General features: G+C 41.3%; 4 protein-coding genes across 8 annotated transcripts; 2 read left to right on the top strand and 2 right to left on the bottom strand.

Moving 5' to 3' along the window:
* Positions 1-7664: 7664 nt before the first annotated feature.
* Positions 7665-19205, bottom strand: LOC138607173 (cystathionine gamma-lyase-like). Its single transcript, XM_069679742.1, has 12 exons — positions 18960-19205; positions 16861-16942; positions 16603-16698; positions 16390-16499; positions 15827-15961; positions 15642-15699; positions 15385-15462; positions 13990-14142; positions 13097-13218; positions 11774-11826; positions 11291-11429; positions 7665-8874 (listed from the first exon to the last, which is right to left on the bottom strand). Exons 1-12 carry the CDS (start codon positions 19143-19145, stop codon positions 8857-8859), a joined length of 1230 nt encoding a protein of 409 aa, XP_069535843.1. The 5' UTR covers positions 19146-19205; the 3' UTR covers positions 7665-8856.
* Positions 19206-21013: 1808 nt separating this feature from the next.
* Positions 21014-49305, top strand: LOC138607526 (ankyrin repeat domain-containing protein 13C). 2 transcript variants are annotated; one of them, XM_069680150.1, is made up of 13 exons: positions 21014-21655; positions 24123-24164; positions 30564-30668; positions 36501-36586; positions 37497-37542; positions 38589-38655; positions 39854-39998; positions 41188-41319; positions 41984-42145; positions 44831-44910; positions 46202-46300; positions 46754-46854; positions 47259-49305. In XM_069680150.1, exons 1-13 carry the CDS (start codon positions 21274-21276, stop codon positions 47387-47389), a joined length of 1578 nt encoding a protein of 525 aa, XP_069536251.1. In that variant the 5' UTR covers positions 21014-21273; the 3' UTR covers positions 47390-49305. The 2 variants fall into 2 exon arrangements, with proteins under 2 accessions (XP_069536251.1, XP_069536252.1); XM_069680151.1 differs by lacking the exons at positions 44831-44910; positions 46202-46300; positions 46754-46854; positions 47259-49305 and adding an exon at positions 42719-42837.
* A 441-nt stretch (positions 49306-49746) lies between these two features.
* LOC138606998 (serine/arginine-rich splicing factor 11-like) lies at positions 49747-57140 on the bottom strand. 3 transcript variants are annotated; one of them, XM_069679513.1, is made up of 12 exons: positions 56802-57140; positions 55503-55636; positions 52666-52775; positions 52264-52353; positions 52129-52175; positions 51899-52032; positions 51696-51777; positions 51420-51533; positions 51248-51337; positions 50972-51043; positions 50706-50883; positions 49747-50537 (listed from the first exon to the last, which is right to left on the bottom strand). In XM_069679513.1, exons 1-12 carry the CDS (start codon positions 56921-56923, stop codon positions 50331-50333), a joined length of 1380 nt encoding a protein of 459 aa, XP_069535614.1. In that variant the 5' UTR covers positions 56924-57140; the 3' UTR covers positions 49747-50330. The 3 variants fall into 3 exon arrangements, with proteins under 3 accessions (XP_069535614.1, XP_069535613.1, XP_069535615.1); XM_069679512.1 differs by having other exon boundaries at positions 50697-50883; XM_069679514.1 differs by lacking the exons at positions 55503-55636; positions 56802-57140 and adding an exon at positions 53042-53612 and having other exon boundaries at positions 50697-50883.
* A 2633-nt stretch (positions 57141-59773) lies between these two features.
* xxylt1 (xyloside xylosyltransferase 1) lies at positions 59774-84596 on the top strand. Of its 2 annotated transcripts, XM_069679333.1 has the most exons (5): positions 59774-60060; positions 60091-60310; positions 65535-65682; positions 74040-74172; positions 83900-84596. In XM_069679333.1, the coding sequence occupies exons 1-5, from the start codon at positions 59774-59776 to the stop codon at positions 84294-84296; spliced, it is 1185 nt and encodes a 394-aa protein (XP_069535434.1). In that variant the 3' UTR covers positions 84297-84596. The 2 variants fall into 2 exon arrangements, with proteins under 2 accessions (XP_069535434.1, XP_069535433.1); XM_069679332.1 differs by having other exon boundaries at positions 59774-60310.
* The last annotated feature ends 59583 nt before the right edge of the window (positions 84597-144179 follow it).

Consider the following 144179-nt stretch of genomic DNA (forward strand, 5'->3'; position numbering starts at 1 on the left):
AGGCTGCTCCTACGCTACTCCTCTACTGTCCTCACCTACGTCCGCAGCTCACACCTGCTTTCAAACACGTCGTCATCGGCCCCATGAGGACAGTACTTGTAACACATTGCCCACAAAAGCGAACATTGACCTGAGGCGGTCAGCCACATACTAGGTTTTGACCTATCCTTGTAGATAGTTGTTAGCCCTATAGTGCCACCTTAGGGAGGGGCGTAACAGCGTAAAACACATATGAATTAAATTATTTAAAGTCAGTTTCGAAGTCATTATGTCTAATTTGTGTACCTGACTGAAATACTAAAGCATGTCTGTGTTGTTGAAGGTTGTTGCTACACAAATTGACTTATTTTGTGATCAAGAGTTTTACTGACCTGCCAGTGTTTACTTGTTTTATGACTCAAACAATGGAACCGATTTTATCACCTTTTTTTCATAATTTCAGCAGAAATGATAAGAAAACAGCTTTGGTAAACAGCAGGCTGCACCCACACACACACACAGATAACATCCCCTGCCAGCTTGTGATATGCAGATGCAGTGATGGGCTCCCTCAGGAGGACGTCCATCAATGAGCTTCTGTCACACGCGTATCATCTTCCGAAACTCAGGGCCTGTGGGATCTTGTAAGTGCTCAGTGACGGCACAAAACACTTCTTCTGGGTTTTCAGTATGTACCAAAAATGTTGCCGGGAAGCTGTTGTCGCTTTCATGTCCCTGGCACAGATTTTATGAAATCTTCTCAACACTGTCACACGAAGAGTAAATGTGTCACTTGAGTACATGTGTGCAGAGACATTTTGATGACTGCTTTGATGATCTGAACAGGATGTACAAGACCACCTAGTGGGGGTGTTTTTGAAAGTAAAAAAAAACTACAGTAGCCTAAAGCGAGTAAACTCAAAAATCTGGCAGTAGGATTATTGTCTATTAAGAATTACAAACTATTTTAAGCATTTTTTAAACAGTCCCTTTTTTTAAAGACACTCAGAGCTGCCTCCTGTTCAACAAAAAATGAATCATAGTGTTTGTATAAGTGGCCTCAGTATCTCATAATATGCCGCTTTGTTGGCTGTGAGTCATGACAGAGAGAATGAGGGTCAGACTCATCTGTGAGGACAGAGGGAGGCGATGTGCTGAAACTAGTCTTCCTCTATGAGGAATTTCAAACAGCAGAGATAAGGACTTCTGGGAAACAAATGAAACATCAGATGGAGACGGATCCGGACTGAGAGGGAGAGGAGAATCAGCTCTGTGATTCCTATCAACAACACAACACACCTCCGAGTGTGAATAATTGATGCGGTTCCTCCCCTCGACGGGGTCAGGAGCAGGGAAAATATTCCCTCCAGCTCAACCTGCGAACCCATCCATCTCCTCCGAAGACTGACAAGTCATTTCTTACTCAGGAGTTATTCTCTCTGATCTGATGGAGTCCTGTTGGACTTGTTCTCTCAGAGGAGGCAGTGTAAACATACACGGCGTGTTAATGACTCCTGGGGAGAAAGCGCAGGTCCAATAGATCTCAGCAGACAAGGGGGTAATAATGAGGAACAAGAGGCAATTTTCTGCTTCATCTATCTCCATGCATGTATGCAGAGGACGGCATGTCATGCTGTGCTGGTACAGATTTTAGCCCCCAGTAAAGAACATGCATAAGTATGTGTAGTACTGCGTTGCAAAACATACAATGGATCTGCACAATAATAATAGCTGAACATGGGCAAACATGTAAACAAATGAAAATGCATCTCTCTTGCCAACATGAGATTTTCACCTTTTGTTTTGTTGGTCTTTTATGGTTGTTATAACCCCGTGTTGTGCTGTTTCCAAAGTGCTTACAATGAAAGTGCAAATTCCTCTTCTGTTTGCGTGCTGATATCTCTGCCGCTGTGCTGTTTCTGTAACTCAGAACAGTCTGTTCAGTTTTATAATGTATGTTCAGATAAGTGGTGCATCCAGCTGCAGCTTTGTTTATGTTGCTTTTGATATTAAAACAACTTTCTTATCACATAACACTGCTTCTACAATGCAAGAGCCCATATAAGGTACTTACTATTTATTGTTTGGCTTTCTCTGCAAGTTTTTACTGCACTGTATGTTACAGTGCAACAACAAATATTGTGCAGTAGCGTTATGTCCTTTCACCTTCAGACTCTCAGTACATGCGCATCAAACCACTTACTTATCCACACCACAATATCTATGGATTAATTCTTTGCATTTGCTGCTACCTTAAAGACGTGTCTAAATGTATTTTGCAGAACAAAACACATCAATTACCTTGTAAAAATCCTCCCAAGGCATCTCCTCCTTCTCCCTCATTAAAAATGCCTGAATCTGCGTAGTCCCCCCCACTAGTGTAGTTTCCGTAGCGAAAACAAAACGCATCTCTGCCATCATTTAGTGGCAACTTGTTGAAACTTAGCTAGCTTGAAATGTAGTTATTAGTAGTAGTGACGTTACTTGTAGTACTCGGTAGTGAGTAAGCAAAAATCACGATGACGGTTACAGCTGGCTCATGCATCACTGAAGTGGTTGCCATAGGTTGCACATAATGATATGCATAGCGTCACCCCGTCCATTAACGGGATTGGCTCCTTAGGTTTGTGATGTCTCAAACCTGCCAATCTGAAAACGTGTTGTTCAGCCTGTCCTTGGTACACTGCAGTTTAAAAGCAGACAGGCCCAGCCATGGAGATGCCCCCTGTATAGACTACATTCTAACAAAACTGCCTACATATACAGCCCAGCCTGTCCTTGCCTTTATTTATAAACACATTTTATGTTGTGTGTTTGCTAAATTAACTTTGCTTGGCTGTGTGTCTATTTCTGTATTCTTTTAGAAATGTGCTTTATTGAGAAATGGAGAGAAAAACATTTTATTTGTTAACACACTCTCTTAATATTGTAGATTGTGATTCTGTTATTGCTGGGGGAAAAAATAAAACTGAACATAGAGTGAGGAACTTTTTTAATACATGTTTTATCTAACAGTTGAAACTGCTTGAAAACTTTCCTCGAGTTGTCCGCTGATTCTCCTGTATGGCTTCAAATGTCACTGCGACAGCTCACGCCAAAAATGAATGAACTCTGCACTCAGTATGGATAGACATATCCACCAAATGGAGCGTACATAAGTGCAGTTTCATTGTCCTTGTAGATTTGGCTCCTGCCAGCATCACTCATGACCTGTCAAATCTCAAAGCCACAGAGCCGCACCGCTGCCCAGATCGATATCCACTGTGAGGAGAATGAAGACGATTTAAAGATAGTTGACATGTAGGGAAAGCAGGTGCTCTACCTGTTGTAAGGGTAAGTTCAATGAGTCTATCAGTTTGTGAGTCAGTATGGTTTTTTATTTGTAGTTTGGGGACTTTTATTTCAGCCCTTTGATGACATTTGATTAGACCGCGCTTTTATGGTTTTTCCCTTCCGGCCTTAACATCATTACACTTAATGGCTGCAGGGCTTAGAGGACAACATGTGAGTCATATTACAGTGAAACATCCAAAATTGCCTAAATGTCTTTTTTCATGTTCCTGGTTGACTTCAGTGCAGTCATGGGTATGTAAGGGTTAACAGAACTAATCACTTAAGAGGTGAGCCGCTGCTGCTGTCGCTGCCGTTTCTAGTTTTCCCAGAACAGCAGCAAAATTGACATAATTCAAAATCAATACAGGACTAATTATATTCTTTCTGTTTCTATCACAGAGCAGCGGGGAGAAGAATGAGGACTGAACTCATCAGACGTGTAATTATCGTTTTCTGTTCGCCTGGCAGCGTCGATAAAACCTCGGTAAGGCCTGTTTTATTGTTTGTGCACTAAAAATAGAAAAAAACCTTTGGGAAAATTGTAACAATCTTTACTTGTTTCGTGAAAATATATTAATTTCCCGTCCACTTTCACTGTCCTAGAAACTGCCTAGATCTTCAGATAAACCTCAGAGTTTACAGCGTCTCAGTGTGAGAGCTGGCAGCCTGACATTCAGCACCATCTATAACGAACACGCTGTGGCAGACATGCTATAAAAATGAACATAAATGTGGATGTCCATTACAACTAAACCATATAACATGACACTGTACATGAAGTGTAATGCTCTAAAGGTCGGCTGCAGTGTGGTCATTTTTGTTTGGTTCATTTGCTTGTCTCATTCAATCTTCTGCTTCTGTAGACTTTAATTTTAAAGGCTAACGCATCAATTAAAGTGAAATTGAAAAGGCAATGAGCAGCACATTCTGTTCTGGGATCATGGCTGCAGTTACTCTTCATTTTACTGATCCTCAACAGATGGTGCTCTGATCAACGACAGAACAGGTTTATTTACCTTCTCATTTACCCACGGTAATTTACATGGACTATAAAACAAAGTATGCACACGCACACACAACACATACTGTCGCTCTTTCTACTCTAAATGTTTGATCAGATGCAGATTAACTTCACGGAAATCCAACAATTTTGATGTTTTAGTGTTGTGGTTAACAGTGGCTTAATCTGAGACAGAAACAGACTCTCCACAGTGTCAATTAAGTCAGTGGTTATGAAGCTTTTAAAAGTTACACGTTATATTAATCAGCAGATGGAGTTTTCTGAGTAGTCATGGTGTTGTAGACTGGACTTCATTTGATTTATAAGTTAAATTTTTTTATTCATATCTCTAAAAGCATTTAAATAACTATAAATCAAAGTCAGTGTTTAACTACCCTTTGAAACACTGTGTGGATTCAAGTACCCAAAGAAACCCAAAGAAAATAAGAAAACTTCCACTTTTTCGACGGCATTAAAACATTTTTTTTATCTTGTTGTGGCAAAGAAGTTCCCCGAACCCTCTTGTCAACTTAATTTCAATCTCCAATCGATAATAAAACATGGTTGAAAAACTCTTAAAACTAGGTAATAAAAATAGGTTAGAAAACTTTGTTGAAAAACTCTTAAAAATATAATCAATATAAAGTATTCAAAAAGTCAGACAAGCAAACACTAGAGACCGGCAGAATCCGATGCAAAAAGAGTTTATTCCCGTATAAATACAAAGAAATAAACCCGAGTCCATCCAGATGAGACTGCCCACAGGTCAGCCGCTCGGGTCTTATTTACTCTAACTCCCTCCCTCGCTGGGCTTCAGCATGTTTTTTTTTTATTTTCAGGTCTCTGCCTAATTAGTCAAAGTGTGTCGCAAGTATCACCACCTGTTGGAGCCCCCTCCCCCGCCTCGCTCTGGCTCTCTACCCTCAGCTTGTTTCCTTGCAGTTTTGCCTGACCCATTTCCAACTTTTCCACAGGACTCTTCCTCACTCTGGCCAATTAGGCCCGCTCATGCACTGTACAACAGATAAGGGAGGGGCTCGTGGGGGGGGGACACCTGTTTTCGCGGCCAGCTGCCCACCCTTTGATCTGCACCTGGCTTTTATGATGAGCCCTGCGAGTTTCTCAGCTTAGGATTCTATTTTAGAGCTTTAACACTTTGGATTATAAAAACCTATTTTAAAACATTTGACTATTAAACCTTAACTATAAAAAATGTGACGGTAAAACTTTAACTTTAAGGCATTAGACTATAGAAAAGTTAACTTTAAGGCATTAGACTATAAGACCTTCAACTTTTAAAACATTTAATTTATAAAGCTTATGGATATATAACTTCAACTCTAAAACATTTGATTAAAAAGTTTCAAAAATTTTTCCAACACTCCCTCCTGTGGGACTGAAAAGTCACATACCAACAATTATAAGTGATCATCAAGACGATTTATATCACTCATGACAAATGCATCCCTCAGGTAAAAGTGTTTTCAACAATCTTAAACATCATTTTGCTTTTAAATGGCGATGCGCGAGCCAGCTGTAACTGCTACTAACATTAATGTTACTGCTACTAATTACTTAATTTCAAGCTAGTTAAGTTTCAACACGTTTCCTCTAAACGTTGGCAGAGACGAGTTTTGTTTTTACGACAGAGGGGGGCAGTTGTAAATTTGCACAGTGGGCGAGGACTACGCATTTCAAGCATTTATTTTATTATTTCAAGCAGAGCAATTTATATGTCTTAAAACATGACTGGTGCCGGTCTTTGATTTGAAAATAAACATGGTTTATATTTAAAAAATGTTTTTTAAAATTTACAACTTATGTTGCTTTGTGTACAGCGATGCAGCTTAAAAGAAAGTACCGTGATTTGAACGACAAAATTTGAGTCAACTTTAAGGGTACAAAAACAAACTGTACAAAAACACTAAATGTTATGGTTTTATGGTCTTATGCATCAGGCTGCCTCCTGGCCCAGCAATCTGAACATGATAAGCCTCCAGGAAGTGACTGCTCCTAACCAAACAGTTTTCTTAATTGAATTTCCTATAACATTTTGCCATCACCAGTTTGACCGAAAGAATAAACTTGAAAGGAAAATTAAAAGTGTCTCTCACCATCGTCTATTAAGCATATCAGCGGAGGAGAAATGGACTGGCTCTTGCTCATGACTTTGCTGTTTGCAGCTGGTGTCATTTTCTGGGAAACCAAGTCAATAATTCAAACTGCTGCTGCTTGCTGCCATTTTTGGCGTTGCAGTCAGTGACACAGCAAGTTTCCGTCCGAACTCCAGGCGTCTTATCTACAGAACTGCGTGCGTGCATCTGATGTATTACTTCTGTGATGACCTCCAGTGAATGTACGTGGGTGGTTTTGTTTCTTTTAAAATGTGACGCAATAGAACGAAACCGCACATCAGGAGTCACCGAAGCCACTGACTGCTTATATTGGAGATTCTTTTGTTTAAACGGGTGATATCAGACATTATTAAGAAATTCAGTAGCCATGATTGTAAAATAAACACCAGACAGCCACTTCATAATCATTAATGCTTCCACTCAGCTGAAGGTTTAGCCTAACATCTTAAAGTATCCTGCTGGATTTAGTTGTACAGAGGTTAATTTAGCGTTAGAGTTTAGATTTTTGATGTTCAACCGTGCAAAAGAGATTCAATGTTTGAGACTCGTCTGACAGAGAGGAAACGGGCTCGGGAAGACTAGAGGAAGCTGAGAGACTGAAAACCTGCACTGAATGATAAAGCTCACCTAGCCTAACCACACACCAAGTGATCCCACTACAAGAATCAAGGCTGGGAGCGTTGAGAGCTGAATTTCAAACACCTCTGCCTTACCTCTACTTTTAATGCAGAGCCTGCCCCACCAATCCTGCTTCCATTAGACTCACATCTATGCAGTCTAACTGGACACGCCAGACTTCAGAAATTGCTCTGATGCTCTGTTTGTGGGTGATAAATTAATACATCAGGCTCTGGCAGAGACTTGCGACGTGGTCAGGCTTATATAAAATCTTAATGGCTTATTTAGAAGCTCCTCAAAGGAGTAAAATCCATTACAAAATCCATTACGTCGTAAGTAAAAAATAAATTAAAGTTCTAGTGAAGCAAAACCTTTAGAGCTGATTTTCCTCCGAGAAATGAAACCTTAAGTCTCCTCCTGAAACTGTTATTGACTCTGATCATTAGGATTAGAACTAGCTCATTTGATCCATCAGCGTGCAGGCCATCTAAAAAGGCTAAATTGGATGTGGCGTATTGACTTGCTACGCTTACCGATGCTGAACTCACAGTTACACTGTGTTTGTGCGCTGGTTCAGAGGAAGTGAGAGACGCAGAGACTTTTACAGCAAACTGATTTTAATGGATTTGTCGGTTACATAATGACATTGATCTTGAGTGGTCCGTCCCAAATGAAGCGTGTATTTAAGCAGGGATGTGGTGGGGGACTACAGAGGGAAAGCAGAAGGAGGGAGGGACTGACTGAAACCTTTTCTTCATCCACAAAACAACATTTGGGAGACATTTTGCTTTTGTCATCCACCCAAATGCTTTGACTACAAGAGTGTTTCTCGGTAAACTATTTCTAATCACCTTTGGTTGCTATTGTGAAACAGAAACAACTTTAAATGTAGTCATTGCTGGGAAATGCTGCTCCAAGTAAGGCGTGTGCGCACCAAACATGACCTCATATATTGGGCAAATAGTCTCAAACCTTAAGGATGTGATTCTTCTCCTCTTGTTCACAGGGCATAAACTTAATGAAGCTTCATATCAAGTTGCAGTTGCACTCTTGTGCTGCTGGAACCAAACCTTTTTTAAGGAATGTTGTTAATTGAATGTAAAATAATTTCACTGGTGTCTCAAATCTTTGAGCAGAGAGAAAACATTTCTGGATTTGGACAGTAGGTGGCAGCATTAGCTTTTCTTGTATGAGTCTTGTTAGTCTGATTAATTCAAATTAATTAAAACATGTCTGTCTTTAATAGAGGAAACTACGCCAGTCATTATTAAGACGTTAATTTTCATTACAGCTACAGATGTACTAATGGGTGGTGATAGAAGGCGTTCTATTTGGAGACCGTTGTGTGCATCACAACTAGGATGCAGCCTTAAGAGCACAGGTTTATACAGCAAAAGAATACAGTGTATACAGCGTTTTTCCTGCAGAACCTCATACCGTCCGTGTCAGTGTCGACTGAATGCCACATTAAAGCCCGCCAAACAAAAGAGAATTAAAACAGAACCGATACAAACACAAAAACAAAGCAAACCAGCATAAGATAAATAAGATTAAAAGTGAGGTTGGCATCAAACAGATTCTCATGTAACAATTAATGTGTTAATTATTCATAGATAGAATCGTTGTATGTTTTTGTTGTTGATGATGTTCCCTGATAGATGAATCTCTGTGCATTGAATTAAGGTACCACATGTTGATCTGCAGTGATTTAAGACTTCAGGTACCTCCGAGCATCATCCTGGCTTTGACTGATTCGACCTCAGCCTCCAGGATTCCCCGGTCGACGACGGCTCACTTCTTCTTTGGATGCTGTTAAAAAGACAGCAGGAAAAGGAAAAACTGATAAGTGAAATCAATAGTTAACATGCTGCACGATGAGTCAAGGCGATGATACAGTAATGGATGGCCCACTGCAGAGAGAACGTGTCAGACCACACAGCAGCAAAGTTATAAACGGCACCAAAACCGTTTGAAAAGATTAACCCACATCTAAGTTTGTGATTCCAAACCAACCCAAGCATGAGCCACTTGTCTGGAAGTTTAACCGCCTGCCCCCGTCTGACCTGACGTCCCTTCCAATTAAACGCTTCACCAATCAGAGGTGCTTCTTCCCTGGCCCGCAGACTGTCTTGGAGATATTTGTCTCCATTTAATTTCCATTTGCTACAGGCGGGCAGCCCGAGGGATTCAGAGACATTATCTGAATCCTGAGGAGAGGAGGTGCTCACAGCCATGCAGGAAACAGATGCATGAAGGGTTTCAGTGAGCTCAATTTCCTACTGATGGTAAAACAGGTGATAGATGGGAATTAGTGGTGAATCATCCAAAAGCAGAGCTCTAAAGCTCCGTTAATACAGATTTAATGTGATATCTGATTCAACTCAGGTTTTCATATCCTAAATTGAATGTAAATGAGCTTTTGCATTCTCACCGTTTCATTAGTTTTTACCATCTGATGAATATATGCGTAATATAAAACACACATCCATTAATCTTCCACACTGAAAAGAAAATCAATAATTCCATCTATATACTTTGCATTTGGTCAAAAAAACCCCTCATCTACAACGCCAAGGCTGAAAGAAATACGGAGGTGTGATAAAACGTCGGGTGCCAACACCAGCCGCTCCAGCAGAGAGAAATGTGATAAAAACACAGATGTCTACATGAGCGCAGCCAGATCTGAGAGAAAGCGGCGCACAGAGGTGAGACAAGATGAACCTAAGCACTGAACATGAAAGTGGATTCTGGGAATAATACTGTTTGTCTCCAACGCAGAATACTTAGAATGTTTTCCACTGCAAAAATAGAAAGAAAGCAAAGCGTGAATAAATCAACTTCAAACGTTTTTAAGATACTGGAGAGAATAACTGAATATTTTCCATACTTTAAATATGGTAATCTCCATTTACAGATTCAACATAGAAATGTAGAATCTGTAGGCAGGGACGTGGATTTTAGGGACGGCAAGTGTTCTGGTTACCGTTTGTAGTACGCTTGTAGTCTGAGTAATATAGACCAATCACGTATCAGCAGGCTGCGGCGTGTGCAGGAAAAACAGTCCGTGAGGAGAGCAAAAGCTTGCGGGCTGTAATGCACCGTAATCCCGGCTCCCATCAGCAGTCATCTGACGACGATTTACCTTCTTAGTAATCTCTATTAACAGACATCTGCATGCTAACAATCGGCTGTAGATCTAAAATTCAACTTGAGTTGAATTCCCTTGACACTGTCACGAAAGCCGTTCAGCATTCAGATTTCCCAACTTCCCCGAATGCATCAGAAATAATCGATCTGACCTCCGTTCAACAAACGAGCATTTTAAAAGTAGTTTTCTCCTTTTGAGGACAGACCTGACAAAGCTTGAATTTTACTTTTTACAAATCTGCATCATGCAGCACGCGGAAAAGGAAGTCTTGACTGGAAGTCGTTTATTGCTAACCGCCGGCTACACGCCCGGCATGTTCACCGTTGTCCCCAGAGGCTATATTGTCGTGAGACTATAGCCGATGGGATCAGAGATAGTTGATATGGTAACATAGAAAGTGGCTTCTGGAGGCACACAAACGTATAAACTGTCAGGAATTTGCTGAGCAAGTGAAAAATGAAGGAATATCCCCTGCACAGAGAGAGAGAGTTACTACAAACTGCAGCAGATACATAAACCTCATAATGCATGATGGATCTGGTCGTTCAGTAGCGAGGAGGGGGATTATTGGATGGGTGTAAACTCCACAGCCCTCTACAAGGTGGACAGCATGCAAGCCCTGCATTTCTAACCCAATCTTTGTCAGCAACTCTTCCTGGTCTAGCTCTTCCTGAATGTTCACAACAGAGTTGACACTCCAGGACGGATTTGTCTTCATTTTCCTGTATATATATTTCCCTGGAAAGTTTGATGCACCAGTGATTTTGTTATCGCATTACCCACAAGTGCAGGTTGCGACCAACGTGATATCCCACACAGACTGGCTATAACCATGTCCTTGTAAAGCACACAGAGGCATGGGTGCTTTTATCCTCTGATTAATCATTAGCGAGTCACACGTGTAGCATCTCCTTCGCAGCATTAAGAACACAGAGTTCTGAGAGTAGAGCATTAAACACCAATCATTATTTTGCGGTTTGACATTTTGTTATTTAAATATTAACTTAGTCCGTTTATTTTGACTGATAAAAAACATATTGGCTTGAGGGACTATCCGAAGCTTTCCTCGTTACTTACAGCGGCATCCAGTGCTTGCTCGATGTCTTCAATGATGTCCTCCTCGTCCTCCAGGCCCACAGAGAGCCTGATCAGCGTGTCACTGATGCCCAGGACTTTCCTCTCGTTTTCCGGAACTGACGCATGAGTCATTATCGCCCTAACATGATGATAGAGACACAGCCACTTGCATATGAGCCATAAACAGGAGAACATTCACTACTTTATTTCCATCATACAGTCAGCTTGTCTGCTCTCATCTCAAAGTGTGTAGATATTTTTCTTGATCTCTGCTGCCCCCTTTTGGCCCATTTATTACATTACAACTTAAAACCATTATAAATGTCAGGTCTACTTATTTACTTATTTATTCATATTTAAGTTATAATTTGGATTAATTAATAGGGTATAATTTCTAACATGTTGTTCTTTAGTGCTGTTGAATATAAAAAATTAACACCCCATTAAAGTAATATAATAACTACATCCTGCAGGGATACTTACGGATGTTCTGCTAAACTCTCATAACCACCCAGACTCTCGGCTATCGCAAAAATCTGAAATGAAGGACAAAAGAGGACACGAAGTGAGACAAATGAAGGACATACAAAATAATGTGTGAAGCTACTGGAAAATGATAGCTGACACACAAAAGATGATAAATAACAGAAACCCTCCAAGCCATGGTCATATAGTTTGCTTACATCTTCTGTTTTGGATCATTTTGAAAGTTACCAACGCGAGCATTAAGCGGTCTGTCATACACAGCAAAATACACTGTGGTCTTCTTTTGACACCATGCTGCAGCATCATTTGGTAAATACAAAGTAAAGATAAGTAACCTGTTCATTGAGGATCCACTTTACAAGGCCAAAAAATGCAATGATGTCAATCTACATCAGTTTTATGTCAGTCCAAGATTTTATTTATAGTGCATTTTTTAAAGGAGCAATTCTCCCCTGGAAAAAGCCGCTGTCAGTCAAAGCTGGTGTTCTCTGTAATCGATAGAAGCAGTAATATTTGAAATTGGCACATAGCTGTGAAGAAAGTTGTTCAAACAGCTCGTGGTTTCACCCGTTTAACATTCCTACAACACCCAGCTTGTATTGTACCCCTCCCTCTGAAAGGAACGGCCCAGCGAGAGACAATGGAGTGAAATACTACTGTTTTGCTGCAGGCAACGGCTCAGGGTGGTGGATTGTCTAAAAAAAAAAAACTTCAGTCTACATTTCAAACCTGACAATTTTGAACGAGACATGACTCCGTTATAAATGTGGAATGTCTGGGAGGGAAAACTGGGGAGCAGGCAGCGCTTCAAGGCACCTCACAGAACACATGATTACATGTTACGGTACATGTTTTTCAAACTAAACACCGCAGACATCAGAGGCGGGCATCCTAGATTGGAGAGTGTAATTTAGCAAGCTCCCTGGCCTCCACCAGATGACGCGTTTTATGTAGTCTGGTGGAGGTTTTCCAGGGCCCATTGGAGAAGCGGATAGCGTCCTCCAAAGGCGCAGAGCTAAATTGCATTTTTTTTCTTTACCATAACGGCATCAGCTTCCCATAACAGCCTGATAGGACTGAGGTTGAAAGTCAGCAAACTGGCCCTTTTAACAATCTTCACCTTCGGAAAAAAGCTCATCTACTGTACACATTAAAAACGCTTTTCTAAAGAACACTTGTAGTTTTTCCATCACCTGTAATGTCAGTCTGGAAATCTGATTAAGTAATTTTGCAAAGGGCCATCCAGTCTCCAAACATCATCAACTTGCAGAACAGCAGCCAAACTAATCATCCAGATGAAATTAAAAATTGCCAAATTACTTTGAGGTTACTCAGGAAGGCACTCGCATGCTCCAGTTTCCCCTTAATGTAGAAGGTGATCATCCCTGGACATCCAGTGCACTGTCTCTTCATCACTTCATGCTGCGGGTGGGAGGGCAGCCCTGCGATGAGAGATGGAGAACAGGACAAAACCAGTCAGGTGGAGATACCAGGATGTTTGTACAAGTAGAGGCGTGCCTGCTCAGAGACTGTCTGTGGGTTTGAAAACACCTGAGTAAGTTCTCTCTTATTCGTAAGTGTAATTTTAAATATACTGTGCATGTATGATCTTAGGCAGACTTTATTCTTACCATTGCACTGCTTTGGTGGACTGCTATTTAAAAAGCTGCAGGTATAGATGTAAAGCGGAGCTGCAGATGTAATTTGAGGCAATAACTAAAGCAACATGATGTGCAGATCAATGTGTGTCAGGATACTGGCTACAAAACATGCGAGTTCTGGCGGCTGTGAATGATTAAAAACCTTTGTATAACAAGATTAAAGAAAGGAACTGCTATCCAGCCACAGTTTTCATGCTTTTTTCTGCAGCATGCTGCTATTGAGAAGATTAAACATTTGCTCATGAGCCCTGATCTGTTTGGACTTTAGCCACCTGTAACCACCTTTAGAAGATGATTAAAACGTGAAAAACCTGTTTAATCTGTTGACTGATACCATTGTTTTCTACACAAGGCCTCTCTTTTGGGAACTGTGAACTCAGAGCACCTCATGTTTCGTAACCGAGTCTGTGGATCACTTCCATGACATAAAAGAAATAACCATGGGTGCATTTTTATTTTGCAATCCAGGCTTGGAGTGATAACAGGCATGTCTCTACATGGAGATAGGTTCTATGCCAAGCTTGGGCTTATACGTATACTCCACTGCATTACCTGGGAAGATCACACGCTCCACTCGGGGATCAGCCTCCAGAAACTTGGCAACAGCCATGCCGTTCTTGAAGTGTCGCTCCATCCGCAGGTGTAGCGTCTTCAGTCCTCTGTTGCACAGGTAGCAGTCGAAGGGAGACGGTACACCGCCCAGGGCTGAACAAAGGCAAGAACACATGAAGAAAGAAATGGATAACAAAGCCTGCCAAAACCGTGATCTGTAAAACATACTTCAGTCTGAAAAGGTTTAACATTTTGTCCTTAAGTGCGCGTTGTGCTTGTTTAATGAGTGAATGTAGGTCAGGCTGAAACAACTGAGCCATTAAATACTTAGTGTGGTAGAGCCGGAGGTGAATGCACTCTGTGACATCCGTGACACTTAACTTCAGATATATAATTTGTAAAACTGGATCCAGCTTATGTTTGCCTTATTGTTGGATAAGTGACTCAAATCAATACATTCGCAACACCAGTCCACTGCAGATCTAATGAAGCCCTAACCTCACCTGATGAAAGTTATTTAGGGTGCTTTCACACCTAAAGTCATCCGTCTCTGCAAGTGTAAGCACCCGTAAACAATACACAGTTTTTGGTTCCCTTCGTATGTGTGGTTTAGATCGCTTTCTCACCTACAGTGAACCAAATTCTGGACCACTTAGAAGTGAACCGAGACCCCCGTTTTTCAGGCGGACCAGAGTGGTCCGCACCAAAGTTCGAGATTGCTTTCACACCACCCCGAAAACTGACCGGACTATGTGGCTAAACCATAGACTGTATAAAAAGATGGACACGACAGCTCCCTGAAAGTGAAGCCAAAACATCTCTATCGCCCCCTGCTGACTGGCTGCAGTATAGGTCATAAAGCCTGCCTCCTCCATGTTGACAGATGGGACATGGGTCAAACTATAAAATCAAAATGGACAGCTCTGTTGACAAATATGATTCCTGCAGCCAATCAGTTCCAGATAAGCAGAGTGGAGGACGATCCGCGAGAGGAAACGTAACTAAAACAATCACTACAGTCATTGAAGTTTACATATCTGTGAACGTCCGCTTCAGACAGACACAAGAAGCTGTTCTGCTGTTTAATACACAGGCGTGCTTGCTGTTTTTTCCGTGAGTTAAGTATGTGTTTTGGTAGCAGAAGTGGCTACGGCCGCTCCACCCGCCGATCTCTACTGTGCAGACTCTGGCTCCAAATGACGTCACCGTCACAAGATGGCAGCACCTATCACAGGGGCTACTTTGGCAACACTTTTGTACAATGAGAACAGATAGAGACACGTCGTCCATCTATATATACAGTCATTGGGCTAAACACACCAGGGTTGGGTTTAAACGGACCAAACAGCTCAGGTGTGAAAGCACCCTTGGTCAGAATTTAATTAGTTTACTTACCATTTTGCAAGAACTTCAGTCGGTCATACAGATCATCCCGGGTCACTGAGATCAGACCCATCACCACATCACTGTGACCTGTCACAATAAAAGGCAGGATAAAGAGAAGGTTGAGATCCAAACAGAAAGCGGCGTAATAGAGCTATTGTTATAATTTGACTATTTAGGTTGCTTTATTTTAGAATCATATTTTTCTGTAACTATTATACTATTTCATGAAAATCTTCTGTTAAAGTGTTAAAATGAACAAAACCTACCGTTCATATATTTGGTGGCTGAATACATGCAGATATCAGCTCCCAAAGCCAAGGGGCGCTACAGGTACACAAACACACAAGTTAATCAGTGACTGGTTTCCACATGAGCTGTAATTCAATAGCAGGAAGCTATTTAACAGCTGCTTCAACATCAAAAGAGCGTGAAGCGCACATCTGTCACTCACCTGGAAGTAGGCGGACATGAAGGTGTTGTCCACGACCACCACGATGTCTTTGCTGTGTGCGTGCACCAACTCAGAACAGGCCTTTATGTCAACGACCTTCATTGTGGGGTTGGTGGGTGTCTCGATCCACACCAGCTACGCAAGGGAAGAGATGATGTCATGTAATTGTAGCAGCATGTTTGGAAAGGGGGATGTTGCAAACAGCTCAGTCCTGGCACCAGTTTACAAAAACCTGAATCATGATGACTGCTCCACGTTTGCACAAGGGAAATGACACACCCAGTTATGCAACAATTATGCAACTTTTAAGGACTTGATTTTTTGGTTTTCAACCCCCTTGAACTTTTCCATATATTCATCACTTTACAACTGCAGATTGAGATGCATTTTATTGGGGATGTGTAGAATGGTCGATCATAAAGCGGTGATGTAAAAAGGTGTTTCAAATTACTTTACTTTACTGTGAAACCCCCTCACTAAGATCACTACTACTGCATTCAGCTTATGAAAGCCTTGTTTAAGGCACTATATACATATATAAACTACACCATTCTTTGACTTACTTTGGTGTTGGGCTTCAGAGCAGCCTTGAGCTTCTCCGGCTTTGTACAGTCGACAAAAGACACCTCCAGGCCAAATTCACAGGCAATTCTTTGGAAGTAGCGGTTTGTGCCTGCCAATTGAGAAAGTAAAAGTAGTCAGAATATGCTTCTTCTTTGACGTAAAATGTGGGTATTTAATGGCCGAAGGAAACGTATAATAATGAGTTTTCTCACCTCCATACACGTCATCCATGCAGACGATGCCATCACCGGCCTTCAACATGTGGGTGATGGTCACTGTGGCTGCCAGCCCTGATGCAAGAGCAAGGCCTGCAGGAGAAAAGCAAGAAACTTTTAGAAACAACACAAAGGCTGCAGTTTGCACACTTTTAATCTCTTTTGTTGAGCTATTATGTTAAAAAAACAATGTGATTAAATACCTAATGTCTGTGGAAAAGTTTGCTATGATTTTGTTATAACAGTCGTACTTACAATACTTTGCTCCATCCAAAGCAGCCACAGCCTTCTCCAGGCAGTTTCTTGTCGGGTTTCCACTCCGGCTGTATTCAAACCCCTACATAAAAGCATGGTGATAAGAAATATCAGTCACAAAAATCTACAGTTTGAGCTCAGAAATATACTGTTTTTAAATGACAACAGAAAGCAGTATTTTGGCTGTGCCATCTTAACTTCTTCATCACCAAAAAGGTTTCATCCACACCTGCACCGGCTAACCGCTATTACAAACAGGCAACACCAGTACTTAACTTTAATATCTGTTGCATAATCTGTCTGTGGGGGCACAAGTTTGACAGCTGTGAGAACCGCTTATTGCAAAGTATTTGAGTCATGAAACGAGACATTTAGATAACAGGTTAAAATGTGAGAAAGACGGCTTCACCCAGTAATTTAACTCCTCACTGCTGAAAAGAGACAACTGTGATTTGAGCCATCTGTTGGGAAAAAGCTAAAATGTTGTTCTGGCTCAAATAAATGTAGAAATGTTTTTTTTTATGCTGTTTAAATGAGTAACATATAAAAATATCTGCTAGTTTACGCGAAATAAGTTGCTTTTTTTGGTACTGTGAAAGTTCTGAAGTGTTTGTGAAACACGACATGTTTTGAATAATGATAACATAGGCAGTTATTGCCTTTAGATATATAACAGAGTTTGAATAGCCTTGAGCAAACAGAGTGTGTAAGTTTCAATAAAGCTGAACATGGGCAAAAAAAACAAATGCTACTATTCTAGTTTGGCAAGTTTACTCTTGTTATTAATGAAAAGGCATCAGCCACTGTTTCGAAATGTTTAACGTGGTCTTTCAAACTCGGTTTCATGTGAAACAGGGACATTGTGAGTAGTCAGAGGGGCCAGAAAAACTAGAAACAAGGTCAAGAGGTCAGGAGATCACCATGAGCGGTGGGTTCAGGTATTGGTCAGTGAAAATTAAGGATGAATTGTAGCTTAATGCTGTTTGTGACTCAAGATTAGACTTAAAATGGGGAAATATTAAATGCAAATGGATTGTGCCTTTGTGCCAAACACACTAAAAACCTAAATGACCTCTGCTCTCGTTCAGTTTATGGCTTGTTATTCTACGTGTGATTGTAGTTACAATAGTCCATTCAAACTTGTAATCTGTAGCCGAAGACAATTCACGAGTAACCTAAAGTATAATCGTTGACGGAGACAAAAAGCAGTTGTACGAGCCAACTTTTGTGTATGGTCTTAACTTCAATGGGAGTGTGATATTAAAGGGGAAAATTGCATGTTTAATCTGGACGCCCATGCACAGCTTTGGCATTCCTTTAAACAACAGGGGAGGGAAGAAGTAAGTTAAAATTTGACTGCTGAGGAACCCTGAAGGCTGTGCTCACTGTTTGACTATTAACAGGTAATGCAAGTGTATGACACATGTACACAGTCACTCACTTACACGGGAAAGAAAAAAAGACCTCTGTATTGTCATTCCGGATACTTCTCACTGAAACACCTTGCTTTAATACAACACAATACAGGACAGTATACAGACTTACAATAACCATGTTCAGAATAGTAATCAGCTCTGTTGAAGTCTACAGACTGGCTAGTTTTTAAAAGTTCAGTTTCTTGGTAAGATTTTAGTTTAATAATTATAATTTCTTGAAGAAAGAAAGTGCAGCAAGGATATTGATTATGATATTGTAAGAGTTGTAACTGAACATTCCTGGACCTGGAAGGTAGTAGAAGGTTGTAATTTGTTTTATTATTTATGAGTGATTTGGCTGCTTTAACGCTGAATTGCCCATTGGGGTTATTAAAATATCTATTTATGAAGTAATCTATCAACATAGTAACATTATGTATTTAAATATATTCTGATAAAACAAAATATATTCTAAGAATTGTATAACGTTCATCTTGTGGCAACATATGACAATGTCTGAGATATATCTTCAAACAAAAAAAACAACTGAATAATCATTTATTGCCCATTTAAGTCCTCGTGCATGACCCCTTCATATGAGCTATACGCACGTGCACCAGATCGTACCCACCACCCCCCTTGGCCCCGTCTCCTTAAGTAACCAAGTCATATCGAGCTACTTACAGCATGGTTTCCTGGTCCGTTTTGCTTGAACGTGGTAGAAAGGGAAATCGGCGGCACTACAGCCATTGACTTCCATTGCTCCGGCTCCTGTCCGACGTGAATAGCCTCTGTGGCGAACGATTTAAAAGCCGTGCTGAAGCCGGCGAACAATTCGTTCTGCTCTTCGTGTTTGTGATTTTGCTCCATGACAATAAGTTTCGACAGACGTGGGCCAAAGTGAACTCAGGGTGTCGGAGTATGCATCACCGCTATATGGTAAAGGGGAAAGCCATTTAACGTAGCTGTAAGCTGCGCTCGCAGGCGTCAGCCAATCAGTGCTCATCAACACGCAGGAGAAGGCGCCGATTGGTGAGACTGCAGGGGCGTCCAAACCACGTGACCATGCACGTTGTTTGCGTTCTTTGTGTGTGTACTGATGTAACGTTTACTGTAGTTTGAGTCAGGGCTAGGGGTTTACGCCATGATAATACATGAAGAAGTTACGACTTGTTCTTGTGTGTTTCATGCATTACAAATTAATTGTTTTTCTTTATTTAACACGCCAATTACAGTATAAGAATCAGAATTTTTTAAATGCTCCTAAAAATGAGGTTTTTGTCAATTTTAGTCTAAGAAAAGGTACACACACTTTTATGTAACCAACCAATACAATACTCGGGATATTTCTCAATCACCACCAAAAGAGTTGTTGTAGTTACAAATAATGTACATTGAATTTCATGCATTCTTGTTCATCGTGGGGCTCACAACAGAGGTTTAAGTTGTGTTTCCATTCTTGTGCCATAGGGGGAGGAAGTGCTCTGCAATCTCTCAGTGATATCACTAGAAGTCTGCTCTGCTTTACCCCGTCTAAAGCTAGGGAGACTGATGATTCAGTTGTACTTATAACAAGTGCGTCCTTGAAAAATACAACCAAAATAGAAGTGGAAAGACAGAAAATAATAAAAAACAAACATACAGGAACAATCAGTGGGGGATCTAAGTAAATGAATACAAAAGCCATAAATAATACCTACATAATGTCTACATAATGTATATGCTGAAATAAAAAGTAGGACCTCCTAAAACTTTAATATTGAACATACACTCCACAATATTACAGTAACTAATAAACCATTTGTTTATTGTGTAATTACAAAATATTGTGTACTACACAAATGTGTGGAATTAAAACTGCGTAGATTCAGTTATAATCATAAGCAGGACAACAGCAAAACAGGGTACACTTGATGGTTGTTGTTACATCCAATAATGTACAGATGCTTGTTAGCTATTGGAAGTTGGTTCTATGGAAGTCTTTTTGTCTTGTAATAATTTGTATTCTGTGATACAAAAGTATTTATTGATCTTGTCGAAATATACCCTGCAGGCAAATAAAGGACAGTAATTAAGTATACACCTGTGTGTCTTTTCCTGCAGATCTCATTTTGTCTGTATGCATTTCATTTGGAAATAATATCTTACACCTGCAATTCACATTGGGTAACTAAGAATATATTGTGATGATATAACTTTTACTGTAGGCTAATTTTACTGCTTATAGAGGATTTAACAGACTGATATCAGAACCTTTACTTAGGTGAATCATTAGAGTACAAAATACAAGGCCAAAAATATTTAAAAACATGTTGCAGTCAAACCATTTGTTACACCGAAATGATCTAAATTATATTAAGTAGTGTTATTAACAATTAAATTTCAATTTCTGAATATCAAGAACCTTTATTTATGTATACAATTGAGTGGACTAGCATTATAATATAATATAATATTATAATATAAATATAATTGTATATACCGGTAGATTCATTATCAGAAAAAACACTGTAGCTGCTATAGCTGTGAGATATCGGTACTTATGTTGCTCAAGTATGGCACTTTAGTACTCTTTATAACTTCCCACCTGTGTGTATTGGATTAAAAAAATGTACCAAAGTTGTAAGCATAAGCAAGTGACCGTTAGTAACCTTTCCCGAACTCTCGCGATACTACGGGGCGGAAGAGTCGAATCTTCCCTCGTAGTCAACTGGAGCCGCTTATGTTGTGCAGCAACCAGTAACCGACGACAGTTTCGGACGAGAGGAGGAGACCAAACTGTTTGTTTTCTGGGTAAACCGGTGAAAGGGACCTTCTACTTGTTCGTTTTCGAACAAACGGTCGTTTTTGTCTAGTCGGCGAAGAAGCAAGTGTTTACATGTTGTACAATTTACAGTGTTTGCGGGGAGACTTCCAACTGGCGAATCGCATCAGTTCGCCCGGAGGGTCATCGTCAGAGACGACACCCTCTGCTCCGTCAACGTCAACTGTTTAGAAAATGACCGGAGAGAAGATCCGCTCCCTGCGCAAGGACCACAGGCCGAGCAAGGACGAGGATTTACTGGAGCCGGACGAGGAGGCTGCAACCGGGACGTTCACCGCTTCCAAGACGAACAACAAGAGCAGAGCGAGTAAAATCTTCAGCAATCACAAGTTAATCAAGTCTTCATCCACACAGCAGCAGCAGCAGAACCAACAGTCGCAGATTAATGCCAACACAAACACACTGCCATCATCGGAAGTCATCGATGATAATAACAAAAACCCCATTATCCGAACCGGGCAGGACTTTCCAGTGCATGAGTGTGTGTTTAAAGGAGATGTCCGACGCCTGTCTTCGCTCATACGGACGCAGAATATCGCACAGAAGGACGTCCATGGTGAGTCTGTCAGCTTTCATCTTTGAAGGCAGGATCTCAAAACCCATCATGATCATCCACCAATTTCAAGGTCCAGTGAAGCTTAGTTTTAGTTTGCTGATAGGCCATCAGTCTCCAGTGGCTCTAAATGTAGGCGAGGCTTCTCCCTGCCACAGGCCTGGAGAACTGATTCCCAAAATGAGGAATAGTTTGGTTTCACTACATTACACTGTCCTTAAATCCTGTTTCTTAAAGTTAACTGAACAATTAAGTGTGTAGGAATGATTGTTTACATCAGAAGCTTAAATCCCTCCTCCATTCTGCAACTTTAATATATCTTATTAGTTTAAATTTGTTATAATTCACCTTTATTTCTTCATAGCCAAATGTCAGTGTATTTAGAGAATATTGGGCGACTGATAGCTCCTCTTGTGTGGTTCAAAGTCTGCTCAGATAACACAACACAACGACTTTTAAAGAAATCCTCCCTGCTCCGGTTCATGTGCTGAGACAAAAGACGTACTTGGGCTCAGTGTCAGCCCTGGAATGTTGTTTCTCCTGTAGTCAAACCTCTGACGTGGTGTGATACGGTGTAATACAACCAGAGGTCAGACAGTGAATCTGCCTCCAGTGTTGTTTTTTAACCTGTGTCTTTAATGGTTTTTAACATCTTGTTGAGGGTTAGCAGCATGGCTTAGTGAAAGCAGTTTGTGTGTTATCTACATATGAGTTTAGCTGACTGGCACTGATGTCAATCGAATCTGTAAGGAGGGTATAAAAGTATAAATGCTTTATTAAGTCTTCCTGTAAGCCCAACATTAGCCCCATGTACTGCAAGTATTATAAACAGTGAATGCTCAATGACTTCCCACTTACTATATTAGTAGATGTGTCAAACCAGTTCAGATTATGTTGCTCTTATGCTTCAAGGTTTTGCCTTGTTCAGCGTTACAGAGCTGCAACTCACAATTACTTTTATTATTTATTCATAGGGTGATTTTCTTTTCTATAAATCATTGCCTATAGAATCTCAGAGAAACATGAAGAATAGTTGCTTGTCTGTCCTGCTTTATTAAACATAATACAATTGCATTGATACTAACAGTGAATCGCATTATCATTACAGCACTTTGGTTTTTCATGCTTTCATAGATGAAAGTGCCAAAGAAAAACACTGACAACAAGTTGTGGATTATCTAGAGCAGTGGTTCTCAACTGGTGGTTCAGGACCCAAAAGCTGTTTTCAGTGGGTCGCAGATGTTTACTTAATATACTAAAAAAGTTGTGGCAAAAGGTCTGTGCTGCGCTTTTATTTTGAAGGACATGGTTTCCTATGATGTGCCTGCATTAGTAGTGGAGTTTATTCACACTCCATGTATCCACTGGTTGGGTAATTCCAGCTACAGTTACATTCTTAAAACTTGATGAGCCCTTCAGTAGTTGCATTATTTTGCACTTTGAGTTAATTCTATTGAAAAAGTAATGAATTAAATAAATTGTAGAGGGAATATTTTCCTCGTATGCACTGCCGCCTCCTGGTCATTTTGCTTGACTGTTATACTGTTGTGTTTTGTGATGACATACTGTGATGGTTTTCTTCCGTCTCAGCTCCAAAATGCAACATTTTTCTTATTAAATACATTTGAGTGGTTGAAAATTTTCAGAAATATGGGTCTCCATTTGTCATTGTTTCGGTAGTGGAGGGTCCTGAGGCTACACCAGTTGAGAACCACTGATCTAGAGTAACCAGGATACAGATATCTGGAAGGAACACTGCTGATGAGTTTTTAAAGTGTTACTTTTCCATGCCTGAAATGTAACACAAATCAATTTCCATTAACTTCTATTGAGTTGGGTTGATGGCAAAAATGTAGCAGAACTTCAGCAGAAAAAAATGTCTTGAACTGGAGACGCGATTGTTGTTGTCTCTGTTGTGCCACTGCCCTAAGTTTGCAGTTTATCACAACGTGGAGTGGGGCTGCTGGCTGATCCCCCAGCTTGTATTTTTACCCACATCAGGGCTTCTGCAGGGCAGGCCCTCTTTACTTTGGATGCGTGCCCACCACTCTCCTCCTCCTGAAGGAGCTGACAGGGCACGTTGGCTTCCTCTTGAGGGATTTTCCAAATGCTTATGAGGCGCATTTTACATCCTGGGAAAAAAAAAAATCTGCGCTTATCCACACCTGACTGAAATGTTATTTTCCCTGAGAGCATTTCTCTCCATCCAGTGTTTACTTTATATCTGTAGACATGCCGGTTAAATTCACCTTATTTCATGGGTGCATTAGGTTAATAGACCACAATATTGCTTGTTATGGTAGAAGAACACACAACGGGAAAATACTCACCGTATCATTAAGAATTGACTGGATTCTGCCTCCCAATTTAAACATCTAATTGACTCTGAGTGTGACAGTCCTAGAGGCACTGTGCTCATCACAGACTCTCATCTCTCATTGTGACAACACACTTTTTTCTCGCCCTATAGGAAACACGCCGTTGCATCTCGCTGTCATGATGGGCCACAAAGGTGAGAAGTGTTTATAGATGCGCTGCCATGCGGTTTATTTTTGTCTCTCTCTCTGTGTGTCTCTATGGCTTTCTAAATGAATCCCTCTGCGACTCTGCATGTCTTTTTGTTTGTGCTTCTGTTTTACTTGTGTGTGTGTGTCTCACTTAGTTTCCCTGTCTTTGTGTGTGCATTTGTCTGGCTCAGCACCACCAGACATTTGTCACAGATCGCCACACAAATCCCAGACGGAAAGATGCTCATGCATGAATAAAGAGGACGTGTTTATGGATTTTCGCCTTGTTATAAGCAGAATTTCTTTTTGAATACATGTGTAGAAAATATCAGAACAAATTTAATTAGCAGGGATTAGATAATGATGACACTGCAAGAAATATGATCCTCTCAGCAGCTGGAGTCTCTTGTTCTGAGAAATGTTCCACCGCCAGCTCAATGAGTTTAAATTTGGCTAATGAGATAATTTGTTAAGATAAGTCATGTCGTTTTTAAATCCCATAATATTTGCAAAGTGTGCTGTTAATAGTCTTCTGCTTGTGCTGAAAGGGGTTGCTTAGCTTTGATCAGAGTTTTAGTGGAGAGTTGTAAAGAAGAGGGCACAAAAGTTCACACAGTTTTCACACAGAAGATACAACACAGCATTTGACAAAAAAAACCTGGAAATCAGGTTACAAGTTGTCGCACATCCTATCATAACAATCAGTTTGGTGTTTATTTCACTGTGTCATGATGTATCAAAGCATTGTTGAAACCTTGCATGTATTTGTCTTTAGCTGAAAGCATGTGCATGAAATATTAACGCACTGCCCCTTTGTGAGGCGATGCTTACATTAAATATCACAGGCAGTCTTCAGAACATGCTTCTGAAAAATTAATCCCGTTTGTGCAGCAGGCTCTCGGCGAAGCATAGGGTTACCCGTACTGCACGTTCCTATTTGTTTAGCGCCTGTTATTCGAGCACGGGTTTCAATTGATTTCACATTCGCAAAGTTCAATTCCTGTCGCCAGATTGAAGGCCCTCCTGCTCCTGCCTATCGGTGATATAGACAACGTCGTGCGGAAGTGCAGTGGCGGATGGGACGCTATAGAATTGATTGTGCTAATGAGGTTGCCTATCTCCTGCCTGAGCTGCCTCTCTGTCTCCTGGGATGCTCGGGCCAGACAGGCTGAAGGCTACAGCATGAGATCATAGTCTGGGTGTGGCTGGTCTGCTGGGATGGAGAGGACAAGGCTTTCTCTGTGTACAGCTGAGTGTCCGTGTTATTTACAAGGCTGGTAATAACAGTGAGGCACGTCTGTAGCCCCTTCAATCTTAACTGTTGTACAGCTGAAAAATACAGCAGTCGAAACGGAGCATAACAGAGTTCATATTTGATGCTCTGCCAATAGAAAGGAGTGAAATACTGAAGAAAGAGTGTCACAGAAGTGTTTTCCCAGCTCTCTGTATTATAAAAAATGGCCACAGCACATCAAGGCAAAATGCTTCATCCATACTAATTTAGTACTTTATGGAAAAGTGTATTCGGCTGACTCTCAGTTACCTCTTTTTGTCATTGATTAATCTGCCATCCTTTATTTTCTCAGTTTATCTTTAATGTCTTCATCTGTTTTGTCTGACGAACACTTCAAAAACTAAATATAAACAGCATAAAATGATGTAAAACAAGCAAAAGCAGTACATTTTCATTACGGGGAAGCTGTAGCTGTAGTTCCAAGATGACACCGTGGTCAGAGGTACGAGATTAAGACTTTATCTGCTGAAGCCTGTTCCCTTTCATGTCCCCCTCAAAGGACAGAAACAATTTTCTATTTGTCCAGCGCTTTTGATATCTGTTCCCATGCCCGATATTTCAAATTGGTTTAGGAGATACAAGATAACAACCTTGTGATTTTTTTGGCGACAATGCGCCACTTTGGCACAGTCCATCTGAAGGCCCTCAGAGCTGCAGTTTATCAGCTTGTCAGTAACAACAAGAGACACATGTTGAACTGAAGGTGGATATTAGAGTCTCATGATGTACACTCACAATTTTGTGTGCAGAAAAAAAGCGCATTGGTTTGATTAAGTCTTCAAAGCGAACCAGGTGGTGTCGGAGGGCCTCACCTTTGCCTCAAAGTCTGACCCCTTTTGTGACTCTTGAACTCTGATCAGGTCACGGAGTGAGTGATCGATGGCGAGGAAGTGAGCGAAAAAGCCTTTTTGCAGATGTACTCAGCCTGGGTGAGAATGGCTGGTGATGCTGGGGTTTTTTAACAACCCACAGAGCCTCTTAACAAGTGCTCCATCTGTAGCCCGTGCACGTAGTGAAGCATTAGATTAGCACTTTATTTCTCCATCCCGCTCTGCCTCCCTCATTCCTCTGTTGGAGTCGTAAGTGACTCGAGCAGCACCTCTGTACGGCGCCTGCATGTGCAATCAACCCAGAGACCCACAGGGAGACTTCCTTTATCAATACTTTCACAGCTGTGTATCGAGTCGAATCGCACAGCCGGTTGGGCTAATGAATTATAGGCTAAATGTTAATGTATCCAGGCGGCTTTTTCTGATTTGATTCAAATGAACGGACTGCAGTTGTTTGATTATTCTCTTCCAGCTTTCTAGGAGGAAAATAACAACTCATGAGTCGCATTGTATTATATATATTTATATTGAATTTTAAACATCATTTTATGCTTTCTTTTGGTTAGCTGGCAGGCGAGAATGTAAATGGACTGTACTTATGTGGCTTACTCAAAGCACTTTGACACACACACATTCATACTCTGATGGCAGAGGCTGCTCCGCCGTCACACACCGTTGGCAATGCCACCGGGAGCAATTTGGAGTTCAGTGTCTTGCCCAAGGCCACTTCAACATGTAGACTAAGGGAACCGGGGATCGAACCGCCAACCTTCTGATTGAAAGGCGACCGAATCTACCGCTGAGCCACAAGCAAAGAAAGTGCTGGGAAAGACTTGAAACATCCCATTCTGATCCCAACTGTAGCTCCTGGTTGTTGCGCTGACTCCTCGGATACTAGCGCAACCTAAGCAGCAACTATTTTAATAATCGATGATTAGTTTCAGTTATTTTTCAAGCAAAAATAGAAAACCTTCTTGCTTCTAGATTCTAATATTTAAGGATTTGCCAATTTTTTGTCATTCATATTTACCAGATAAGTCATCTTAGGCGTTGAAAAATTATGATGACATAATATTATTCAAACCCTGTTTCCAAACACAATGGGGACTCAAATCATTCACATATTCTCATCAGTGCTGGTTAAATCCTCAGAGCTGTACAGTCAACTCCTCTTCCTCCTCATGACCACAAGCCAGCAGATTCACAGTGCACGACACATGATGGCCTGGCCCTTCCCTGCACGGTTATGTAATGTATATCTGCTCAATGTTGTCATTATTATTACACAATCATTGGATTTAGCGGGGTGATATATAGGTCAAAGACCTGAGGGGAGGCTTACATCAGAAAGCCAGCGCTGAAGCACTCGACATCAGCCTCTGTTATCAGCAGCTCCATCCCCGCGTCCCGGCACGGATCAGACTAATACATAAACACAGAGCTCTGCTTTTTTGTGTTTGCTGATGTTAGGCTCTTTGTGAGGCACTCGGCAGCTACAGCCTCTCTTTCTAGTGCCAACGCAGCTTCCTTATTTAATTAAAGCACGCTGCAATATGGCCGATATTAGTCAGTCTTTCAGAAGTAGCCACAGTTAACACTCGGATCACGTCGCGCGGAATTGGACAGAAGTTTAAAAGAAATCAAAATCAGACGAGTCACGAGCCAGGTCTTTGAACCTCGGCTGCTCCCCTCGTGTGAACACAATCGCTTCCCTTCGGCCTGTCTTTGTTCACTCTCGTTTTCTTTGCCGTGCTTCCACCTTGAAGCGAACCTGTACAGTACACCTGAGCGATAGTGTTGCTTTTAATTGTTTCTGTACAGAATGTAGCCTAAAAGCTCTATTTTTCTCTAACTGCACTCCTGGGAGAGCCTTGCTCCTCTTTGTTGTGTGGGTAACATGTTTAATTGGGAAGAGTTTCAAAATGTATTCCTCGCTGTCATAAAGAATGTATGAGACCCTGGCCTCTTTCTCATTAATAAAACATAGTGAGTATGTAGATCAGTGGGGTGTTTAGTGATATTTTTGACTATGACTATGTTTCTATGTGTTGCGTTCACTGTCCTCTCTCTGGTTGTGGACACCAGGCCGGCTCTGTTTGTTTAATAGCTTTCATACGGATGTTTAGAATAGAAACAAGTCTGGACATGAGGGCAGTAACCAGTTGGAATTTGTTCACAATGACTAATAGGGTTGAGTCAAAGGTTTGCAATGAGAGAGGCTTGTCTAACAGCTGTAATAAAGTTCCTGCGACAATAAGTCAAAGCTCTACACATGCACTCAGACTGTTAGCAGTTAGCCTCTGCTTTGCATTCGAGTGTTTTTTCTGCTCGCGGGGCCGTGACTGTGGCAGGGCAGTGCTGAGGCAGCGAGCTGCACAGACGCCAACATTATAATGAATGATGTCATGACAAAACTGACAGCTGAGCCGGAACAACAGGCTTCAGTTTTGGCCGGCTGTATAGTTTGTTGACACGCTGCCCGGAGAGCGAAGGGATTTTTGTGCTGCACTCGCTGCCGATCTCGCCACAGAAAAGAGACGAGGCTCGTTTGGCTGGTTTCCCATCGTTGGAATAAAAGCACAGCTCGGAGGGTTACTCTTTTTGTGAAGTTTGACATTTAATTCCTGAGAATCTTTCCTCATGTTGCTGCAGTATAGGCCCTGAAGTAGGATGCAGAGTCTTGTGTAACCGATGGTCCCATATGGCTCTTTGGTTAATGGGTCAGCTGTCATCTCAGTCCTACACACAATCTGTCCCCCTTTAAAACCAGGATTATTTTTATATCATTGATTTAAAGCCAAAGGAAATGTCTTTAGTTATAATCACATGTTTGTAGAGTTTAGTTTTGAAATTTACTACAAATCCCAGTCAGACGAGCTTGTGATAAAAGTGTGATCAGATTAAACTGGAGTGAGAGAAAGGCAGCACAGTAGAAAACAGTCCTTGCTTTTGATTGGTTCCTCTCTTAAAGACATGTTAACCAAAAAATTAGAACAGTGTTGGCATGGAGTTAAAAATAGTTTCTTGGGCTTGTTTTGTAACCATAGCAACATCACAGGTGATGACAAATCGCTGCTCATTAGTCTCAACTTCTCAAACTCACGTCAGGACTCTTTTGTGTTTAAACAGGTGTGTCCTGTCCATGTATGAAGCCATTAATAAGGCGTTATTAATTTCTACTATGTCTCAACATTTAGTGTCTTATGCATTGCTTATGAAAGGCATCAAGACAAATGAGAAAAGTCATTGGAGATTATTCAGCCAAGGTTTGTTCTAAAATGAGACATTTTGGGTAACTACCAGAGCATTTCTTCTGTCCATCTGTGTCTCTATTTTTTCCTCTGTAGTTAAAAGAAAACCAATTTCCTGCTGCTTAGGAGTCCCCTCGGAGACAGCTTTCATCATTTGGTCAAGAGGCTTGTTTTGCTCTTGTTAAAAAATAATGGGGCAACATTCATTATTTCATCTTCTATTGACTGGGTTAAAACGGTCTCTGACGGCTCCGGGTTCAAGCTCGGGTAGGCAATTTAAAAAGTGTTATTTTGCCTTTTTTTATTTCTTATACATCCCATATGCAATTAATAATCAGCTCTGACAACAAAATCTGTTACCTGCCAACCTGCAGTCATTGCAAATGAGCGTACTCTCCCTCACGCTAAAACTAGCGAGCTAGTGGACAACAATTGGATGCACTTCTCTCTTCAACAATCTCTCATGGACTTGTCCTTCACCATAAGTGAGACAGACAATCATTTTTTTGGGCTGCAGCTTGGACTTTTTTCTTGGCAGATACTTTCAAAATCCACGTTACTGTTTCTAGTTTCTCCAAAGTTGCTTACGCCTGCTTTAAGACGAAAGCAGTAAGACAGAAGGTCAGGGAAAAACAGCCGCTTCAGATGTTGCTTCACTGGTTCTCGCAGCACCCCAGATTTGCTGATCTTCTTTTACAGCACACAAAAGTTCACTGCAGGTGTCTTAACTATGAATGAGCCTGTGCGAAACCGCCGCCCCCAAGCACACCTGTGCTTATTCTGAAAAATCTGCTCTTAAGACTAAAAACAAACAGAGCTTTGTTGCAGGAGCACACACTGAGTCATGTTTGGAAAGCACATATTTATGTAAAGATGTCTCTCTTTCCTCTGTTGTGTTTGTGCTGCTGTTTGTTTGCCTGCTGTACGTGTGATGTCTTGTTTTTCATTGTTGTAAAGCCATTAATTCAAATGTAATAAAGCTGTTATATAATAGCTAATTATCTGACTGTCTTCATGTCGCTCTTTCAGAGTGTGCCCACCTGCTGCTGGCCCACAATGCACCTGTGAAGGTGAAGAACGCTCAGGGATGGAGCCCTCTTGCTGAGGCCATTAGCTATGGAGACCGACAAATGAGTAAGTTAATAACTGAATTGATCTGTTTTGGTTTTCATGTGTAAATACAGTGATGGAGGAGAGGGAAGGATCTGATCAACAGATGCAAAACAACAGTTGCCTCTGCACATTCTTCCAGGCTGCTGCCTCCAAGCGAGGCCGCGACGCCGGCCTGCCTCCTTTGTCCCTCAGAGCGAGGGGACATTCCTCAAGGCCCTCTGGCTTTGTGCTCCCATGAAAGGCAATTCATTAGATGTTCCTCTCTTTCCTCATAGGCTGCTTATGCTCAAGCCCCCACTTTGCTGCCCACAGTTCTCAGAGGCTCAACTATGGTCCTCAAAAGTGAAAATGATTTTTTTAGAACTAGCAAATTGAGATATCCACTGTTACATTACATCACTGACAGGTTTTTAACAGGTACTGGGGGTCACATTTTGAATTGTGCTGTGGAAGCAAACTCTTATACACAGTTATACAGTTATTTTAAGGCAGTATGTTGATACCTATAATCTATTTTTTGATACGGGGTCATGGGAACAGGAAGCCCTGAGGTTTTTGTTCTCTGTAGCAGAGGTGAGATACTGAACACTTGCGATGAGCTGAATTAAAACACTACAATACTTGCGAAACTACATGCAGGCTGAGATGTTGAAGGGCCAGCGTTATGTCACTAAATATTGCAACTGCCAAACATTGGTAATATATTTGCCCTAGAAATCCAGTATCAATCAGGGTCTAATATGGGCCTATTTTACTGGGCCCAGCAGATTAACTAGCTATACATTAAAATACCACATTGAGACATTTGAAATACAGCTTAAGTGCAGCAAAAGGCAGAATAATGTTAAAACTGAAACACATAAGTTATCAGTGTGTGAGAACGAAAGAGTAGGGGCTTATTAGTGCAGCCACTTGGCACCAACAATGAGCATCATACAGGGAGGCAGCTTAAAGCGTCTCCATGGACTGCTTTCTGTAATTACCTCTCTAACGCCTCTTACTTACCTTACCAGGTTTACAAGGGCCTCTATTGACCACAGCCACTAATGGAGCTCCATTTAACTGTGCCATTGACAGGTCCTCGCCTAGCTTGCAGAGTTGTGCTGCAACTAGGTGACATATTTTTTTCCCTCCTGAAAAAACTTGCAGTCCCCATTAACTCCACTGTCATATCGAATGTAGCAGGTGTCTAAATATTGTTTAAATACATTCTGGGAACTACAGAAAATATCTTTCTGTCTCTCTGGCCATGTTTTGATGAGGGAAAGGTTTTTTTTTATGCACCTCATTAAAAAACGAATGTAATAAGTTGTTGAGTTGTTTTGATTAAGGTTGTATGTAAGGCTTTTCTTGTTTAAAGGGCCAGTTCGCCGATTTTCAACCTCAGTCCTATCATGCTGATATGGGGAGTTAATGCCATTGTGGTTGGAAAAAAATGCAATTTCACTCTGTGCCTTTGGAGGACGCTAGCTGCTTCTCCAACTACACTTCCTCTATCTAGGACGTCCGCCTCCGATGTCATGTCTCATTCAAAATTGTCAGGTTTAAAATGTAGACTGCAGACCTGAAGATTTTTTAAGATGATCCATCGGTATATTCTCATCATATTTCGGACTCTCTACCGCTCTGAGCCATTGCCTGCAGCGATTAATGTCCTTGACTGGAAAACAGTAGTGTTTCACTCCAGCGTCTCTCGCTGGGCCGTTCCTTTCAGAGGGAGGTGCGCAAAGCACGCTGGGTGTTGTAGGAATGTAGAACAGGTGAAACCACAAGCTGTTTGTACAACTTTCTCCACAGCTATGGCGCCAATTTCAAGTATTATTGCTTCTATTGATTACAGAGAACACCAGCTTTGACTGACAGTGGCTTTTTCCAGGGGCGAGTTGCTCCTTTAATGTGCGAAGTTGTTCTTTTTGAATGTGGTCTCTGGTTCCAGACGCCATATGGCAAATGAGAACCAGGTGAGGCACAAACTCAAAAGTGACTCAAAGGCCTCTATGGAGTGGTTTTCTGTTACTGACATCTATACTAGGTCGGTCCGCTGATCACCTGCGTCTGCAGACAAGAGGGACTGCAGTTTCTCCATTATTGAAAAGGGACTTTAGTTGTTTTCTTTGACCCTCTTTGCGTTCTCTATCGTTGCTCCAAAGTAACAGGTCAGAGCCTCTCTTATGACAGCTCAGCTCGGAAAGGCTGAGTGTGCACAGTAAGAAACTATTACACTTTGCGTTCCTTCCATAAAAGTTAACCTGGCTGCCATGATGACATAAAAAGGGAGCTTTGCTGAAGGAAACTGTGACTATTTTCCCTATTCAGCTCAATAAATGTTGAGTCATTTACAGGCTTAACCCGCACAGCCCTGCCGACCAGTTATTCAGTATGAGCTGAGTCAGGAGTCTATGAGGAGAGTAGAGACCAAGAGCTTTGTTTGATTCACAGTGAGGAAAGTGCTTAGCTAATCATCTAGCTATAGAAGTAGTATAGTTGTGATTAGGGATTGTAAGATAAAACAGTGTTTCATCTAAGCAGACATTTTTCTTGAATGGGATAAATACCACCAATCCTAACTCGCTGATGTCACTGTGTTATTTTTAGCTCCTGTTCTGGACTCATTTCCATTGATGTCAACACGCTTTCTGTTGTTGTTGATAAGACGTGTTTGTCACCTGAGTTTTTGTCACTTACAGCTTTTAATGTGAACAAGGAGGCAGAATGTGACTCAGAGATGGATTGTGTCATTTGTTTTGCTCAATAAGAGCTATTTCTGTCCTCCACACAGCTGGGTTGTTGGCTGCAGGAGCTCGTTTAAAGGCTGCTGTACTCATGTTGTTGTTTATTAGTTGGGGAACAGCTTGATTTGCTTTCACTGTTTCTGCCCTTATTCTCGATTAACAAGACTAGGTCAAAACCTAGTATGTGCCTGACCGCATCAGGTCAGTGTGCGCTTTTGTGGGCAACACTGGAAGCCTGGCATGGCATGTGCGTGACTGCTGCGGGACGTGTTTATTTTCATTTGAAATGCATGAAAACACGTGAGTCTTCACAATGCTGGCGTGACATGCGCGAATCACGCGCCAAAAATGTGGAGAATAGTAGGATCGCGCGCGGTACTCGGTCACAATACACAGTGAAAATTAATTGTGATGAGTCCATTTGATCTCCGACAGCAGTATTTACATCTCTTCCTGTGGTAAATGTCACAGGCATGGAGAGTATAATGGGTCAACACTTCCGGTATGCTTTTTCAAAGTAAAAGCCCGATCTGGAATTCTGACTTCCCTCGTTTGTACACAATGCTTTTATTTTGAAGTGTTTCCCGGGCCGATGTTGTTGTTGTTGTTGTTGTTGTTGTTTTTTACTTTGGCTTTGAAAGTACCTTCACTCACTCACTTAGTCAGTCAGTCACATACAGACCCATGTGTAGGGCTGACCCTGGCGAGATCAAAAGATAAAGAGAGATTTATGTTGTCTTAATATTACAAAAACATGTTAAAACCATCAAATATCTGCAGTTGACAAGTTGAGCAAGTTGGGGTTAGGCCAGATTTGCTTTGATTCTGTGGTAGATATAACAACCCTATGGACAAGGCCTGGTATTATTCATGCCTTATGAGTTTGTGTACTCTCTACAATATAATGTAAAAACAAATGGTAATAGCTCAGTTACTTGCTGAAAAAATGCATGAACAAGAAGCCTTTTCCCTCCCTAATACATTCACATGTACTTTATAAAAGCAGCTTGTACTTTCTAACTAAACATGAAGAGCTTCCATGTGCTGTGTAACCTTCAGTAAATGCAGCCATTTTGTCTCCTTTTAAATGTCTTGTAAAATGAATTGACCCAGCCTCAGTAAGTTCAAACATCACTTGTTAGCTGTTTCCTGCCTGCTGCGCTTCACAACAGTGACTCCACAGCCTACCTGTGTCAATACTGACTGTGTCTGTTCATGGGAGACCTGCCAGCTGCAGCCACAGTCCAGTTACGTCCAAGGTCTAATTGTTAAATAGAAGCAGTTTGTGGTGATTTAAACGCCTTAAACTGTCTCTTTTCATTCACTCCTAGACGTGAAATTACTGCGATCACTCACCTAATTAATGCCAGGAACGTGCCCTAATCACTATCTGGGTGAATTAGTGCCAGCATGCAGAGTCAGTTTGGGTTAGCGTTAAAGCGGTCAGAGACAGTTTCCCGGCCTGTGTTGGCTGTGTGGTCCGTGGCCAGATGGTGAGACTGTGTTCTTTTCCTGGTCCCACTGAGAGGCGGCGAGGATCAGGAGGAGCCCCATCCAGAGCCTGTCCACACTCATTAGGCAGCCGGGCCGCAGAGACACCCTCGTCCTGTACTTGTGTCTGTGTCAATTGGCGCGCGTGTCGTCATGTGTATCGGTGTGTGCGTGCCTGGGCTGTTATTTGGCCTTGTTTCCCCGTCATTGCCCCCTCTGTGCTGCCTCATAGGGGGCACCAGTAAGACAATATGAACAACATGTTTGTGTATGTTGACTCACCGCATGGAGCTCAGGAGCTAGCTAGGCTAATGATCGTGCCATATGTCCACTAGGCTTGTAGTCATATTAAAATGTGGGGCAGTCTGGGTGTGTGTTATTACTGTTTTCATTAGTTTATTAGTGGCACAATCATGTCGTCATTTAATCCCCTTCTGGCTTCATCAAAGCACCACAAATGTGTCAGTGAGCAGTGACGCTGCCACTCCCTTTATAAACAGCAAATAACCATTAGATAAATGCCTGCGTGTTGGGTGTGGAATCTTTTCCCATAAGCCAGTTCTTCTTTATTTTTATTTAGCATAAACATGCAGCTCTCCTGCAGCCAATGAGCTTAATAGCAGTGAACGCTTGTTAATCCGACCCGCCACGGTTAACGGTCTCCTGCGACTATGCCGCTCCCCCAGGTCATTAAGGGGGTTAAAGGTGCAGCTCATTAGCAGGCAGCTCCATATCTAGCAGGCTTGTTTCCTTTGAACTTCCTGGAACGTTTTGATCCCTGCAGGCGGCGAGCAGGGATTGGTGCGACGCAGGCGGGATTGTCCCATCTGGCCCCAGGAAGTCAGTATAGCTTTGAACCGAAAGCCACCGTTACTGTAAACCACGTGATCTTTGCCTTGAGCATGTGTCGCTGTTGCCAGGATTTGCATAATGTGTCTGCTCCTGAGATACTAGAGCTGACTTACTGTACATTCATACAGGCAATATGTGCTCCTGTAATTCTTACGCCCTCACAGTGACACAGATAGAGGGGCAAAATCAGACTTTACTACACAGTGATAAATACATGAGGCATACTAGCTGGCACCTTAAATAGTGGCTTTAGTTTTGTGATATGATTTCATATTATTTCTCGACACATGTTGATGTTTCTTCTATCACACTCTTTACGGTAAAATGAGCGAGGAGGGGCTTCACTCAGAGGGTGCATGCTCTCTAAAGAGCTCATTATGGAAGAAAATAGCCCTCCAATAGTGAGAAAAGTTCCTCCGCTAATCTTAACTAATCATGATTTCGGAGAATCTGGATTTCATGCCATGTAGAGAAGATTTGCCAAAACACAAGCAACGTGGTGGAGGGATAACTTGGAGAAATAATATTGTGAATAAATGATTTTCTTTCACCAACTGTTGGGATCAGATTGAGTAAAGCAGAAGGTTATTTGAAGAAATTCTTAGTCAGCTGTTACAGGAACAAATGGCACGTCTCCAGTAAACTTTTGAACAGTTTTCTGTATGGAGAAATCTCTTTTTTTCAGCCGCTACTTTTTTCCTAAGCTTCAAAAAGCTCCCTCTTTGTTGAGGCTTTTGGTCTCACTTGCTTTTCTTTCCTCCTTTCTTGTGTCTTCCAGTCACAGCGCTGCTGAGGAAGCTGAAGCAACAGTCCAGGGAGAGTGTGGAGGACAAGAGGCCCAAGCTGCTGAAAGCCCTGAAAGAAGTAAGATCTGTTCTGTTTAAACGAGCTGCTCCTGAAGTTTTGACACATATTTTTTTTTGTTTTCTGCTCATTAGATCTTTCGTTTTTATTCTGCCCCATTTTATCGTCTCTTTTTATCACCTTCTCTCTCTTCCTCTCGTTGCGTGCGGCGAAGCACATTAACACTGGGCCAGATGAACACAACACACATCCACAAATGAGCAAATATCCCTCGCAGACATCAGTCAAGTTTGTCATTTACAAATAACTGTCATCACAACAAAGCAAGGCCACAAGGGACACACACGCACACAAAGACAACACCCATCATAAACGAGTCAGAGTTGAAGACCTGCCGTTTAAGGCTAAATGAAACCTCACACTGCTTTACAGCTGACGTCAACAGTACACACACACACACACCCCAACACTGTAAACATGTACTAATTATCAGTCACAGTTATGCTTCTGGGTTTTTCACTTAAATCCACACCTGGCTGTTCCTGTGTCTGCCGTGATGGGATGCAGTCCTCTCTGGCTGATGAAGCAGAGGTGCCAGAGATATCTTTTTTTTTTTCTGCTTCGTCACTCAGAGTTTTTATAGCTCTGGGAAATGATGATCTCCCACCAGCCTTACATCATTACCAAAGGCCAGGTTGGGACCACCAGTGGTGAAGACGGGATCAGTTCATCCCATCGTATCACCTCACAGGATAATTAGGCTGTTTAAAGTTGGGTCAGTCAGGCTGGATCTGTCATGGAAGGGCATAAGGGTTAACTGTTTTTCAGGGCTGTGTTAATTGAAAAGCTTTGGTTGCACCATTTTGTCACATAAAGCCCAGCAACAGAACAAAAAAGCCCTGTATTTTCACCTTGTACACTCTTGTAGTTTCACTTGAGATTGAGATTCTTTTGCCTTCTTCCTCTGCAGCTCGGGGACTTCTACTTGGAGCTGCACTGGGACTTCCAAAGTTGGGGTGAGTCAAGCATCATCTTCTGTCTATATATAGTGAGGTTCCCAGACATTATCCTATTTGGAAATCTACCATGGTGCAGTCTGACACGGATGCTACAGACAGGAAAATGTGATGGAATCAGTCTGTGTCTGTCTGCTTAGTGTGTCTTCACATGTCTTAAAATGGACTTTGACAGTCGGAGTCACCGGTGGCTCCCGGCTGAAAACGACTCCTCCTGCTGGACATGGACTGACACACCATCCTCTAATCTGTCGATGTCCTTGTTTTTATGATTATGTCAGCAATATCTTCTATTTCCAGAAGCAGAGCTTGTTCTCCAGTCGGACTGGATTTACGCATAATGCGGCCTGATAGACTGTTACAGAGCGCTGATAATGTGTGACAGCCGACTGAATGTGTCCTCTGGTGGAGCAGCTTTTGCTTAGTCTGCACAAGTCTGGCCCCCGGAGTGTGCGCCAGGACTGAAGTCTGTGAACTCACAGTGTGTTTGTGAATTATTGACAATGCGGGCGAGATTATATAACAGATGCATGATAGTAACCAAATGTAAACTGGTTGCATAACAGTGCATTTGTAAATTGAAATTGCATAGAAGCAAAGGGCTTCGATGTGGCAACGGTCATCTAAACATAACGTTTGTAAGTTCGTGCTAAGAGAAGAATATGGTTTAAACCAACACAATATGACGGATATGATGGGGTCAGAGGGGTTTCTGGATTGGTGATGTTCAAGGCCTGTTTAGTTTACATGTGGCGCTCTGCTGGGTTGAAGGAGCCACTTGATTTCAGTCCTTCACAGAGCTGTTTCTAATTGTTAGAATACCTCTTTCTGCAAAAAGAAATAGAACAATAAGAGAAGTAATGCTTTGTGTGACTTCACTTTAAGTTATGAAATATTTAGCAACAGAAATACACACTTTGTGCCAACTCTAGTCTACAGAGCTATATGCTACTGAGGCTTTGAAGGCGATGGTGATTTTCATTATTGAGTGTGCTTTCTAAATTTAGCTGTTTCACATGTTCTCACTGTATCTTTTCCCGTTGCAGTGCCTTTGCTCTCCAGAATCCTGCCTTCGGATGCGTGTAAGATCTACAAGCAGGGCATCAACATCAGGTTAGTCCTGTCAACAGATGTAAATGTGTGATTTCTGGAGACAAAGAAAAGCAGTTCCCTTGATAAAACCTTAAACCAGGCGCTTTGTTACTTTTAAGGCTTGCTAATTTATCCGTCATCTGCTGCACAACCTCTCCTCTTCCTCTCCTCTCTACCTTTATTTTATCCCCTCAACCTAGTTTGGTTAACTAGGGTGTGAAATCAGTGCCTGGCAGTATGAGGAAGCTGAGCACAAAGCCTCTGCGCACACGTCTTTTACTTCTGTGTTTCTATTTAAATCAGAGCGTCGTTTGAAGGACAGTTACAGTAGGGTGTATTTTGCTTCCTCGCTCACTTATAACGGGCGTCAGCAGAAATTGGTCACACTGTGACGCATGCTGACACGACAGTGGATCCACGTTGCTGCGATAAATGGCCTTGTGGGCAAAAATGTAACACCAGGCTCTCGCATTTTTGGGCATATGGATTTGAGTTTTATTACAAGGTTACAAGGGCAGACTTTTATCCAATACATACGCAGATACTTTTGTATTTGGGTATCAACTAAAAACTGAATCTATCTAATGAAAGAGCCGAGTGCATACAGGAGTGTTTTTGTGTTTCTGTGTGCTGTTCCTGGATGAGATATCCTTGATGTGGAGCTTTTCATTATTCTCTGAAACTGCTCCTGGCTGTCTAATTTGGTATTCAAAATGCCCTCTTATTATCCCGGAGTTGCAGGCAGAAAAGGAGAGAAAGAGACAGAGAGAGTGGAAGAAGAAAAAAAAAAACTGTCACAGCAAGTTCATTTACATTCTCGTGCTACAGTGTGTCAGGCCTGTCATACCTACCCACAGCACCCACCACTTTGTTTCTGGTCTTCACAAGTACATCAGTGATTCTCTTTGCTGTCACGCCTCATTCCAGGACTCCCCACTTTGACAAAGTAAAAAAAAAAAAGATGCTTGAAGCGTGTTGTTGGTCTCCCATGGCAATGATTACCATAAACATTGGGTCTAAAGATTCAGAGCAAAGGTGTGACATCCATCACCGTTTCTTTTTTTTGCTTACAGTTTTTCATGTGGCCAAAGTGAAACTCTGTGCAGCTCTTTTTGCTGTCACTCTGTTTCCTGTTTAGTGTTTTGTTGTCTTTCTTTTATATCAGCTTCAAGTTCTCACACATAAACTAGCCTGTATCTTTGTGTGTGTGTGTGTTTAGATTGGACACTACCCTGATAGACTTCACAGACATGAAGTGTCAGCGTGGCGACCTCAGTTTCATCTTCAACGGCAACGCCATTCCCTCCGAGTCTTTTGTTGTGCTGGACAACGAACAGAAAGTCTACCAGCGGATACACCATGAGGTGAGTGAGACGCAAGCTGATATTAGCGTGAAAGACTTAAAGACTCACTTGCACCACCCAAAGTTTGCCATGTGCATCAAAACCAAGATATAGGGCTGGAACTGACAATTCTTTTATCAATGAATAGCCCGCCTGTTGTTGTCGTTATTTTTTCACAAACTGTCAGCAAATAAAACAAAGTTGGTTTCATAATTTTCCAAAATCATATTCAAATATCTCGTTTTGTCCAACTCAACAGTTTAAAGGGCCAGTTTGCTGATTTTCAACCTCAGTTCTATCATGCTGTTATGGGGAGCTAATGCCATTATGGTAGAAAAAAATGCATTTTGGCTCTGTGCCTTTGGAGGACGCTATCTGCTTCTCCAATGGGACCTGGAAAGCCAGGGAGCTCGCTAAACTACACTTCCTCAATCTAGGACGCCCGCCTCCGATGTCATGTCTTGTTCAAAATCGTCAGGTTTGAAATGTAGACTGCAGACCTGAAGATTTTTTAGACGATCCACTGGTATATGGATTCTGTACCGCTCTGAGCCATTACCTGCAGCGTAAACGTTAGTATTTCACTCCAGCGTCTCTCGCTGGGCCGTTCCTTTCAGAGGGAGGGGCACATTGCATGCTGGGTGTTGTAGGAATGTAGAATGGGCGAAACCAGGAACTGTTGTACAACTTTCTCCACAGCTATGGTGCCAGTTTCAAATATTATTGCTTCTATCGATTACAGCTTTGACTGACAGTTGCTTTTTCCAGGGGCGAACTGCTCCTTTAACAATTTGCTCTCAGCTAAGACAAAGAAAAGCCATAAATGCTCATATTTGGGAAACTTGAACCAGTGACTGTTTTTTTGCCTAGAAAAAGATTAAATTGTGTTCGCCTGCACGGTGGTGCAGTGATTAGTGCTGTCGCCCCACAGCTAGAAGGTTCCTGGTTCAAATCCTGTGGAGTTTGCATTTTCTTCCTGTGCATGCGTAGGTTCTCTCCGGGTACTCCTGCTTCCTCCCACAGTCCAAAGACATGCTCGTTAAGTTCCTTGGTTTTTAATTCAATTAAAATTTTAATTAAAATTGCCTGTAGGTGTGAGTGTCAGCATGAAAGATCTGTGATTGACGAGCATTCCTCGGGTTACTCCGCCTCTTGCCCAGTGAGAGCTCAGATAGCCTCCAGCCGTTCTAACACCGTTCTGTATGTTCAGGAGTCGGAGATGGAGACGGAGGAGGAAGTGGACATTCTGATGAGCAGCGACGTGTACTCCGCCACGCTCTCCACCAAATCCATCACCTTCTCCAGGGCGCAGACCGGCTGGCTGTTCAGAGAAGACAAAACGGTTAGTGACAGTGATTGTAGTTGTTTTCTGGTTGTTGTTGTTGTTACATGATTATTACTCACACCATCACAGCTTTTCCAAAGTCAGCTGTGGGTCACAGCGTTTCACCTGGCTGTGGAACTTTGGGAATTTCAGTAGCTTGACAAGTTGTCTTATCAAATTCCAGGGGAGGGCAGGAAATGGAAGAAAAACAGTATACAGGGGTCAGTGCACATATCGGGATGTACATCGCAGTAAGCATGTAGCATATAAGAACATAAATTGCAATATGTCATGGTTTTTAGAGTACTGAAAGGAATCCAGACTGGTGATGCCTTCAAACTTGTCTGAATTGAAAAACAACACAGAGGAACTAATAGTAAGGAAATACTTTAGCTCTGATGATGTGCTGGACTTAATGAAGAGACCCAGGATGAGGAAGATACGGATCCTGTAAACAGATCTTGGCACTGTTATTTTTTTCTTTTAACTCTTCTCTCCAGAAATGATGGTGTTAAGGAACATCAGTGGTAGCCGCAGGAAGGAACCACAGGTGATAGGCTCAGAGTTAAAAACAACAACGGCAGGGCAGGGGGTTAAAGTGTTAAATGAGATATGTGGGTATCGCTTTCTGTGGCCCCGTCTCAGTGAGGGGGACTTATCTAACTCTGCCCTCTCCCTCCAGGAGCGCGTGGGAAACTTCCTGGCTGATTTCTACTCCGTGAACGGCCTCGTGCTCGAGTCCAGGAAGAGACGGGAGCATCTGAGCGAGGAGGACATCCTGAGGAACAAAGCCATCATGGAGAGCCTGAGCAAAGGAGGGAATCTCATAGAGCAGAATTTTGAGGTGAGTAAGGCAGGCAGCCAATGTGGCTAATTGTCACATGTCATTCAGCAGAGAGAAGGAGGGGAAGCAGAAAGCAGGCTATGTCACCAGAAAATCATATTAACAGCCTGTAACGCCATCACACATGATGAGATTATGAAGGTTATGGGGCCTCATGGAGCTCTACATCCCAAACATCCTGTACTAGACTGGTGCATGGAACACAGGCATATTGAGAGCATTAAATTACACAGTAGCTAATGTAGCTAACATTCACCTTCCCATCCCAAAAAAAGAGGAGCTAAATTCAAAATCTTTTATAATGTTAATAAACAAAAATAAATGCCTGTCTGTAATGAAGCGGTACATGTGTTGGGTTAGTTGCCATGGCATCTGTGTTTGACCATCTGTGACGAGATAGTTCCTGTGCAATTGGAAAGTATTACCCGTCTGTAGAGAAGTAACTTTTTTTATATCTACAACTATCTTACAGAAGCTAAATTAAGTTATTAAAGCAAACATGCACATTTAAAGTGACCTTGTGAGTTTTTAGTAGTAAAATAAGTGGATGAACATCCTGTTTTATACCTGCAGCGTAACCACCAGTCCAGTCCTGAAACTGTCCTGTCCCGCTGGAACCTTGGGGTAGGACACGAGTCTCAGACTAAATAAACCTCACCGTTCCCACCCCAGTTCGCCTTATCTGTACAAAGATAAACCCTGTAGAAACAGCATGGACTTCCTGCCAGAGTCTGTCGATCTACTCTGCACGGTTTATTGAAACATTCCTGTCTATTTCCCCTCGTGTTTTTTTTTTTTTGTTGTTGTTTTATTTGTTACGTACATTGAAGCAGAATAAGCTGCCCCCCTCATCACTGTTGTTTGTGAGACAGGCCCACCCCTCTCTTGTCCACCATGCATGGATCTAAGTCCCAGCACTGCCATCTAGTGGTGAAAGCTAAAAAAGCTGCACCTGATTCACAGGAATATCTCTCCCATCCACCATCCCGTCACCACAGTATGTTCCAGAGTTTGCTTTCCGAGCCCTTGTCTAAACATTGAGCATAAAGCCAGACGCACAGTGAAGACAATGCCTCTCAACCCTCAATGGATGTTGTTTGTCCACTGCCCCTTGTTCTGTGCCGGGCTTTGTCTCATCACAGTGTGCTCTGTTGTCTGTCAGTCTATTTACACTTGTTTGAATCAGTGCCCACTAATTCTGTGTTGAAGAGGGTGTGGATGTGGTATTGGATTCTCCTCACCACCAGAGGGGAATTATACATGGGAGTGGGTGAGAGGAAAATAAGCCGCTGCCGTGACGTGGCCGTGTTTACCACAGAGAGGGAGAGCAGGTCAGCTCTGCGCCTGTGGACACAGGGAAGCGTGGGGGAGGATTTCGAATAGGGCTTGACACTATTGATCACATGGATGAAGGCTAAAACCCCTGGTGCCATGGAATGATGGAGGGGCGGGACCAGCATACCAGCAGCTCAGTGCCTCGGCAGGCCGTGTGTACTCTGTCCTCGTCACAACAACACGGCAGAGCCGATACACACAGCGTGAGAGAGCAAGCGCTTAACTAGGCCACAGCCCACAGAAAAAACACCAAAACATGTCTGTGATGGCTGCAGTGGATGAGGGGAGGAAGATATATATTCACACTACATATAGCCAAATCATGGCATAAGCAGGTGTCTTGTCAGGCACGACATTAAAGTACATTATTCTGCCCTAGTTGCCATTTTTAACCACAGCTTTCGAAAGAGAGGTCAGCTGCTTTTTTTTTTCCCACACAAACTTTGGCAAGTACAGGGAGTTCATTTCAGGAGAAAATCTCTTTGAGGAGAAACAGGATGGAGCTCATCCCAGTTCATATTCAGGGTCAGCAAAAACAGACCGACTCTTCTTAAAATAAACTGACGCTGAAGGAGAACTCCACAGTTCATTGAGGAAGGCCCGAGTGTTTTTCCTCAGGATGTTAAGATGACTTCACATGAGGGGGAAAGTCATCTCTTTAGAACACCAGGATACAAACAAGGAGGTCTCATTTTCTGCTGCTCTGCTGAGGGAAAGAGTCTCAGGGGATAATAAAGAATGATCAGAAAAGTGCGTTCACTGAAAAGGCCTTTTGTTCCATCACTCACCTTTTTTAACAACTGCAAGCAAATCTCTCTATAAAGCAGTGAAACTGGTCCTGCTTTTAACTCTTATTGATTAAAGATCTTGGTGCAACAGTAATTAAATAGTCAAATTGTTCCCACTTTTGCACACATTCATGAGCTGAGGGTTTCGATTAATGGGTGAGTAAAGTGGAAACTAAAGCCAGTCACTGTCAGAAAGCTGGCAATAGGGTTTAAGGTTTTATCAAGACAGCCGTATTTTTTGGAAAATGAAATATAAACTTGCAAACTGTGAATGCGAAAAGGATTGAGGGAAAAAACAAAAACAAAGGTTAAGTGATACACTGGGGCCCTCTAGTGGCCTGGGCTGTGCATGTCAATGCACAAATGGAACAAAGATGGGTTAAGCTTACTATGAGACTTTTCTCGGTTGAATGTTTATTTTGTTTTCCATCTGTGCCAACTTTTAAGTTTTTGTCAGTTTGGTTTTGTATTTAATGATGAGGCCCTGTCATACATTATTTTGAAATCTAACCTGAATATGTATTTTTTGTTTGTTTGTTTTATATCTCTGTCTGCTCTTCAGCCGGCGAGGCGACAGTCTTTGACTGCCCCTTCACCAAACACTATATCCTGGGAAGAATACATCACTGCTGACAATGGAAAGTAGGTGTCTAAATGAACCGATGAATTAATTAAGCAATATCACATTTGAGGTTGTTATGTTGTACCTAATATCATCACGATTACATCAAGATTATCTGCAGCCTCGTGCCCACGACCAAATCACAACCGTGATGTTCAGTACAACATCACAACCTTGAGTGTGATATTGCTTTTATACGACAGTTAAACAAGCGGCAAATAGTAGTAACAGTAATAATCAACAACATATTGTTTTTTTTCTCCACTAAGTTTCGATCAGAGCGTACGCGTTTTAGCAGCTGGGGCGGCTTTTTTGTCATTGTTTTCAATGAGAGGGACGCTTTTTGCACGTTGCTTCTGCGTTGCAGAGCGGCTCACGTTTTTCCGCTCTGTGCACCTCGTGTTTTTGAGGAAACACTCTGTGCCTCGAGTTCAAAAAACTTCAACTCAAAGCAGAAAAGCGCCTGACGTCATTGTTGTTCTTTCTGACAATGACAACTAATGATTTAGTGGTTGCCCTAACAACAGTAGAAAAAACCATAGGCTTCAACAAAAAAGGCAGTGCGGTACCCCTCGCGATTTACAGCCTGCAATACGCGTTCTGTCTGATCAGGCCCTAACCCAACTAGTTCCACAACTTAACTGAAACTGGACTGTTGTTGCCAAGCAACCCAAACATTCTCCTGCACTCTGTGTCTACATGTTACCACAGATAAGCTACTTTGTATGATGTATATTTATCTGTTTGATTTGAGGTACCAGCTTGATCAATGTAGACATACACAGTCTGCTGTAATGTTAATCAACAGTATTCAGAACACCTGGCTGAGGCGGAGTGATACACAGAGTGAAAAGTCACAGTGATGTTGTTCTCTATATCAGCACTCATGGAATGCCTCTTGTCCAATCAGATTACTTGGTAAAAACTAACGGTTGTATAATGAATGTGACGACTACATGGCAAACATATTGCTGAAGTTTAGTGTTATTTATTTTGTGGACCACATTGTCTACTGTACAAATCTTTACATGCTGTAATCTGAGTTTTAATGTCACATAATGTTGTAATACACTTTTTAATGCTGGTTGTTTCCCTTTAATGGTGAGAGTCACGCTCAGTTAGTTAAAAAGAAAAACGTAGATGACAGCCAGCAGAGCGACATACTTCTGTGACAATAAAGCTCATAAATCCAGTTATAGAATTGTTTAAAAAATAAACTACACCTTTTTAGATTTCTGCTTTAAAAAAAAGTAAGCCCTTCCTCATGATGTGATTACATTCTGACCGTTTGATATTTCTCTCTCCCCGCAGAGCGCCTCATCTAGGGAGAGAGCTGGTCTGTAAAGAGAGCAAGAAAAACTTCAAAGCCACGATAGCCATGAGTCAAGACTTCCCTCTGGGCATTGAATCGTGAGTCTTCTCTTTAACTTCATTCCACTCTGTTGTTAAAAAGCAGGCAGCCAAAACCCCCCCTCTGGTCCTTTCCTCCTGGCATGTGCAAAGTGGTGATAAAAAGGGATGTGACTTATTTGTGCCAATTGTTGGAATTTATTATTTACTTTACATAAATTAAGAACTCTGGCTTTGTTTTTTGTCGGCCTGCTTTTAAAGGCTTTAAAACTTTTATGACATTTAGAATTACTGGTTGTTTGCGTATTGGCAGTGTATTAGAGTTCTATCCTGTGAAGCTTAGAAAGGTGGATAAATGTTTAAAATTAAGTTAATACTACCGGAGAAATGATTGGATCTAACAAAATATCCTAAAATCCAAGACCCAGTTTTTTATGACCAGCAAAAGAAGCCTTATGTTTTTGTAGTTTCCAGTCTGCAACCTGTTGCCATGTGTGTTTTGTCCACCTTCAGGTTATTGAACGTCCTGGAGGTCATTGCACCCTTCAAGCACTTTAATAAACTCAGGGAGTTTGTTCAGATGAAGCTCCCCCCTGGCTTTCCAGTCAAACTCGGTAAGTCATTCAAAGAACAATATTGTGTAAGATTGATGATAGAATTAAAAAAATTATCTATCAATAATAATATGAAAAATAAAAAAATTACTAGCCAAATTAAGTATGTGTGAAATGGGGCGCTGGATTGGCTCGGTTGGTGCAGTCCTAGACGTACTGATTGCAGGTTCGACTCCCGGTCTGCCGGTCATTTGGTGCATCCCCCGCTCTCTCCTCCCCACGTTTCTTGTCTCTCTTCAGCTATTCCATTAAATAAGGCAAAAAACCAAAAGTTGAATATGATTTTTACCTTTTATATTTTCTCCTACTCATACTCTCTGAAAATACTGCAAGAAATCGATCACATTTCAAAGCATATCTCTTAAGACTTCATGTCATAAGTAATTCTGCTCGTTTGCTTGCAGACATCCCTGTCTTTCCTACGATCACGGCCACCGTGACTTTTCAGGAGTTTCGCTACGATGAGTTTGATCAGTCCATTTTTACCATTCCCAACGACTATAAAGAAGATCCGAGCCGCTTCCCTGACCTTTAACCTCTAAAGCTGGAGCAGGAAACGAGCGTGCAACCAGGCAACATTGTGCAGAGAAACACTTTTTGAACTACAAGGTAAAAGTGGACGTCAGAGACAGCTGTGATGTTCCCAACCCTCAAAGACAACGACAAGTCGACCAGAGTTTCACCAACAAACATAACAAAAATGGCTTCATCAGAGCTGATGGAGGCAGAGGCGTCCACATCTCCTCGCACATATGGCGTGTTTTAAAAACGTAATGTCTCAGATCCTTAACTCTCACCTTCTAATTTGGTTCGATCCAGCAGCCGAGGCAGGAAGTGCAAATATCTTTGAGCTGAGAGTCTGTACGTCTTCTCAGTGAAAGGGCATTGAAGATCAAAAGGTGACAGCCGAGCAGGTGAGTCTTCTGTCTACATGGTATTAGCAGAAGACAGATGACCAGTTCAGTTGATGCTATGTATTAAAGTATGTAAGTAATGTTTATAAAGGGAATGTGTTTAAACTGACATGTAGTAAAGCACTGACATTTGTGTGACACATTAGGGAGGAATTCCACCAAAAATGACTTTTTAGGTATTTTTTTTCCCACTTTCCCAAAGTCGACTTTTAAAAATTCAGTTTTGTGATATTAGATTTTAAAATAGTGAAACATACTGTTGTATATTATCATATATATACACCTGTTACACAGGTTTTAAAGTGAGTAAAAACAGTTTTTAACCAAATTATTGACCATGATCGGATCTAAAAATGTTTCCAAAGATGTCCTGATAAAATGTCATTTAGAATTCACAAAACTACATCGCAGTTTTGGAAAATGAGAAGTGAAATGGCTTCTTTTGTAGGTTTAAAACCTAAAAACCTGTTTTTGCAGAATTCCACTCAAACTCAGCACATTAAGAAATTGTGTGTGTGAATGCGTTTGTGTGTGTGTGCGTGTAACTTTGAATTTAATGGGCATGGAGTAGCATCACTGAACTTTTGGGCACTATTTAAATCCACTACAGCCACTCTACATTCAGCTGAGTTTATAGACGCACCTTTTTTTGATACGCAACCCTTAACCCTGCATTTGAATTGTAATGGTCTCATCAAGGCAATGCTAGAAATGCTGCAGTTTTTATGGTACCGCAAAGTTTTCCTCTTTGTTTGTCTGAGTGGCAGCAAGCAAAGGGTGTTTCAGCCTTTCGTTTCTTATTACGTCTTTGTAAACTATATAACAAACTGAAGCCTGGGATTGTATTGTGAGAGGATACGAGGGAATGATTGAATGACGACACCATTCATGCCATTTTTACACACGATGAGAACTGGGTTTCCCCTGCACAGTATGTAAATACAGCTTGGTCTTTTATGTTGTCTTTTCTTTTGTGCTGATGAGTTTATGATGTGCTCTGCAAAAGGAAGAGTTCTGTTTTTTTATGTTGTGTCAGATGAGGTTAATTTGAGGGTTTATTGATTTGTAACATTGGTGGTTGCTATTTTGTACATACTTGTAATGTTTTAAAGAAAAAAATGAATATCTTCATTCTCCTGTCATTTTTTCCTTTCAACTAGTTTCGGCTAAATCGCCTCTAAATGTGTGAAACAATCAAACTTTTTCACAGGAGGAAAAGCACAAAGATTCCTTAGGAATTGGGAGTCCATTTGTTGACTGAAGGCTGGGAAGGTTACACTCTTAAGGAGAGTTTAGCTGCTACTGTGGTTAATGAGGCTTTCTCATATGGATGCAAACAGTTTCACAGACAGATGTACCACGCAGCTGTTAGGGTTTAAAGTGTCCTGCTTATTTACATCCATATTGAGCAGCTTAAACCCTACAGGCAAGTGCAGCTTACGTGCCTCTGAAATTTCATTTCACCCTCTTTTCCTAATTCAACCGATTAAATTTTCCGTGTCGTATGTAGGAAAACCATCATTCATCCACGTGTCCGTTGTACAGCAAAAACTGTATAAGTCAATACTATTTTCATATAAAATGTACTAAATAAAATTTCACATATGGAACAGCTTGTATTGCATGGTCTTTCAACTGACGATTACTAAAAGAAGCCTCTTACGATTTTAAGGAAAAGTTTGACATTTGGAGAAATGCCTTCATTCACTGGAGATGATGCGTTCGATTTCAATAAGACAAACAAAAAAAAATTCACAACAAAATTCGTCTAGCAGCACTCGATGTTCAGCATACAAATTACTAAGAATGTGTCCTTAAAGTTAAACTAAATGTAAAACCGATAAGCCATTTAACGGGGGTCTTGCGTGGAATACAGTTAGACCCTTCACAGTTGCCAGGCAACTACCAAAGAATCCAGGGCGTCACAGAAAGCACCATGTCGAACTTTAGTTTGAATATTTTCAATCGATGACACAAGTTGACATTTTACCCAATTTTATTAGTTTCCCTTGGAAAACCTATTGCAAACAAAGTATTTCATTGCAACAACACATTTCAATCTACATTGTACACTTACAAAGGGGTGTAAATAGGAAGGTCAGCTGAGACACGACTGTGTGCGTTACAGTTAAAGCAAAACGGTTCAGCAACCAAAAAATGACATACACTTGGTGCCAGGTGGTGCGTGACTAACAGTCTGAATGAGGAAAGGACTCAATCCTGACCAGTAAAATATGTACAGAAACACAATGCTGAGTATTCTACTGTCAGGTAGGAAAAGTTTGAACACGAAGGCAACAAAAAAAAGAAAAAAAAAGGATCTTAAAAAAGTACAGCAATGACAATTTAAAACCATGTCTCGTGTTATTCATATTTAAGTCATTTTTTATCTTTACAAAAATTATTCGACTCCTTTCCTTCTACACCCCTCTCCCCAATGCTTCTACAGTTAAGACAACAAATCTTTTTACTTCGAGTGATCAGGCACAGACACGTTGTGGCCTATATTAAAAATATAAAAGGGGACAGTGGGAAGATAACATGGTCTGGTTCGGGATGTTCTTAGTCGCTCATCTCCATGTCTTCCTGATGGTGATCGTCTCCATTCAGCTTGGACTTTTTGGGAATTTGGCCCTCAGATCTCTCCACCTCCTCTTGGCCTTTGGGGGATGAGGCAGAGTCGGAGTCGCTCTTCCTCTCGTCATCATCCTCCTCTACTTCTTTTTCACTGTCATAACCTTGCTCCTCTTCATCATAATCCCGAGTCACCTGTCAAGACAATTCAAGTCTGTATTTACAAGGGGTCGAGTAAGGAAAAGCTGTGTGAATTCTTGTGCTTGCTTCGTTCTTGAAATTTCACCCAATGAAAAATTAAATATATAGATATTCAAATGGATACTGAAAAATGTAATAGGAAATAATACGCACTTGAATTACCTTAACGTCTCCTTTCTCACTATCTGACTTGCGGTCCCGATCTCGCTCCTTGTCTTTGCTCTTCTTCTTCTTACTGGTAGAGCGTTCTCTTTCATCTCTGCTCCTATCCCTGTCCTCCCTCCTTTCTCTATCGCGGTCCTTTTCACGCTCCTTGTCCTTCTTCTTCTCCTTCTTGTGACTGTGAACATGAAAAATATAACATTTTCTGTATTAATACTTTGAATATTTCTAGATGAATTGTGTTTAAAATGAGCAGGCCAACTTACCGTCTGGGCGATGGAGACCTGGACAACTTCCTCCTGGGGGACCGAGATGCACTGCGGCTTCGCCTGTGCCTCCTGTATAACACAAGGTAATACAATCATTAAAAAATATATATATTGAGAACTGTTGCTACTAATGACATTTCAACAAATTATGGATTTTTTCCATTTGCTGTTGTGAATAAAGCAATACACTAAAAGTACACCTGTTGTATCTGGCATGTGTGCCTGTATTACAACATTAAAGCACATAAACACGATGTGCTCAGACCCTCTCACCGACTAATGCTTCGAGACCTCCTGGCACTGCTGTAGCTTTTAGGGGGCGTCTTCGACCTCTTCTTAGACTTTTCTTCCTTTCTCCTGTCCCTGATCAAGGCACAAGCAAGATCAACAACATTAGCAAACAGCAGCACATACTGATCCTAAGGAAAGTAGTGGAGATACTGACCTCGATCTACTGCGGCGGCCTCTATCCCGAGAGTGGGTCCTCCTCCTCCGTGGACTCTTGGACCTCCTCCTACTCCTTGAGTGGGACCTCCGCCGAGACCTGCTCTTTGATCGTCTGCCAAAATTAAGAAGCGGCACATTTTAAAATACAACAAATTACTGCCGTTAACTTAAATATATTGAAATATATTTAAGTACAGACTAAAGGCCCATTATTCTCTGTTCACATCTGATACTTTGAGTCCACTAACAGAAATCGTCTGGCAGGTGTCTTTACCTGTGTCTTGAGCGAGATCTGGATCGTCTGCGCCGTGACCTTGAGCGGGAGCGGGAATGTTTGCGTTTGTCATCTTTCTTATCTGTAAAAACGACACATTGTTACATTTCATCTTGGTAAAACATACCGATTTATCCCATAATAGAGCAAATACTTCACATCTTTATCATATCTATAAATTCTCAAGGAAACGGAGTACTTACTTCCTGGTTCAATAGCTGCAGAAATAAGAGACTGGGCCTCTCGGACTCTCTTCATGGCCTCTTCAATCTCCTTATTGGAGGCATCCGTCTTCATCCCTGGATTCAAGTTGAGTCCAGCTGCTAATGGATTCAATCTGCAAGTGCCATGAATTATTTAGATATTTAAAAAAAACACTATTTCAGCTCACTGGATTGAATACCTTGACTCAGAGTGTGCATTAGTTTCTTACTTGGGGTCCATGGACTGCATTAGCTTTAGGAAGTCTGCAGAAAGAGCCTTAAAAAATACAAGGAAGATATTGTTATTATTAATACATTTTATTTTAAAACTCTGAAACTATGACAATGGCTGATTAAGTGCTCACCTGGGGGTTCATGTTAGGTCCTGGCATTCCCATGGCAGCCATTTGCTCCATGTTGGGAGCTCCAAGCCCTCCGAACGGTGTCCCTCCCATCTACAATTAACACACAGACCCAATTAAGATTCTCTGTAGAGCTAAAAACTAGTCACCAAATGTGTTATATTTACATCTAGCTAGCGAAACCAAGCATCTTGTCAGTATGTTAAATTTAACTTAATCATTATATTGAGTTTCCGGCTTCCTCTAGGATTTTAAAGCTTGACACGCAAGATGCCTACCTAGCACCATCACTGAAACTTAGCTCACAATTACACTGTGTATGTTTAAGATCAATAAGACAAAAGAGAGAAGGTCAGAATGAAACACAATGTAACCTCTCAAGGGAGGACAGAGTATCAAACTTACTGTTGCCAGAGGATTGGGTGTTGGAAGAAGGCCTCCCCCAGGCATCATTCCTGCCACGGCATTGGCTGGAGCCAGCAGCGACATAGCTTTAGATTCATCAGGAATGACTCCTGGAGAGAGACAACCACATTTTAGTGCATGCTCTGAGGAAACATCGATAAACACTCAGACAAGACTTGCAGACAAGCCACCTCAGTCTAACTACTCTGTAGTAAAAAAAATAAAAAATAATCAAAAATCCACTTTTTGTCTTGTCTGTAAATCTTGATCCCTGACTTTTTTTTTTTGTGAAAGTATGATTGATTTTAGGATTAGCATCTATGAGTTTTAAAAGTCACAATACACACTGTGGTCAACACTGCCAAGATTTTATCACCTGTACTTGTTTTTTAAGTCATGAACCAAACGTAAGCAAGCACAGCCAGTTGTCCCGTGGGATGTGCTCTCAACTTTCATTAGATGTTTTATGAACAAGCGACTCGCGCCGGCTGCTTCGCTATAAAGCACACAAAAACATTGAGATACAGAAAACAAGTTCATGATTTGGGTGTAGACACATGGGTACATTTCAACATCACTTACCATTACCATTACAAAGACAGAAAAGGTTCGATTATATTACCTTTTCTGAGCTTTTGTTGGTGGTTACTTTGTACAATCCCACCACAAAATAACTTGGCAACCAGATAAAGTACTGCTATAAAGCTACTGTACTGCTAGGTTTTAGCCAACAGTTAATCACTGAAAACACTTAACAATGTCAAAGATACACTGCACTAAACAGTTAAGGGCTATTGCAAGCAAAAGCTGTGATAACATCATGAAAAATGTGCCCAAAGCTGAAGAAAAACCAAACAGTATAATCAAAGGGAAAATCTTATAGAGATGATCATCCATGGTTGTGCAATCTGAAAACAGGCTAAGTTTGTAATCTGACATTTTACATTTTAAAAAGGGGGGAGAGAGAGAGAGAGGGAGAGAGAGACATACACACACGCGCGCACACACACAACAGAAAGGACACTTGAGAAACAGGATAAGGCTGCAGAAGACAAAACTGTTGGTGGCATTTTCAGCAGGGCCTGGTATATAGGGCTGGCTGAACCAGGAAAAAGAACTGTAAAACACAACAACAAAAGAAACACCACTGTTAAACGTGAGAGTCACTCAGCTCTTTCAGAGTCATGTGTGGAGAGGGTCAATAAAAAATGCATTTTTACTGCAACATCAAGCAGAGGCTTAAAACTACTTTATGTCTTGTGTGTTAGTGGCAATTTGGAAATACAGATGCACAGTGTAAAATAACACAAGGCTTTGGCACATGAAGCAGGTCAATGCCAAAGGCAGTTTGGGTGCTTATCATGATTAATAACCAAATTATTCGCTAATTAACTTCCACCACATCTGCTTAGTGAAACGGTAGATGATGGCACACACCTTCAAGTCTATTCTAGCATGCACAGCTGATTAGTTAATCTATCCTGCATGCTTTGTGCTTGGTGTAGGGATGTCCCGAACCCGTTTCTTTCTGATCTGAGCCTTTTGATAACAGGATTCTGACAATACATACAACTGATCCTATATTTATATTTTACTTTGTAATGCAGTTGTGCAAAGCATACTTCATACATTAAACACAATACTATGATAAGGATTTTGGGTATGTTTAATGAACAGCTCTGCTTTAAGAAACAAAGCCAGACCTTTAAGAGCCACAGTACAACCATGCAAGCGTTTTCACTTATTTGACTGATTAGACCTGTCCTCAGGAACTCGTGGAACTGCAAGACTCTGCTTGATTGTCATTGTCCTAATTCCTAGTACTACAGTCCTGCCCTATTTGAACCTAAAAAAACACGTTTAATCAGCCAGTAACTGAAAACACTAGTGTGTATGTGCAGGGTCTTTAACAGTGCCCTATGCTGATGCACGTAATCTGTTGTGGAGCAAAATTAATCACATGTATGTTACATAAACAGTACAAGTTTAGGACAGAGGTGTACAACACCTGCAAAATGTCACTCAATTAGAGAAGACCTAAAGTGGTCTCTCTCCCTAATGCATGCTGTTAGTGTGAATATCATGAATTGAGACTCATTGTTACCATTAAATGTTTCAGGCACAATAGGTCACTTCTACAGCTGGCGTACCCAGGATCCAAAAATATAAACAGAGGATCAGAAGTGGCTCAAGCTTTAATTGGATAGCAATATTATTTTAAACACTTGCTCGGCCTTGATACAGACCGAGCAGATCTGCTCGGGGCATCCCTAGTTTTGTGCATGGCTACTTATTGACATACATTTCATTTGAAAAATTATCAAAATCTTAAAGATGTGAGGACTTGAGACTGCCCTGCACCCTCTCCCCCAACCCCCTCATTTGGCTCAATAGTTGAGTTGCTATTTTTTTTAAAGAAAAGATGCCTTGAACAGAGAGAAAAAATAAAGAGTTAATATTTTACTGCAGGACAAGAGAGAGAAGGGGGCTTGCGAGCCTGGTGCCATTATTTTTTCTAATCTCCTGATGGTAGCAGAGGACCACTTTCAGCCAGCAAGGAAGGGGCTCTCTGCAAATGACTTGTCCACTATGAAAACCACAACACAAATAACAGAGAGAGAGGTTTACAGCTAGATTGTAAGACATGGACACAAATGTACATTTTCCCTTTTACATACCTAGAACTGCCAAGCACTGAAAAGCTTAGCTAAATTTGCTTGGTAAGAAAAACTCACATTGGCTCAAATAGCGTTTGCATATCTAGCAAAAATAGCCTACACATTATGTACGTTCAGAGATAGCCATGTGAGCGCAGCAAGAATAAACTTAACACCCACCTTCTGCAAAAGGGACCACGATCAAGGCTCTGTCCACGAAGACGGTGTTCGTCAGGTGTTGGGAAACTCCCACCGACTCAGACTCAAGGAACTTTACAAAACAGACACGTGAAGTCACAGGCAAGGGAGAGTCACTGGAAAAAAATACAGATATGTTGTGCAAAGAATACAAACAAGGAGACCCAAAATGCCTTCTTCAAACTGACTTAAAGAAGTTTTGTGTCCTAAGGGACAACTGAGTTAATGGGATATATAATATTGTCCAGTCTCTGATTGATGAATCCTCTGATTAGAACAACACCGTGTATTACAAATATATATTTATGTTGTTGTGTTGGCACAACTCTCAGTAACAGTCTACAGATCACTTTCAATCACTCATGCTTTGAACTTTTACTTTCAGTTGTTGCTTGTGAGTGAAATTGTGATTGGATAGTTACTACGTTGTTGGCACAGTCCTTGACATGTCCTACCTGCCCAGAAGCCAGGTGTAATTCAGTAGAGGAAAATACAAAGCAGAAAAGAATTAATTCCTAATGTAGTCAATATAGATACCGTAAAAGTATGTATAGCAGTAGCTCATTAGCAGCCCAATTGTGATATAGGGAACCCAGAGGTTAGCTTAAAGAAAGTAACTGCTTTAAATGTGATTACTTTATGTACACAGTATTTCAACTTGAAAATGCCATGGCTTTCAAATCTTAGAATCCACAATTGTTTACATTATCAATTAACTGTAAGTATACTCCTGTTGCTAAATAAACAGTTCACTCAATAAAACTGCAGAAAAAAACGTAAATGAATTCAATTACACAATTTACAGTAATGTAAAAAAAAGACAGATGAAGGTTGAACAAGCAATCGTTCAGATTTTCAGTATAGAACTATAAGTACTTTATTGACATCGGTTATGATGTTCAATTTTTTGACAGTTTTAGCGGACATTACCAAAACTAAAATGTTTAGATGTATTATTTTCAGTTAATCAAATGTTTGGATTTACTGCCTAATTTAGTTTAGAGGTTTTTATAAATGTAATATCTTTGGTGTTTGAGTGAGACATCCCGGCGCTCGAAGACACGTACAACTGGGACAAATATCAATGCATCTCCTTCACGCTGTATCGTTAAGAGGAGTGACTGCAGCTGCGTTCTCTTGGCGCGGGCAAACGTTACCATTAGCATTAGCATGTTGTGCAGTGAGGCCTACCTCTACACTGCAGGCCTCAAGAGGAGCCCTGCGTGAGCGGAGCAAGCTGGGTGCGAAAACGTTTTACCTATTACATTTCACAATACTCACTCAGGTGGAAACAGTTTAAGCTCTTCTATGTTCCCAAGGAATCCAAAAAGAGTCCTCATTTGTTCGGACGTTGTGCTCGGGGAGACATTTGTCACCTGAATGACGTGCGTGTTGGAATTCATTTTCGCGAGTGCTAATCAAGCTAGCTAGCTTTACGCTAGCAACGCGCCTGAATTTAAATCAAAAGGACGGCCTAGATAACGATTACGAGGAAAATAACATCAGACAAGCACAAAAGTTTGCATCTTCCCGGCAGATATAAGGTGGTTTGTGTTTGCTGTGGTCAAGAAGACGACGGCCGCGAGCTGGAAGCAACAATGCCACTGCCGAAAATGTCGCGAGGCAAGAGTGCTGCTTTCATGGACAGTGAGTAAACTCGTACTACTCAGTATTAACCCTGTAAAATAAATTGCAGGAAAATAACATGACAGCAAGTTGTGGTTGACTTGTAATAAATATGAAAGAAATAATGAGATAGAAACTCAAGCAAAAGTGGTAGTGATATAATGTAACATTACTTTTACATCATATTTTAGCAGCCTCCTTTATAAGGTAATTGTGTGTCATATTTGTAAGAAGTAAAGCCTGACCTATACTGGACTCTGAAGACTGATAGTGATAGGAGTATTTATGAGTTAAAAACAATGGTAACCAGGTTTGCTGATTGTTTAAATTAAATAATGACACTGTTTTTAAATTAGTAAAATCTTAATATGAAAAGTAAATAGAGAGCTGTCAAATAACCGTTGAAGATGAAAAAGCACACTATTATTCCTTTGTGATGCATTTGAGTATTTGAGCATCTAATGGATTCAAGGCATATAACCCCACATTGTACTTAATTTGGCACTTGGCAAAAGTTATACGTTACTTCAAACTAGATTTTTATTTCTATTTGTCAAAGCTCCAAAAATAGGGCAAGACTTTCTGACTATTTATATATGCAATCCCACTGGTCCTGTTGTTGACTTTTTGCTTGATGTTATTATAGAAATATTTCCAGACAGTATTCAAAATTAGTTTTTTTCTAAGCCTGTTTACAGAAAATAATCTATTATTAAAAAAAATAATAATAAGTTTGACATTTTTCAAACCTTCCCTAAAGGCAGCATGGCACGGAATACGGCTGAATCAAAGTGGGCGTGGTTAAAGTGGTTGTGTCACAGTATTTTGTTGCTAGGCTGCTAGCTGGTGGTTTCGCCAAAAGTCTTATTGCGGTTTTTCTTCTTGATATCACAAAGCCATGCAAACACCGTATTAATTTAATAGCGTGAAATGTATGCAAAGATGCATCGATTATGTTAAACAGTCAAACAGGGCATATATTTGTGCTATAGCTAAACAAGCGTCGGACGGCAACTCAACAAATCACATCAAGCTGCAAAGTCCTTGTTTGCTAACCTAGCATCCTCGTTGGCAGTTGGTATGTCAACAGGTCGTCGCTTTTTTGCAGCTATTGCAGACATGTTGATTTAAATGACATTTCGTGCACACCGATGGTTCATATTTCATTCAAATTTCAAATTTCAGTGTATGGTAAAGTTGATAGCTAAAGTAAATGTTTAATGCTTCACAGAGTGGAGGATCGAGTAACTCTGGGCAACATAATCCTCGAACAGGCTGTCAAGATAGACCTGCAGAGATCAACGAAATGAGACAGGCAAGTGGATGCACTTCTGTTAATTTTCTGTAAATACTAACTTTGTTTTATGTGCATGCTAACAAGCAGATGTTATAGTTTTGTATGCGTCAGCGTTTACGGTGCAACATTGGCGCGAAATGTTATGAAAGAAATGTTTGCAGACTGCTGAGCTCGTGCAAAGCCAGCATCCCCCTCCTAACATGACAAACAACATGGGAGAGGCGGAATGTAAATATCTCGCATAGCTACTGAAGAACAATTTTGAGGTACTTGTAGTTACCTTGAGTATTTCTATTTTATGTTACTTTATACTTCTACCCCACTACATTTCAGTTTATTGTAGAGTTTGCTCTTTACTCCACCAAAGTTGTCAACATTAGCTCAGAATCAGTTTATTGGCCAGGTATGTACACGTACAAGGAATTTGACTCCGGTTTAACTAGCTCTCTATGTACACTTAAACATTAAATATTACAAATTAAACTACTAGCCTAGAGTAAACATTAAATACTCAACTAGTATCTACAAGCCTGCGAAAGACGGAAATATATAATATGATTTAGAAAAAATATGTAATTATGTAACAGATGGGTTAACTTGCATGGGGTAGATAGTTTCCAGTATTTCCAGTAAAAAAAAAAGTGTGCATAGATTCATGACAGATGACGGATGAAATTTATATGAATAAAACGTGTGTCCATACGTTAAGATGAACAATAAACTGTCTTATTTACAGGTGACAGGTTTTTCCACACTGATTGTTCTAACACTCTGTGACTGTTAAGTGTTCATCAGAGTGACAGCCTGTGGGAAGAAACTGTTTTTGTGGCTGGTTGTTTTGGCATACAGTGTTCTATAGCGCCTACTGAAGGGTAAAATAATTGATACTTTCCTGTACTTGTGGTACTTTAAGTATATTTTGATGCTGAAGTAAGAATTGAATACAGGGCTTTCACTTGTATTTCTACACTGTGGGATTATTTGCTTTAACTCAGAAGATCTGATAACATCTTCCACCACTGCAAAATAGGGACAACGTTTTAAAATATATGCAACCTAATGTTAGTCATTTATGCAAAGAGAAAACAAAAAGACAAATGTTTAATTGTAAAGGCTTTAAGAAAATAATATGAAATGCATTACAATAATATTTACAAATAAAATAATAAAAATATTTAAAATACACACTTGTAAACATATCCCATTTACATTGTTAAATAAAATAGCAGAATTTTGACTATGACAATAATACATTTTCTTTCTCTTACAGGACAATTCTGGCAACTCTCAAAAAATAACACCCCCGTTCTCCTGACACCAACAGGGAGATATGGGCCTCCTAAGACTGGTAGCAAGAATCATGGGAAGGATCAGTACTTTCAGGTCCTATCAGTTCGTGCTTCTCTTGGCTGCTGCACTGGCAGTTGTAGCTTTTTACTACTTTGGCTCAGAGAGGCAAAACTTCTCCAGCACCACAAAGAGGATCAAGCAGAACCAGGCCAGCCTCAACACCAACAGAAATGACGCAGACCTGACTGTGGACACCAGGCTCACACACCCGGCTGGATCTGAGGTGCAAGGAGGGGAAGAGCGAGATGTAGGAGGAGAGAGCGAGGGGTTTTCCTCCAGGAGAGGGGACAGTGAAAGTGTGGATCAACACTACCATGCACTCATGATGTTCACCAAGGTGGACAAGAGCCGCAGCCTGCAGGACAAGTTCAGGGTGGCCATGTTGTCTATGGTTAAGCATGCACGCTTCCAGGAAGGAGAGGTGTTGGTGCTCCATTTTGTTAGCGACCAGGCCAGCAAAGAACTGGGAGAGAGGATGCTGCAAGAACTTCTCCTTGATTCAACGTTTAAGTACGAGGTAGGAAATCAAAATGCTTGGCTTTATCATGATTTTATTTTTATTTTTAATGTGCATTGATGTCACTTGAATGTAGTCGTATGTATTGAGATTTCACAGTATGTATTTCTTGAGCTTAGCGGGGCAGATAAAATAAAGTTACTGTTAGATTTTTGTAGTGAAATAGTGCCAGAGAGACGGACCTACAAAAATGTATTCAGCTCTATTTAATGTATCACAAACAAATTTTAATATTTCAGTGTTTGAAATCACTTTAAGTATACTGACTGTTTAACCAGGCATCCTCCCTGAGTAATAGATTGGCTATAGGTGCAGTTTAAAGTTGAAACACAGGGGGGCAGTGTTGGTCCACCAAAGTCATACCTCACTAATGGGGATATCCCTCCCCTACTCTTCTCCCTCTGCCAAAACAGACGATTATGTCCCCTCTCTGTTGGGCTTTCTGTTGCGTGCAACGTCCAGCCCTGTTTCTCCCCTTTTGTATCTGTCACAGAGCAAAAAACAAAAAAAACGTATTTATTAATTTCATATGCAGATCACAATCACCCTGACCGGCTAGGCCTTTTTTCTCAGGAGTCTCTCCTCACATGAACATCTGGTGGATGTGACAGCCCTGTATTAGCTCAGGATGATCCCCTACCTGCTTTGGATTGGTTAGAGGTTTGCTCAGCTTGGCATCTTGGCAGTTTTGAGCTTTTGGTCAGATTGTTTCCTGCTCATTTCACTCTCTTTCCTCAGACTGAGTCCTGTAGGAGCACAGCTGAAGTGCGTAACGTAAAATAATACTTAAGTTTACCATTCAGTGATGGCAAAGTGCTGTTAGACCTGCTAAACCAATATAAGGGATCCATTGTGTTACAATGGTGTTGGAGAGGAAGGCAAGGTCTCTTTCTCAGAAATACAGAGATGATCCTTCCTTTAAAGTATGACTCAGCCAGAACCCTGTGTTTAACTATCAAAGATATAAAGCAGTATTAGTAATATGCAACATTTTGGCAACAAGAAAATCATTTTTTGCATTTACTTACAGTCAGCCAGGCGGCTGTCAGAAAAAGCATACTTTTGAAGTGTTGCTGCGTAGGATATAGTTTAAAATTAAAAGCTAACCCAGAATTTTGTGGCACTGAAGATAAGATTTTATAACTTTAGACAGCAAAGCCATCTACCGCTAACATGGCTAGTTCTCTTCTGCTGGCCTTACCGAGTTTCCCCGTCCCGCTTTTGTCCTCTACAATGATATCTGGTTTGCCGTTTTTTGTCTGACCGTAGCCACGTGAATGCAGCAGCCCTCCGCAGATATTGAGCATCATCACCAGTCATTCATAATCAGCAGTGGAAAAATGTCCTGTGACATCCCTAGATTGTCCACCAGAGAGCACTGAGAAGCTCATTTTATATTTAGCTTGATCACAATTCTGTAGAAACAAAAATCAGTCTTAGTGATCATATCAAGATTGTTTGTTTAGCTGAAAATAATTACAATCAGCCAATATTTTATTAGATTTTTTTATATTAATGAGTATCAGCCTGAACAGAGTATCGGTTCAGGATATAATTTGGTCAGTAAATAATTGTGACCAATATATGTGATGCACTTTTTAAAAATGGAAAATAAGATGATTTTTTTTTATTTGTTGGTACAGATAAACTATGAAAAGTTAAGTTTCTAAACAACCTGAAGCATATCTTTGGCTCAAGTGAACAGGAAGCAAAACGTTTTTCTTGCTCACCCTTGTCACCTCACTTCCTATCGTCTGTCTAATGTCCACTCTCAAATATATGCACTAAATGCACCCCAAAAAAATGATAATTTATGAGACACATTGGTACACAGTGGCCTGGGGTTCTCTCAACTCTTTCAAATGCTCCAACTGTGCCTGCATTGCTCCAGCAGGTTGTACAGCCAGTGGTTTAATCATTTGCATGGTGTTATTCCAGACCAGTGCTTTTAAGCATCATAAATAAGGATACTGAATCATGAAATAATGTTCTGCATCCTCTGACACAAGCCCTGCCACTGTGTCCTCTCTCTCTGCACACAAAGTTACAGATGGGACAGGGACTCCCCGGGGCCGTAGAGAGGGATGTCTTTGAGCATGTAGACATCCTTGTCCGCTCATCTCAAGTGTCATTCCTTTTTAATTATTTATCTTAAAAGGAGCGTGAGGGTAAAACCGCTGTTACGCAAGAGCTTTAGCCTGCATGACTTCCCAACAGTGCTGGATTGAACAAACAGCCTGTGGAGTCACACCGCCCGGAGGCTGTGCTCATTACTGCTAACCAGCATCCACACAGTCCTCATGACACAACATACTGGAGTCCTTCTTGCAATCAAGCCAGTACTTATTTGAACAATTCACTTTTATATTATTCCTATTTATGCCAGGCCCTGTAGCAGTGTGTTATCTCATGCAAATGTGCAGACATGAATAAAGCAAAGTGTGGGTATTTGACTCCGACTTTTAAAATCCTGCTCAGGTTCCTAGTTTTATTTTAGGAGATTATCTGGAATAGGAATATTATAAAAGGGGGAAGCCCTAACATCTTCCTCTCTTTATGTAGAGATCATCTTATGAATGATCTGCAAACAGATCACAGCAACTCTGCTCCTGTTCCTCTTGATCAGAATAAAAGACGTGTGCAGGATTTCTGTTGAACTTGTCCTGTGGAAAGTGAATGTCCAAATATAGCTATGCTCATTTTTTATTTTGCTCATTATTTACTTCTCCTCAAACAAACTAGATGCTGAAGTTTTTTTATTACACGTCTTTCCCTTATTGTCACCTAACGGCCATTATCTGGCTCAACAAAAACAAAAATGTTTTGTAGGAACTTTTAATGAGAATTCTAGAGTTTGTCATTTCCTGGAAAACCTAAAAAAAAATCTTGATGACTAATCCTGCACTGGAGATCACACATGCAATTTTTTTTTCGTCCAGTGAAATGCTCTCAAATTTGTATGTCCCTCTCTCACTAAACACAGGGCTTACAAGCTAGCTGGCTGTGTTTGTGTTTGTGTTTGAATGACACGATGCCGACAGCATCTAGAACACAATTTATCAGGAAAAAATCCATGCTCGATCTCTAAGTTCTTAAAAATTATTTCCTTTTCAACCAGATTCAAATGAGTTGAAACCAGGTCTCTCCTAACCATTTCATCAACATATCAAATGTTCAGAAAATGTGTAAAGCCAATTTTTTAAAAGCTTGTTCCATCATTTATTGTTGCCATTTGGAGAAAGTTGTAAACTTCTGGTTTGAGTGAAGTCTCTCCATGAATTGTTAATGGGGAGCAAACAAAATATTATGAAATGCACAAGAGTCCTCCAGAAATACACATGTTAGAAAAGAAGGAATTAGTGTTTTCTGTCCTCAGCTATTTTTATTATCCATGGTTGTTGTAAACCTTTTCAACCAAGAGACACAACTGTGCAAAATGTTCCCCTTATTTTTACTAACTTGTCTTCCGGTCGTTCGTCTGTCGACTGGCAGCGTTTTTTACGGTGAAAACACACATTATTAGCTTTCAATTTAAAGATGTATTATGTTGAGTGAAATGTGGTTACCAGAGCAACAAGAAGTTAAAGTAGACGCACCCTGTTGTGTTAATTCTCTGTGCCACCAAATGCATATGTTCATATGAAAGAGTGGACAGAGTTCCTGATATTTGCAGCCTGATGCAGTTCATGTATCCACATCCAAGTTATTAAGGAGGAGTTAAACTAAATACATCAAGTTAAAATGTGTCCTTTGAAGTAACTCATCAGGTCTTTAGCAACATTAGATATTCTATCCTCTGCAGTGACTTATGTTTATTACATCAGGTTACTAGCAGCAGTCTAAAATAGCAGTGATTTTCAACAACGACTGAGAGCTTACCTTAATCTGCCCCGATCATTAAATGGTGTTTGCCCATTGATGCACATGGCTCTGATTTATTATATTACTGCCACACTGTGCAGGTTTAATCTGAAGCTCACTGACGCCAGGCTAAACCACAAATGTCCTCTTCTCCTCAGGAAACACTGTTTGTCCCAAACCATCATATTTATTTCCTCCTGCAGGAAGCTTTAATGATAATCACCGCTTACTACATTAATAAAATCCTCTTTCAGTAATCTGTAGAGATATCTACTGCACACGAGCAGAGCAGAAACTGCTGCCCCGCAGCTGTCGAGGGATTTACAGCTCAGGAGCAACACAAGATCACGGTGTTTTATGAATGTGTGACCATCATATGAAGCATCGCAGAAGGCAGTGTTGTTGCAAACACTTATTTAACCTTCTATCTAATCGTATTTCTTGGATCTAATTCAGCCCAGTTAAAGGTTTATTTAAATGGTTGCATGAGGCAAGTTGTTGTCTGTAGTTAAGTGCGAGGTAGTGTCAAATTCTTCTTAGTCACTTTTCACGTTCAAGGTCAAATCTTCCCACCTTTTGAGCTGTACAGACAAAGAGGCATTAATGTACCCAGTTACTTCTTTAAGAAAATTATATCCGTCAGTCTTGGCGTATATCAGGACTTGATTATTGTAAAAGTAAAAACATGTTTTTACATCGCAAATTCCACCACAGCGGCGTCACGAAGCGCCGCAGTCACGAAGCCTTTGCCATTTTACATTGAACCATGCAATGCCGGCAGTGCATTTTTACATAGCGTACCAGTGTTGCGGAAGCAAAATGTGCGCAAGGTGTAAACAAACAGCGCCTGCTTCACATACACACACAGTGCTGTTCCATTTACACTGACGCCGTTTCAGAACGACTTTGTCCCACCATTCCACCTCTGTGCGTTTTACATAGAAGACGAGGCGTAACAGAGGCATAATAATCCCGCCTTGAACTCGCGGTGTAAAAGGGGCTTCACATGTCCCATGCACAACCGATGTTATCACAAAATGAAGCCTTGCCGATAGTGATGGATTAAAACATTGTGATTCTGTTTTTTATTGTGAAACATACTCACCCACAAAGAATAGGAAAATCTCTTTGTTGAAGTTTACGTGATGCCTTCACTGTCTCTCACAACTGCTTGATGAAATTCAACCTGCACTGTTGTCTTAAGGTTGAGGAAAAATTGATTAAAAAAACCAATGGTCTCATGCGACATGTACCACTAGTCTAACAAAATGATACCTTTAGAAGATTCTTATATCTCCTGTCTATACTGCAGTTTGAACAATGTTGTTTTAATATGATTCCTCTGTGTTGACCTGCCGGGCAGGTGTTGTTCCATGACGTGGAGGCTCTCACACAGAAGCTGTTCCCCATCGTGGAGGCCATGCAGAAGTACTTCAGCGCTGGCTCTGGGGCCTACTACAGCGATGCCATCTTCTTCCTGTCTGTCGCCATGCATCACATCATGCCTGAAAGTAAGAAAAGCACCTTTTATTATATTTATTTGATATTTAAAGGGCCAGTTCGCCGATTTTCAACTTCAGTCCTATCATGCTACTTTGAGGAGCTAATGCCATTATGGAAGGAGTCCAGGGAGCTTGCTAAACTATTATCGATTACAGAGAACACCAGCTTTGACTAACAGTGGCTTTTTCCAGGGGTGAATTGCTCCTTTAATAACTACAGCTTTACCTTTAGATTCAGAGCTGATTGAATCACCTCTGTAGAGTCCAAAAATCAACATTAACATGAGTTGGTATGTTTTACTATCCATCCAGATAGTTTGGTTTTGATCTCTGGGATTACTGCCACCACCCCAATTGGGTTGCATGAAATCTCATTTGTTAAGTGCTAAACAATTAAAAAAATTACATGTACAGCAAAATATCTTTCTCGAAACAAAGTTCCAGAGATGAGGAATTGGTGTATTGCATTTTTCAAAGGCTCGTAATAGAAATATACTGTATATAGACTTAACTTACTTATATAAACCTCAAACAGAAGACATTAAAAACTTAAATTTGATAGATTCTTTGTATTAAAATCCTGTCATTAAGAGTGAAAGTGATAACAGGCTGCATTTTTTTTTAAATGTGGTACTGGAACAACAAGAACAACAAGGGCAAATCTACTGTGTTTTAGTTACTAAACACCTTAATTTAGCTGCTGGCTGAAAAAAGCTTATGTATCTTTTTACATACATATGGTTACCTTTTATGCAGTAGCTTTAAAGTTAGTACTTTGCTTTGATTCTGTGGCAGGCTGTGTTTTAAAGTCACCCAGATGCTCACTCCTCTCTGCTGGCACTGCTAGAGCGCAGCGGGAGCGGGCAGGTTGGGCAGGTATCTAAGAGACACGTGGCACGCCGCAGAGGCCCTGCAGAGTGAGGAAGGAAGGATCTGTTCCGTCACCGCTGCCCACATTAGTGCCCCCCGTGTTGGTGCTGACCGATGCCAGCGGCCTCCTCTGCTGTGCACTGTTGTTGTTCACTTCAGTGCATGTGCAGCGTTGGGCGTCGCTCCTCAAATGAACTAAACTTATGGTCCTTTTTGAGAATCAAGAGCCACCAGAGGCACGCATTGGAGACCTGAAGTGTCAGTGTTGCAGACAGTAGGGCTCCAGCACATTTAAGGTTTTTAAACTGTAACTTGAGGTGCACAGCGGGTACAAGGGGGTCACTTTCGGTCATCCTGTTTCTGTGCTTTGAAGTTTATTTAGGTTGTGATTTAGACGGAATCATGAAAACATTCAAGAGTTTGTCAGTGGCTAAGATCTTTTTATAAACATGGCGGTACTGGGAATCTGATTGACTCAGCTGTCGAGTGGCATTGGGTCTTCGGAAAGACTGACGTTTTTTATTCCCCATCATTCCCTTGTATGGAGGTGGAGGTGTTTGTCTGATGCTGTCTCACACTGTGTCCTTGAAAAACTTATTGATCAACCTCATATGCCTCCCTGTCCAAGTGGTCAGACATTTCTATTTAAAGAATGCTTTTATCTATAAAGGGCATAATGTGGTTGCTTAACAGAGAGAGAGTGGGGCTGCATGGTGCTCAAACCTCTTCCATTGTTGTTTTCCCCACATCAACCTCCTTTGATTGAACTATTATGCAGAAACTCTCTTTATTCAGCGAGCCTCGCAGCAGACACATTACATCATTATGATTATGGCACAATGCAATAAAAGTGGTTTTCACAAATATAAATAGCAGCTGCAAGTGGGAGGGCTGGAAATGTAACATCCTGTAACTTGTGAAGTGGGAAATGTTGCGATCACAGGGGGTTAATTTGGTTGTCAAAAGAGAAGAAAAGAAGTAGAAGAAATGAACAGCACTCCAGGATTCAATATTAAACCGTCAAAGAAGGTGGTATGATATAATGGGGAAACTAAAACAGGTGTGTATTATAATGTTACTTCTTTTTGTTGTGCTTTTTATCCCTGAACAACATCCACATTGAACGGGACATTTTACAGTTTAACAAGACTAAGTCAAAACCTAGTATGTGGCTGCCCGCATCAGGTCAATGTGCGCTTTTGTGGGCAATGTGTTACAAGCACTGTCCTTATGAGGCCGATGACAACACGTGTGAAAGCAGGTGTGCGCTGCGGACGTAGGTGAGGATAGCGGACGAGCAGCGAAGGAGCAGCCCCGCCTACCCCCCGAACAAAGTATCCAGAGTCGTATAGACAGAGAGTCGCATCAGTGGAGGTCCAATATGCTCCATGATCCACCATTGCAATGTTGCAACTCTCTCTCTCTCTAGGGCTGTAAAAGTACCGTCACTCAGTCAGTCAGTCAGTCAGTCAGTCACATACAGACCCATGTGTTGACCCCGGCAGTCAGCCAAAAAATTGGTCCAGCTCCTGAGACCTTTTAGTCATGGACCTTCTTCATGCATCAAACTCACTGTGTGAAAAAACAACCAAATCTCAAACAACTAATCAACAATAATAAAGACATAATAAAAAACAACTTTAATTGAGACTTTGCCAAACATCCCCACATATATTGCCAGGAAACTTTTTGCCGTGGAAGTTAACAAATATTTGATGCTTTCTACTTGAATCAGTCTGTCCGTGCTAGGTTGCTAATGCCAGCTGTCTGCAGATTTCAGGCTGATGTCATGTCAGCACAAACGGTGCTGATGAATTAGTGAGAAGACTTTAAGTTTCCATTCCGTGTGGAGTCAAAGTGATAACTATTTATTCTGTAGAAGCTTCTAGTACTGACAGTCCAAGCATAGCTGAATGGGATAACACAATAATAATAATAATAGGTGTTAATAAGATATAAATGTGTCAAGTTTGGGTTTGTTTGTATTTGCCAAAGGAAATAGAACCTTTGTCTCACAGTTTTATAATTTTGCATAAAATGTGAACTTGTATGCAAAATTGAAAAACACACACACACATAATTTTATATTCAAGGAAACAACAGTGTTGCTAACTGAATCATCTGTAACCGATGCCATTTAAATCTGAGGTCAGTTTGGACATCTAGCTCTATGACAAGATATTACATTATTGATTATTTAGCCAGCCAGTGGAAACTTGGAAACCAACGTCTGTCTGGTGTTTGTTCAGTGTAACCTAAGGGAAGACATTTCAATACAAATGTAAAATAATGTCTAAACAGGCCTATTTTTATAGAAAACTTCTAAACCGAACTACTAGCTTACAGACCACAATGAAAGCAGCCAGTAGACAAACGGCGTTTAAAGAGGACTTTATGCTCACGCCATCTGTCCCTGGAGGATGAGAAATAAAGTTACACAATGGAAACCTGTTGCAATTAATGTTCAGGTTCCTAAGAAACAGTGTTTTTATTGATGGAGAGATGTTCCATGTTGCGTATCCCCTCATGAGGCTTCAGCATGCTGAGACTTGAGTCTCTCCTACAACTGAAGCCTCTGTTTTCCATCTTATGTAGGAGCAACACTGCTAACGTGTGAATAGCTCTGCAACCTAGCTAAACGACTGGTTTTCACATAGTTACAAAATGCACTTTTACTGTGATTGTTTCTATCTTCATTTGCATGTCTCCTCAGGGCTTGTTGAGCAGCAAAATCCTACTAGCTTTAAGTACTTCAGAAGTTCTAACAGTCCGTGTTTTTGCCTTTTTGAACCAAATTGTATCTTCAGTAGACTTCGATGTTAACCTCCCACCCGGTTTCTCCAGAGCTGATAACACTGAGCTTTTAACTCTTCCCCTTTGATCTATTAATACAAAATAACAGGCCAGGTTCGAACATGAGTGGGATTGATGAGTGGAATGTAAATGACTTCACCTCACATTGAGAGAGGGACTATTCAGAATGTATGTAGTATCTACAATAAATACAGTGCAGCCTCTATTTTCCTGACTCACTATTGTGTCTAGGTTTTAAAGGTGAAAATAAGTTTACAAAATTAATAATTATTAAAAGTTATATTGGGATTTGTTGGAAGAAACTTTCTATCTTATATGAGCCTTTCTTCTCCCTTTGCTTGTTCTGTTAGAAGCATCTTCTAACTAGTGAGACTAAAGGACTTTGTTTACTGCAAACAGCAGTACATGGTTTTTTAGATGCACTGAAAGCTATTGGGGGTGAAATTGAATCTCAAAAAGGAGGGTGTTTTCCAGCCAGTGTTGGTAAAAGAAGCAAACAATGACCCTTACATATAGCCTGTAAGTGCTCACATCAAGACGGACATTAGGTCTTAATAAGGTTGACCCACTTTCTTCCTGAAATAATGTGATAACAGCGTGTCTGTTGTTTTGATGCTGTGGCTGAGTTGAGGTTCGGTCAAACAGGTCGGCCTGATCTGACCAGAGCCTCCGGGGAGCTGTAAGCAAGCCTAACAACGTTATCCCTGCAATAAAATGTCATCACCGACCCACCTGATCAAGATTAACTTCAACCCTCTTTATCGGCCAGATCACAGGGTGCTTATTCTTCTTAAAACAGATAAATATTCCGGAGTTTCCTCGAATAAAACGTTCACATATAAAGTCGGCAGTTGCCCTTTCACACATGCAGCACACAACAGGAGATGCCTTGTCAGCACTGGACATACTGTGTGGTTGAGGGGAGGCCGGGCATCTGGGTACAGTGTACAGTAGGAGGAGGGCTTCTCCATAATGATGTTCTTTTTGCATTTACCACTACAACTTGTATTTGTACGTACCCACAATGTCAACAAAAGAGTGAAGAGATAGCTGCTGCTTGTACAATACTGCTACGTTACTGTGTGAGGAATGTATAAACCAGCTAAATGTGTTGATCCGTGATTTACTCAACAGTTCAGTTCAAAGCCTTTTTATTTTATGACAATAATCCATTACAGAGCAGGTTGAAGCCAGGCAGCAGTGACTGACAGCTCCAGAGAAGATATAAATAAGAGAAACGCACCTTCTGTCTTCTTTTCTTTGGCACCCTCTGTCTTGTCTCCTCAGGCTCTAACCGAGCGCTCTATAAACAAGAAAAGCTGTCAAGCCTGAAATCTAATACTCTTATTTACAACAACTGCAGAATCTGTCTTTCATGGTTTTTAAGGTAATTATTTTCTCTTTTATGCTTCTGTTTGTCGTGAATTGGACGGGCAGATTTCAGCAATGAGTTTTGTAACATCACAAAGAGCACTGTGAGCATTAGTGCAACCAACACATTTGGAAAATAGCTTGAAAAAAATGTGCTCTGTCCATAGTTTAGACCTAATACAAGAAACAAGTTGCCCTTTTGTTAGCAGACTGGGCAGGAAGACGTCAAACATCTTTTATATCATCAAAATGACACATGTTCATGAGGATTGTTTGCACTGTTCTTCATCTCAGTCACATACAGCTTTAGGTGGTGTGAGACAAGCACAGTGCAGACATGGCTGCTTCAGTCACTGACTTACTGATCTTCACCAATGACTGTATATATAGATGAATGACGCGTCTCCATCTGCTCCCATTGTACGAAAGTGATACCAAAATACCCCCCGTGACGGGCGCTGCCATCTTGCAATGGTGACATCATTTGGAGCCAGAGACTGCGCAGTAGAGATCGGCGGGTGAACTTAACGAAAAAACAGCAAAGATCCCGCACACCGGCGTGTTTGACAGCAGAACAGCTTCTTTGTGTTGGTCTGAAGCAGACGTTCACAGATATGTAAACTTCAATGACTGTAGTGATGGTTTTAGTTACGTCTCCTCTCGCCGATCGTCCTCCACTCCACTTGGACGTAATTCAGCATGATAAGAACTAACTATGCTTACACAAACCATGTTTGAGCAAAATGTATTTGGTGTGTATTTTGGTTTTATAGTTGGACTCCCATCTGTTAACATGGAGGAGGCGGGCCTTATGACCTATACTGCAGCCAGTCAGCAGGGGGCACTCAAAATGTTTTGTCTTGCCTTTTAGGGAGCTGTCCTGTCGTCCATCTTTTAAAACAGTCCATGATCTTCACATGAAAAAATCCACCAGTAAATTAACTTTAATACACACCTTTAAAGGGCATCTGTCAAGGTCACTCTGCATTGTATGTAGTACCAGATGGCAAACACTCGTCTTGTAAAATATTGAAGTCACATTTTTAGTAAAATCATATACATAATGCTTCGTGACAACACAGCCCGAACCACGAAGCCCTTCTTTCACCTTCACACGACATTGTGTTGAGTCACTGATCTAACATCAAACCCACTACATCACAATGTTGTATCAACTTCAGGCCCTCTTCCTGTTATACTCCCACTAGTTAAGCCCTGTCAGTACAAACTAACAGAGCTGGCCATTGGAGAGTACTCGTCCGAGCCCCTCTGTGTTGCCACAGCACATGAAAGCATTGTGACGGCCGCTTCCTTGTTTGGAGAGCACGGAAAACAGGCCATCTCTGCCATATTGCTGAGTCTTCTTTTTCTGTCACTTGTTTTGAGACCGCCACTCAAATATCTGTGCAACAGAAAATCATGGTGACTCCATATCAGCATGTAGGAACCTTTATTGTTTGATGTCAGTTGGCTGTATCCAAACCAAGGTTAGGAGTTTTTTTTTAAATGGCTTCCTATTACACAGCTGTTTACTTACAGAATCAATTATTTGACATCAAATATTAGTTATATAAATATCAGTCAGAGCTGTCCAGAGCAACGCTTAACTCTAGCCTTCTGAAATATGAGCTAACCTAGCTGTTTTTACGCACATTAAATGGAAACATTTCCACTGGTGGTGAAGTAAGACACTGTGAACGGAACCGCAGGATTCAGCGCAGCACCTGATTGAGTCTGTTGACATTTTCTTTTCCATTCACCGTCTGTAAACACCATCGTATCCCGTACTGTGTTCCGTTTAATGTTTACTTAATGTGCCTTCTTCAGTTTTGTAGATCTCTCTGTTGTAGCCTTCAGTTTTTGCATCGTTTCACCTTTATTGCTTTCTCTCCGCTGTTTTCGGCTCTTTTCTTTTTTCCCTCTGTAAACAGACCGACTTCAAATTGACCGGACTTCTTTCAGCGGATTGATATGATTACAGTTAGTCCTCTGGATTGTGCGATTAGAGCCGCATCCCTAGCAACTGTCTGTTCTTCATAGCCACGGTCTGCTATCGAGAAATAGTAGACCTCTGAATGCCATAATTAACCAATCAGAATCAAGTATTTAACCCAGCCATGTAAGTTCTTTTCATGATAACTCTAACATGAGAGGCTTGTTATATATTTAGAAACATCAGGATGTTTTTATTTGATGTTTGTTTGTTTTGTTGGACACAATTATAGAATCAAGACATCTGCAGTGTTTTGTAAATACTTTTTATTGTTGTCCTAGATAAACTGTGCGGCAGAAAGATGATACATTAAAAGCACCATTAGAGAAGCCTACATAAAGCTCAGATTCTGCCATGATGATAAAAATCTATTTACTTTGCATGTTTAAGCATAAACCAAACAAGCGTAAATATCTCTCGTTTGCATACTGGACGCATGATGCAACGCAAATAATAATCGTAACAAATTTTGCTTGCAAGTTCAACAGTTTTTTGAAACTGAAACAGACCTGAAATTGTGTTAGATTGAGCACTGAAGGTCCATGGTTCAAGCGACCCATGCAGCCATGCTTCAAAACCAACCCTCTGTAAAGACGATAGGTGTTAACTGCCCTAAAAAGACAGGTCATTGAAACCTGAAAGTGTTTTGATCAGTCTGATAACCACGTTGTTCCCTTGGCACAAAAATTCATGAGTATTTCCCATCCTTTCATCACCATGGAAACCAGCAAAACATAGGAAGCCGAAACAATGAACAGATGAGGCTCTGAATATCCTGGATACTGCTGTTACCTTTTCATCCAGAAACAAGACACAGTTTTAATCATTTCGTCATGTTTGAGTTTTACATTCAGTATTTCTCTCCACAATTTCTAGACATTTTTAAGAATGTTTCATTTCGGTTTATTGGTAGATTTGCAGAAACACCACCGCTGAGCAAACTTTTCAGTGTGTGACCCTCTTTAAAACTCAGTGTCTGCCTTTATGTCCTCCTGTGATCTTTTCCTGGAAGAACTCTTAAGATGGGATCAGGCTTGCAGTCACTGGATGATGTGCTAGTGTTCAGAGAAACTCAACCTACATGCACATCTGACTCAGAAGTGTATTTCCTGGGATGATGTCATAAATGGGGTTCTAATTGTCATTTATTAAACTTGGCTAAAAATAAACTATTATTCATTATTTATCCACATTGGGTGGACAGAGGTTTCTTACTCTAAAACCATTCTTTGAACTATTTAGACGTTAAAATGTTTTTAATGATTTTTTTCTTCTTCCCGTTTGCAGCCTAACAAAATGTGTTGTGCTCTTCTTTCAGGTTTGACGCGCATACTGCAGCTTGACCTGGACCTGAAATACAGGACCAACATCAGGGACCTTTTCCAAGAATTTGACCGTTTTTCTCCTGGAGCGGTGATGGGCATTGCCAGAGAGATGCAGCCAGTCTACAGGTGGGCAATGTTGTCTGTACATGCAGTCTTTTTAGCTGGCGTGGAGCTTTAAAAATCTAGTACTTTTCAAATGATGAGATTGGCTCTGCTTTAATTTTGGTGCCTCAGCCTTAAGAGTCCTTTCAGGATCAAGATGTTTGTCTGTCAAAGTTTTTCCCAGGTTTTTTTCCCCCTCAACTTTGAGGACATCTTTTCCGGTATAATAAAATGCGTTCAACCAGAAGTCTGTGGAAACACCCCAGTCCTTGAGTTTAACATTTGACTGATCAAAAACAATATCAATTCACTAAATTCGCTAACAATTAGGGCATTGTCTTGTTTTGATCACTCAATAGCTGTGTCTCAGCCCAGGGGCTGCATCCTTCAAAGGACACGACCTACGAAGGCTGCGGAGGATTTCCTGTTTGCGTCACCAGCTATTCCCGCCCTTACCCTTGCGTCACAAAGTTCCGCTCCAGTCACCTAGCAACAGGTAGCTGGCGGGCTTACTAGCTAGCATAACGTCACGTAACTTAACCTATTATTTTAAAGAAAATTTAAAGTATCAAGGCCCCTTTTGTGTTTTAATATTTGTATCGCGAGCTATTCGGCTGAGTTGAAACCAAAAACTTTCTCCATCTTGTTTGAATTGCCACGCAATGGATCTCGGGATACACTGGACTGCGAAGGATTCACCAGATGGATCCTTTGTGGCCCGGGAAAAAGAGGGCGCATTTTGTCGGGTGCATCAAAATGGCGCCGCTGTTAGGCAATCGGCCTTCAAATGCGCCCTTCAAGGATGCAGCCCCTGAATTGGGACATAGCTAGTGTATCCTCACTGTGAGCTCGTCCCTGGGAGCTTCAAAACTTGAATATTTCTTGGTACTATGGTAAGTATGTGAGAGCAGCAACATTATTAAAACATTTCTCACTAAATGGTTAAAAGCCACCATATCACACTCACTGTTGTTGACCCCAGATGGATTTCGGTTTTTATGGGCCTCGTTTACACTTTCACAGTTACTTTCTCTCTCTCGGTTTGTAAGTGAGAAAGAACATAAGCAGTCTCTCATGCATTCTCAAGAACTGCAGCAGTGTTACCATCCCGCTATTACACAACTACACGCTAAAATTAAATGTTGTGATGCAACATTTAACAGAAACAAGTATCTGCCTTTCTGATGATTCATGGAATGAGTGTAAGTCAAGGATTTTCATGATGAATTAAAGGCAAAGTAGTTTAGCGAGACCAATTAAAATATGACGTTGCGCTTGACAGATCTTTGGTTTCTCCCTAGTACCCTGCATCATATCCTCCTTAAATAAAGAGTTAGGAGGCTGATTCTTGAGGCTGAAGGTTTTAGCAGTAACACACCATGTTAATCTGTATTGTATGATGTTTCAGTGCTGTCGTGCCTGATTCATCTTACTGTTTCTGCATCATTTCCAGGCAGAATCTGCTGAAGGTGCGACAGAAAATGAAACTAAAGCAAAGTTCTTCAAGCGAGAACAGATTATCCTGAAGCGTCATTAAAAAGAAGTACATCGTGTGATAGCCTCCCAATAATATAAGATAACCTGATTGTTTTTACAAAATCAGCCAGCCACTAACTGCTTGGTAGCATATTTTTACAGGCAGGATAGTGATCCATGATAGCAGCTAGATTTGGATGTTTGAAAATGTGTTGAAATCATCCTGTCGTTCAAACGCGTCTCCTTGCCTGTTTGTCTGACTCCCTCTGGAGAAAATAAACAGTCTGACAAACACTCTAAAAGGATCCTTAAAAACCTTTAGTAACTGGTATAATTTCACCGGGAATTTGAAATCAATAAAGAGAAACTTATTGAGCCCCGTGGTGGAACCTCTCATCCTCAGCCCTGCACATCAGCTCGAAAAGAAGAAAAGGCTGTCTTCTCAGATGATTGTTTTCATCCTTTTATGAAGCTCAAGAGTGTGTGTTGAAGTCACAATCAATACTTCAGCTCCAAAAAGCTTAGTTGGATTCTTTGTCTGTGCCATTTTAGTGTTTTTTCATGAACTGTTTGTGTCCAAACGATTTTAACCGCCGATACATCAGTTGTCAGTCAGTGAGAAATTTGGCGTATTTTGTTTAATGGGGAAAAAAGTTGTCATTATGTTACAATAGTTGAGATAAAATTGTGCTTCTGGTGGCACGCTCAGTCTGGGAAGTTGTTGAGTAGAAGTTTTTTGTGTTTTGTGAATGAGTACACATCAACTTTATATACGATCTGTCCCAGTTTACCTCCTTATGAGCCAGATTTTCTATCTCATATTTACTTTTGGGTAAACACTCAATAAAAACACCAGCTGTTATTTATCTAAATCCAAATGTCTTCATTACTGGCAATAATTTCTGTGTGTGTGTGTGTGTGTGTGTGTGCGCGCACGTTATGGGACACAGACCTTCGAGCTCTTTGTTCCTCGGCCGATTTTTCCGCCTCTCTTCAAGATAGTAAAACAAACACGCCTGGTACGTTTAGTCTACCTCACTGTTTTCCACTCAGCGACGGCATCAAAACAGGACGTCACTGTGAGAGTGTGTGTGTGTGTGTGTGTCAGTGTTTGGGATTGTAAGGCTACATGAGGCAAGGTCAGGTGGGAGGTTTCAGGCAGCAGCTGCTTGCTGAGATAAACACACAGACAGGTGGTGGAAGAGTCGTGGCTGCTAATGACTAATAGGAATTAAGATGAATTAAAAAAAAATTGTGACTCACGTTTGGCTTCGGATCTCTTGGCTTGGCCAAATAATAGCATTTTTAAGGTGTAATGCATTTGACAGCTGGATTTAACATTATGTATTAATATTTCATTTCATATGTATAAATTAATGTGTGAATGTTGGCATATTTGTGCACACCAGTGTCTGCATGTTATACAATACCTGTGTTTGCATGTCCCTCCTGAATCCACAATAAATCCAATAGGCAGTTTTTTTTTCTCACGAAGGTGAAACCAAATAATCTGATGGCTCGCTTGGGCTTCATCCAGTCGCTTGGGCATCATACTCTTGGCTCCATTCAAAAGATGAAATTGTAGCATGCTTCATGAAAAGCATGGCTTGTTTACATCAAATATTTGGACTTGTTAATTGCACAAACATTTTTTTTGCAAATTCTCAAATTGCAATAACAATGACATTGCGATTTATTGTGCAGCCCTAATGTCAGTAAATCTAGGTATCAGATTAGAGGCGTAACCGAATCCACAGATATTTAAAGATTTGGACGGAGATTATGGCCAAAAGGGCTGGATAAGGACATCCCTATTAATACACCATTATATAGTGCCTTTTGCCCTGATTTGTTGGATATCATGGTTGTCATGATTTAAAAATTTGGGGGAAAGGTACGTCGTCAGTTAACAGGTCGTACTTGTTTGTATACGTGTGAGACAATGAGGCTTGTTCTGCTAACTGTAAATGTTAGTGATGCCAGGTTTTAGAAGTGGAGCTGTACTCTTCCTGCCAGGCTCCAGTTGGCACCAGCATCTCCAAACAGATCTGTATCTCTGCCCCGCCACTCGACTGGTTCAATGGGTTACTGACCCTGGGAATCCCCTGCTACTGTAGTTCCTGTTGGCCCGGGCGCACTCATTTAAAACATAGCAGGAGGTCTTGCCTCTCAGCATACAAAGGATATCCCATTCTTGTGTTTTGGAGATGATGAAGACAATGACATACGGCATCACCTTTTTCGAAGTGCATCCGAGGATAAAAATACCTTAAAAGAATTTCAAGGATATTGCTATCCACCATGTCAGTCAGGGCCTATAGCTGTTTTTTGATGGATTGTTACAGCCCAGTTCAAGGGATAAGGGAAGCAACATTCAGCTGATGTGTGATGAAAACATTTTAATCACAGCTGTGCTTCTGAAACATCAAAAATCCGTCCATGCTGCTGCACTGCACCCCAAAACACACCAGCATTGTCAAGCTCATCAGCAGTCGTTAGAAGATAATCCAGCCAGTGAAATCTTTCTATCCCACTGAGCTAGCTCGTTATCCGTTGGTCCATGGTCATTGTAATATTTAAATTTTAAACCTTGGTATTAGTGATGCATTGTGTGTGCACCCTCTCTACTGGAGTGTTTTCCTGCGTTGAGTGGAGTGGGCTCTCAGCTCTCACTCTGTGTTGGTGCTAATGGACAGAGCATTATGCAGGAGAACGCGTCCTCCCACCAGCTGCATTCAGAGCACATCCGGCTACTGAAAGTTCATTATTGGAAAAAATGCCCTGTGTCTTTCCTCCTGCAGCTGCATTTGTAATGCTTTAAAAACCCAAGAGACAAGACCCACTTACATAAGTGTCAGTCACAGCCACAAACTCACACACACTCTTAAAAGAATCATTAGCAAGAAGGAAGTCTCTTGATGCTTTGTGTATTGGGTCTCCATTGTGTAATACATCCCACGTATTCCCTGCTTTGGCTCTTACACGGAATCAACTGTTTAAAGTGAAATATTTAATTTGGCAGAAGGTCATATGTGTCTTTTTATGGTCAGTTGTTTCTGAGCTATGTAGCGCTCTTAAGCCGCTTTCCCACTGGTCAAAAAACCTGCTAAAACTCTGCTTCTTTGCTTAATGGGAAAGGCTACAATCGGCATTCAGACGAATAACTCTGCAGTAGACCCGGGTAATTATCGCCTTGGCTCCGATCAGCATTGAAGGAAACACAAAACCCATGTCGACACGCTAAGCTCCTCCCCCTTTCCAGTGCCATGCTATGCTCCGTCGGTAACTTCTGCGAATCCTTGTCATCTCAGCTACAAATTTCGCCCGTCTCCATCGGAGCAGCGTTAGAACAATCGTTCCAGAGTTGTCAGCGCCGAGTTTGATACACAGACTGAATGAGTAATAGATACAATAAAGACCTAACCACCGTTTACTAAGCCTGTCTCCGGCGCGTTTGTGTTGTCAGACGGTGACGCAGCAGAAAAGATGGGAAAAGGGACAATCTGCATTTATAAGTGGGTCTTCCCGGGTCTCAACACGCTAAATTTAGGTGGGAAAGGGGTACGACTGTGACACACATGGACGGTCTTTTCTGATCAGAAAGAAGATTTACAAGTAGTAAATTCTTTAAATAGTCTTATATAGTTCTTTAAAGATTGTGCCATCGTAATCCTCTAACTTAATGGAAAACAGGTGTCAAAGGCAGAAATATACTTGGCTAGAATTCTGAGGTAAATGAATCGATGCTATAAACTTGGATTTCGAGGCATTCTTGTTTGTCGGCTCGTCTTTCCCATTAATGCTGGAATCTTCTTTGATATACCTCCTGCATGTTGCCAAACTACATCGTGATAAAAGGCACCAGACATTTCATTTGATTACCCCAAAACCAGACTCCCCTCTGTCAGCGCCAGGGTTCTGTGCTGCTTTCAGAGAGCAGGCTGTTTCTCGCCCTGAACAACAAAGCGGAGGACACATTGGTATGGTGGAGCAGCACAGAATGTCCCCGCAGTCACCTGCTAATGCTTTTCATTCTTTCGTGACTGAGAAAGAAAGACACTTTACTTGGCAGTCTTGGCAGAGCAGAAGAAGAGGCACTTGCAGGATTAATGGTCTAAGCTAAGAGTTTGCCTGAGTCTGGTTTGAGTGTGCTGGGACAAAGGAACAAAACTGAAGTTATTGTTATAGAGAACAGAGCTGCATTCTGTATAAAAGTGTGTTTTTGTCAAGGTATTGTGTACAGCTGGCTGAACTCTTTCCAGGTTTCTTGTGCCCTGAAATGAGACTGTAAACAATACGGAGGTATTTGATAAAAGAGGGGTGTATTTACGCAAGTAATCGTAAACACTTGCAGCTTGTCTGTAAGTAGTTCCTGATGTTGTTTATGTAAAAAATCGACAAGAAATAGTTTCACGCATATTTTATGCTGTTGATTTTATTGACATCATCATAGTATAATTTCAAGAAAGTGCAAGTTCTTTGATTCCCTGCCATGTCCAATCTGAATAATTGACTTTAAATGTCAGTTGTTTATCTTCACATAAGTTTCATGAAGCAACATGGAGAAAAGAAGTTGGTCTCATTTTTATATACAGAGTGTCGAAGGCTCTGCGCCATCCAACATTAAGCTTCACAAAAGTTCAGTAGTTTGAAGAACAAGGAAACGGCTAACCTGGTTCTGTGCAGTAGAGCTTAATCTGTGGGGCGGCTGTGGCTCCGCGGTAGAGTTGTTCGTCCTTCAGTTGAAAGGTTGGCGGTCCGATCCCCAGCTCCCTCAGTCTACATGTTGAAGTGTCCTTGGGCCAGACACTGAACACCAAATTGAATGCGGTGTGTGAATGATTACTGATTGACAGTTGGGCACTTTACGTAGTGGCCATCAGTGTGTGAATGGGTGAATGTGACATGTAGTGTAAAAGCAGCTTTGAGTGGTCGCAAGACTAGAAAAGCTCTACACAAGTACAGTCCATTCAATCTGGCTATATTCAGTCGTCCTCAGGCAACCAGTCATCCAGTCATCCTATGCCTCCATGCATCTGGCTTGCTCGCCAGTGCTTTTCTGCGCCTACATCTTTCTTAAGAACATCCACGTATGTTAAGGTGGGAGGTCTTTGTAGCATCTTTTGATCTTATTTATTTATCAAGTTTTCTAAGAACCAACAAACCAAAATGTAAGTGTGTCAATTGCCTATCGTACGTGGAGCGATGTGCGTGGCTATTTCTTGGCTAGTAGCAGTACCTTCCTGGAGTCTCAATTGGTTGATTTCCAAGGCTAAGTTCACTACACTTTGAACTGCTAATTTTTTATTTTTTTTTAAACTGAAAAAGTTCTGGCTTTCATCACATTTCTTAAAAAAAAATGGTGCACATTAAATTCCAACCACCTGTTGCAGATTCTCATGGCAATGCTAGCTTCACTGTCTGACATGTCTCAAAGCCAGCGTGCTGTCAGTCACATATTACAGCCATCATAAACAAATGCAATGTGTTTCCACTTGGTACATTCCTATGTCTAAACAACAGAAGGGAAAAGTCAGTGTAAACGTTCCCTCACTGAGTGTGCTTACCCCGAATGTGTCTCCGGGCACGTAGACCCAGTGTATGTCTTACAAGTGATAAATGCTCCGCAGGGGCCACAAGTCCCCAGCTACCAAACCAACAGACTGTGTAAAGCTGTGCGGACAAGCTACAGCTGCTTTATATAGGTCATAATAATATCAACGTGTGATTCAGGGAATCTGCTGCTCCCACTAGACTTAATCAAGTCAGTCACAATATGAATCATAATTATTCCCGTGTGTTTATCTGCATCATGAGAGCAGGCAAAGCTGAACTAATTGTATATTTACTTTCATTTTGTATTTCTGAGAAAATTGACTGCCGTGCAAGACTTGTGTCTGGCTTCTATCCCCATGTGTTTCAAGCCCACACATTTTGCCATTAATATTTAATCCACTGTAGGTTTACTCACGCTTGGCCAAAACTAGGAATAATCTGAATTCTGTAGAGAGTGTGTGCGTGTACACTTGCATGCAAAAGACACTGCCATTCATCCATGTGTTTTGTGGGAATGAAACATGGTTGCATCAGCTGTCAGTGTATAGAAAAGGACGTTTTGTACTTTCCTGAAGACAACACTTCACTCCCCCAAAAAATAAAAAAATTGTAAACCCACAACATTGAAGCCGGTGGTCTCCACAGACTCGATAGAAGAATAACAAACACGGCAACATGAAAGTGCAGTAAGAAAAAAATGACAGATATAGACGGGATATATATTTCCTGCGTTTCTTATTTGTCCCAAATGGATTTTGTCTTTTTCTCCTGAGAGATAAATTACACACACTTACTCATCAGGGGTCCTTTAGGCAAACAAACACAGAGTGCTTTTAAGTGATCTTTTCTGGATGCAGAAGGACTGTCCCAGCTTAGGTCAGTTACAGTGGCCCGTATCCAAATCTTGCTTCCCTCTTTGGTGTTCTCACAAATATACTTCGTCAGTGTCGCTTTTCTCCTGTAGCTCAGTTTACTTTAAACATCTGGTCCCTAGTATGTTTCACACAGTCATCTTCTTCATGCCATTGCATCATCTCTTTGCAACCCCGTCTTTTAGATTGAACGATGACCTTCATTTTGCTCATTTGAGATATTATGTTTCAGTGCTGTAAGTTAAAGCTGCTTCACATTTTTCATGCCAACTGCAGCACTGTTCCTGGCAGGCATATCAGTCAAATGTGCCAGAAATACTGACCCTTTATTACAGCATGCATTACATAACATGAAGCAAGTGCTATCTGTTGTACTACGCGAAAACTTCCTGCCCAGTTAAAATTTGGACTCAAGACAATAACAAGAAATCCCACCAAAGGTCTTTACTCATGTGTGCACGCGTCTGTGCATACAAATGCTGCTTGAATGAAGCTCTGTTTGAGCTACTTCAGAGTGGGTATGTTGGCAGAACAGGGCGCTGAGCTGGCACAAGCCTCTGGCACTCCAACATGCTCCGACACTCCTGGACCAGCTCTCTTCCTGTTTTTTTGGCCTCAGTGCTGTTTGTTCAGCAAATGTGGACTGAAACAGAGATGACCCTCACTTGTTTAAACGTATCACAGCCCAAACATGCACATGGGTGAGACATTTCACCGCTGCCGAAGACGTTCCAAACTTTGCAGAGTTCGTATTCAGAAAGATCCTTGCGTTAATCAGCAACATGAAAAGCAAAGCATGTGTCTTTCACACGTGTTGGTTAAAGTTGTAAAAAGCATTTTTGATTTCTTGCTCTCTGCTCTTTACCATTGGCATTATCAATTTTGCGTATCTGTTCAAATCTTTATTGATTTCCAATTGATTAATGATCAATTTTCTATGTTGGTGAAAGTAAGCCTGCACAGTTTTTCAGCTTCAACCCATCTGTTCCATTACAGAGTAGCAGCAACTTTAGCAACAGTTTGTCATCATCTAAAATGAATGAAATGAAAATAAACATTTATAGAGCACTCGTTTTTATTTAGGTTTTAGCTTATCCTTTAGTTTACACTCGAACTCGAAATTATCATTATACTAGAGACGCTGCAAAACATTTTTTTCCTTCTTGGCACAGATTCTGATTCGTAGAGTTGAGTATTGGCTGATACTGATATCCATCCAATACTAGTCCGATTAAAGATATAAATATTGATTGCTGAAAACACTGATTGCTGACTTTTTTTGTAGCTGTAACTTCATCACACTCACACACACTTGTTGTTTATGGTCACATGATCATATATCTGAAAACAGTTTCTTTTTTGAGATACAAATACTTTATTGTATCATATTGGCACACTGCCTTGATACCCAATACCGCATTATACTTGTATCTGTATCAGAACAATTTTAGAGTTGTGACAACTAGCTGCAGCAACTGCTGTCAGTCATTGAATTTTTCATGAAATGAAGCCACATTTTGAACCATTTCTTCCTCTCCACCATGACTCCATCTTTTTGTCACTTTCCAGCAGCGTAGGCGCATGAGGTTGATGTCATCTTTTGCAATGCAACTGTAGACGTCAGCTTGAATTGCTAAGCTCAGAATGTAGTCTATTCCGGATATGACAATTTGAAACCGGTTCCCAACTGGAACCAGCTTCCATCCGTACTTGTTTGAAATTTTACTCCTAAAAATGCTGATCTTACCAGCTACCATACCGCTACGAACAGAAATGATCGAAACTTAAATTCAAGATATTGCATCGCATTGTCGTTGTCATGACAACCTCTGTGCTTCTTTCCTCAGACACACCTTCTGGCAGTACCGTAAGGAGAACCCTCAGACCAGAGTGGGTGAACCTCCTCCTGACGGCCTCCCGGGCTTCAACAGTGGCGTGATGTTATTGGACCTTGGTGCTATGAGGGCCTCAGCTCTCTACAACCAGCTGCTGGAGCCGAACAATGTGGCCAAACTAGCAGACCAGTATCGCTTCAGGGGCCATCTGGGAGACCAGGACTTCTTCACCATGATCGGCATGGAGCATCCTGAACTGTTTTACTCCCTGGCCTGTGGATGGAACCGACAGCTTTGCACCTGGTGGAGGGACCACGGATATGGAGATGTGTTTCAGTTGTATTATCGCTGTGTTGGACCCATCTATATCTACCATGGAAACTGTAACTCCCCTATACCAGATGACTAATGAATGACTGGACTGATGATGGAAGTGGAAAAGAGTCCATAATGTAGTTCAAGGGAAATGTCTTTCTGCTTTTTGTAAGGGAGAAATGGTGACTTTTATAGTGGTTTCCCTTTTAACCCCTTAACAGCCGGTGTAGCAGCATACTCTGCCCCCTGCTGGTCAAGGGGCTACTGAAGGTTTGGCCCACACAAAAATGCCACAAAGACAGTGCTCATCTGTCATTTTAGAATAATTTTGCCGCCCATGCCGTACAGCATTGCTAAAAGCTGAGATAATGGGATGTTTCTTCAGGTACCAAGTTGAGAGACAGATCCACGGTAGAAATGTGCTGTCCACGTTACGAGGCAATCTACCAGGAAGGTGTTCTTGCCTGTATTGGACTGGCCAGCACAGCACCTTGCACTGCAGCAGATGTCCGTTGCGTGGTACCCCGGTTTTATTGTGAAAGGGCTAATGTCAATTTACATTATCGATGTCAAGTAATCTTTTTTCTTTGCTTGAATATTAATTGACTTTTTGTTTTGAGGAGACACCACTATCCCTTACGGATTGCTGTGTAACCGACTGTATTGAATACATTCACATTTGTATTAATAACAAATGTTACATGAACAGATTATTTGGTCAGGAAATGTGTTTTTTGCACATTTCCTGACCCTATAATTAAACAAAAAGGGTCTCAAACTTTTCTCCACTTCCTCTACTTACACTTGATTTCTACTTGGTGATACTTGATTTCTAGCACAATGGCCCAAGTCCAGCCTGTATCACCTTCTATTCCTGCAACAGCACACCAGGTGAGGGCTAATATGGCAACGTTTACTGCTTGAGACACGTGGGAGCAGGCCACAACACACTGCCTCAGTTCTATTCAAAGAACGCCCTTTCTGTAGGTAGGAAGAAAAGGGAAAAGAATTACGGCAGAGTGCGGAGGAGGCGTCGGGGAGATAATGGTTAAAAATGACGCCACTGATGGATGTTGTCTGTGTCCTGCATTTACAGCTAAGCTGAGGTCGAACACGGTCCCATCAGCAGCCGGAGCGAAGCGGCCCGGGAACGTGACGGCAGACACTGACCCACTTTAGAGCCTTTCTTGCTGTGCTCACTGAACTGACACTCAGATTCAAAGAAATGTCAACACTCAATATTCATCAGTCAGGAAATTGAGGTGATGCACACTTTAACACACACACGTACACACTGTGAGAGTGAGGCAGCTGAATGCCTCGCTCCGTCAATAGAGTCAAAGTGGCGGCTGAAGACACTTGAGACAAAAAATTATTCCGGATCAATTCCCTTGAACTCACCCTGAAGCTGATCAATATTTTTTCTGTCTCTTTCACAAAAACACTCTTCAGCCTTCATGGCTCTAAAACCAACTGTTAGTGAGGAAAATGACTAAATCAGAGTAAACATTTTTCCCATCCTGTTCCTGTTTGCACTTTAGAAGCTCACACGCGTTATCGTGAAGGCTTTTGGCTGGATGATGATGATTTATTTTATGCTTCTGTTCTTTGTTTTTAAAGACAGAGCCAATAGTTTGTTTGCATTTTAGCCCATAAATTTATATTTGTATAAACTTCCTACTCTTCAAGCAGAAAATTGGATTCCTTTTTTTCAGTCCATTAAGGAAAGTGCAGAGACTATAAATAACTTGAGAGTGGTAATCCATCACAGTGAGCACTTCTTTGTCACTATGTAGCATTATGTAGCGTTGCAGTTATTAATGGGACATTTTTCATGGACACCTTAATGGCCCAGAACGGATACATATTTGAAAAAACAACATTGCATCTACGTAATATGTTTAGATGTCTCATCCAGAAGTGGACTTAATAATTCCTTTGAAAATGTTGCTGTTAAGGTGCCAACTCAAATCTATTGTAAGAGGGTCCTTTTAGATTGCAAGGTATCTCTACTTAAAGCTGCAGCACCACTTTACAAAAGTAAATAAAAAACCCGCAATATTTATCAATGTGACGAATAACCTACTCTGAATATATTTTGAAGATGTAGCAAATTGGCCTTCATGGTGTGGTCAGAACTGACACCATTGGCTGTGGTAGACCATGAGCTAAAAAATGTAAATTAGTTGGTTTTATCCTTAAAAATATAACATTAGTGTTTTGTCAACTGTTCCCTGTGTACTGTTTATATCATGAGGGCCAAGAGTTCTGGTGACACTTTTGCCATGTCCTCATGTACATGGGTATTTTTCAAAACGTAGCTTTGTCTCTGCGTTTTGGTCCTTCGTCGACACACAAACGCCGTTTTAGGTCACTGAAAATGGAACTTTTGTAAAACAGGGTAAATTGCATTTTTGGCTCGTGACGTCAGGCTGTGCGCCATCTCCTTTGTGAGGAGTGTCATAAATGAGGCAAAATGACGGACGTGACAAAAACAGTGATGCTTATATATGTACATATATGTACAGTTACTCATCCACTATATTGAGGAGAAGAGGCGTCGGGATAGATTTTTTCAGACTTTTTATTGGCTGCGATTCTTCTTCTTCTTCTTCTTCTTTGCATGAACGGGTTATATCGCTGCCTGTTGGTGTGGCATTCTCATGACAGCGTTTCGGTTGTGTTTTTCCATTTTCGTTTGGATGTGGGTTTTTTATAACCGTGCTTGTGCGGACAGGGTTTTTGTTTTGTTTTTTTACGAAGGGGGCAAAAACTTTTTAATAATACCTGTGTACGTGTAGACATGGCCTTTATTTTATAGGTCCATAATCTGACACTACTTTTTGAATCATAGTTGCTGTAAAGTCTCATGGTAACACCTGAATAATTTTGTTACTAAAAAGAGGGAAAATGTATTTAAATTTTTTGAAGGAAAACAATCGAAGTAAAAAGTTGTTAATTTGTCATTTATCATTTAAAACTCTCTTCTTTATGTTTGCCATGTGTATTATCAGAGCACCAGTTAAACACTTTCCCTATTTTCCCTTTTGTTAGTGTCAAAATATCAGCAGTAGTTCTTTCCAGGAATGTGCTTTGAAATGACTAAATCATGAGCCAAAATAAAGCATTACTGATGTCTTATGTGCTACTGCAACACTTTTTGTTGCAATGTTGAAATTAACTTGAGATTCAAATGAATGACATAGAAAATTATTTGGTTAAACCTGATAAATGTGATAAAGATTCACTCTCTAACTCTTCCACAGTTTTGTTGCTTCAGTGTCAAAGGTGTACATGACTGATGATTGGTCTGTATCAATAAGTTAAACAGTGCAGTTATAACTTTAAAGGGCTAACAGATGTTTGTCAGTACGTGTTTAAATAAATGAGTCATATCCCTTAGAATATATTCAAATATCTTAGAAACCCTTTGACTGACCATAAAGCTGCTGTGTTCAGCCGGAAAGACTAAACTTGACGTGTTTCTTTCAGTGAAACCAAATGTGAAAGCAGCTGGATGTTAAGCCATAAATACATTTTAAATGCTCATCCTGTAATTTTCCCATTTTGTCCCTTGTCCAAATGTTTGTCTCTACATTAATTCAAAACTTTTGTTTACTTTGTGTTCAGTTTCCTAAATAAATTAAATAACAATTTTACCTTTTCTATTGTGGTTTTATGATCACTAAGAACGCACCTGACGGGGAAGAGTTCAATACACTGCCCTCCTTATGAAAAAGGGGAACATTCTGGCCATTTAAAGCAGTGGTTCTCAAACTTTCTCAAGACCAGGACCACTAAACAGATCCCTTCTACGTGAGATTTTGTCCCCCATCTGATATGATTTTGCTTTTGTCCCTGGAACCTTCTTTGATAACGTCTGCCCAAAGGTGGCTGCACACTGCCCAGACAAATGCCAACCAACACTAACTGTCAGTTCAGTGTGCACCAACAGTTGGTGATGGAGTTTGACATGACCAATGTGAGCCTTTTCCCAACAAACCTCAACATTCTGAGAGTGCACTCCCTGAACAACTAGCCTATACTTGCATGCAGAACATCAGTACGCACGACCTTCGTCCGTGTAAAATAAAGCAAAAACTAAAATAATAAAAAGTCTGTCCTGTCAGCTAATGTGGAGCTGGCAGTTGGTTTCCGGAACATTCTAAAGACTGCAACCAGCAACTGCCAACTTTAGAATGTTGAGGTGAGCTGGGCGTTGTCTGGGCAGTGTAAGTGTAAGAGTAAGTGTTAATGTAGTGTTCTCATATTTCTTATTTTACCACTTATTGTCAAACTTTTGCTGTCATGCCCCTATTCAGAAAGGGCATTTCCATCAATCATAAACTATAAAGCTGTAATTATTAATAGTACAAGTTGAGCTTTATTGAGAATATATATTCTGAGTGCTTTTGTTTATGTCATGACATGAATTAATTATTTTGCAACATTGGTCCCACTAAACATTCCCTATGATCATCTATGCACCTCTCTCTGCAGTGGCTCTCCGCTCCTCTGAGTTTTAAAACCGCTGCATTATACAAACCTGTGCTTGTGTTCTTGTTTGTCTGCTACAAGCCAGACATGACCTATTTGTGTCACTCAAATCTGCCAACGTAGGGCGCTAACCCTCCATAGACAGAAAAATTACATCAACCAGCCTTCGACCTCTGAATGTGCTGACATTATAATAACCCCATTTACGCCTGCAACTAAAATGTCTCTTGTGTCGAGATATGCTGGAATAGAATATTTTCTCTGTCTGAGATGAAATAAGATGCTTTTGTAACATTTGCATTCATGTGAAAAAAATTTCTTTTACAACAGGTACTAAAATGTAGACATCGTGTTCGAATAAGGTAGATTCATGCACGTCTAGCCTTTCATTACAGCAGATATTGAGCCATAGCAAAGTCAATTAAACATCACCTCAAATATGAAATAGTGTCAGAGTCATCATACATGTCATACATTGTGAAACATGCAAATAAGCCTAAATGACCTCTTTCATGAATGAATCTGAATTCAATGACAAGCACTTTAAGCACATTCACTTTCAAGGCGAGCATCAGAAACAGCAGGCTGATGTACAGTCGATTTGATACAGCAGCAGCATTGATGTCTAATCCAAGAAACACAAACAGTTCAATCTAGAGCCGATTGAGACTGTTTCTGTGCAGCTCTGTTTCCTACAGATTGAAGATGAAATAAAGACACATGTTCGGTGGTATCTAGTGCTGCTGTAACTGCTAATTATAGATGAGTCACTGAGTCAGCAACAGAGTCCAAGCCAAAAGAAACATCACATGATGATACTCCTACAGACATGAAAGCATATGGACATGTGTAGGAGGCTAAGCTTCTGTGTTCGACACAAGTCAAGAGCTGTGACCTTTTGACCTGCTTTTTGTTTGTTTAATACTGGGAGGTGCACACTCTGTGCCTCTTAAGATAAAGGGAAGATTCTACACTTTATCAACATCAGCAATTAAATTTAAGGAAATTCCTTTTTTTTTTTCAAAAGTAAAACTATCATTCAATTTGAAAGTCTCTATTCTCTAAGCCTCTATTGCCATTACACTGAGTAACAGAATAAAGCCTTGAAAAGTTAGCATTGGAATAATGAAGTTGTGAGATCTTATTTCTTTCAATTCTTACTCAGTGTTCATGCCAGCAGTTTTAACTAAAAAAATATTATAACGTACAATGACTCGACATTAGATATCTCAAAGTGCTCACTTATTGTTGAAAACTGCTGTTGGTAGAAAGAGTGAACAGACTTTGGCGACAGTCAGTCCAATTTAGATATTCAGTCCATGTCCAATCCACAATATGGTGCCTTCCCTGGTGTTGTAACACATTCACCTGAAAGGAACTGTACATGATCTGTGTGAGTAACCCAACGCATTAGTGTGTGCTTTAAGTTTACTAATGTATTTGTATATATATGTGTGTGTGTGCAGCTGACACAGTGCACCGCTGGACAAATGTAGGCCAGTATGTTCCTGGGTGCCCAGCCACCCCCGTCTTTTACTTTCCCTCTCCTCTCTTAGTGGGCAGTGTGTCCATTAAAAGGCTGAACAATGAGAGCCCTGCCACCATCTGTACACATCGCTCACTTATCTATTTGAGTTAGTGTCTGTTCTGCACTCTCCTCTCCTCTCGAACTGTATACAGAAATGTGTTTGGAACAAAGAACTATTCCTTTTTGGTGCTTCACCAGGGTTGGATTTAAAGAAAGATAATAATAGCAACAGTTATTTGTATTTATGTAATCAGTGTTAGCCTAGCTTAGCATAGACTGGAGGCAGGGGAATCAGCCAGTTATGTGTATTTATTCAGTCATTGTTAGCCTAGCTTAGCATAGACTGGAGGCAAAGGGAATCAGCCAATTATTTGTATTTATTCAGTCATTGTTAGCCTAGCTTAGCATAGACTGGAGGCAAGGGGAATCAGCCAGTTATGTTAGTTTATGCAGTCAGTGTTAGCCTAGCTTAGCATAGACTGGAGGCAAGGGAAATCAACCAGTTATGTTAGTTTATGCAGTCAGTGTTAGCCTAGCTTAGCATAGACTGGAGGCAAGGGAAATCAACCAGTTATGTTAGTTTATGCAGTCAGTGTTAGCCTAGCTTAGCATAGACTGGAGGCAAGGGGAATCAGCCAGTTATGTTAGTTTATGCAGTCATTGTTAGCCTAGCTTAGCATAGACTGGAGGCAGGGGAATCAGCCAGTTATGTGTATTTATTCAGTCATTGTTAGCCTAGCTTAGCATAGACTGGAGGCAGGGGAATCAGCCAGTTATGTGTATTTATGCAGTCATTGTTAGCCTAGCTTAGCATAGACTGGAGGCAGGGGAATCAGCCAGTTATGTGTATTTATGCAGTCATTGTTAGCCTAGCTTAGCATAGACTGGAGGCAAGGGGAATCAGACAATTATGTGTATTTATAGATAATTTATAGATAATGGATGGATGGATGGACTCTGACCTGATAGGATGAGTTGGACTGGTTGCAGGCTTGCAGCCACTCGCTATTTAAGTTGTCCTGCCTTTTTTGACCAATTGTTTGCCTGGTGAAGGTCTAGTACTGAAACGTTAGACTTCTACACACCTGTTTTGAAACGGATGTGCGAAGCGTTTTTTCAACACTGTCATAAGAGACATCAACACGACATGACAGTTATAAACTGTGTGCAAGTAACCAATGATTTGAATGTTGATCATTTTTTCTCGTGAGCTGTTTTCAGCTGTGGTCTGATGCACCAATGCTTTGTGACAGATCTAATAACACCATTGTCTTTTCCCAATGTGTCTGACTCACACTGACAGTCTGCACGAACGGGTTTTATTCTGCTAAAAGGAAGCAGAACTGTAATTATAATTATACCTCTAACAAAAGCCTTTCTCAAGGCGACTGTCATCAATGGAACACAACTGATGATGTGCTTACGTATAAAGATCTCTCTCGTGCCTGTGCATCTTGTGGCCTCAAGGCAAAGAGTACAAACTTGAACTTAATTTTGGGAATTGCTGATCTTGCCTGTACACTTGACTGCAGGAGCAGGGGAAGAAGTCCAGACTTTTTCAAACTTTAAACGTGCACCTTTCAAACTGTCAGAGGGTTAGTATTTTTTTTTTTTTTTTGAAGTATCAAAGGAAAAAAACGATAAAACCTTCACTCAAGAAAGAGACAAAGACATGAAAACTTTTAAATATCTTCTTTCATGGAAATTTCCTTTGTATTTCTCTTTATCTCCGTTTTCAACATGCTCCCTCCTCACAGCCAACGTTTTGCATATGCATAACGAGAGAATTAGCATGTACTGTCTCACACGCAGCTCCGCCATCTGTGGTCCTCAGAGATCGCTCTGTTTTCCACCTCTCAGAGTCAGAGCAGCTGTAACTTATAAACAAGAGGGAAGATTATGATGACAGCAGAGGGTCGTTTCGTGAATCACCTGCAGATGAAACATCAGCCGAAATGGCATGGCTCAAAATTGGGCCACTGAATTGCAATATCATTTCTGCGGCTCATTCGTTTTAGTATTTACAAAATCAGGTCTGAATTGCACACTTTTGATGTTCTTATTCAAGCTGACGTTCATTGACGGCACTAGTAGAATAACCCTTACATCTGTAGAACTCAATGATACTGTCTTAAACATTGTGCTACTACATGATCTGAGTTCATAGAGTCAATACGTACAAAAAGGTCCTGTACTGTCGGGTCGGTTTAAGTACATTATGTAAAAGATATTCGCTGAAAGTGTACATTAGTTTATGGCATATGGAAAAAAAGGCACTGTGAAGCCTAACAGGGATTATATAAATACAGCACAGTTATAGTACAGGAAAAGGAAGAACATTGACCCTTGAGACATGTTAGCCCAGTTTGATGTGCTGTATGTTCAGGTATTATTCATGTACATAACACAAGGTAGACTACGTGATATCAGGCAGCTACTGAAGATGGATTTGGCAGGTGCGTCACAAACCACAGGAAACACACCTTCTCACAATGAGCAGAGAGTCAGTTACAGTATATGAACTCACTGTCTCAGGCTACACCTAGACATATTACAGATATTTATTCACAAGATTTCCAATCACAATGCCTTCTGGGAGGATGCAAACTGTGATCACTGGCCGGGAGGCTGACCCACATAAAATATGGCCGTATCTAGCAGAAATTGGGTCTCTGTGTCGCCCTACTTCAAAGTCCACGGGGAGAAATGTCCATGTTAACGGCTAATCTTGTATTCAGCTGCAGCATCAGATTGAACATCTGAGGTGGTGAACTATTCTTAAGATGCAGAGAGTGAACTTTTCACAGGTGCAGTGGAGTTCAATCATTTTATGTATCTTACATGGAAAAGACGTTCAATCAGACATCAATTAATTCGATGATTTTGTTATGAGGTAATCTCTCTATTGAAATCAATCAATTTTACTCTCATTGAAATTAATAGTTTTACAAGTCCAGATAAAAAGCAGGTATTTTATTCAGAATTATTCATGAGAACTGTTTAAATGCACTACTTTTGTCAATTTTTGTCTTCACATGTATAATTAGCTTGCCAGCTCTTTTATTTGAGCAGTGGGAACTGATATTACACGCTGTTGTGATTAATCCAGTCAGTCAAAGAATGTAAGTGGCAGGCTACCAGCTGTGTTTTTGTCATTCTAATAATAATAATGATAATTTCCTTATATCATGAAAAGAAGCTGTCACAAAGCTTTTGGTGCAAAGGTATTACTAGTGGATCACCATCAACTACTCATTCTTGTTGCCTCGCATTGAGGAGTTTCACTTTTTCGGTTAAGCAAGTAAACAATGCTGTGACATGGCTGAAAAAAAGAGAGACATGTCAACAGAACTAATCACCAAAGGCTGTTTTTAAATTCAAATAAGACCAAATGAAAACATCCAAATATCTAAGGCACAAGGTGGAGAGGTAGAGGTGTAGGATGTGCATGAGTGCGGGATAGGTGCATGCTGGTAATACAGGGTGCATCAAAGCGGCTAAAAGAACATAACTAAACTAAGTGTTTTACCTCTGTAGTATAACAGGGGTGATTCTTAAAGCTTGTCAACGGCCTGGCCTTTTAGTTTTAGGATTATGGAAGGAAACAAAGTAGTCTATCGAAACCAGTGTGCTCCCCACTACCGTGGCCAAGCTAGAGAACGGTAACAAGCATCTTATAGATGCTTGAGAGACATTGTTAGTGCCTTTTAACTGCCCTCCACCCGCCAATCCTTTTAAGTCTTTATTTCTGTACATTTGCTTTCAGCATTTGAAATTGTTCTAAAAACAACAGATTGGAAGGGACGGGAAGCTATGCAAAAACAGAGGTAGCTCCTAGATGTCTATTATCAAGTCTAATATCAAGTTTCCACCACAACACCAACGATCCTGTTTGCGTTACCTCATTTGTATGGAACTACAATCGAGCTATTGCACCACAATGAAAATAGGGCCCTGAGTGTCCGAGATTCCTTGTTGCTGCTTCGAGTCTGCACAAACTGACTGTCTCTGACTGAACTCCTTGTTTATCCTTTGTTCACCAGCTTTGGCTGCTATGTTCACAATTGAGACTAGTGTGTTAATGAAGTTTAAAATACACGGTGAAATATCATGGAGAATCACTGGGCTGCTTAAGTGCTCCTTATTTATAACAGTAATATTTATTTATTTATTTATGTTTGGACTGAGTTGCATGGATTTACTTTGGTAATTTAAATACAGTATTGTGTCCCTTTAATGTGTTTTACAGGATGAGAGATTTCTTCTTTTGAATAAAAGGGTCAAATATTGAACACACAAGTAAACATAGTGTCCTTCTGAGGTTGCGAATCGATTGATAAGTGTGCATCAGGCTGCACGCTGATGACTTCATGGATCGTTGACCTACTTCTTTCTTCCTTTGCTCCGTTAAGCATCAGCAGGAACGTCTGAGGTCATATAGGGCGAAAATGAATCTCCTATTGGGCTTGATTGACCAGATTAAAAAATCAGTCGTCAAAGAATCGAATGAGATTAGGGAAGTCAAACTGGGTCATTTCCTGTCCAACAAAGTCAATATCTTTGATCATGAGATTATACACAGGGACTTTGTGTTTGCAGACTGAGATGTCTGGTCTGTAAAACTGCAAAAGTACTGCACATAACTCTGAAATGACATCAAGGTGTGAGTGACCCAGATGTTATAAAGCCTGAGACACTGCAGGATCAGGATCAGGGCTGAAACATCTTTAAGATTAAACAGCAAGTCCGGCTATTCTCTTTGAAAGAGTGAGACCTGTCATAGATGATCCTTTTGTGGTTATATATCAAGTTAATCCGAAGTCTGTGTGCTGCGAAATGACACAAATGCCAGGTGATTGTGCTCCATGATAATGCTCTATGTGCCAGTTACCTGATGAGACATAAATGCTGACCCCATTTTGTCGTGCTGATATGAAGGCTGGTGCTTATGACAAGATCATGAGATGGCATTTATGGGTTTGTGTGTGTGTGTGCGGTTGGGTTATGAGTTTGAATCTAATGCTAAAGGACAGCAGTGCTTACAAAACAACTTTAGTGTGTCTGTACTGGTTTATTTATACTGTGAATACTCATCTGTCTCACTTATAAGACATAATGGAGCCATTACATACATGCAGTCGCAGGCACATATATTCCATTCACACGCACACACAGAAAAAAATACCCCCGAGTCTGACAGGAAAACCAGAGGGAAAGGTTACGATAATGAAGCCCTGATATGTCGGCCCATTCTGCTGCCTGTGAGTCAGGCTCGATATAAGACACAAACAGTGGACCACAGAAGTAGGTCAGTGTGCTACAGTACATGCAACAGGCGATGAGTAGAGAAGCTTCAGCAGTGATTAACAGCCACTTAGACCATGCCAGAGCATAAATTGTGAGAGTGACACACATAATAACAGGAGAGGTACTTAATAGACCGTCTGTGCAAGATGAATCTGCTATTTAATCAACTCATAACCTGAATTTTCCTCCAGATTTCAGAACTGGAAACTCTTGACCATACCCTGCAGAAGTGTGATCTACAGATGGGGTTTTGTCAGTCAACCAGAAGCTTTGGGTTCAAACCTACTGACATAAAGCAGCTGTCCTACTGAAGGCAATGAACTTGTATGACTTTAAGCAGTGCTGTTCTGTAGTTGACCCTTGACCTCTCACTTCCATGTGGAAAAGGGCAAGCAAAAAGACAAAAAAACCAAAATGAATCAATAGCCCTTTTTACATGGCGGTTCCGCTCCCCTTTATGCCGCCTTTGCCATTCTACAGTGAACCACACAACGCTGCCATGAAGCTGCCCCAGTGTGTGTTTTTACATAGCGTTCCAGCACTGTGGAAGCAAAATGTGCGCGATGTGTAAACAAACACGCGCTTCACATAAACACACATACACCGAGCTGTTCCGCCCTGCCGTCTCCGCCATTAACATGGACGTCGTTTCGCCTCTGTTACGCCTCCGTTTCTAACTTCGATACCGGCTCAGAGGCGGAATGACTTCGCCCCACCATTTCGCCTCTGTACGTTTTACATAGAAGATCAGGCGTAACAGAGGTGTAATAATCCCCCTTTGAACTGGCAGTGTAAAAGGGACTATTGAGACCAATATCAAACCCAACATCCAATAAAAAAGGGAAGAAGACAAAGGGCTATTTTACATCAGTAGTTTGGTTTAATGTTAATTAACACATTGATGAGTCTAAATCTTTTATTTTAATACCTGAGAAGTGTAACTATGTGAGTACATAAGATGTAGTGACATCGTAGGATAAACAAACCAGTTAAATAAGCATCAAATTTGTAATAGATTTCCTTATAATTCATGCATGCCAAAGCATGAGTCCTTGACTTTTATCTAAAGTGAATTATTTAAAAAGAAAGATAAAATCAACTCTTTATCACAAGACACTTCTAAAAATAATTTAACTCCCTAGTGGTACTTTAAAACAAATCGAAAAAGCATGCCGAACATGCAGTACACAATGACTATATTTAATTATGTTATAAATAATATTTCAGCTGAGACACGTGTATCTGAGAGTAAAATAAAGTAAAGCCCAGTTTGGCCAGTGTAGAGCTGAGTCATGTCTAAGAATAGCTGTTGGAAACTTGTTAATTCACTTTTATTTTGGTAACCCTTTGTCCATCCAGCAGCTTTGTTTGAATAAGCATCGCAGCCTCGAGGGGCAGCTAGCACGACCATATAAAGTTTCATTCTTCAAAGATCGATCAATCCTAAAATCAATTATAAATTCCTGGAATGGATGCTTGGCTCAAACACCGAGCATTGCCATGGTAACACTGTAACTTGTCAACAAGCCCAGTCTCCATTGTTGGGAGCATCATTATAAAATGACTTCGTGCCACACAGACAGTCTGTGTGTCTTCGGCTCTGTCCTCGTTCCTTGGCCCAGATGGCCAGCGTCCACACCCCGAGCCCCTGCCAGAGCAGGGACTGTGACTCACTGGCATTTATGACAGAGAGGTCTAATAGTCAGAGACTTTGCTGGTGCACATGCTGTTCTCCGACTGACATCTCTGACAGGGAGGCATCCTAATCTTACATATACTGGGTTACTGTCCGCAGCTGCTGTCCACATGGAAAATATAACAGTGCTAGTGTTGGGTGGTCAGGGTGGCCTTAGCTGGTGCTGCCTGGTTTTGCACGATCAGGCCCCAGTTGTATAAAAACTCCTTTTTTTTGCCTTCCAGGATCAGGTCATTCTTCTTACTTCTGTCTGTTTTTTCAAAGTAAAATTAGATTGGATTGGATTGTTATTCCATTACTAATTCCAGTACCTGGACACAGATACAGCTTACATTATGAATGCATATGCACAGTATAGCACCCCTACATAACTATTAGCTGCTGCTTTATAAAGATTAGAGATAGTGTAATGTATTTATCTTCTAGGTCAACGAAGCAACCACCATACAAATGCAGATGTCGAGTGGTTAATAGAAATAGCCTCACATGTACAAATAACGCCTCTATTCTGTCTCCAGTGCCTCTACATTCATATTCTTGAATCATCTAAAGTCATTCACTGAAGGAAACCGCAGCAGTCAAAGGCAATAGATTGAGTTGTTTCTCAATAACCCGACCTTCCTGACTCAACACACAGGAATTAAACACCTACCTAGAGCAGAAACCCACTCGTGCCTCTTGTCGAATTCATCTCAGTTGACTTTGTATAGCGTCTCGGGTTCTCTGAGGTCAGGCAGAGGCGGCTGTGCATGTGTAGTCAATGAAAAGCAGAAATTGTTTTGAAACGTGTTGTAAGTTGGTCCTGCTTGATTTGATGTCATTTTAATCATGTTTATAAGGCTATGTGTTTCATTTATGTATTAAGTGACCATTTCATGTTTTATTATGTGTTACTTACCTCTCCTCTCATTCCAAACACTTGATTTCCTCGCCTTTTGTGTGATTGTCTGCCCTACCCTGATTAGCAACTTCACCATAGCGGTATATTATTGCATTCTTCGTATTTGTGTGCAGATATATGTGTGGTAGGTAAAGCATGGTGAAGGTAAAGTTTTTAAAAAATGGGCAGTATTTGGGCAATTTGGGGTGTCGAAGCTGCATAATATATTGCTTGGCATTGTGGTTGAGTTGATAGCAGTTAGCAGTTGCTAGATACCAGTGTTGCCAGATGTACAATAACTATCGTATTTGTACGATAAATTTGCCCTTTCAAAGAAACCCAAAAAAACAGTTCAGCGATGCATCTGTCACTCATTGCATCTCTTCGCGAGCGCAGCTTGCAAGCAGCTTCCCCGAATGTGCGGGGATTTATGCGGGGATGTGTGTGGCTATTTCAAAAACAGCACCAAGCGTGTGGCACAGCTAAAAGAGTTTCAGGAGTTGTCGTGTTGAGCCTGATAAACTTTTTAAGCCATCACAGACCCGCTTGCTCTCTCTGCACCAAGTTGTCAAGCGATTGTGCGACGCTCTGAGGCTTTTATTCACCAACCAGCATAGATATGGTGCTTTTATTTTTAAGGGTAATAACGGAAGGAATGATTGTGTAATGGGCAGCAGTTGACTCTTGTGTGAAGCATACCGTTGCCGTCTTGTACAAAGGAGGGGACCTCCGTGTTGTTACATTAATGGTGCGCAGGGCATAGTTTTGCAACTCAGTGTGGTATTTTGACCATTTATCTTTTTTTTTTTTTTATATGTATGGTAGTTTTTGGTAAAATACGATATACTGTATTTTCACTAGACACAGAGCAACAATATTGTCATTTGAACTCATGGAGGAGGTTATCATAGTCCAATATTTATTCTCCTTTTAGCTCTGTTTTGGGCTTCTGAGGAAAATCTGACTCTTTACCCACTAAATGCTGAAAAGCTTTCACCAGAGTGCCACTAAATCCTGATTTATACTGTTGAATCTACACAGAGCCTGCACAAGTGGCTTACGCTGCTGTGAGCATTTGCCTATGTTGCTCTGCAATTACACAGACAAAAAACGTGTTGGTTTTCTGTCACTCTTTAAGCTTCTTCCAGCTTCTTCTTGAACTTCAAAACAATGACGACTAAAACTTAATAAGACATGTTTCAGTTGAAGCTAATAGAGCTAATAGTCACTTTTACTGAAATGACTGCAATGCAGTGCAGATGCGCACAAAACATGCTTATTGACACTGACAATGTGCAATCACCTTTCAAATTTTAGCTTCATGTGAAAGCTAACACGCTGTAGCAGCTAGCTACAAACCAGCGCCAAGCGCAGTGACTCCATTGTTCAAGTGCAATGCTTAAGAATTTACCAAACCAAGCATAGTTCTTGTAGTCTGTGTTGCAATGAGGTGTGGTTGCATTTCTGGATACACATCAGGATACACATACGCTGTATCTACACTTTGCCCTTGCCCTTGCTACAGCTTAGATGAGACGTAGAAATATAAATCCGGTTTGTGTCTGTATGCTATTCTGTGAGGCACAGAAAGTCAGCAATAGGTTAACTGGAGTTTTTTTGTGTCCAAAAACAGCTGCCTGCTACAGTTGGATGAGTCTGGCGAGAAAATCAAAACAAAAGGCTTAAAGATGCTAAACTGCTGAGCGAGTTTTCTCTGTGGGTTCATCAGCTCCAGTGACCCCCTTCCACATTACACGTGTTCTTATCTTTCATCCTCAATATTTTCCCCTCCTCTTATGTGACTGACCCTGCATGAAGATTACTGATGACTAAGTACTTGAGTCACATTTAATGACACATAATGAGATGCTGCTAATGGGTGCTGAAGGAAAAGTCACTGGCAGCCGAATGAAACATATTATTTCCTTAAATGCTCCAATTTTTAAAATCATACTTCATTCTGACACAGATAATAATCACTAGGTTTGACGAAGCATTTAAGTTGCATCCATCCTCAGGGGGTTAATAAAGAAGCAGTCGCACCACATCCACATTCTGTTAGGATAATATGGATGTTTTCAATATCTAGCAAGGTCTTATTCTCCCTCTATGACTCGACATCCTCCAGTAAGCTGTAAATCATTCGCCATTTTGTATCTACATCTGCATGTTTTCATTCACACTCACACTACAAAACATGCACCTGAGTGCTGCTCTCACGTGGCCCTGGCAAGGGTGTTTTCATCAGTTGATTTATGCTGCCTCTCATGTGGAAGGTGTCAGGAAAAACAGCTGCCTGGTGAAAAAACAATAAACACTTTTCTGCAATTTGCCCTGAATAATCCCGCTCAGTCTCCACCGTATTATTATTATAATATTTTATGGTTTATTGGGCAAATCTTTGCCTGACTGACGCCAGTTTATGAACTTGAAATACTATTTTAAATAGGTGGTCATTTTGTTTTGTTTTATTCTAGGGCACGGAGAGGGGTTACACAATAATGTAGGTCATGTTACTCGCTTGTTTCTTTTTATCCTACATGATTATTTAAATTTTAAAACACTTGCCCTTTATGACGATAGAGTATTTATGACTATCAGCCATGAAAGGAAAGGCCATATATGACATCAAAGCTGTGAATGACGCAGAGAGGAAAGAGGAGGGAAAGGAGGAGGGGGATGTGTGCAGGTGAGCAGCTGACTGATAACAATCTCTTGTAAACATGCTGAAAATGAGCAGATGCAAACAGAAACATGTCTTTGTGTGAGAAATTCATAAACACACACACTTAGAGACACACAAGCGCACAAGCTACAGGAGAAATTAATTTCTCCTGGCAGGCAGAGGAAGAGGGCCTTTTCATTGAGTTTTTAGAGTGTCAGGCCTCCACAAGTTTGACCCACATTCAGTATCTAAACAACACATGGATGCTCCTGCTGTTCCAATCTCACTTCACTTACTCTCTTTGTGTTCATTGCTTTTATCCCAGATGAGCCTGCTTTGTGAAAAGAGGAATGACTAATGAAAATTACTCGGCCCCCCTCAGGTGAAGGTGTCTAGAAAAGCAGCACGGTATCAAGCAAGATCCTGACACTGGCATAAATGTTGAGCTATTTCGTCCACGACGCTGTCTGCTCAGGGAATATTTGGTTCCATTCAGAATAACAGCTTTGATTAAATACAAATTAGCAGCAGCAATGGAGCAAGGCTCAATTTGTTCAACCTAAATCCCACCTTACTTCCTTACGGCTTTAATATGAAAAGCAAATTGCAAAGCCCCTCCAAGACAAAGCTATCTGTTCGAACTCGAGTGCACCAAAAGAGGCTTCATTATAACTTGCTTTGACACAGGCGACCTTGTTGCATATGAGGAATTCAGACCACATGCTGTTCACATTTAAAACAACAGTGTCCTTGTGTGCTGCTGCTTGAGTTTATCTTTAACTGTATCTTTATATCTGCGTATGGGCTTGTGCCTCAAACTGTAATGTGAATGAAAGCGGACGTGCATGCGGCATCACACATTTACACGACATAGACTTGCGTTATACCTGCAGTCACATTCCATCTGTCCGTCTATCGGCAACTGTTGCTTTCCTCAACATATTTAACATTTACTACTAATGTGTGAATCCCAATGACTCCTGATTGTATTAAGTAAAACATGAGGCTAACTGGAGCTGACTTCCATCCATTCAATGCAGATGCCCATTTGGATGACATATTAGATGTGTTTAGAGTTCCCTGGGATGGACACACAAGTAGACCGACAGTTTCATAGTGTATTGGCAAGTATTTGACGATACAACACATATCATGATACATTGGATACAATTCAATATTTTGCTATATAACATTATACTGTGATTTGTTATCCAATTACAGGAACACTGTCATAGTATAAAGAACACACAACCAAATGCAAAAAATCAGAGTTTAAAAAAGGCCAGTGTATTAAATCTAAGGAAGAGGCTATAAGGCCAATCTTAGGAGGCATCTGCTGATATTGTATAACTTCATGCAAGTCTTTGATGCCTCAAACACTCATACAAGATCTCACAGGGACAGCAAAACCAACCACCAGTTACATTCACCCGGTCCCCATCCCACCCCCACAGCAGTGCCACTTCCTCCGTCTGCCCCAGAGAGGCTGCCAGTTCGGCCCTGGCACAACAATCCGTCCAGTAGCCTGAACCACCCACTCATTTCTGCTGTGACTTCTGCTGGAGAGACACCAGCCGTATCAGCTCTGATTTACATTCTATAAGTGGTACACATGCTCTGCTATGAATACTGCTGGTGCTAATTCACACACCATAATCATGAACTCCTGCCTACACAAACTCACACGAATGCTCACAAGTATGTGTGGATGAACAGGCGGAGTGTTAAAATAACTTTGCTAGTGTTAATTGGGGCTATGTGGATGTAGAGTTCAGTATGCATCCATTGTGAGTGTTAAAAAATTTTGAAAGTTAACATCAGGGCAACATAATCTTGTCTTAGCTTGTTTGAGTCTCTGTGTCTGTGTATAGATGAACTCTCTATGTAATGATGGTAACTCTCAGGAGAACCAGGCGTTTACATACATTCAGAAGCTAATTTTTAAGTCCTCCACAGTTTTGTCTCTCTGTTTGTACTTCTCAGTTGACATAAAATAATTTCATGTTACTCAAATGTAGTATAATCAGTAAATGACACACAACAACCTCTAGCTTTAATTAACTCTAAAAGTGAAGTATTTTGTAATAAACTAACATGAATGTTAACCAACTATTAACTTATCAGACTACTTGTTAAATAATCTTTAGTGTATTCCATGTAATTTTTGTTTAATTTCATGTTGTCTTGACAGGACAAACTCATTTAGAAATTTCAAAAATCTTTGCCCCGGATGAATGCATGTAGTTATCTGCCCCTAAATGCCCCACAGCTGTTCCCCAAAACCAACATTGTACAAATGCTCATGCCTGAAGCGTCCCGTGTGCACACTGAGGCTACAGTTAACAAGAGTGGTGGTATTTAGCTCTTCTTGGAACTGCAAATGGATGCCACTGTGCTTCTAGTTGATTGTGTTCCGTAACTTTGGTCACGGCTCATTATTTATGGCTATCACTGCAGGGGAAATTTGATTTATCAATGCCGGTTAGATCGCAGCTGCCCTCATTCTTCTCCACACCAGCTCTGTGGTTTGGGCAACAGGCCTCTGCATCAGAAGGCGACAGAACATAATGTTTGTTGTCATATGTTATTTGATTTGTCATCTGCACTTGACCACAAAGTTCTTTTTGCTCATGGCCATTTGCATTGGACAGGTTTCAAACAGGCTGTTCTCTGAAAATGACAAGTCCTCCTCTAAAGAAAAGCTATAGGGAATCCTCTCTATCCCGGAATCCCTCAGCTGTTACTGCTCTTGCTTTGTATTTATTAGATATTTATCCTAAGTCATCAAATTAAATCAGGACTATGTTGAGGTTGCAAACAGGCACAGCAGTTGCAGAGTCATGCTTCATATATCATCAGCAGCTTAAAGAAAAATTCATACAGTTTGTAAGACAGTTAGAGAAGGATTAACATTTTTAAAAAAGCAAAAAATGAAAACACTAACCTTCAGAAAGTGATAACAGTTAAACACCTCAACATAATTATGATTACTGTGTCTGTAAATGTCATTTAAAACAGCAGAAAACACCAAAACAAGCACAAACAAATGATCCACTGTACGTCATGTTCTGTTCACACGTAGCAGAAAATAGGCTACACAGATCCCACCTATGGGAGGCACTGCTGTACTCTGGCAGGAACATTGCTGCTGCTCGTGAAATGGGACAATCCATTTGCCATGCACACAGCCCAGCCACTTCAGACTTTGCCATGGAGTCCATGCAGAGCAATATATAATATAACTGTTGCTTACCAATGACATTGAGAGTGTAGGTTATATAGATGGGATGTTGTTGTTTTCCTAGGCCTGCCACTCCTTTGTTATTGATCAGAGTACAGTGTAGACCTGCTATGTATAATGTGTCCAGAGATAACTTTTGTGTGGTTTGGCACTAACAAAAAAAATGATTGATTGAGTTTTGACCATTAGCTTTGCTGCAGGTGAATTTTTCATTGTTCAAACAAGACCCTCTCTTTTTGCCTTAAAACATTGAATTAGTTTTTGTTGTATTCAAGGATGTTAAAATATCAGAATAAAATATTTCTATATAACTGGATATATGAATGATGTCAATACTACAAGAATCTAACTTACTATTTCTGCAATTTCTCTGTAAAAAAACAAAACTCATCAGAGCTCTAGATATGAATAAGGTGTTTGATAGTTTTTCAGTGTAAATGGTGAGGAAGAAATACCTGCACTTTAGAACACAAAGAATACAGTATAAATGCACATGCCTAACTTCCTTTTTCAGTCTGTAGTTGTTGTGTCAATCATTCACCTCTGTTTGGTTTTTTTGTAACGAATGGGTGACATACCATGGAGCTCTTAATTGCATGCTGACACACTGTGATCGCAAAGCAATCCAAGGCCATACATAATTAAAAAGGGACTTGAGTCTCCTTTTTTTTTTAGCCATTAAATCTATTTTTATTTTTACTTTTAATTATTTTGTCTATTTCTCCTTTTTGTCCCTCTCATCTTTTGCTGTTTTTTTTTTACAACCCCCATCTGCTATTATTACTCTAATCATCTGTTTACCTTTGTTTGGCCAGCCGTTCTTTTATTTGTGTCTCAGGCTCTTTTCTCAAACGATGTTTCCCTCGTTGTTGACACACTGACACACATTTCTGAATTGATGACCTACATTCACAACTGTGGGCTTCCATCACTGCTACGGCAACCTCTGTCTCTCCTCCTCTTGTTTATCTCTCTTTGTCTCACTCTCTTACCGTCTTTTCCTTTCATGTGCTGTTGTTGATTTTCATCTATACCTGCCTCATTCTCATTATTAGTTGAGTGTTGCTGTATTGTTTCTTGAAACGTCTTCAAGAACTTTCAACAACCGTCAAGTTGCCTTTTGGAGCGTCAACTTACTAGTAATTAGATTACTTTAAAAATTGTGATATCATTTTAAGACATAATTACAGTACTTGTAATCAGATTACTTGGGATTAGATTATTTAAAAAATATTTTTAGATTACTTTAAAAGTTGTAATCACATAACCTTAAAAGAATATAATTAGATTACATGTAATCTATCCATCCATTATCTATAACGCTTATCCTGTTCAGGTTCGCGGGGGGTCTGGAGCCTATCCCAGCTGTCATTGGGCGAAAGGCAGGATACACTCTGGACTGGTTGACAGTCAAGTTGGACTGTGGGAGGAAGCCGTAGACCCCGAAGAAAACCCATGCATGCACGGGGAAAACGTGCAACCTCCACACAGAAAAGCCAACTTTGTCCAAACAGGTCTTCTAGCTGTGAAGCAACATCGCTTACCAATGCACCAGCGTGCAGCCCTACGTGTAATCAGATTCTTTTAAATTTTGTATTAGATTACTTCTAATCTTTGTTAATAGATAACATGAAAAATTGTAAAAGGATGATTGGTTTTGATTACTTTAGAAAATGTTATTGGATTACTTGTACTCAGGTTACTTGTAATTAGATCATTTTAAAAGTTGTAATCACATAACTTAAAAGTTTTTATTTAGATTACTTGTAGTTTTTTAAATTCCGTTTTTGACCCTGATTTTTCACGACGGGGCTGGGATGGTTCTCAAATACAGATTTCAGGTCGATTTTTGGTCTATTTCTGACTTCAGTTTTTGACCCTAGTTTTTTTTGACGACAGGGGGGGTGGTTTGTCAAATTCAGATTTCCGGTCTATTTCTGACTTCAGTTTTTGACCCTAGTTTTTTTTGACGACAGGGGGGATGGTTTGTCAAATTCAGATTTCCGGTCGATTTCTGACTTCAGTTTTTGACCCCGATTTTGTCACGACAGGGCTGGGGTGGTTCTCAAATACAGGTTTTAGGTCGATATTTGGTCAATTTCTGACTTCAGTTTTTGACCCTGTTTTTTTTTTGACGACAGGGGGGGTGGTTTGTCAAATTCAGATTTCTGGTCGATTTCTGACTTCAGTTTGTGACCCCGATTTTGTCACGACAGGGCTGGGGTGGTTCTCAAATACAGATTTCAGGTCGATTTTTGGCCAATTTCTGACTTCAGTTTTTCACCCTGTTTTTTTTGACGACAGGGGGGGTGGTTTGTCAAATTCAGATTTCCGGTCGATTTCTGACTTCAGTTTTTGACCCCGATTTTGTCACGACAGGGCTGGGGTGGTTCTCAAATACAGATTTCATGTCGATTTTTGGTCGATTTCTGACTTCAGTTTTTGACCCTGTTTTTTTTTGACTACAGGGGGTATGGTTTCTAAAATTCAGATTTCAGGTCAATTTCTGACTTCAGTTTTTGACCCCGATTTTGTCACGACAGGGCTGGGGTGGTTCTCAAATACAGATTTCAGGTCGATTTTTGGTCAATTTCTGACTTCAGTTTTGGACCCTGTTTTTTTTGACGACAGGGGGGATGGTTTGTCAAATTCAGATTTCCGGTCGATTTCTGACTTCAGTTTTTGACCCCGATTTTGTCACGACAGGGCTGGGGTGGTTCTCAAATACAGGTTTTAGGTCGATATTTGGTCAATTTCTGACTTCAGTTTTTGACCCTGTTTTTTTTTTGACGACAGGGGGGATGGTTTGTCAAATTCAGATTTCTGGTCGATTTCTGACTTCAGTTTTTGACCCCGATTTTGTCACGACAGGGCTGGGGTGGTTCTCAAATACAGATTTCAGGTCGATTTTTGGTCAATTTCTGACTTCAGTTTTTCACCCTGTTTTTTTTGACGACAGGGGGGGTGGTTTGTCAAATTCAGATTTCCGGTCGATTTCTGACTTCAGTTTTTGACCCCGATTTTGTCACGACAGGGCTGGGGTGGTTCTCAAATACAGATTTCATGTCGATTTTTGGTCGATTTCTGACTTCAGTTTTTGACCCTGTTTTTTTTGACGACAGGGGGGATGGTTTGTCAAATTCAGATTTCAGGTCAATTTCTGACTTCAGTTTTTGACCCCGATTTTGTCACGACAGGGCTGGGGTGGTTCTCAAATACAGATTTCAGGTCGATTTTTGGTCAATTTCTGACTTCAGTTTTGGACCCTTTTTTGTTTTGACGACAGGGGGGATGGTTTGTCAAATTCAGATTTCCAGTCGATTTCTGACTTCAGTTTTTGACCCCGATTTTGTCACGACAGGGCTGGGGTGGTTCTCAAATACAGATTTCAGGTCGATTTTTGGTCAATTTCTGACTTCAGTTTTTGACCCTGTTTTTTTTTGACGACAGGGGGGATGGTTTGTCAAATTCAGATTTCCGGTCGATTTCTGACTTCAGTTTTTGACCCCGATTTTGTCACGACAGGGCTGGGGTGGTTCTCAAATACAGATTTCAGGTCGATTTTTGGTCTATTTCTGACTTCAGTTTTGGACCCTGTTTTTTTTTGACGACAGGGGGGATGGTTTCTAAAATTCAGATTTCAGGTCAATTTCTGACTTCAGTTTTTGACCCTGTTTTTTTTTGACGACGGGGGGTGGTTTGTCAAATTCAGATTTCTGGTCGATTTCTGACTTCAGTTTTTGACCCCGATTTTGTCACGACAGGGCTGGGGTGGTTCTCAAATACAGATTTCAGGTCGATTTTTGGTCTATTTCTGACTTCAGTTTTTGACCCTGTTTTTTTTTGACGACAGGGGGGATGGTTTCTAAAATTCAGATTTCAGGTCAATTTCTGACTTCAGTTTTTGACCCCGATTTTGTCACGACAGGGCTGGGGTGGTTCTCAAATACAGATTTCAGGTCGATTTTTGGTCAATTTCTGACTTCAGTTTTGGACCCTGTTTTTTTTTGACGACAGGGGGGATGGTTTGTCAAATTCAGATTTCCGGTCGATTTCTGACTTCAGTTTTTGACCCCGATTTTGTCACGACAGGGCTGAGGTGGTTCTCAAATACAGATTTCAGGTCGATTTTTGGTCGATTTCTGACTTCAGTTTTTGACCCTGTTTTTTTTTGACGACAGGGGGGATGGTTTCTAAAATTCAGATTTCAGGTCAATTTCTGACTTCAGTTTTTGACCCCGATTTTGTCACGACAGGGCTGGGGTGGTTCTCAAATACAGATTTCAGGTCAATTTCTGACTTCAGTTTTTGACCCCGATTTTGTCACGACAGGGCTGGGGTGGTTCTCAAATACAGATTTCAGGTCGATTTTTGGTCGATTTCTGACTTCAGTTTTTGGCCCCGATTTTGTCATGACAGGGCTGGGGTGGTTCTCAAATACAGATTTCAGGTCGATTTTTGGTCGATTTCTGACTTCAGTTTTTGGCCCCGATTTTGTCACGACAGGGCTGGGGTGGTTCTCAAATACAGATTTCAGGTCAATTTCTGACTTCAGTTTTTGACCCCGATTTTGTCACGACAGGGCTGGGGTGGTTCTCAAATACAGATTTCAGGTCGATTTTTGGTCGATTTCTGACTTCAGTTTTTGGCCCCGATTTTGTCATGACAGGGCTGGGGTGGTTCTCAAATACAGATTTCAGGTCGATTTTTGGTCTATTTCTGACTTCAGTTTTGGACCCTGTTTTTTTTTGACGACAGGGGGGGTGGTTTGTCAAATTCAGTTTCTGGTCGATTTCTGACTTCAGTTTTTGACCCCGATTTTGTCACGACAGGGCTGGGGTGGTTCTCAAATACAGATTTCAGGTCAATTTCTGACTTCAGTTTTTGACCCCGATTTTGTCACGACAGGGCTGGGGTGGTTCTCAAATACAGATTTCAGGTCGATTTTTGGTCGATTTCTGACTTCAGTTTTTGACCCTGTTTTTTTTTGACGACAGGGGGGATGGTTTGTCAAATTCAGATTTCCGGTCGATTTCTGACTTCAGTTTTTGACCCCGATTTTGTCACGACAGGGCTGGGGTGGTTCTCAAATACAGATTTGAGGTCGATTTTTGGTCTATTTCTGACTTCAGTTTTTGACCCTGTTTTTTTTTTGACGACAGGGGGGGTGGTTTGTCAAATTCAGATTTCTGGTCGATTTCTGACTTCAGTTTTTGACCCCGATTTTGTCACGACAGGGCTGGGGTGGTTCTCAAATACAGATTTCAGGTCGATTTTTGGTCTATTTCTGACTTCAGTTTTTGACCCTGTTTTTTTTTGACGACAGGGGGGATGGTTTCTAAAATTCAGATTTCAGGTCAATTTCTGACTTCAGTTTTTGACCCCGATTTTGTCACGACAGGGCTGGGGTGGTTCTCAAATACAGATTTCAGGTCGATTTTTGGTCGATTTCTGACTTCAGTTTTTGGCCCCGATTTTGTCATGACAGGGCTGGGGTGGTTCTCAAATACAGATTTCAGGTCGATTTTTGGTCTATTTCTGACTTCAGTTTTGGACCCTGTTTTTTTTTGACGACAGGGGGGGTGGTTTGTCAAATTCAGTTTCTGGTCGATTTCTGACTTCAGTTTTTGACCCCGATTTTGTCACGACAGGGCTGGGGTGGTTCTCAAATACAGATTTCAGGTCAATTTCTGACTTCAGTTTTTGACCCCGATTTTGTCACGACAGGGCTGGGGTGGTTCTCAAATACAGATTTCAGGTCGATTTTTGGTCGATTTCTGACTTCAGTTTTTGACCCTGTTTTTTTTTGACGACAGGGGGGATGGTTTGTCAAATTCAGATTTCCGGTCGATTTCTGACTTCAGTTTTTGACCCCGATTTTGTCACGACAGGGCTGGGGTGGTTCTCAAATACAGATTTGAGGTCGATTTTTGGTCTATTTCTGACTTCAGTTTTTGACCCTGTTTTTTTTTTGACGACAGGGGGGGTGGTTTGTCAAATTCAGATTTCTGGTCGATTTCTGACTTCAGTTTTTGACCCCGATTTTGTCACGACAGGGCTGGGGTGGTTCTCAAATACAGATTTCAGGTCGATTTTTGGTCTATTTCTGACTTCAGTTTTTGACCCTGTTTTTTTTTGACGACAGGGGGGATGGTTTCTAAAATTCAGATTTCAGGTCAATTTCTGACTTCAGTTGTTGACCCGATTTTGTCCCGACAGGGCTGGGGTGGTTCTCAAATACAGATTTCAGGTCGATTTTTGGTCAATTTCTGACTTCAGTTTTGGACCCTGTTTTTTTTTGACGACAGGGGGGATGGTTTCTAAAATTCAGATTTCAGGTCGATTTCTGACTTCAGTTTTTGACCCCGATTTTGTCACGACAGGGCTGGGGTGGTTCTCAAATACAGATTTCAGGTCGATTTTTGGTCTATTTCTGACTTCACTTTTGGACCCTGTTTTTTTTTGACGACAGGGGGGATGGTTTCTAAAATTCAGATTTCCGGTCGATTTCTGACTTCAGTTTTTGACCCTGATTTTGTCACAACAGGGCTGGGGTGGTTCTCAAATACAGATTTCAGGTCGATTTTTGGTCTATTTCTGACTTCAGTTAATCACCCTGTTTTTTTTTGACGACAGGGGGGATGGTTTCTAAAATTCAGATTTCAGGTCAATTTCTGACTTCAGTTTTTGACCCCGATTTTGTCACGACAGGGCTGGGGTGGTTCTCAAATACAGATTTCAGGTCGATTTTTGGTCAATTTCTGACTTCAGTTTTTCACCCTGTTTTTTTTTGACGACAGGGGGGATGGTTTGTCAAATTCAGATTTCAGGTCGATTTCTGACTTCAGTTTTTGACCCCGATTTTGTCACGACAGGGCTGGGGTGGTTCTCAAATACAGATTTCAGGTCGATTTTTGGTCTATTTCTGACTTCAGTTTTTGACCCTGTTTTTTTTTGACGACAGGGGGGATGGTTTCTAAAATTCAGATTTCAGGTCAATTTCTGACTTCAGTTTTTGACCCCGATTTTGTCACGACAGGGCTGGGGTGGTTCTCAAATACAGATTTCAGGTCGATTTTTGGTCGATTTCTGACTTCAGTTTTGGACCCTGTTTTTTTTTGACGACAGGGGGGATGGTTTGTCAAATTCAGATTTCCGGTCGATTTCTGACTTCAGTTTTTGACCCCGATTTTGTCACGACAGGGCTGGGGTGGTTCTCAAATACAGATTTGAGGTCGATTTTTGGTCTATTTCTGACTTCAGTTTTTGACCCTGTTTTTTTTTGACGACAGGGGGGGTGGTTTGTCAAATTCAGATTTCTGGTCGATTTCTGACTTCAGTTTTTGACCCCGATTTTGTCACGACAGGGCTGGGGTGGTTCTCAAATACAGATTTCAGGTCGATTTTTGGTCTATTTCGGACTTCAGTTTTTGACCCTGTTTTTTTTTGACGACAGGGGGGATGGTTTCTAAAATTCAGATTTCAGGTCAATTTCTGACTTCAGTTGTTGACCCCGATTTTGTCCCGACAGGGCTGGGGTGGTTCTCAAATACAGATTTCAGGTCGATTTTTGGTCAATTTCTGACTTCAGTTTTGGACCCTGTTTTTTTTTGACGACAGGGGGGGTGGTTTGTCAAATTCAGATTTCCGGTCGATTTCTGACTTCAGTTTTTGACCCCGATTTTGTCACGACAGGGCTGGGGTGGTTCTCAAATACAGATTTCAGGTCGATTTTTGGTCTATTTCTGACTTCACTTTTTGACCCTGTTTTTTTTTGACGACAGGGGGGATGGTTTCTAAAATTCAGATTTCCGGTCGATTTCTGACTTCAGTTTTTGACCCTGATTTTGTCACGACAGGGCTGGGGTGGTTCTCAAATACAGATTTCAGGTCGATTTTTGGTCTATTTCTGACTTCAGTTTTTCACCCTGTTTTTTTTTGACGACAGGGGGGATGGTTTCTAAAATTCAGATTTCAGGTCGATTTCTGACTTCAGTTTTTGACCCCGATTTTGTCACGACAGGGCTGGGGTGGTTCTCAAATACAGATTTCAGGTCGATTTTTGGTCTATTTCTGACTTCAGTTTTTGACCCTGTTTTTTTTTGACGACAGGGGGGGTGGTTTGTCAAATTCAGATTTCTGGTCGATTTCTGACTTCAGTTTTTGACCCCGATTTTGTCACGACAGGGCTGGGGTGGTTCTCAAATACACATTTCATGTCGATTTTTGGTCTATTTCTGACTTCAGTTTTTGACCCTGTTTTTTTTTGACGACAGGGGGCGTGGTTTGTCTAATTCAGATTTCCGGTCGATTTCTGACTTCAGTTTTTGGCCCCGATTTTGTCACGACAGGGCTGGGGTGGTTCTCAAATACAGATTTCAGGTCGATTTTTGGTCGATTTCTGACTTCAGTTTTGGACCCTGTTTTTTTTTGACGACAGGGGGGATGGTTTGTCAAATTCAGATTTCCGGTCGATTTCTGACTTCAGTTTTTGACCCCGATTTTGTCACGACAGGGCTGGGGTGGTTCTCAAATACAGATTTGAGGTCGATTTTTGGTCTATTTCTGACTTCAGTTTTTGACCCTGTTTTTTTTTGACGACAGGGGGGGTGGTTTGTCAAATTCAGATTTCTGGTCGATTTCTGACTTCAGTTTTTGACCCCGATTTTGTCACGACAGGGCTGGGGTGGTTCTCAAATACAGATTTCAGGTCGATTTTTGGTCTATTTCGGACTTCAGTTTTTGACCCTGTTTTTTTTTGACGACAGGGGGGATGGTTTCTAAAATTCAGATTTCAGGTCAATTTCTGACTTCAGTTGTTGACCCCGATTTTGTCCCGACAGGGCTGGGGTGGTTCTCAAATACAGATTTCAGGTCGATTTTTGGTCAATTTCTGACTTCAGTTTTGGACCCTGTTTTTTTTTGACGACAGGGGGGGTGGTTTGTCAAATTCAGATTTCCGGTCGATTTCTGACTTCAGTTTTTGACCCCGATTTTGTCACGACAGGGCTGGGGTGGTTCTCAAATACAGATTTCAGGTCGATTTTTGGTCTATTTCTGACTTCACTTTTTGACCCTGTTTTTTTTTGACGACAGGGGGGATGGTTTCTAAAATTCAGATTTCCGGTCGATTTCTGACTTCAGTTTTTGACCCTGATTTTGTCACGACAGGGCTGGGGTGGTTCTCAAATACAGATTTCAGGTCGATTTTTGGTCTATTTCTGACTTCAGTTTTTCACCCTGTTTTTTTTTGACGACAGGGGGGATGGTTTCTAAAATTCAGATTTCAGGTCGATTTCTGACTTCAGTTTTTGACCCCGATTTTGTCACGACAGGGCTGGGGTGGTTCTCAAATACAGATTTCAGGTCGATTTTTGGTCTATTTCTGACTTCAGTTTTTGACCCTGTTTTTTTTTGACGACAGGGGGGGTGGTTTGTCAAATTCAGATTTCTGGTCGATTTCTGACTTCAGTTTTTGACCCCGATTTTGTCACGACAGGGCTGGGGTGGTTCTCAAATACACATTTCATGTCGATTTTTGGTCTATTTCTGACTTCAGTTTTTGACCCTGTTTTTTTTTGACGACAGGGGGCGTGGTTTGTCTAATTCAGATTTCCGGTCGATTTCTGACTTCAGTTTTTGGCCCCGATTTTGTCACGACAGGGCTGGGGTGGTTCTCAAATACAGATTTCAGGTCGATTTTTGGTCTATTTCTGACTTCAGTTTTTGACCCTGTTTTTTTTTGACGACAGGGGGGATGGTTTCTAAAATTCAGATTTCAGGTCAATTTCTGACTTCAGTTTTTGACCCCGATTTTGTCCCGACAGGGCTGGGGTGGTTCTCAAATACAGATTTCAGGTCGATTTTTGGTCAATTTCTGACTTCAGTTTTGGACCCTGTTTTTTTTTGACGACAGGGGGGATGGTTTGTCAAATTCAGATTTCCGGTCGATTTCTGACTTCAGTTTTTGACCCCGATTTTGTCACGACAGGGCTGGGGTGGTTCTCAAATACAGATTTCAGGTCGATTTTTGGTCTATTTCTGACTTCAGTTTTTGACCCTAGATTTTTTTGACGACAGGGGGGATGGTTTGTCAAATTCAGATTTCCGGTCGATTTCTGACTTCAGTTTTTGACCCCGATTTTGTCACGACAGGGCTGGGGTGGTTCTCAAATACAGATTTCATGTCGATTTTTGGTCTATTTCTGACTTCAGTTTTTGACCCTAGTTTTTTTTGACGACAGGGGGGATGGTTTGTCAAATTCAGATTTCCGGTCGATTTCTGACTTCAGTTTTTGACCCCGATTTTGTCACGACAGGGCTGGGGTGGTTCTCAAATACAGATTTCAGGTCGATTTTTGGTCTATTTCTGACTTCAGTTTTTGACCCTGTTTTTTTTTGACGACGGGGGGGTGGTTTGTCAAATTCAGATTTCCGGTCGATTTCTGACTTCAGTTTTTGACTCCGATTTTGTCACGACAGGGCTGAGGTGGTTCTGAAATACAGATTTCAGGTCGATTTTTGGTCTATTTCTGACTTCAGTTTTGGACCCTGTTTTTTTTTGACGACAGGGGGGATGGTTTCTAAAATTCAGATTTCAGGTCAATTTCTGACTTCAGTTTTTGACCCCGATTTTGTCACGACAGGGCTGGGGTGGTTCTCAAATACAGATTTCAGGTCGATTTTTGGTCGATTTCTGACTTCAGTTTTTGGCCCCGATTTTGTCATGACAGGGCTGGGGTGGTTCTCAAATACAGATTTCAGGTCGATTTTTGGTCTATTTCTGACTTCAGTTTTGGACCCTGTTTTTTTTTGACGACAGGGGGGGTGGTTTGTCAAATTCAGATTTCTGGTCGATTTCTGACTTCAGTTTTTGACCCCGATTTTGTCACGACAGGGCTGGGGTGGTTCTGAAATACAGATTTCAGGTCGATTTTTGGTCGATTTCTGACTTCAGTTTTTGGCCCCGATTTTGTCATGACAGGGCTGGGGTGGTTCTCAAATACAGATTTCAGGTCGATTTTTGGTCTATTTCTGACTTCAGTTTTGGACCCTGTTTTTTTTTGACGACAGGGGGGGTGGTTTGTCAAATTCAGATTTCTGGTCGATTTCTGACTTCAGTTTTTGACCCCGATTTTGTCACGACAGGGCTGGGGTGGTTCTGAAATACAGATTTCAGGTCGATTTTTGGTCTATTTCTGACTTCAGTTTTTGACCCTGTTTTTTTTTGACGACAGGGGGGATGGTTTCTAAAATTCAGATTTCAGGTCAATTTCTGACTTCAGTTGTTGACCCCGATTTTGTCCCGACAGGGCTGGGGTGGTTCTCAAATACAGATTTCAGGTCGATTTTTGGTCAATTTCTGGCTTCAGTTTTGGACCCTGTTTTTTTTTGACGACAGGGGGGGTGGTTTGTCAAATTCAGATTTCCGGTCGATTTCTGACTTCAGTTTTTGGCCCCGATTTTGTCACGACAGGGCTGGGGTGGTTCTCAAATACAGATTTCAGGTCAATTTTTGGTCTATTTCTGACTTCAGTTTTTCACCCTGTTTTTTTTTGACGACAGGGGGGATGGTTTCTCAAATACAGATTTCAGGTCGATTTTTGGTCTATTTCTGACTTAACTTTTTGACCCTGTTTTTTTTTGACGACAGGGGGGATGGTTTCTAAAATTCAGATTTCCGGTCGATTTCTGACTTCAGTTTTTGACCCTGATTTTGTCACGACAGGGCTGGGGTGGTTCTCAAATACAGATTTCAGGTCGATTTTTGGTCGATTTCTGACTTCAGTTTTTGGCCCCGATTTTGTCACGACAGGGCTGGGGTGGTTCTCAAATACAGATTTCAGGTCGATTTTTGGTCTATTTCTGACTTCAGTTTTTGACCCTGTTTTTTTTTGACGACAGGGGGGGTGGTTTGTCAAATTCAGATTTCTGGTCGATTTCTGACTTCAGTTTTTGACCCTGTTTTTTTTTGACGACAGGGGGGATGGTTTCTAAAATTCAGATTTCAGGTCAATTTCTGACTTCAGTTGTTGACCCCGATTTTGTCCCGACAGGGCTGGGGTGGTTCTCAAATACAGATTTCAGGTCGATTTTTGGTCAATTTCTGGCTTCAGTTTTGGACCCTGTTTTTTTTTGACGACAGGGGGGGTGGTTTGTCAAATTCAGATTTCCGGTCGATTTCTGACTTCAGTTTTTGGCCCCGATTTTGTCACGACAGGGCTGGGGTGGTTCTCAAATACAGATTTCAGGTCAATTTTTGGTCTATTTCTGACTTCAGTTTTTCACCCTGTTTTTTTTTGACGACAGGGGGGATGGTTTCTCAAATACAGATTTCAGGTCGATTTTTGGTCTATTTCTGACTTAACTTTTTGACCCTGTTTTTTTTTGACGACAGGGGGGATGGTTTCTAAAATTCAGATTTCCGGTCGATTTCTGACTTCAGTTTTTGACCCTGATTTTGTCACGACAGGGCTGGGGTGGTTCTCAAATACAGATTTCAGGTCGATTTTTGGTCTATTTCTGACTTCACTTTTTGACCCTGTTTTTTTTTGACGACAGGGGGGATGGTTTCTAAAATTCAGATTTCCGGTCGATTTCTGACTTCAGTTTTTGACCCTGATTTTGTCACGACAGGGCTGGGGTGGTTCTCAAATACAGATTTCAGGTCGATTTTTGGTCTATTTCTGACTTCAGTTTTTCACCCTGTTTTTTTTTGACGACAGGGGGGATGGTTTCTAAAATTCAGATTTCAGGTCGATTTCTGACTTCAGTTTTTGACCCCGATTTTGTCACGACAGGGCTGGGGTGGTTCTCAAATACAGATTTCAGGTCGATTTTTGGTCTATTTCTGACTTCAGTTTTTGACCCTGTTTTTTTTTGACGACAGGGGGGGTGGTTTGTCAAATTCAGATTTCTGGTCGATTTCTGACTTCAGTTTTTGACCCCGATTTTGTCACGACAGGGCTGGGGTGGTTCTCAAATACACATTTCATGTCGATTTTTGGTCTATTTCTGACTTCAGTTTTTGACCCTGTTTTTTTTTGACGACAGGGGGCGTGGTTTGTCTAATTCAGATTTCCGGTCGATTTCTGACTTCAGTTTTTGGCCCCGATTTTGTCACGACAGGGCTGGGGTGGTTCTCAAATACAGATTTCAGGTCGATTTTTGGTCGATTTCTGACTTCAGTTTTGGACCCTGTTTTTTTTTGACGACAGGGGGGATGGTTTGTCAAATTCAGATTTCCGGTCGATTTCTGACTTCAGTTTTTGACCCCGATTTTGTCACGACAGGGCTGGGGTGGTTCTCAAATACAGATTTGAGGTCGATTTTTGGTCTATTTCTGACTTCAGTTTTTGACCCTGTTTTTTTTTGACGACAGGGGGGGTGGTTTGTCAAATTCAGATTTCTGGTCGATTTCTGACTTCAGTTTTTGACCCCGATTTTGTCACGACAGGGCTGGGGTGGTTCTCAAATACAGATTTCAGGTCGATTTTTGGTCTATTTCGGACTTCAGTTTTTGACCCTGTTTTTTTTTGACGACAGGGGGGATGGTTTCTAAAATTCAGATTTCAGGTCAATTTCTGACTTCAGTTGTTGACCCCGATTTTGTCCCGACAGGGCTGGGGTGGTTCTCAAATACAGATTTCAGGTCGATTTTTGGTCAATTTCTGACTTCAGTTTTGGACCCTGTTTTTTTTTGACGACAGGGGGGGTGGTTTGTCAAATTCAGATTTCCGGTCGATTTCTGACTTCAGTTTTTGACCCCGATTTTGTCACGACAGGGCTGGGGTGGTTCTCAAATACAGATTTCAGGTCGATTTTTGGTCTATTTCTGACTTCACTTTTTGACCCTGTTTTTTTTTGACGACAGGGGGGATGGTTTCTAAAATTCAGATTTCCGGTCGATTTCTGACTTCAGTTTTTGACCCTGATTTTGTCACGACAGGGCTGGGGTGGTTCTCAAATACAGATTTCAGGTCGATTTTTGGTCTATTTCTGACTTCAGTTTTTCACCCTGTTTTTTTTTGACGACAGGGGGGATGGTTTCTAAAATTCAGATTTCAGGTCGATTTCTGACTTCAGTTTTTGACCCCGATTTTGTCACGACAGGGCTGGGGTGGTTCTCAAATACAGATTTCAGGTCGATTTTTGGTCTATTTCTGACTTCAGTTTTTGACCCTGTTTTTTTTTGACGACAGGGGGGGTGGTTTGTCAAATTCAGATTTCTGGTCGATTTCTGACTTCAGTTTTTGACCCCGATTTTGTCACGACAGGGCTGGGGTGGTTCTCAAATACACATTTCATGTCGATTTTTGGTCTATTTCTGACTTCAGTTTTTGACCCTGTTTTTTTTTGACGACAGGGGGCGTGGTTTGTCTAATTCAGATTTCCGGTCGATTTCTGACTTCAGTTTTTGGCCCCGATTTTGTCACGACAGGGCTGGGGTGGTTCTCAAATACAGATTTCAGGTCGATTTTTGGTCTATTTCTGACTTCAGTTTTTGACCCTGTTTTTTTTTGACGACAGGGGGGATGGTTTCTAAAATTCAGATTTCAGGTCAATTTCTGACTTCAGTTTTTGACCCCGATTTTGTCCCGACAGGGCTGGGGTGGTTCTCAAATACAGATTTCAGGTCGATTTTTGGTCAATTTCTGACTTCAGTTTTGGACCCTGTTTTTTTTTGACGACAGGGGGGATGGTTTGTCAAATTCAGATTTCCGGTCGATTTCTGACTTCAGTTTTTGACCCCGATTTTGTCACGACAGGGCTGGGGTGGTTCTCAAATACAGATTTCAGGTCGATTTTTGGTCTATTTCTGACTTCAGTTTTTGACCCTAGATTTTTTTGACGACAGGGGGGATGGTTTGTCAAATTCAGATTTCCGGTCGATTTCTGACTTCAGTTTTTGACCCCGATTTTGTCACGACAGGGCTGGGGTGGTTCTCAAATACAGATTTCATGTCGATTTTTGGTCTATTTCTGACTTCAGTTTTTGACCCTAGTTTTTTTTGACGACAGGGGGGATGGTTTGTCAAATTCAGATTTCCGGTCGATTTCTGACTTCAGTTTTTGACCCCGATTTTGTCACGACAGGGCTGGGGTGGTTCTCAAATACAGATTTCAGGTCGATTTTTGGTCTATTTCTGACTTCAGTTTTTGACCCTGTTTTTTTTTGACGACGGGGGGGTGGTTTGTCAAATTCAGATTTCCGGTCGATTTCTGACTTCAGTTTTTGACTCCGATTTTGTCACGACAGGGCTGAGGTGGTTCTGAAATACAGATTTCAGGTCGATTTTTGGTCTATTTCTGACTTCAGTTTTGGACCCTGTTCTTTTTTGACGACAGGGGGGATGGTTTCTAAAATTCAGATTTCAGGTCAATTTCTGACTTCAGTTTTTGACCCCGATTTTGTCACGACAGGGCTGGGGTGGTTCTCAAATACAGATTTCAGGTCGATTTTTGGTCGATTTCTGACTTCAGTTTTTGGCCCCGATTTTGTCATGACAGGGCTGGGGTGGTTCTCAAATACAGATTTCAGGTCGATTTTTGGTCTATTTCTGACTTCAGTTTTGGACCCTGTTTTTTTTTGACGACAGGGGGGGTGGTTTGTCAAATTCAGATTTCTGGTCGATTTCTGACTTCAGTTTTTGACCCCGATTTTGTCACGACAGGGCTGGGGTGGTTCTGAAATACAGATTTCAGGTCGATTTTTGGTCGATTTCTGACTTCAGTTTTTGGCCCCGATTTTGTCATGACAGGGCTGGGGTGGTTCTCAAATACAGATTTCAGGTCGATTTTTGGTCTATTTCTGACTTCAGTTTTGGACCCTGTTTTTTTTTGACGACAGGGGGGGTGGTTTGTCAAATTCAGATTTCTGGTCGATTTCTGACTTCAGTTTTTGACCCCGATTTTGTCACGACAGGGCTGGGGTGGTTCTGAAATACAGATTTCAGGTCGATTTTTGGTCTATTTCTGACTTCAGTTTTTGACCCTGTTTTTTTTTGACGACAGGGGGGATGGTTTCTAAAATTCAGATTTCAGGTCAATTTCTGACTTCAGTTGTTGACCCCGATTTTGTCCCGACAGGGCTGGGGTGGTTCTCAAATACAGATTTCAGGTCGATTTTTGGTCAATTTCTGGCTTCAGTTTTGGACCCTGTTTTTTTTTGACGACAGGGGGGGTGGTTTGTCAAATTCAGATTTCCGGTCGATTTCTGACTTCAGTTTTTGGCCCCGATTTTGTCACGACAGGGCTGGGGTGGTTCTCAAATACAGATTTCAGGTCAATTTTTGGTCTATTTCTGACTTCAGTTTTTCACCCTGTTTTTTTTTGACGACAGGGGGGATGGTTTCTCAAATACAGATTTCAGGTCGATTTTTGGTCTATTTCTGACTTAACTTTTTGACCCTGTTTTTTTTTGACGACAGGGGGGATGGTTTCTAAAATTCAGATTTCCGGTCGATTTCTGACTTCAGTTTTTGACCCTGATTTTGTCACGACAGGGCTGGGGTGGTTCTCAAATACAGATTTCAGGTCGATTTTTGGTCGATTTCTGACTTCAGTTTTTGGCCCCGATTTTGTCACGACAGGGCTGGGGTGGTTCTCAAATACAGATTTCAGGTCGATTTTTGGTCTATTTCTGACTTCAGTTTTTGACCCTGTTTTTTTTTGACGACAGGGGGGGTGGTTTGTCAAATTCAGATTTCTGGTCGATTTCTGACTTCAGTTTTTGACCCTGTTTTTTTTTGACGACAGGGGGGATGGTTTCTAAAATTCAGATTTCAGGTCAATTTCTGACTTCAGTTGTTGACCCCGATTTTGTCCCGACAGGGCTGGGGTGGTTCTCAAATACAGATTTCAGGTCGATTTTTGGTCAATTTCTGGCTTCAGTTTTGGACCCTGTTTTTTTTTGACGACAGGGGGGGTGGTTTGTCAAATTCAGATTTCCGGTCGATTTCTGACTTCAGTTTTTGGCCCCGATTTTGTCACGACAGGGCTGGGGTGGTTCTCAAATACAGATTTCAGGTCAATTTTTGGTCTATTTCTGACTTCAGTTTTTCACCCTGTTTTTTTTTGACGACAGGGGGGATGGTTTCTCAAATACAGATTTCAGGTCGATTTTTGGTCTATTTCTGACTTAACTTTTTGACCCTGTTTTTTTTTGACGACAGGGGGGATGGTTTCTAAAATTCAGATTTCCGGTCGATTTCTGACTTCAGTTTTTGACCCTGATTTTGTCACGACAGGGCTGGGGTGGTTCTCAAATACAGATTTCAGGTCGATTTTTGGTCGATTTCTGACTTCAGTTTTTGGCCCCGATTTTGTCACGACAGGGCTGGGGTGGTTCTCAAATACAGATTTCAGGTCGATTTTTGGTCTATTTCTGACTTCAGTTTTTGACCCTGTTTTTTTTTGACGACAGGGGGGGTGGTTTGTCAAATTCAGATTTCTGGTCGATTTCTGACTTCAGTTTTTGACCCCGATTTTGTCACGACAGGGCTGGGGTGGTTCTGAAATACAGATTTCAGGTCGATTTTTGGTCGATTTCTGACTTCAGTTTTTGGCCCCGATTTTGTCATGACAGGGCTGGGGTGGTTCTCAAATACAGATTTCAGGTCGATTTTTGGTCTTTTTCTGACTTCAGTTTTGGACCCTGTTTTTTTTTGACGACAGGGGGGGTGGTTTGTCAAATTCAGATTTCTGGTCGATTTCTGACTTCAGTTTTTGACCCCGATTTTGTCACGACAGGGCTGGGGTGGTTCTGAAATACAGATTTCAGGTCGATTTTTGGTCTATTTCTGACTTCAGTTTTTGACCCTGTTTTTTTTTGACGACAGGGGGGATGGTTTCTAAAATTCAGATTTCAGGTCAATTTCTGACTTCAGTTGTTGACCCCGATTTTGTCCCGACAGGGCTGGGGTGGTTCTCAAATACAGATTTCAGGTCGATTTTTGGTCAATTTCTGGCTTCAGTTTTGGACCCTGTTTTTTTTTGACGACAGGGGGGGTGGTTTGTCAAATCAGATTTCCGGTCGATTTCTGACTTCAGTTTTTGGCCCCGATTTTGTCACGACAGGGCTGGGGTGGTTCTCAAATACAGATTTCAGGTCAATTTTTGGTCTATTTCTGACTTCAGTTTTTCACCCTGTTTTTTTTTGACGACAGGGGGGATGGTTTCTCAAATACAGATTTCAGGTCGATTTTTGGTCTATTTCTGACTTAACTTTTTGACCCTGTTTTTTTTGACGACAGGGGGGATGGTTTCTAAAATTCAGATTTCCGGTCGATTTCTGACTTCAGTTTTGACCCTGATTTTGTCACGACAGGGCTGGGGTGGTTCTCAAATACAGATTTCAGGTCGATTTTGGTCGATTTCTGACTTCAGTTTTTGGCCCCGATTTTGTCACGACAGGGCTGGGGTGGTTCTCAAATACAGATTTCAGGTCGATTTTTGGTCTATTTCTGACTTCAGTTTTTGACCCTGTTTTTTTTGACGACAGGGGGGGTGGTTTGTCAAATTCAGATTCTGGTCGATTTCTGACTTCAGTTTTTGACCCTGTTTTTTTTTGACGACAGGGGGGATGGTTTCTAAAATTCAGATTTCAGGTCAATTTCTGACTTCAGTTGTTGACCCCGATTTTGTCCCGACAGGGCTGGGGTGGTTCTCAAATACAGATTTCAGGTCGATTTTTGGTCAATTTCTGGCTTCAGTTTTGGACCCTGTTTTTTTTTGACGACAGGGGGGGTGGTTTGTCAAATTCAGATTTCCGGTCGATTTCTGACTTCAGTTTTTGGCCCCGATTTTGTCACGACAGGGCTGGGGTGGTTCTCAAATACAGATTTCAGGTCAATTTTTGGTCTATTTCTGACTTCAGTTTTTCACCCTGTTTTTTTTTGACGACAGGGGGGATGGTTTCTCAAATACAGATTTCAGGTCGATTTTTGGTCTATTTCTGACTTAACTTTTTGACCCTGTTTTTTTTTGACGACAGGGGGGATGGTTTCTAAAATTCAGATTTCCGGTCGATTTCTGACTTCAGTTTTTGACCCTGATTTTGTCACGACAGGGCTGGGGTGGTTCTCAAATACAGATTTCAGGTCGATTTTTGGTCGATTTCTGACTTCAGTTTTTGGCCCCGATTTTGTCACGACAGGGCTGGGGTGGTTCTCAAATACAGATTTCAGGTCGATTTTTGGTCTATTTCTGACTTCAGTTTTTGACCCTGTTTTTTTTTGACGACAGGGGGGGTGGTTTGTCAAATTCAGATTTCTGGTCGATTTCTGACTTCAGTTTTTGACCCCGATTTTGTCACGACAGGGCTGGGGTGGTTCTCAAATACACATTTCATGTCGATTTTTGGTCTATTTCTGACTTCAGTTTTTGACCCTGTTTTTTTTTGACGACAGGGGGGGTGGTTTGTCAAATTCAGATTTCCGGTCGATTTCTGACTTCAGTTTTTGACCCCGATTTTGTCACGACAGGGCTGAGGTGGTTCTGAAATACAGATTTCAGGTCGAATTTTGGTCTATTTCTGACTTCAGTTTTGGACCCTGTTTTTTTTTGACGACAGGGGGGATGGTTTCTAAAATTCAGATTTCAGGTCAATTTCTGACTTCAGTTTTTGACCCCGATTTTGTCACGACAGGGCTGAGGTGGTTCTCAAATACAGATTTCAGGTCGATTTTTGGTCGATTTCTGACTTCAGTTTTTGGCCCCGATTTTGTCACGACAGGGGGGGTGGTTTGTCAAATACAGATTTCAGGTCGATTTTTGGTCTATTTCTGACTTCAGTTTTGGACCCTGATTTTTTTTGACGACAGGGGGGATGGTTTGTCAAATTCAGATTTCTGGTCGATTTCTGACTTCAGTTTTTGGCCCCGATTTTGTCACGACAGGGCTGGGGTGGTTCTCAAATACAGATTTCAGGTCGATTTTTGGTCGATTTCTGACTTCAGTTTTTGGCCCCGATTTTGTCACGACAGGGCTGGGGTGGTTCTCAAATACAGATTTCAGGTCGATTTTTGGTCTATTTCTGACTTCAGTTTTTGACCCTGTTTTTTTTTGACGACAGGGGGGATGGTTTCTAAAATTCAGATTTCCGGTCGATTTCTGACTTCAGTTTTTGACCCCGATTTTGTCACGACAGGGCTGGGGTGGTTCTCAAATACAGATTTCAGGTCGATTTTTGGTCTATTTCTGACTTCAGTTTTTGACCCTGTTTTTTTTGACGACAGGGGGGGTGGTTTGTCAAATTCAGATTTCTGGTCGATTTCTGACTTCAGTTTTTGACCCCGATTTTGTTACGACAGGGCTGGGGTGGTTCTCAAATACAGATTTCAGGTCGATTTTTGGTCTATTTCTGACCTCAGTTTTTGACCCTATTTTTTTTTGACGACAGGGGGGATGGTTTCCAAAATTCAGATTTCCGGTCGATTTCTGACTTCAGTTTTTGACCCCGATTTTGTCACGACAGGGCTGGGGTGGTTCTCAAATACAGATTTCAGGTCGATTTTTGGTCTATTTCTGACTTCAGTTTTTGACCCTGTTTTTTTTTGACGACAGGGGGGGTGGTTTGTCAAATTCAGATTTCTGGTCGATTTCTGACTTCAGTTTTTGACCCCGATTTTGTCACGACAGGGCTGGGGTGGTTCTCAAATACACATTTCATGTCGATTTTTGGTCTATTTCTGACTTCAGTTTTTGACCCTGTTTTTTTTTGACGACAGGGGGGGTGGTTTGTCTAATTCAGATTTCCGGTCGATTTCTGACTTCAGTTTTTGGCCCCGATTTTGTCACGACAGGGCTGGGGTGGTTCTCAAATACAGATTTCAGGTCGATTTTTGGTCTATTTCTGACTTCAGTTTTGGACCCTGTTTTTTTTTGACGACAGGGGGGATGGTTTCTAAAATTCAGATTTCAGGTCAATTTCTGACTTCAGTTTTTGACCCCGATTTTGTCACGACAGGGCTGAGGTGGTTCTCAAATACAGATTTCAGGTCGATTTTTGGTCGATTTCTGACTTCAGTTTTTGGCCCCGATTTTGTCACGACAGGGGGGGTGGTTTGTCAAATACAGATTTCAGGTCGATTTTTGGTCTATTTCTGACTTCAGTTTTGGACCCTGATTTTTTTTGACGACAGGGGGGATGGTTTGTCAAATTCAGATTTCTGGTCGATTTCTGACTTCAGTTTTTGGCCCCGATTTTGTCACGACAGGGCTGGGGTGGTTCTCAAATACAGATTTCAGGTCGATTTTTGGTCGATTTCTGACTTCAGTTTTTGGCCCCGATTTTGTCACGACAGGGCTGGGGTGGTTCTCAAATACAGATTTCAGGTCGATTTTTGGTCTATTTCTGACTTCAGTTTTTGACCCTGTTTTTTTTTGACGACAGGGGGGGTGGTTTGTCAAATTCAGATTTCTGGTCGATTTCTGACTTCAGTTTTTGACCCCGATTTTGTCACGACAGGGCTGGGGTGGTTCTCAAATACACATTTCATGTCGATTTTTGGTCTATTTCTGACTTCAGTTTTTGACCCTGTTTTTTTTTGACGACAGGGGGGGTGGTTTGTCAAATTCAGATTTCCGGTCGATTTCTGACTTCAGTTTTTGACCCCGATTTTGTCACGACAGGGCTGAGGTGGTTCTGAAATACAGATTTCAGGTCGATTTTTGGTCTATTTCTGACTTCAGTTTTGGACCCTGTTTTTTTTTGACGACAGGGGGGATGGTTTCTAAAATTCAGATTTCAGGTCAATTTCTGACTTCAGTTTTTGACCCCGATTTTGTCACGACAGGGCTGAGGTGGTTCTCAAATACAGATTTCAGGTCGATTTTTGGTCGATTTCTGACTTCAGTTTTTGGCCCCGATTTTGTCACGACAGGGGGGGTGGTTTGTCAAATACAGATTTCAGGTCGATTTTTGGTCTATTTCTGACTTCAGTTTTGGACCCTGATTTTTTTTGACGACAGGGGGGATGGTTTGTCAAATTCAGATTTCTGGTCGATTTCTGACTTCAGTTTTTGGCCCCGATTTTGTCACGACAGGGCTGGGGTGGTTCTCAAATACAGATTTCAGGTCGATTTTTGGTCGATTTCTGACTTCAGTTTTTGGCCCCGATTTTGTCACGACAGGGCTGGGGTGGTTCTCAAATACAGATTTCAGGTCGATTTTTGGTCTATTTCTGACTTCAGTTTTTGACCCTGTTTTTTTTTGACGACAGGGGGGGTGGTTTGTCAAATTCAGATTTCCGGTCGATTTCTGACTTCAGTTTTTGGCCCCGATTTTGTCACGACAGGGCTGGGGTGGTTCTCAAATACAGATTTCAGGTCGATTTTTGGTCTATTTCTGACTTCAGTTTTGGACCCTGTTTTTTTTTGACGACAGGGGGGGTGGTTTGTCAAATTCAGATTTCCGGTCGATTTCTGACTTCAGTTTTTGGCCCCGATTTTGTCACGACAGGGCTGGGGTGGTTCTCAAATACAGATTTCATGTCGATTTTTGGTCTATTTCTGACTTCAGTTTTTGACCCTGTTTTTTTTTGACGACAGGGGGGATGGTTTCTAAAATTCAGATTTCAGGTCGATTTCTGACTTCAGTTTTTGACCCCGATTTTGTCACGACAGGGCTGGGGTGGTTCTCAAATACAGATTTCAGGTCGATTTTTGGTCTATTTCTGACTTCAGTTTTTGACCCTGTTTTTTTTTGACGACAGGGGGGGTGGTTTGTCAAATTCAGATTTCCGGTCGTTTTCTGACTTCAGTTTTTGACCCCAATTTTGTCACGACAGGGCTGGGGTGGTTCTCAAATACAGATTTCATGTCGATTTTTGGTCTATTTCTGACTTCAGTTTTTGACCCTAGTTTTTTTTGACGACAGGGGGGATGGTTTCTATAATTCAGATTTCAGGTCAATTTCTGACTTCAGTTTTTGACCCCGATTTTGTCACGACAGGGCTGGGGTGGTTCTCAAATACAGATTTCAGGTCGATTTTTGGTCTATTTCTGACTTCAGTTTTTGACCCATGTTTTTTTTCGACGACAGGGGGGGTGGTTTGTCAAATTCAGATTTCCGGTCGATTTCTGACTTCTGTTTTTGACCCCAATTTTGTCACGACAGGGCTGGGGTGGTTCTCAAATACAGATTTCAGGTCGATTTTTGGTCTATTTCTGACTTCAGTTTTGGACCCTGTTTTTTTTTGACGACAGGGGGGGTGGTTTGTCAAATTCAGATTTCCGGTCGATTTCTGACTTCAGTTTTTGGCCCCGATTTTGTCACGACAGGGCTGGGGTGGTTCTCAAATACAGATTTCATGTCGATTTTTGGTCTATTTCTGACTTCAGTTTTTGACCCTAGTTTTTTTTGACGACAGGGGGGATGGTTTCTATAATTCAGATTTCAGGTCAATTTCTGACTTCAGTTTTTGACCCCGATTTTGTCACGACAGGGCTGGGGTGGTTCTCAAATACAGATTTCAGGTCGATTTTTGGTCTATTTCTGACTTCAGTTTTTGACCCATGTTTTTTTTCGACGACAGGGGGGGTGGTTTGTCAAATTCAGATTTCCGGTCGATTTCTGACTTCAGTTTTTGACCCCAATTTTGTCACGACAGGGCTGGGGTGGTTCTCAAATACAGATTTCATGTCGATTTTTGGTCTATTTCTGACTTCAGTTTTTCACCCTGTTTTTTTTTGACGACAGGGGGGATGGTTTCTAATATTCAGATTCCTGGTCGATTTCTGACTTCAGTTTTTGACCCCGATTTTGTCACGACAGGGCTGGGGTGGTTCTCAAATACAGATTTCATGTCGATTTTTGGTCTATTTCTGACTTCAGTTTTTGACCCTAGTTTTTTTTGACGACAGGGGGGATGGTTTCTAAAATTCAGATTTCAGGTCAATTTCTGACTTCAATTTTTGACCCCGATTTTGTCACGACAGGGCTGGGGTGGTTCTCAAATACAGATTTCAGGTCGATTTTTGGTCTATTTCTGACTTCAGTTTTTGACCCTGTTTTTTTTTGACGACAGGGGGGGTGGTTTGTCAAATTCAGATTTCCGGTCGATTTCTGACTTCAGTTTTTGACCCCGATTTTGTCACGACAGGGCTGGGGTGGTTCTCAAATACAGATTTCAGGTCGATTTTTGGTCTATTTCTGACTTCAGTTTTTGACCCTGTTTTTTTTTGACGACAGGGGGGATGGTTTGTCAAATTCAGATTTCCGGTCGATTTCCGACTTCAGTTTTTGACCCCAATTTTGTCACGACAGGGCTGGGGTGGTTCTCAAATACAGATTTCAGGTCGATTTTTGGTCTATTTCTGACTTCAGTTTTTGACCCTGTTTTTTTTTGACGACAGGGGGGGTGGTTTGTCAAATTCAGATTTCCGGTCGATTTCTGACTTCAGTTTTTGACCCCGATTTTGTCACGACAGGGCTGGGGTGGTTCTCAAATACAGATTTCAGGTCGATTTTTGGTCTATTTCTGACTTCAGTTTTTGACCCTGTTTTTTTTTGACGACAGGGGGGGTGGTTTGTCAAATTCAGATTTCCGGTCGATTTCTGACTTCAGTTTTTGGCCCCGATTTTGTCACGACAGGGCTGGGGTGGTTCTCAAATACAGATTTCATGTCGATTTTTGGTCTATTTCTGACTTCAGTTTTTGACCCTGTTTTTTTTTGACGACAGGGGGGATGGTTTGTCAAATTCAGATTTCCGGTCGATTTCTGACTTCAGTTTTTGACCCCGATTTTGTCACGACAGGGCTGGGGTGGTTCTCAAATACAGATTTCATGTCGATTTTTGGTCAATTTCTGACTTCAGTTTTTGACCCTGTTTTTTTTTGACGACGGGGGGGTGGTTTGTCAAATTCAGATTTCAGGTCAATTTCTGACTTCAGTTTTTGACCCCGATTTTGTCACGACAGGGCTGGGGTGGTTCTCAAATACAGATTTCAGGTCGATTTTTGGTCTATTTCTGACTTCAGTTTTTGACCCTAGTTTTTTTTGACGACAGGGGGGATGGTTTCTAAAATTCAGATTTCAGGTCAATTTCTGACTTCAATTTTTGACCCCGATTTTGTCACAACAGGGCTGGGGTGGTTCTCAAATACAGATTTCAGGTCGATTTTTGACCTATTTCTGACTTCAGTTTTTGACCCTGTTTTTTTTTGACGATAGGGGGGGTGGTTTGTCAAATTCAGATTTCTGGTCGATTTCTGACTTAAGTTTTTGACCCCGATTTTGTCACGACAGGGCTGGGGTGGTTCTCAAATACAGATTTCAGGTCGATTTTTGGTCTATTTCTGACTTCAGTTTTTGACCCTGTTTTTTTTTGATGACAGGGGGGGTGGTTTGTCAAATTCAGATTTCCGGTCGATTTCTGACTTCAGTTTTTGACCCCGATTTTGTCACGACAGGGCTGGGGTGGTTCTCAAATACAGAATTCATGTCGATTTTTGGTCTATTTCTGACTTCAGTTTTTGACCCTGTTTTTTTTTGACGACAGGGGGGATGGTTTGTCAAATTCAGATTTCTGGTCGATTTCTGACTTCAGTTTTTGACCCCGATTTTGTCACGACAGGGCTGGGGTGGTTCTCAAATACAGATTTCAGGTCGATTTTTGGTCTATTTCTGACTTCAGTTTTTGACCCTGTTTTTTTTTGACGACAGGGGGGATGGTTTCTAAAATTCAGATTTCCGGTCGATTTCTGACTTCAGTTTTTGACCCCGATTTTGTCACGACAGGGCTGGGGTGGTTCTCAAATACAGATTTCAGGTCGATTTTTGGTCAATTTCTGACTTCAGTTTTTGACCCTGTTTTTTTTGACGACAGGGGGGGTGGTTTGTCAAATTCAGATTTCCGGTCGATTTCTGACTTCAGTTTTTGACCCTGATTTTGTCACGACAGGGCTGGGGTGGTTCTCAAATACAGATTTCAGGTCGATTTTTGGTCTATTTCTGACTTCAGTTTTTGACCCTGTTTTTTTTTGACGACGGGGGGGTGGTTTGTCAAACTCAGATTTCCGGTCGATTTCTGACTTCAGTTTTTGACTCCGATTTTGTCACGACAGGGCTGAGGTGGTTCTGAAATACAGATTTCAGGTCGATTTTTGGTCTATTTCTGACTTCAGTTTTTGACCCTAGTTTTTTTTGACGACAGGGGGGATGGTTTGTCAAATTCAGATTTCCGGTCGATTTCTGACTTCAGTTTTTGACCCCGATTTTGTCACGACAGGGCTGGGGTGGTTCTCAAATACAGATTTCAGGTCGATTTTTGGTCTATTTCTGACTTCAGTTTTTGACCCTGTTTTTTTTTGACGACGGGGGGGTGGTTTGTCAAATTCAGATTTCCGGTCGATTTCTGACTTCAGTTTTTGACTCCGATTTTGTCACGACAGGGCTGAGGTGGTTCTGAAATACAGATTTCAGGTCGATTTTTGGTCTATTTCTGACTTCAGTTTTGGACCCTGTTTTTTTTTGACGACAGGGGGGATGGTTTCTAAAATTCAGATTTCAGGTCAATTTCTGACTTCAGTTTTTGACCCCGATTTTGTCACGACAGGGCTGGGGTGGTTCTCAAATACAGATTTCAGGTCGATTTTTGGTCGATTTCTGACTTCAGTTTTTGGCCCCGATTTTGTCATGACAGGGCTGGGGTGGTTCTCAAATACAGATTTCAGGTCGATTTTTGGTCTATTTCTGACTTCAGTTTTGGACCCTGTTTTTTTTTGACGACAGGGGGGGTGGTTTGTCAAATTCAGATTTCTGGTCGATTTCTGACTTCAGTTTTTGACCCCGATTTTGTCACGACAGGGCTGGGGTGGTTCTGAAATACAGATTTCAGGTCGATTTTTGGTCGATTTCTGACTTCAGTTTTTGGCCCCGATTTTGTCATGACAGGGCTGGGGTGGTTCTCAAATACAGATTTCAGGTCGATTTTTGGTCTATTTCTGACTTCAGTTTTGGACCCTGTTTTTTTTTGACGACAGGGGGGGTGGTTTGTCAAATTCAGATTTCTGGTCGATTTCTGACTTCAGTTTTTGACCCCGATTTTGTCACGACAGGGCTGGGGTGGTTCTGAAATACAGATTTCAGGTCGATTTTTGGTCTATTTCTGACTTCAGTTTTTGACCCTGTTTTTTTTTGACGACAGGGGGGATGGTTTCTAAAATTCAGATTTCAGGTCAATTTCTGACTTCAGTTGTTGACCCCGATTTTGTCCCGACAGGGCTGGGGTGGTTCTCAAATACAGATTTCAGGTCGATTTTTGGTCAATTTCTGGCTTCAGTTTTGGACCCTGTTTTTTTTTGACGACAGGGGGGGTGGTTTGTCAAATTCAGATTTCCGGTCGATTTCTGACTTCAGTTTTTGGCCCCGATTTTGTCACGACAGGGCTGGGGTGGTTCTCAAATACAGATTTCAGGTCAATTTTTGGTCTATTTCTGACTTCAGTTTTTCACCCTGTTTTTTTTTGACGACAGGGGGGATGGTTTCTCAAATACAGATTTCAGGTCGATTTTTGGTCTATTTCTGACTTAACTTTTTGACCCTGTTTTTTTTTGACGACAGGGGGGATGGTTTCTAAAATTCAGATTTCCGGTCGATTTCTGACTTCAGTTTTTGACCCTGATTTTGTCACGACAGGGCTGGGGTGGTTCTCAAATACAGATTTCAGGTCGATTTTTGGTCGATTTCTGACTTCAGTTTTTGGCCCCGATTTTGTCACGACAGGGCTGGGGTGGTTCTCAAATACAGATTTCAGGTCGATTTTTGGTCTATTTCTGACTTCAGTTTTTGACCCTGTTTTTTTTTGACGACAGGGGGGGTGGTTTGTCAAATTCAGATTTCTGGTCGATTTCTGACTTCAGTTTTTGACCCTGTTTTTTTTTGACGACAGGGGGGATGGTTTCTAAAATTCAGATTTCAGGTCAATTTCTGACTTCAGTTGTTGACCCCGATTTTGTCCCGACAGGGCTGGGGTGGTTCTCAAATACAGATTTCAGGTCGATTTTTGGTCAATTTCTGGCTTCAGTTTTGGACCCTGTTTTTTTTTGACGACAGGGGGGGTGGTTTGTCAAATTCAGATTTCCGGTCGATTTCTGACTTCAGTTTTTGGCCCCGATTTTGTCACGACAGGGCTGGGGTGGTTCTCAAATACAGATTTCAGGTCAATTTTTGGTCTATTTCTGACTTCAGTTTTTCACCCTGTTTTTTTTTGACGACAGGGGGGATGGTTTCTCAAATACAGATTTCAGGTCGATTTTTGGTCTATTTCTGACTTAACTTTTTGACCCTGTTTTTTTTTGACGACAGGGGGGATGGTTTCTAAAATTCAGATTTCCGGTCGATTTCTGACTTCAGTTTTTGACCCTGATTTTGTCACGACAGGGCTGGGGTGGTTCTCAAATACAGATTTCAGGTCGATTTTTGGTCTATTTCTGACTTCACTTTTTGACCCTGTTTTTTTTTGACGACAGGGGGGATGGTTTCTAAAATTCAGATTTCCGGTCGATTTCTGACTTCAGTTTTTGACCCTGATTTTGTCACGACAGGGCTGGGGTGGTTCTCAAATACAGATTTCAGGTCGATTTTTGGTCTATTTCTGACTTCAGTTTTTCACCCTGTTTTTTTTTGACGACAGGGGGGATGGTTTCTAAAATTCAGATTTCAGGTCGATTTCTGACTTCAGTTTTTGACCCCGATTTTGTCACGACAGGGCTGGGGTGGTTCTCAAATACAGATTTCAGGTCGATTTTTGGTCTATTTCTGACTTCAGTTTTTGACCCTGTTTTTTTTTGACGACAGGGGGGGTGGTTTGTCAAATTCAGATTTCTGGTCGATTTCTGACTTCAGTTTTTGACCCCGATTTTGTCACGACAGGGCTGGGGTGGTTCTCAAATACACATTTCATGTCGATTTTTGGTCTATTTCTGACTTCAGTTTTTGACCCTGTTTTTTTTTGACGACAGGGGGCGTGGTTTGTCTAATTCAGATTTCCGGTCGATTTCTGACTTCAGTTTTTGGCCCCGATTTTGTCACGACAGGGCTGGGGTGGTTCTCAAATACAGATTTCAGGTCGATTTTTGGTCGATTTCTGACTTCAGTTTTGGACCCTGTTTTTTTTTGACGACAGGGGGGATGGTTTGTCAAATTCAGATTTCCGGTCGATTTCTGACTTCAGTTTTTGACCCCGATTTTGTCACGACAGGGCTGGGGTGGTTCTCAAATACAGATTTGAGGTCGATTTTTGGTCTATTTCTGACTTCAGTTTTTGACCCTGTTTTTTTTTGACGACAGGGGGGGTGGTTTGTCAAATTCAGATTTCTGGTCGATTTCTGACTTCAGTTTTTGACCCCGATTTTGTCACGACAGGGCTGGGGTGGTTCTCAAATACAGATTTCAGGTCGATTTTTGGTCTATTTCGGACTTCAGTTTTTGACCCTGTTTTTTTTTGACGACAGGGGGGATGGTTTCTAAAATTCAGATTTCAGGTCAATTTCTGACTTCAGTTGTTGACCCCGATTTTGTCCCGACAGGGCTGGGGTGGTTCTCAAATACAGATTTCAGGTCGATTTTTGGTCAATTTCTGACTTCAGTTTTGGACCCTGTTTTTTTTTGACGACAGGGGGGGTGGTTTGTCAAATTCAGATTTCCGGTCGATTTCTGACTTCAGTTTTTGACCCCGATTTTGTCACGACAGGGCTGGGGTGGTTCTCAAATACAGATTTCAGGTCGATTTTTGGTCTATTTCTGACTTCACTTTTTGACCCTGTTTTTTTTTGACGACAGGGGGGATGGTTTCTAAAATTCAGATTTCCGGTCGATTTCTGACTTCAGTTTTTGACCCTGATTTTGTCACGACAGGGCTGGGGTGGTTCTCAAATACAGATTTCAGGTCGATTTTTGGTCTATTTCTGACTTCAGTTTTTCACCCTGTTTTTTTTTGACGACAGGGGGGATGGTTTCTAAAATTCAGATTTCAGGTCGATTTCTGACTTCAGTTTTTGACCCCGATTTTGTCACGACAGGGCTGGGGTGGTTCTCAAATACAGATTTCAGGTCGATTTTTGGTCTATTTCTGACTTCAGTTTTTGACCCTGTTTTTTTTTGACGACAGGGGGGGTGGTTTGTCAAATTCAGATTTCTGGTCGATTTCTGACTTCAGTTTTTGACCCCGATTTTGTCACGACAGGGCTGGGGTGGTTCTCAAATACACATTTCATGTCGATTTTTGGTCTATTTCTGACTTCAGTTTTTGACCCTGTTTTTTTTTGACGACAGGGGGCGTGGTTTGTCTAATTCAGATTTCCGGTCGATTTCTGACTTCAGTTTTTGGCCCCGATTTTGTCACGACAGGGCTGGGGTGGTTCTCAAATACAGATTTCAGGTCGATTTTTGGTCTATTTCTGACTTCAGTTTTTGACCCTGTTTTTTTTTGACGACAGGGGGGATGGTTTCTAAAATTCAGATTTCAGGTCAATTTCTGACTTCAGTTTTTGACCCCGATTTTGTCCCGACAGGGCTGGGGTGGTTCTCAAATACAGATTTCAGGTCGATTTTTGGTCAATTTCTGACTTCAGTTTTGGACCCTGTTTTTTTTTGACGACAGGGGGGATGGTTTGTCAAATTCAGATTTCCGGTCGATTTCTGACTTCAGTTTTTGACCCCGATTTTGTCACGACAGGGCTGGGGTGGTTCTCAAATACAGATTTCAGGTCGATTTTTGGTCTATTTCTGACTTCAGTTTTTGACCCTAGATTTTTTTGACGACAGGGGGGATGGTTTGTCAAATTCAGATTTCCGGTCGATTTCTGACTTCAGTTTTTGACCCCGATTTTGTCACGACAGGGCTGGGGTGGTTCTCAAATACAGATTTCATGTCGATTTTTGGTCTATTTCTGACTTCAGTTTTTGACCCTAGTTTTTTTTGACGACAGGGGGGATGGTTTGTCAAATTCAGATTTCCGGTCGATTTCTGACTTCAGTTTTTGACCCCGATTTTGTCACGACAGGGCTGGGGTGGTTCTCAAATACAGATTTCAGGTCGATTTTTGGTCTATTTCTGACTTCAGTTTTTGACCCTGTTTTTTTTTGACGACGGGGGGGTGGTTTGTCAAATTCAGATTTCCGGTCGATTTCTGACTTCAGTTTTTGACTCCGATTTTGTCACGACAGGGCTGAGGTGGTTCTGAAATACAGATTTCAGGTCGATTTTTGGTCTATTTCTGACTTCAGTTTTGGACCCTGTTCTTTTTTGACGACAGGGGGGATGGTTTCTAAAATTCAGATTTCAGGTCAATTTCTGACTTCAGTTTTTGACCCCGATTTTGTCACGACAGGGCTGGGGTGGTTCTCAAATACAGATTTCAGGTCGATTTTTGGTCGATTTCTGACTTCAGTTTTTGGCCCCGATTTTGTCATGACAGGGCTGGGGTGGTTCTCAAATACAGATTTCAGGTCGATTTTTGGTCTATTTCTGACTTCAGTTTTGGACCCTGTTTTTTTTTGACGACAGGGGGGGTGGTTTGTCAAATTCAGATTTCTGGTCGATTTCTGACTTCAGTTTTTGACCCCGATTTTGTCACGACAGGGCTGGGGTGGTTCTGAAATACAGATTTCAGGTCGATTTTTGGTCGATTTCTGACTTCAGTTTTTGGCCCCGATTTTGTCATGACAGGGCTGGGGTGGTTCTCAAATACAGATTTCAGGTCGATTTTTGGTCTATTTCTGACTTCAGTTTTGGACCCTGTTTTTTTTTGACGACAGGGGGGGTGGTTTGTCAAATTCAGATTTCTGGTCGATTTCTGACTTCAGTTTTTGACCCCGATTTTGTCACGACAGGGCTGGGGTGGTTCTGAAATACAGATTTCAGGTCGATTTTTGGTCTATTTCTGACTTCAGTTTTTGACCCTGTTTTTTTTTGACGACAGGGGGGATGGTTTCTAAAATTCAGATTTCAGGTCAATTTCTGACTTCAGTTGTTGACCCCGATTTTGTCCCGACAGGGCTGGGGTGGTTCTCAAATACAGATTTCAGGTCGATTTTTGGTCAATTTCTGGCTTCAGTTTTGGACCCTGTTTTTTTTTGACGACAGGGGGGGTGGTTTGTCAAATTCAGATTTCCGGTCGATTTCTGACTTCAGTTTTTGGCCCCGATTTTGTCACGACAGGGCTGGGGTGGTTCTCAAATACAGATTTCAGGTCAATTTTTGGTCTATTTCTGACTTCAGTTTTTCACCCTGTTTTTTTTTGACGACAGGGGGGATGGTTTCTCAAATACAGATTTCAGGTCGATTTTTGGTCTATTTCTGACTTAACTTTTTGACCCTGTTTTTTTTTGACGACAGGGGGGATGGTTTCTAAAATTCAGATTTCCGGTCGATTTCTGACTTCAGTTTTTGACCCTGATTTTGTCACGACAGGGCTGGGGTGGTTCTCAAATACAGATTTCAGGTCGATTTTTGGTCGATTTCTGACTTCAGTTTTTGGCCCCGATTTTGTCACGACAGGGCTGGGGTGGTTCTCAAATACAGATTTCAGGTCGATTTTTGGTCTATTTCTGACTTCAGTTTTTGACCCTGTTTTTTTTTGACGACAGGGGGGGTGGTTTGTCAAATTCAGATTTCTGGTCGATTTCTGACTTCAGTTTTTGACCCTGTTTTTTTTTGACGACAGGGGGGATGGTTTCTAAAATTCAGATTTCAGGTCAATTTCTGACTTCAGTTGTTGACCCCGATTTTGTCCCGACAGGGCTGGGGTGGTTCTCAAATACAGATTTCAGGTCGATTTTTGGTCAATTTCTGGCTTCAGTTTTGGACCCTGTTTTTTTTTGACGACAGGGGGGGTGGTTTGTCAAATTCAGATTTCCGGTCGATTTCTGACTTCAGTTTTTGGCCCCGATTTTGTCACGACAGGGCTGGGGTGGTTCTCAAATACAGATTTCAGGTCAATTTTTGGTCTATTTCTGACTTCAGTTTTTCACCCTGTTTTTTTTTGACGACAGGGGGGATGGTTTCTCAAATACAGATTTCAGGTCGATTTTTGGTCTATTTCTGACTTAACTTTTTGACCCTGTTTTTTTTTGACGACAGGGGGGATGGTTTCTAAAATTCAGATTTCCGGTCGATTTCTGACTTCAGTTTTTGACCCTGATTTTGTCACGACAGGGCTGGGGTGGTTCTCAAATACAGATTTCAGGTCGATTTTTGGTCGATTTCTGACTTCAGTTTTTGGCCCCGATTTTGTCACGACAGGGCTGGGGTGGTTCTCAAATACAGATTTCAGGTCGATTTTTGGTCTATTTCTGACTTCAGTTTTTGACCCTGTTTTTTTTTGACGACAGGGGGGGTGGTTTGTCAAATTCAGATTTCTGGTCGATTTCTGACTTCAGTTTTTGACCCCGATTTTGTCACGACAGGGCTGGGGTGGTTCTGAAATACAGATTTCAGGTCGATTTTTGGTCGATTTCTGACTTCAGTTTTTGGCCCCGATTTTGTCATGACAGGGCTGGGGTGGTTCTCAAATACAGATTTCAGGTCGATTTTTGGTCTTTTTCTGACTTCAGTTTTGGACCCTGTTTTTTTTTGACGACAGGGGGGGTGGTTTGTCAAATTCAGATTTCTGGTCGATTTCTGACTTCAGTTTTTGACCCCGATTTTGTCACGACAGGGCTGGGGTGGTTCTGAAATACAGATTTCAGGTCGATTTTTGGTCTATTTCTGACTTCAGTTTTTGACCCTGTTTTTTTTTGACGACAGGGGGGATGGTTTCTAAAATTCAGATTTCAGGTCAATTTCTGACTTCAGTTGTTGACCCCGATTTTGTCCCGACAGGGCTGGGGTGGTTCTCAAATACAGATTTCAGGTCGATTTTTGGTCAATTTCTGGCTTCAGTTTTGGACCCTGTTTTTTTTTGACGACAGGGGGGGTGGTTTGTCAAATTCAGATTTCCGGTCGATTTCTGACTTCAGTTTTTGGCCCCGATTTTGTCACGACAGGGCTGGGGTGGTTCTCAAATACAGATTTCAGGTCAATTTTTGGTCTATTTCTGACTTCAGTTTTTCACCCTGTTTTTTTTTGACGACAGGGGGGATGGTTTCTCAAATACAGATTTCAGGTCGATTTTTGGTCTATTTCTGACTTAACTTTTTGACCCTGTTTTTTTTTGACGACAGGGGGGATGGTTTCTAAAATTCAGATTTCCGGTCGATTTCTGACTTCAGTTTTTGACCCTGATTTTGTCACGACAGGGCTGGGGTGGTTCTCAAATACAGATTTCAGGTCGATTTTTGGTCGATTTCTGACTTCAGTTTTTGGCCCCGATTTTGTCACGACAGGGCTGGGGTGGTTCTCAAATACAGATTTCAGGTCGATTTTTGGTCTATTTCTGACTTCAGTTTTTGACCCTGTTTTTTTTTGACGACAGGGGGGGTGGTTTGTCAAATTCAGATTTCTGGTCGATTTCTGACTTCAGTTTTTGACCCTGTTTTTTTTTGACGACAGGGGGGATGGTTTCTAAAATTCAGATTTCAGGTCAATTTCTGACTTCAGTTGTTGACCCCGATTTTGTCCCGACAGGGCTGGGGTGGTTCTCAAATACAGATTTCAGGTCGATTTTTGGTCAATTTCTGGCTTCAGTTTTGGACCCTGTTTTTTTTTGACGACAGGGGGGGTGGTTTGTCAAATTCAGATTTCCGGTCGATTTCTGACTTCAGTTTTTGGCCCCGATTTTGTCACGACAGGGCTGGGGTGGTTCTCAAATACAGATTTCAGGTCAATTTTTGGTCTATTTCTGACTTCAGTTTTTCACCCTGTTTTTTTTTGACGACAGGGGGGATGGTTTCTCAAATACAGATTTCAGGTCGATTTTTGGTCTATTTCTGACTTAACTTTTTGACCCTGTTTTTTTTTGACGACAGGGGGGATGGTTTCTAAAATTCAGATTTCCGGTCGATTTCTGACTTCAGTTTTTGACCCTGATTTTGTCACGACAGGGCTGGGGTGGTTCTCAAATACAGATTTCAGGTCGATTTTTGGTCGATTTCTGACTTCAGTTTTTGGCCCCGATTTTGTCACGACAGGGCTGGGGTGGTTCTCAAATACAGATTTCAGGTCGATTTTTGGTCTATTTCTGACTTCAGTTTTTGACCCTGTTTTTTTTTGACGACAGGGGGGGTGGTTTGTCAAATTCAGATTTCTGGTCGATTTCTGACTTCAGTTTTTGACCCCGATTTTGTCACGACAGGGCTGGGGTGGTTCTCAAATACACATTTCATGTCGATTTTTGGTCTATTTCTGACTTCAGTTTTTGACCCTGTTTTTTTTTGACGACAGGGGGGGTGGTTTGTCAAATTCAGATTTCCGGTCGATTTCTGACTTCAGTTTTTGACCCCGATTTTGTCACGACAGGGCTGAGGTGGTTCTGAAATACAGATTTCAGGTCGAATTTTGGTCTATTTCTGACTTCAGTTTTGGACCCTGTTTTTTTTTGACGACAGGGGGGATGGTTTCTAAAATTCAGATTTCAGGTCAATTTCTGACTTCAGTTTTTGACCCCGATTTTGTCACGACAGGGCTGAGGTGGTTCTCAAATACAGATTTCAGGTCGATTTTTGGTCGATTTCTGACTTCAGTTTTTGGCCCCGATTTTGTCACGACAGGGGGGGTGGTTTGTCAAATACAGATTTCAGGTCGATTTTTGGTCTATTTCTGACTTCAGTTTTGGACCCTGATTTTTTTTGACGACAGGGGGGATGGTTTGTCAAATTCAGATTTCTGGTCGATTTCTGACTTCAGTTTTTGGCCCCGATTTTGTCACGACAGGGCTGGGGTGGTTCTCAAATACAGATTTCAGGTCGATTTTTGGTCGATTTCTGACTTCAGTTTTTGGCCCCGATTTTGTCACGACAGGGCTGGGGTGGTTCTCAAATACAGATTTCAGGTCGATTTTTGGTCTATTTCTGACTTCAGTTTTTGACCCTGTTTTTTTTTGACGACAGGGGGGATGGTTTCTAAAATTCAGATTTCCGGTCGATTTCTGACTTCAGTTTTTGACCCCGATTTTGTCACGACAGGGCTGGGGTGGTTCTCAAATACAGATTTCAGGTCGATTTTTGGTCTATTTCTGACTTCAGTTTTTGACCCTGTTTTTTTTGACGACAGGGGGGGTGGTTTGTCAAATTCAGATTTCTGGTCGATTTCTGACTTCAGTTTTTGACCCCGATTTTGTTACGACAGGGCTGGGGTGGTTCTCAAATACAGATTTCAGGTCGATTTTTGGTCTATTTCTGACCTCAGTTTTTGACCCTATTTTTTTTTGACGACAGGGGGGATGGTTTCCAAAATTCAGATTTCCGGTCGATTTCTGACTTCAGTTTTTGACCCCGATTTTGTCACGACAGGGCTGGGGTGGTTCTCAAATACAGATTTCAGGTCGATTTTTGGTCTATTTCTGACTTCAGTTTTTGACCCTGTTTTTTTTTGACGACAGGGGGGGTGGTTTGTCAAATTCAGATTTCTGGTCGATTTCTGACTTCAGTTTTTGACCCCGATTTTGTCACGACAGGGCTGGGGTGGTTCTCAAATACACATTTCATGTCGATTTTTGGTCTATTTCTGACTTCAGTTTTTGACCCTGTTTTTTTTTGACGACAGGGGGGGTGGTTTGTCTAATTCAGATTTCCGGTCGATTTCTGACTTCAGTTTTTGGCCCCGATTTTGTCACGACAGGGCTGGGGTGGTTCTCAAATACAGATTTCAGGTCGATTTTTGGTCTATTTCTGACTTCAGTTTTGGACCCTGTTTTTTTTTGACGACAGGGGGGATGGTTTCTAAAATTCAGATTTCAGGTCAATTTCTGACTTCAGTTTTTGACCCCGATTTTGTCACGACAGGGCTGAGGTGGTTCTCAAATACAGATTTCAGGTCGATTTTTGGTCGATTTCTGACTTCAGTTTTTGGCCCCGATTTTGTCACGACAGGGGGGGTGGTTTGTCAAATACAGATTTCAGGTCGATTTTTGGTCTATTTCTGACTTCAGTTTTGGACCCTGATTTTTTTTGACGACAGGGGGGATGGTTTGTCAAATTCAGATTTCTGGTCGATTTCTGACTTCAGTTTTTGGCCCCGATTTTGTCACGACAGGGCTGGGGTGGTTCTCAAATACAGATTTCAGGTCGATTTTTGGTCGATTTCTGACTTCAGTTTTTTGGCCCCGATTTTGTCACGACAGGGCTGGGGTGGTTCTCAAATACAGATTTCAGGTCGATTTTTGGTCTATTTCTGACTTCAGTTTTTGACCCTGTTTTTTTTTGACGACAGGGGGGGTGGTTTGTCAAATTCAGATTTCTGGTCGATTTCTGACTTCAGTTTTTGACCCCGATTTTGTCACGACAGGGCTGGGGTGGTTCTCAAATACACATTTCATGTCGATTTTTGGTCTATTTCTGACTTCAGTTTTTGACCCTGTTTTTTTTTGACGACAGGGGGGGTGGTTTGTCAAATTCAGATTTCCGGTCGATTTCTGACTTCAGTTTTTGACCCCGATTTTGTCACGACAGGGCTGAGGTGGTTCTGAAATACAGATTTCAGGTCGATTTTTGGTCTATTTCTGACTTCAGTTTTGGACCCTGTTTTTTTTTGACGACAGGGGGGATGGTTTCTAAAATTCAGATTTCAGGTCAATTTCTGACTTCAGTTTTTGACCCCGATTTTGTCACGACAGGGCTGAGGTGGTTCTCAAATACAGATTTCAGGTCGATTTTTGGTCGATTTCTGACTTCAGTTTTTGGCCCCGATTTTGTCACGACAGGGGGGGTGGTTTGTCAAATACAGATTTCAGGTCGATTTTTGGTCTATTTCTGACTTCAGTTTTGGACCCTGATTTTTTTTTGACGACAGGGGGGATGGTTTGTCAAATTCAGATTTCTGGTCGATTTCTGACTTCAGTTTTTGGCCCCGATTTTGTCACGACAGGGCTGGGGTGGTTCTCAAATACAGATTTCAGGTCGATTTTTGGTCGATTTCTGACTTCAGTTTTTGGCCCCGATTTTGTCACGACAGGGCTGGGGTGGTTCTCAAATACAGATTTCAGGTCGATTTTTGGTCTATTTCTGACTTCAGTTTTTGACCCTGTTTTTTTTTGACGACAGGGGGGGTGGTTTGTCAAATTCAGATTTCCGGTCGATTTCTGACTTCAGTTTTTGGCCCCGATTTTGTCACGACAGGGCTGGGGTGGTTCTCAAATACAGATTTCAGGTCGATTTTTGGTCTATTTCTGACTTCAGTTTTGGACCCTGTTTTTTTTTGACGACAGGGGGGGTGGTTTGTCAAATTCAGATTTCCGGTCGATTTCTGACTTCAGTTTTTGGCCCCGATTTTGTCACGACAGGGCTGGGGTGGTTCTCAAATACAGATTTCATGTCGATTTTTGGTCTATTTCTGACTTCAGTTTTTGACCCTGTTTTTTTTTGACGACAGGGGGGATGGTTTCTAAAATTCAGATTTCAGGTCGATTTCTGACTTCAGTTTTTGACCCCGATTTTGTCACGACAGGGCTGGGGTGGTTCTCAAATACAGATTTCAGGTCGATTTTTGGTCTATTTCTGACTTCAGTTTTTGACCCTGTTTTTTTTTGACGACAGGGGGGGTGGTTTGTCAAATTCAGATTTCCGGTCGTTTTCTGACTTCAGTTTTTGACCCCAATTTTGTCACGACAGGGCTGGGGTGGTTCTCAAATACAGATTTCATGTCGATTTTTGGTCTATTTCTGACTTCAGTTTTTGACCCTAGTTTTTTTTGACGACAGGGGGGATGGTTTCTATAATTCAGATTTCAGGTCAATTTCTGACTTCAGTTTTTGACCCCGATTTTGTCACGACAGGGCTGGGGTGGTTCTCAAATACAGATTTCAGGTCGATTTTTGGTCTATTTCTGACTTCAGTTTTTGACCCATGTTTTTTTTCGACGACAGGGGGGGTGGTTTGTCAAATTCAGATTTCCGGTCGATTTCTGACTTCTGTTTTTGACCCCAATTTTGTCACGACAGGGCTGGGGTGGTTCTCAAATACAGATTTCAGGTCGATTTTTGGTCTATTTCTGACTTCAGTTTTGGACCCTGTTTTTTTTTGACGACAGGGGGGGTGGTTTGTCAAATTCAGATTTCCGGTCGATTTCTGACTTCAGTTTTTGGCCCCGATTTTGTCACGACAGGGCTGGGGTGGTTCTCAAATACAGATTTCATGTCGATTTTTGGTCTATTTCTGACTTCAGTTTTTGACCCTAGTTTTTTTTGACGACAGGGGGGATGGTTTCTATAATTCAGATTTCAGGTCAATTTCTGACTTCAGTTTTTGACCCCGATTTTGTCACGACAGGGCTGGGGTGGTTCTCAAATACAGATTTCAGGTCGATTTTTGGTCTATTTCTGACTTCAGTTTTTGACCCATGTTTTTTTTCGACGACAGGGGGGGTGGTTTGTCAAATTCAGATTTCCGGTCGATTTCTGACTTCAGTTTTTGACCCCAATTTTGTCACGACAGGGCTGGGGTGGTTCTCAAATACAGATTTCATGTCGATTTTTGGTCTATTTCTGACTTCAGTTTTTCACCCTGTTTTTTTTTGACGACAGGGGGGATGGTTTCTAATATTCAGATTCCTGGTCGATTTCTGACTTCAGTTTTTGACCCCGATTTTGTCACGACAGGGCTGGGGTGGTTCTCAAATACAGATTTCATGTCGATTTTTGGTCTATTTCTGACTTCAGTTTTTGACCCTAGTTTTTTTTGACGACAGGGGGGATGGTTTCTAAAATTCAGATTTCAGGTCAATTTCTGACTTCAATTTTTGACCCCGATTTTGTCACGACAGGGCTGGGGTGGTTCTCAAATACAGATTTCAGGTCGATTTTTGGTCTATTTCTGACTTCAGTTTTTGACCCTGTTTTTTTTTGACGACAGGGGGGGTGGTTTGTCAAATTCAGATTTCCGGTCGATTTCTGACTTCAGTTTTTGACCCCGATTTTGTCACGACAGGGCTGGGGTGGTTCTCAAATACAGATTTCAGGTCGATTTTTGGTCTATTTCTGACTTCAGTTTTTGACCCTGTTTTTTTTTGACGACAGGGGGGATGGTTTGTCAAATTCAGATTTCCGGTCGATTTCCGACTTCAG

This window comes from Semicossyphus pulcher, unplaced genomic scaffold (assembly GCF_022749685.1).
Source record: "Semicossyphus pulcher isolate SPU_LCO1_2020_fin unplaced genomic scaffold, fSemPul1.0.p SCAF_4, whole genome shotgun sequence".
Taxonomy (NCBI): domain Eukaryota; kingdom Metazoa; phylum Chordata; class Actinopteri; order Labriformes; family Labridae; genus Semicossyphus; species Semicossyphus pulcher.

Bases quoted from the DNA above. Each gene is read 5' to 3' on its own strand.
- LOC138607173 (XM_069679742.1), bottom strand. From the start codon at position 19,145: ATGGAGCAAAATCACAAACACGAAGAGCAGAACGAATTGTTCGCCGGC. The intron at 13,219-13,989 runs GTAATGCAGTGG...CTCTCATCGCAG, and splicing joins GGAGCGTGTGATCTTCCCAG to GGCTGCCCTCCCACCCGCAG. The intron at 11,430-11,773 runs GTAAGTATCCCT...TCATCATGTTAG, and splicing joins GAGAGTTTAGCAGAACATCC to GGCGATAATGACTCATGCGT.
- LOC138607526 (XM_069680150.1), top strand. From the start codon at position 21,274: ATGACCGGAGAGAAGATCCGCTCCCTGCGCAAGGACCACAGGCCGAGC. The intron at 41,320-41,983 runs GTTAGTGACAGT...CTCTCCCTCCAG, and splicing joins TGTTCAGAGAAGACAAAACG to GAGCGCGTGGGAAACTTCCT. The intron at 44,911-46,201 runs GTAGGTGTCTAA...CTCTCCCCGCAG, and splicing joins ATCACTGCTGACAATGGAAA to AGCGCCTCATCTAGGGAGAG.
- LOC138606998 (XM_069679512.1), bottom strand. From the start codon at position 56,923: ATGAATTCCAACACGCACGTCATTCAGGTGACAAATGTCTCCCCGAGC. The intron at 52,354-52,665 runs GTAAGTTTGATA...TGTTAATTGTAG, and splicing joins CACCCAATCCTCTGGCAACA to ATGGGAGGGACACCGTTCGG. The intron at 50,538-50,696 runs GTGCGTATTATT...TTGTCTTGACAG, and splicing joins GAGACGTTAAGGTAATTCAA to GTGACTCGGGATTATGATGA.
- xxylt1 (XM_069679332.1), top strand. From the start codon at position 59,774: ATGGGCCTCCTAAGACTGGTAGCAAGAATCATGGGAAGGATCAGTACT. The intron at 60,311-65,534 runs GTAGGAAATCAA...CCTGCCGGGCAG, and splicing joins ATTCAACGTTTAAGTACGAG to GTGTTGTTCCATGACGTGGA. The intron at 74,173-83,899 runs GTGGGCAATGTT...TTCTTTCCTCAG, and splicing joins GAGATGCAGCCAGTCTACAG to ACACACCTTCTGGCAGTACC.